General features: G+C 48.3%; 7 protein-coding genes across 20 annotated transcripts; 3 read left to right on the forward strand and 4 right to left on the reverse strand.

The window, feature by feature from the left end:
- Positions 1-11,923: 11,923 nt before the first annotated feature.
- LOC128944878 (uncharacterized) lies at positions 11,924-15,101 on the reverse strand. The gene is made up of 6 exons (XM_054288339.1): positions 14,974-15,101; positions 13,454-13,986; positions 12,976-13,074; positions 12,692-12,873; positions 12,391-12,491; positions 11,924-12,300 (listed from the first exon to the last, which is right to left on the reverse strand). Exons 1-6 carry the CDS (start codon positions 15,099-15,101, stop codon positions 12,186-12,188), a joined length of 1,158 nt encoding a protein of 385 aa, XP_054144314.1. The 3' UTR covers positions 11,924-12,185.
- A 23,904-nt stretch (positions 15,102-39,005) lies between these two features.
- LOC128944887 (C-type lectin domain family 2 member B-like) lies at positions 39,006-41,190 on the reverse strand. Of its 2 annotated transcripts, XM_054288350.1 has the most exons (5): positions 40,992-41,190; positions 40,536-40,634; positions 40,252-40,433; positions 39,951-40,051; positions 39,006-39,206 (listed from the first exon to the last, which is right to left on the reverse strand). In XM_054288350.1, the coding sequence occupies exons 1-5, from the start codon at positions 41,137-41,139 to the stop codon at positions 39,092-39,094; spliced, it is 645 nt and encodes a 214-aa protein (XP_054144325.1). In that variant the 5' UTR covers positions 41,140-41,190; the 3' UTR covers positions 39,006-39,091. The 2 variants fall into 2 exon arrangements, with proteins under 2 accessions (XP_054144325.1, XP_054144324.1); XM_054288349.1 differs by having other exon boundaries at positions 40,252-40,634.
- Positions 41,191-52,482: 11,292 nt separating this feature from the next.
- Positions 52,483-54,805, forward strand: LOC128944879 (uncharacterized). The gene is made up of 5 exons (XM_054288340.1): positions 52,483-52,959; positions 53,041-53,104; positions 53,198-53,317; positions 53,395-53,615; positions 54,147-54,805. Exons 1-5 carry the CDS (start codon positions 52,483-52,485, stop codon positions 54,357-54,359), a joined length of 1,095 nt encoding a protein of 364 aa, XP_054144315.1. The 3' UTR covers positions 54,360-54,805.
- Positions 54,806-59,358: 4,553 nt separating this feature from the next.
- On the reverse strand, positions 59,359-61,145 carry LOC128944885 (C-type lectin domain family 2 member D-like). Of its 2 annotated transcripts, XM_054288348.1 has the most exons (5): positions 60,748-61,145; positions 60,270-60,368; positions 59,986-60,167; positions 59,685-59,785; positions 59,359-59,594 (listed from the first exon to the last, which is right to left on the reverse strand). In XM_054288348.1, exons 1-5 carry the CDS (start codon positions 61,067-61,069, stop codon positions 59,480-59,482), a joined length of 819 nt encoding a protein of 272 aa, XP_054144323.1. In that variant the 5' UTR covers positions 61,070-61,145; the 3' UTR covers positions 59,359-59,479. The 2 variants fall into 2 exon arrangements, with proteins under 2 accessions (XP_054144323.1, XP_054144322.1); XM_054288347.1 differs by having other exon boundaries at positions 59,986-60,368.
- A 2,319-nt stretch (positions 61,146-63,464) lies between these two features.
- On the forward strand, positions 63,465-70,818 carry LOC128944880 (protein ecdysoneless homolog). The gene is made up of 12 exons (XM_054288342.1): positions 63,465-63,660; positions 64,515-64,632; positions 64,990-65,127; positions 65,225-65,234; positions 66,112-66,240; positions 66,387-66,512; positions 67,283-67,368; positions 68,059-68,165; positions 68,583-68,760; positions 69,203-69,270; positions 69,348-69,568; positions 70,100-70,818. The coding sequence occupies exons 1-12, from the start codon at positions 63,465-63,467 to the stop codon at positions 70,310-70,312; spliced, it is 1,590 nt and encodes a 529-aa protein (XP_054144317.1). The 3' UTR covers positions 70,313-70,818.
- A 5,822-nt stretch (positions 70,819-76,640) lies between these two features.
- Positions 76,641-87,889, reverse strand: NUDT13 (nudix hydrolase 13). Of its 4 annotated transcripts, none has more exons than XM_054288450.1 (9): positions 87,755-87,889; positions 82,701-82,811; positions 81,704-81,843; positions 81,095-81,202; positions 80,642-80,748; positions 79,691-79,816; positions 79,360-79,471; positions 77,745-77,899; positions 76,641-77,191 (listed from the first exon to the last, which is right to left on the reverse strand). In XM_054288450.1, the coding sequence occupies exons 2-9, from the start codon at positions 82,781-82,783 to the stop codon at positions 76,997-76,999; spliced, it is 1,026 nt and encodes a 341-aa protein (XP_054144425.1). In that variant the 5' UTR covers positions 82,784-82,811; positions 87,755-87,889; the 3' UTR covers positions 76,641-76,996. The 4 variants fall into 4 exon arrangements, with proteins under 4 accessions (XP_054144425.1, XP_054144424.1, XP_054144423.1 ...); XM_054288449.1 differs by lacking the exon at positions 87,755-87,889 and adding an exon at positions 84,072-84,661; XM_054288448.1 differs by lacking the exon at positions 87,755-87,889 and having other exon boundaries at positions 82,701-84,014.
- Positions 85,900-117,908, forward strand: P4HA1 (prolyl 4-hydroxylase subunit alpha 1). 9 transcript variants are annotated; one of them, XM_054288446.1, is made up of 15 exons: positions 88,234-88,316; positions 93,976-94,092; positions 94,913-95,009; positions 96,796-96,947; positions 97,637-97,774; positions 99,504-99,743; positions 100,548-100,735; positions 101,749-101,925; positions 104,932-105,002; positions 110,942-111,041; positions 111,991-112,044; positions 113,213-113,278; positions 113,703-113,771; positions 114,647-114,743; positions 115,276-117,908. In XM_054288446.1, exons 2-15 carry the CDS (start codon positions 94,005-94,007, stop codon positions 115,344-115,346), a joined length of 1,608 nt encoding a protein of 535 aa, XP_054144421.1. In that variant the 5' UTR covers positions 88,234-88,316; positions 93,976-94,004; the 3' UTR covers positions 115,347-117,908. The 9 variants fall into 9 exon arrangements, with proteins under 9 accessions (XP_054144415.1, XP_054144421.1, XP_054144419.1 ...); XM_054288444.1 differs by lacking the exon at positions 104,932-105,002 and adding an exon at positions 106,045-106,115 and having other exon boundaries at positions 111,991-112,162; positions 113,217-113,278; XM_054288445.1 differs by lacking the exon at positions 104,932-105,002 and adding an exon at positions 106,045-106,115.
- Positions 117,909-121,896: the final 3,988 nt, after the last annotated feature.

Here is a 121,896-nt window from a genome sequence, read left to right on the forward strand (position 1 = left end):
TGTGTCCGGAGCCCCCGCTCCGGGCCGGGCTCGCAGGGCCGAGCGCGGAGCAGGCGCTGAGCTGCTCCTGGAGCTCCCAGCGCTGCTGGATCCGGCGGGCGCGGCACAGGCACTGCCGGGGGCATCGCTCGGTGCCTGGCGGCGTTTGCCGTCCCCAGGGAGAAACTGAGCCCGGCCCGCAGCGCCAGCTCATCCCCACCCTTCTATTGCAATTGCTCCATGGTTAAACCAAGGTGAAACTCCCTCTTGTCGCCAGTTCAAAGCCTCGAATCAAGGGGAGAACGGAGGTTTCCTCTCGATTTAGATCCCTAAATTATGCACACGGAGGGTCTCCCCTCAGTTTAATCCCAAACCAAAAGTGCTACAAAGAGTTGTAGTAGATGACTTGCTAAATTTAGAGCAAGAGCTACAGAAAGTTGTAGAAAAAGTGCAGAAACTGTTAATGTGTAAAGATTGTATGTATATGAGGATCAAGCATAGAGGAAGAGAAAGGAGTAGAGAGAGAGAAGTTTTTTAAACAATGAGAAAAACGCAGAAGACTACTAACAGCAAAGGATCCACAAAAGCATTGAGACACCAGGGTAGTCTAAATTCTACCCCTAATGACTCGAGACCCACCTGTTTCTATTGCCATGAGAAGGGACACCTGTGGAAATTTTGCCGGAAAAGGAAGCAGGATAAAAAGAGTTTTCAGGAGGAGTAGGGGTGTCAGGGACTGTATTTAATGAGGACTGAAACATCAAAAGAGCCTTTGATGAAATTAAGACTTGGTCCTCACAATAAGGAAATATTTTTAGTAGATAGAGGACCCTCTAGGACCACCATAAGAAAGTTACCCCAAGGATGCAAATTAAGTTGGGAACGCATCTCAGTAATTGGACTTGGGGGAGAACCATTCCCAGTCCCTGTGATTAAAAAAAGTACAAATTGAATCAGACGAAAAATTTGGGGTAAATGACTTCTTGTTATTACCAGAGGCTGGAAATAATTTGTTAGCAAGGGATTTAACAATAGCCCTAGAAATTAGGATAAACCCCCCTCCTCCCCCATGAAAGAAAATTTGTAATCTGGAGATGTGTGACACTGTATGGTATTTTGGTGAAACAGGAGAGTAACATTTTCAGTCCATTAGTTGAAATACAGAATAATCTCCCCTGAATTAGAGCTGAGAATGACAAATATAAAAAGCCCCGCTCAGTTTCTCTACGGGGTTCCAGGGGAGGAACTGATGCATGACTGCACAGAGGTCACAGAGTTACAAACAAAAAATGTGTCCAGATCTAAGAGAACAGGAGTTACAAAGAGGAGAAAAATTATTTCTAGAAGGATCATCTCGAGTGATAGATGGGAAAAGAAAATCTGGGAATGCTATAATTAGTGGAGATAAACTAGAAGGAAAGGAATCTGGTTCCCTTAGCCCGTCCTGGGCTTTCATTATTCTGTGTATTGCTATTCAAGGATTGGGAAGGGATCATTTACACACACTTGAAATATGCTTCTGGAGTAGTACACACTTCTAGAAAAATTTGGAAAGAAAGGGGACTTAGGAACATTCAAGGAGAAGGATTAATACACCAGGGATTGGTTATCTTCACTGTGCTTGTTATGATACCCTTGGCAACTGGCAAAAACCATAAAACTGCATGGAACAAAGTTAAGAAATAGGAAGGGAATAAGCAATGCAGAAACAAGTGATGATAAAACAAGCAGCGCAAGAGCAAACAATGAGAAAACAAACTGTGCCAAAACAAAATCCAAATGACTCAGAGCCCTGTGACAATCACTTTATGAAGGTCAGGGACAAGATGGACCCTGTGTTAGTGGCACATTCATGTGTTAGTGCTGCCTGTCACAATCGCAGCAGCTTCACAGGTGTGTGTGTTACAAATAGAAAAATGTGCTGGGTAGGGAAAAATTAAGGATTCAATGGACAAGCTCCTTATCCTTATAGAGATCAAATTTGTCCTCGATAGGAAAAATTTCTTTGTTTTGAGAAAGATGAAAATGGAAATGACCCAAATATAGATATAAGAAGTATAGCATTAAAGGAGAAAATAGAAGAAAAACAAAAGGAAACAAAAATTGATATAAAAAAAAGATCACAGGAAAACAATTAGAGGAACTGAATGAGTTGTACAAACAGTTAAAACAGTAGTAAAATATGAGGCTATCTTGATAACCTCCCCTAACTGGCTGACAGTGAAGGAAAAATCTGCCTTGAGGGAAAATAGCAGTGTAATCATGACTTTTTGCAAAGCAGAAACACAGAATAAAACACCATACATCTTCCTTAGCAGAGTTAGCAGCCATAAAGAAGTTAGTGGAAAAACTGAAAGGGGGGCAATAGATTCTCCCTGATGGTAGGACTAAAACCCTTAGCCAGACAGACATTGACAGACTCACTGAGGAAAAAGAGCACTTTGTGATCATTTTCTAAAATTGTATGGGTATATAGGAATATTTGAAATCAGAAAAAAAAAAAAATGCAGGGACATTTCACATGTTAAAAAGTGAACAAAAAGGTGTGGAAGACTCATCCCTCTGGAGGCTGCCATATAGTATACAGGACACTTAAAAGGATCCAGATTCATTTTACCAAATTACCCAGAGTGGGCAGATGGAAATATCTATTTGTTATTAATTGACTCAGTGGATAGAGGCCATCCCTGCAGCTCGGGCTACAACTCAAGCAGCAGCCAAAATTTTGTTGAAGCCTATTATTCCAAGATTTGGATTACAATTTAAAGTCATAAAAGCAAATAATTTGGGGTAAAAGTTTTTATAGTAATGAATATATGTTTTATGTAGTTTGGCCAAACTATGTGTGTGAGTGTTTGATATGAGTGATTTGTTTTGTTTATCAAAGTAATTGTGTTACAGCAGAGGGAAAATGTGCAATGGGTACAAAAGGCTGGCTAAAATGTATAGTTTATGTCCACTAGAAATTTTTATACAAGCTACTAATTGTAGGCATTGGATGTAACTATTGTAAGGAGAGGTGGTATCAGCATTGTCGCTGTGGTTACCTAACATCAGGGTTGGTCCAGAGTGTGAACACACTGATACAGTAGTGAGCTCAGTTGGAACATACAAACAGCGTAACTACAGATGGAAAACTTGGTAATTTCGTAACATTTTAACCTTTGCTCAAACACCAGCTTGCCATCAATTCTGGAATCATTGGGGTGAATAACCCCGCTGTGTTTGGTGGCCAAACAACGTCACAAAGAACAAATTCAGCGTCTCCTGAGACACTGGGATCAGGGACTAATGCCAGCAGCAGGGGTCCAGAAAGAAACAGACCCCTGGACGTGTGCTGGGCATGGCCCAGGCTGTGCCCCGTGGGCTTGTATTGTCTGTACAGTTTAACTCGTGGGGGAAGGTAACCAAAATAGAAGAAGGGGAAAATCAACTTCTTTGTTTAACCTGCTTAAATCACTTACGTGACTAGCTTACAATTGCATGCCTTTTCATGGATTTTATAGCAACACTTTTAAGTAATAGAGATAGAACCTTTCATGGAGCTGTTCAATGAACAGAAGACAGAGACCAATGAGTTTTAGCTATAACAGCCTATGAACAGGCAAGAGAGAGAGTGTGCCATTCTGTGATAGATAGTTGTGTTATCGCCGACAGCTGTTGGGGGAAGGAAATTTATGAGTCACACCATAGATTTGTTTCTGCTACAGATTGGCATTGCAGGTGTGTTTACAGGTGGCAAAGATTATTTAGTAATTATCCCCAATGTCAGAGTAAAAAGCAACCAGTAAGTTAGATCTTATAACAATTTTTTTTATATTGCTTGACTAAATCATTTTAGTATTTGTTTTATACAAGAGAGTGTTAAAACATTTCCTGTGGTTGGCACATCTCTGAAGCCCCTTTTATTTAATAAAAAAAGAGCTGTCAACCCAGGGAAAGCGATAGGGCTGTGCCTCCAGACTGTAAGGATCCTGTGCATCATCCTTGCACCCAGGTGGGCTACACAGCAATAGTATCCTGTGCTGTAATCATTGTATCTGAGGGGTGCACACAGCAATAGTATCCTGTGCTAGAGTCACTGTATCTGAGGGGTGCACACAGAAATAGTATCCTCTGCTATAATCACTGTATTGAGGGCTGCACACAGCAATAGTATCCTGTGCTATTCAGTGTATCCAAGGGGTAAGAGTGGAGATTGGCTCAGCAGAAATGGTACCAGCAATGAGGTTCCAGGACACAAACTCTGCTCCCAAGAAGACAATCTCAGCCCTTGGCTGCAGCCCAAGGGGCCGTGAGAGAGATGGAGAGTCCAGACTCCTGAGGTACCTGCTCCTGACATGGATCCTGGTACCCTGAGCACCTGCAACCCCTGCAATAAATGCTGCCAACTCCTGTGGGACGGCCACAATTCAGTGACTGTTTTTGCAGTACATCACTCTGTTGATGCTGAATGTTACAACCAGACAAGTTTACAAACTTGCCACAGAATGGCTGAGCCTACTGGGGGTGGGAGTTAATCTAGGATTGGGCCAATGGACGCCCTGACTGCCCCACAGAGGGAGAATTCCTTTGTTTCCCAAAAAGAGCAGAGTGGGGAGATTCAGAACAAAACCAGCAAGGTAAGAAGAAAGGGAAAAATCCAAGGGTGTTGTATAACCAATGAAGGCAGCAAAAGAGCGACTGGGATTTGCCCACTTCAGGTAGAAATCTTTTTGTAGACTTAATGCAAAAAATCACAACTGAGTTGGATTTATCAAGATTGAATTTATAGGGGAACTCAAATGGCTGAAAGATGGTCATGGAGGGGTGAAGGTCTAGCTCCAGAACATTTTTAAAAAGGGAAATACACCCAAATTCTGAGACAATAAAATGGCCTGAAGGGTGGACTTTAAGTCACCAGGTATTTGGAGCAGTTTGTGTAACTTGAGAAGGAAAGAACTATACCAAAAAGGTGAGACATGCCCCCTGTGAATCTACTTTAATTGTAAATTCAGATAATAGAATGATGACCTCGTGGCCAAACAAAACCGATGGGTATTGGAGAACAACAAAGAGAAATGATTGCAAGTGGGACAGTCAAATTAATCTGTGCTGGTATAATAGTTCTGTAGCTGGCCCTTACCATTCCATGGAAAACAGAGATCCCTATTGGAATCAACCAGACAATATAAGTAGAGCATGGAAGGCCCCTGATGGGCTATATTGGATTTGTGGACAGCGATCGTGCAGTCAGTTATCCCAGAGATGGAAAGGGACCTGTAGGTTAGGAGTTATCCAACCCTCCTCCTGCACCCTGCCCTGGTCCAAGGGAAATCCACTGGAGAAAGCCCCACTTGATAAAGCCATGGGCAAAAACAAGGCAAACCTAAACCTTTTGATTAGGGGCAGCTATCAATGGAGTGAAAATGAATGGCACTCAGAAAGGATCATAAACATTCATGATCCCGCTCTTTGGGCTCAAAACAGATCTGGGGAATACAGAACTCCAAACTATATGTTAAATCAGTTGATAAGACTGCAAAAGGTAATTGAGGTCAGTTTGAACAAAACAGCCACCCAACAAAGCATGCACCTGCTAGTAACAGTCTATCAGAGCAGGTTGTCCTTGGACTATGTAATGGCTGAAAAAGGAGGAGTTTGTGAAAAATATAACACATCTAAATGCTGTCTAAAACCAAAAAACAATGGAAAAGTGTTGATCAAAGAAGCAAATTGTACCTGTTAAAAGTTGGAACCCCTTTGGGGAAATCTGGTGGCTTATACTAGCTGGACTCATTATTGGAATTGTTGCCTAGACCATTTTTTATCTCCTGTGTTATGTAAGTGAAAATACCACATATTAAATTTAATCAAAAAGAGAAATGAGGGAATGTGAAAACCTGGATTTCTGGGGATGTAGAAGATACTGAGATTCAGTCTTTTAATAAAAAGCATGAATCAATATGATCAAAAGAGATAATGGGAGAAATTGTGCTGAATGGATATGATTCATGCTAATAATTGTAACTATATCAATATTTTAGAAAATATTTGTTAAAAAGTAATAGAGGAAAAGGATATGTAATTAGTGTCATGAAACAGATATTCTCAGATGTTCATGAGAAAGTAGGATACAGGATGGACTATTGAGAGAAACAATATCCTATAAAAGAATTGGTCTTGGGATGAGCAAACTTGGGATGATTCCAAGTGTAGAATTTGAAATACCAGTCTTAGCTATGAAATAATAACGAGTAGTTGGAACGTAATGCTGACTTACATAGCAAAAAACTTATTGCACATGCCCAACCTGTCAGGCTATTCAGAGGGCAGTGAGGAAGACAGTGAGCCTTCCTCTGAAGAGACCCCCAAAAGGCCAAAAGACCCCTCAGCAACAGGTGGAGCATGCACTGTGCAGTGCAGTGACACAGATTTCAATAACTGAAAAGAGGAGAGGATTTACAGGAAATTATTTTTGAGTATGTGTTAGCATACAGTATATAAGTTGTGTTTGGATCCTTTTGCCTTTTGTCCGTGAGGTGCGGTGAGAAAAACCCTCTCTGTACCCTGATCAATCGGTTTTGCTTATGCTTTATCCGAACCACTGCCAAATTGTTTTATATCTGCTTGATTATATTTGATTATATTATATATTTTATTATATATTATATTGATTATATTATATAATTTTATATAAAATTGCTGCTCGGTTAAAATTGGTGCTAAATTCTAATTTTGTGGTTTATTAAATTAGACATATTGAGACCTCATTCATAACAGTGTAGTCACTTTTGTTTTATTCTCTGTGAGAGGACACAAAGTTGGCAAAGCTTTGGTTAGATTCTGCTCCTCCCTCCTCTCCCTGAAAAAGCCAAGTCTTACAGTGCCCTGTGCAGTGGTTTTGGTGCTGATCAATCACTAGTGCACTCATTCCTGCTGCTGTGAGACAGGGTTGGGAGAAAGGTAAAGCAGGTTAAAACTTTAAAAGGGTATAAAGAAAATTTTAAAAATAGTAATTATAAGGAAACAAGTGGCAAGAATTAAAGCAAACGCTTTAGAATACTTCTCCTCCTCCCACAACTTTTTCTTTTACCCTGACAATGTAAAGAAACAAAACCAAACATTTCCAGTTAGTTTACTACCTCTAAAAAGTCTTTCTTCAGTTCATTTAGGGAGAGAAGTCCCTCTTGTTAATGTTGTGGAGACTTCTCCACAAGAGGAAAGAGTTTTCTCCTGGTTCCTAATTTGGTCACAAATAGCAGCTGCCTGGGGGAGATTTATCATGAAGCTTCTCTCTTTTTCTACATCCTGCCTACAGCTTGTTTATGAGTCATGTTGACCTATGGGGTATGGTTTTAAATATGAGCTGGTTAAAGGCAAAAGTTCTTTTATTTATTTCTAAAATCATCTTCATCCCTGGGAACAGAGATTTTCTCCTGGCAGTATGGGATTACTCTTCTTACTTTGAAGTTTGAGCAACTTCTCATAAAGTTTTTATGTTAGACTTCCTGAGGGCAGATTTTGACCTGTTTAGGATACTTACTCAGAAAGTCCCTTGGGAAGCAGCCCTTAAAGGAATCCAGGAAAGGTGGGTGTGCTTCAAAACAGAGATCTTGATATCACAAGAACAGGCTGTCCCTGTTTGCCAGTAAAGAACCTCTACGATGCAAACATCCAGCTTGGATGGGGAATGAGGGTTTGAAGGACCTTAGGAATAAAAGGAGGATGTATCAGCTTTGGAAGGATGGTCAGGTTTCTCAGGAAGTATTTAAGGGGGCTGCTAGGGTATGTAGGGAAAGAATTAGGGAGGCCAAAGCTCAGTTTGAACTTTATTTGACAACTTTTGTATAGAATAAAAAAAAAAAAAAACCAAAACTGTATTTACAAATATATTAATGGTAAAAGGAAGGGTAAGACCAGCTTTTGCTCTCTTTTGGATGCAGTAAGGAACTTAGTAACTGCAGGTGAAGAGAAGGCAGAGGTGCTCAATGCCTTCTTTGCCTCAGCCTTTAGTGGGAACACAGCTTGTCCTCAGAACAAGTGTCCTCCTGGGCTGGTAGGCAGGGCATTACAGATACTTTAGCATCTGCTTACTTTAGTGTGGAGGCCTTTGTTGGATATCCATTTGAACCCTTCATCTCCCCAGAGTTTTATGCGTTACAGGAGAAAAGTGCCTTTTCTTCATAGCTTATAAGAGGATTTCAGCTTTAAAATCAAGGCATCTCCTCGTCCCTCCCATCTGGGACTTAACTTCCTCCTCACTGGCCGTGATGTTTTCATGCTGTTCTTTTACACGTTTTCATCTTGTTCTTCTCTCTCACTCGAGTTAGTACTGAAGCACTGAAAGGGTTTTTGTGCTGCTTGGAGCCCGCAGATGTTTGCCCTGACCCCGTTCCAGACCCCGAGCTGCGGCTGGGGAGCGGCTCCGATCTGATCAGCCCGGCCGGAGCTCAGCACCAGCAGCACCAGCAGCACCAGCAGCAGCAGCACCAGCAGCACCAGCAGCACCAGCAGCAGCACCAGCAGCACCAGCAGCAGCAGCACCAGCAGCAGCACCAGCAGCAGCAGCACCAGCACCAGCACCAGCACCAGAGCAGCAGCAGCAGCAGCACCAGCACCAGCACCAGCAGCAGCAGCAGCACCAGCAGCAGCAGCAGCAGCACCAGAGCAGCAATAGCAGCAACAGCAGCAGCAGCACCAGCAACAGCAGCAGCAGCGCTCGGGGCTGGGCTGGCTGGGACAGGGGCGGCTTCTCCTTGCCCTGCCCGCTGGCTGCGGCCGCTTCTCTGCGGTAAAATCCCGATGCTGGCCTGGGGCTGCTGCCGGGGCTCGGCTGGGCCGGGCTGGGGCTGTAACAAGCAGTGAGATGAGAGCAAGGCCGGCTCCATCCGGCCCGCAGCATCCCCCTCTCCCTGCCCGGCAGCGGGGCTGGGATGGGGAAGGGGCCCAGCCCGGGCCTGTGGCAGCGCCCGCCCGGCTGTGGTACCTCACTCTGTGCCAGACGGGAAAGAGGAAATTCACGGGTTCCTTTGGTTTTAACAGTATCTTTCACAAAGGCATATTCAGCTGCTTAGTGGTTCAACAGACTTTCAATTAGATAAAAAGCTTTTGTGTCACTTCCCTAAATTCTTCCCATGTCAAACTCTTACTCACTGTAATGCTCTCTTGCCCTCAGACATTTTAGTTTCTGTTTATAATCTTGAAAACATGACTCAGAAAATACCTGAAAAAACACTGTTCCCTCTCCTGGTAAAATATAACAGTTTAATAAAGGAGTTTAATAGGAGACAAAGACAACAAAGCAGAGGTTATAGCTGGGTGTGTCTTGGCCCTCAGCGTGGAGCACACCTGCTAGTTTGGAAACACAAATTATATAGCATTTCTATTGCAGCAGCCTGGTGCATATGTAAACTTTTCCCCAACACCTGCTGGTTTGGAAACACACTTCTATAGCATTTCCACTGCATCAGCCTGGTGTAAATTTTTTCCCAAAGTAGTTTACATGCCCCAAGAACTGTTTTGCATGGCTCTTCCTCGTGTCCTGTGCATTTAGAGCATGCACATTTCTTGGTTGTGGTTTTAGTCCATTTTATCATCACCTTCAATTCTTGAGCTGGGGTCCACACTGCCTTCAGAAGATGAGTGCTGATAGTTGGCATCATATATTCCTTGGATATTATCTCAACCAAGCAGGCATTTTAACACAAGCAGATCTAGATCAGCTATTTCTAAGTTTTAGTTAGCAACAGAAACAGTAACTATATGTTTATAGCAAAGCCACTTTAACACCACACATATAGAATCCATTTAATATTTGCCAAATGCCAATAATACTATAGTATATATCTATAACACAGCGTTCATTTTTTAACACTTTACTTGGAAATCATCATTTTCCAGTTGATTTTGATGTTGAAACCATTCATTGCAGCTATTCTCCATACAAAGAAACCTTTAGACATGTCTTACTGCCAGTAGAAGAGAATTTTCAGTAATTTCTGCAGTTTGCAGTAGGAGTCTTAGTATTTGTGTGCTTCAGTAGTGTTCATCCAGCCACACTTCATGTAAAAGTAGAATTCCCAAAAATCAAATGTTTCAAGTTTGAAGTAAAATGTTTCTGTATTTTATGTTCTTTTGTGTGTCAGAGAAGATTTGGGCTTAAAAGATGAAAATGTGCCTCTGTTGAAAACAAAGAGAAATTTTACTTTTATGGAACCCTCATTTTAACTCAGATGTCTGTGACTCCTTATTGGTTTTGCCCCCTGAATGTGAATGCAATTTTCAGCACCAGCTGGGCTTTGTTGGAAATGGTATTGGGGACCCACAAAAAAAGTTCCTCATTTTAGTGGCTGAGACCATGGTGAGGTTTTTAGCATTTCCTTCTCTCAGGTGGGATCTGATGCCCTGAGGTGGCCTTGTCTCCTCAGGGATTTCATGCCCTGAGGAAGCAAAGGCTGATGGAATGTGCTTGATCCTCTCCTGTCTAATGGGGAGGAACAGCACCCAGCAGAGCTGGAATCACCTTCTCCATTTCTGATTTCTGCTGCCAACAGATCACTGGGCTCTCGCAGGGTCCAGAAGTCACTTTTCCTTTTGGATGGATGGCCTGAAGGCACCCAGGGGCTGCAGGCTGGGACTGCTTCAGAAATCCCTTGGGCTTGGAAGGATCCTTCTACCTGAGGGCAGAATGGGCTGTGCCAAGCACAGAGCGAGAGGGACTCACAGCAACAGAATTAAAGGCTGGTGAGAGAACCCAAAGAATAGACTGTAACATGCAGAGCATGAGAGAGAACCAAAGACTGAAGATGTCCGAAAAGTGGAGTTGAACTTCCAGCCAGCTTGAAGATTGTTTGGCTAACACTTTGGGTGAGGAGTTTGACCTGTATTGTTTATTGATGTAATTGTCCTGTTTTAATAGATGAGAATCACAAGCATCTGTTGAGGGGAAGTACACAGGGAACCATCAGAGGTATTGGGGCAGTTTCCTTAAGGACCAACAAGAAGAGTGAAAAAAAAAAATAGAGGGCAAGACCAGGTTGGCCCCTGTGTTCACCATTGAGAAGATTCCATAGCCCTGCTGTGGGCAGCAACCCCATAGGCATGGCAAGGTGGGGGCAAGAAAGGCACCCCAGACCTCTGTCATTGCTCAGCTGTCTTTTAATGCAATGGGAACCAGAAGGTAAGACTGAGTTGGCCTCTGTACTCACAACTAAGATCCACCTGCTGTGAATAGCAACCCCATGGGCACGGTAGATGGGAGTAAAAAAGGCACATCAGACCTCAGTGATCCCATTTTGTCCATTCCAAATAAGTGTGGCTAAAGAAAACCTGAGATTTTTTCCTTCTGTTCCCACTGTCCTTGCTCACATCAACAGATGCTGGTATGATTCATTAATTTTTTTTTTGAGAAGAGCAGATTATCAGAATCAAAAATTAGAGCTAATTGTTTGAGACAAATGACTAATAGGAAAAGAAAATAATAGCTTTAATAAATAGGTATAATAGATACTCTCAGACTGTAACATAATAGAGACTGTGAAATGTGGAAATGATTTTTTCATTTGTAATTAACTCAGAAAATGGTGTAAAATAATTAAGTGATTTCCCACATTCAGGGACATCCGTATCAAAATGACAAGATAACAGAAACAAGGGCATGGCAAACAAAAGTATTTATTGACCCTCAATTTCAGGGAGTTAAAATACAAAAATATAGAACAACAAGGAAACATGAAATATACTCGTTGAAAGTGCAAAATGTCTTGAAGACAATTCAAAAGTTATAAAAACCCAAAACAATATGTAACTTTAAGTTACATGGCAATTCTTAAGAACTCGCATAAATGTACAAGTAGATCTAAAATGAAACACTACATAGAGATAGAAAAAATAGTTTCACTTGACCACGTGGAAAGACAGGCATCGCAGATCAGGATTTCAACTCTTAATAAACTCTTATAAAAAGTGCAAATAGTGAGCCATATTTCCCACACATAATGAGGACAATGCACTCACTGCAGGCAGCATCGGTGGCAGGATGGATTGCAGAGACTTTTCCTTTGCAGCCCCAGCCCAGCGCTGGCACTGGGGATGCAGAGGCACTGAGGTGACCCTGAGAGGAAGTGCAAGGCACAGGGCGCAGCTGAGGAAGGACAGCGCTGTGCTGGGCTCAGAGGTGAAGCTGGCACTGCCCAGCGTGGAGAAGGTCCTTTGTGCAGCCCCTGTCACTGGGGAGCTTGGGCCTTGCTGCAGACATACGGCCGGCGATGTGAGCAGTTCTCACTCTTCAATGTCTCATCAGCCAGGTACACACACTGGGAACTGCCGAGGACAGGAACCCTGCAGGGAGGAGCAGAGGCAGCGCTGGCTGCCAGGGGAAGCCCTTGTGCCCCTGTGCCCGCAGGCCCTGCCCGGCTCCCCGGCACTCACCGGGAGCTGTAGCTGCTGCCGTCCCCCCAGTGCAGGCGCTCGCCCCGTCTGCGCAGCCCGAGCCAGAAATCGCCGTTCCCAAAGAGGCGGAAGAGCAAATCCTGCCCAGGAGAGAGGAGTGGGAGCTGCCCCGGCCCCTCGGGGGGACACGTGCCCGGGGCTGCCCCCGCACGCCGGGGCTCCTTCCCTGCAAGGCCCCGGCCCAGGGCTGCAGCCCCGGCCCTGCGAGCACCGAGCCCGGCCCAGGAGCGCCCCCAGGCTGCCCTCAGCCACCCCACACCGCCCGCAGCCCCTCACTCACCATGGCCTCCTCATCCTGGGCAATGGCCAGGGAGGCATTGAGCTCGGAGCACCGCTCCTGACCCTGATCCCACGTGCTGTAATCCCGTGAGAAGTAGTAGCAGACCCCCTTGTACCCAACCCAGCCATGGGGACAGCCCAGAACCAACAGCGGAGTCGCAGGTGTGACTGGAAGCTGTGGTGCTGCAGGGGGAAGAGGAGAAGCTCTGAGGATTCCCCTGTGCAGGGAGCAGGGAGCCCGCTCTGCCCCGAGGGGCTGGGCCCAGGCTGCTGCCCCTCCCTTACCTGCCAGCACAGCCAAGGCCGCCCCCAAAGCCAGCACCAGCACCAGGAGCAGCAGAATCAGCACCGCCGTGCCCACGGGATGGCACCTGAACCGTTCACCTGGAACAGGAAAGAGCTGCTGGCTGCCAGAAGCAGAGCCGGCCCTGCAATCTGCTCAGCCCACGGCCAGGGAGCAGAGCAGGGAGCCCTGAGGCAGTGTGGGCCTCCCTCAGCTGGCAGCCAGAGAGCCAAGAGCCTGGCCACAGGCAGGGACACAGCTGTGGGCACAGGCAGGGACACAGCTGTGGGCACAGGCTGCAGCAGGAGAACTGCACAGCCTTGGGGGCAGCTGGGGCTCTTGCTTCCAGCCACGGACGGGGCCCAGCAGAGCACGAGGCCTCTTCCAGACATCGGGAAACAGCCACACCCCTGCCAGCCCTGGCCTTGGGAGGGGACACGGGCCCCTGCCTAGAGGCCACAGGGGTGGCCCTCTACTCACCCAGGAATCTTCTGAGGTTCCTTTTGTGTTCATTGCCCATTGCTGCTGTACCCTGGGGAGCCAGGGGCTCCCTCACACTCCCATCCCTGGTGCAGAATCCATTCTCCACATCTGCACTCACTGCACGCTCACAAGTGGCATCCCCCTGCTTATGCCAAGAGGCTTCTTGGGCCCCAGGCACGTGTGGAACTGCGGCTGCTGGTCCCTCCTGGAGATGCTGGGGCTCATTAGCAACTCTAGTCATGGAGTAGAATTCACTCTTCCCCTGCTCACAGGCGCCATCTCTCTGCCCGGAAAAAACAGCATCTTCCTGCGGAGACATCAGGAGTGCTTTTTGAAGATCCTTTGGGAGCTTGGCCTCGGGAACAGCTTTGCAGCCGCGCTGATGGCACCCTGAAAGGGACACGGTGAGAGGTCGCTGCTGGTGCCGGCCGTGCGGGGGCTCAGGAGGGCGGTGGCAGCTGTGGCTGCGCTGTCGCCGCTGCCCAGAGGTGCGGCAGCAGGTGCGGAGACAAGCGCAGCCCCCGGCAGCTCTGCGGTGGCCGCAGCCGCGGCCCCTGTGGCTCTGCAGCCGCTGCAGCCCAGCTCCGTGCCGGGCCGGGCGCTGAGAGCGCCTGCGAGCTGCCGGCTGCTGCTGGCCCGGGGCAGCTGCGGCTCGGAGTCCGCCTGCCGAGGGGCGAGAAGCAGCAGCCCCGGGCTGCTCACCATTGTGCCCCGCATGATTCCCTGCCCCGGCGCCTCGGAGCCCGGGCACACCGAGCGCCGGCACGGCCGCTGCGGCTCCTGCCTGGGCACACGGAGCGGCTCCTGGCACAGAGGTGTTATTATTATATATTATATTGGCCTTTTTTTGCAAATATTAATAATATAATGTTAAAATAACCTTGCTTTTATTTCTGCTCTTAAGAAAAACTTAAACATTTTAGTAGTGGTAGCTGATATAGGTATGAGTGAAATGTCTGTTTCGTCGGGTTAAAATCCAGTGCACATGTAATGCGGACGGTGCTATTGATATGCCTCTTACCAGCATCTGCCGTCTGAAGTATAACAAGGCACAAAATGAAAGTGAAATAGAGCAAAACCACAGTCAAGAAACATGAAAGCCCTATAAAAGCAGACCCCAAGGAGAGGCTATATAAAATAGTTCCTGCATTATGCAGAGAAGTTTATAGGAAAATATGAATATGTGTAAGATCTATGAATATGCAACAGGTTGATGTACCGTCAAAAAGTATTTAAAGGGGTATCTCCAAAGCCAAAAGTGTGCTCTTAGCTGAATGCCAAGTACTCGGCCTTTTTCAACCCTTTATTTCTGTCTCCTACAGTCTTTCCATTAAACCTTCTAAGTTTTAGCAGGAAAGTGAATCTCATTTTTCAGAGAGAGCAGCGCTGAGAAGCCTCGGCCCCGGAGCAGGCTGCGTGCGCTGCTTGGTGCCCGCACTCGGCGCCTGCAGCGCTTTGGGCTCTGAGGCACTGGGTTCAAGTTCATGCCGTGCCAGCCCCGAGTCGGGCACGGACACCTCCCGCCCGAGCAGCGGCCCCGAGCCCGGTGCCGCACGGGCGGGAACGGTGCCGGGCACGGAGCAGCCGCCTCCGTCCTAGCGAGAGCAGCCGCGATGAGCCATCGCTGCCGCGGCAGCAGCTCCATGCCGGCCATCCGGGCACGGAGGAGAGCGCGAGCAGCCGCTCCCTCGGCTGCCATCCCAGCGCAGGGGGCACACGGGGGATGCCGGCACCAGGAGTTCGCCAGAACCCCCCCGCCCTCAGCGCGGCCCCCTCCGCCCGCAGCGAGCCCCGAGCTGGGGCAGCACCGACCGCGGTCCCACCTGGGCTGGAGCCGCCTCCGAGCTCCGCCGCTGCCTCGCCGCACTCCGCAATGCCACGAACGTAGCGCCCGCCACCGCCGCTCCGCTCCCGGCCTCTGCTGCCTCATTTTAAATCCGGTGTGCGTGTGACCTATTGTTTCGGTTGACTAAAACGAGCGCCGAAAAGGAGCGAGGGGCGGGGACGAGGCGGGGAGGAGAGAGGTGACGTCGTGTCAGGAAGTTTCCATTTCCTCTCCCAAAAACAGTGGTTAGAAAGAGTCGTAGCTCCGCCTGACGGCGCGGGGTGGGCGGGGAGGAGAGTTTCTGGGATGAGAGCTCCTACAGTGAATTCTCGCAGGGATTCTTGGGCTGGGCTGGGCCAGGCCAGGTGCCCGGTGCCAGCAAAAGCGCTCTGAGCCTCTGCTCCTGCCCCTGGGCAGGCAACAGAACACAGCAGGAAAGGCTCGAGGATCGGCAAAGGCCAGGCAGAAATCTCTCACCGGTCACTGGTATAAAGGGACACGACTGGGGGGAATTCTTTGAATTTATTATGGCACAAATCGTGGCAAGAGAACGAGCGGTAAAGCAGCAGGGTTCAGCCTCGGAGCCAGGACTGTGCCCTCGGCGCCGGCAGCCGCCCCAGGGGGATAAAGGATGCCCGGGCCGAGCAGCGGCTCTGCCCCAGCACGGGGATGTGTCCGGAGCCCCCGCTCCGGGCCGGGCTCGCAGGGCCGAGCGCGGAGCAGGCGCTGAGCTGCTCCTGGAGCTCCCAGCGCTGCTGGATCCGGCGGGCGCGGCACAGGCACTGCCGGGGGCATCGCTCGGTACCTGGCGGCGTTTGCCGTCCCCAGGGAGAAACTGAGCCCGGCCCGCAGCGCCAGCTCATCCTCACCCTTCTATTGCAATTGCCCCATGGTTAAACCAAGGGGAAACTCCCTCTCGTGGCCAGTTCAAAGCCTGGAATCAAGGAGAGAACGGAGGATCCCTCTCAATTTAGATCCCTAAATGATTGTGAAAAATACGGTTTCTTTTCTTAGTAAAATTTAAAAGTTTAATAAAGGACAATAGGAGACAAATATAGTAAAGGAAAAATTACGGTCAGGTGCGTCTTGGCACTCATCCAGGTGCACACGCTCTTTTTGGAAACACTTTTAAAATACTGTTTCTTTGCATCATCTGTTCTAGATTTAGACTTTAAAAAAAACTAGTTTGCATGTTTTTAAAAGTGTTTAGCTTGGGTCTTCTTTGGGTCTGCCTTTTTAGAGCATGTATATTTGTTGGTTCTGCTTTTAGTCTATTCTTATCTTTATTTTTTAGTTATTGGGCTTTTTACAGAATATGAGTGCTGATAGTTGGAATATTAGTAGCAGGTCTTCATCATGCGTTTTTGGGACATTATCCCAACCAAGCAGGCATTTTAACACAAGCATATTTGTATCAGCTACTTTTAAGTTTAAGTTAACAACAGAAATTAAAATAATATTTCTATAACAAACTTATTTTAACACTACGCATATAAAATCCATTTTCATATTTGCAAAAAGCTAGTACTGTAATATATATCTATGACATGGTGCATAAGGAGGATCCCCCCTCAACTGAATCCTGAAAAAGCGAATCAAGGAGGATTCTCCTCAATTTGGCCTCCTAAAATGTGTGGAAATGCAGTTTCCCTCTTCAATTTTCCTCCACAAAGACCATTCTGGGGGCTTTTGCACATCTTTTTCATCTGTGAAGGTCCCTTGAAATGGAGTCTCCCCCTCGATGGAACTCTTACAGTGGCACATCAAGAGGTTCCTCGCAAGGGAAGCCCTTTCAGACCAGGGACAGCCATGTTTGCTCTCAGTTTGAGCCTGAAGATGATGAAAATGTCGAGGTGCTTTACCTCACTTCAAAATGCACCATAAAAATTTTCTCCTTCCATTTCAACATGAAAATCGTGGAAAACAGTGATTACCTGCCAAGAGAGGCACCCAAAATGATGACAAAGCTGTGCTTTCCTTCAATTGAGACCCTTCAGATCGCAGGTGAATGGGGATCCCCTCAGTTCAAACACAATTACAGAAAAGCTTTCCCCCCTCCATTTCAATCCCATTTTTGGTGCACTGGGGAGGGACTGGGGGTACTTCCCCCTCCTCACTGCTCACCCCTGGGGCTGCTGCCCCTCGCACAGTGCTGAGCAGTTCCCTCCCAGTTCCCTGCCAGTTTCCCTCTTGCTGGCGAGCCCCGGCAGGGATGGGGAGAGCACTGGGCAGGAGCTGGGAGCGCTGTTCCTTCCCAGGGCTCCTGATATCCCTGCCAGTGCTCCTTCCTGCTCACTCCCGCTGCTCCCGCTCTCCCTCCCAGCTCCCTCCTGGCATTCCCTGTGCTCCCAGTTCCCTCCCAGTGTTCCCAGGATCTCTCCCAGTGCTGCCAGCGGCAAAGCCCTGGGGGCACAGCGTGCTCTGCTCTTGCAGAGGTGAGACTGGAGCTGTCAGGAGAGCGAACCCGGCTGGGAAAGCGTTCCCTGCACAGGAAGGTGTCTCCCCGCTCTGACCACAGAGGGAGCTCAGCCTCCGCTCTTGACTCCAAACCCTTGGAGCTCCGAGCCCGACTGCCCGAAATGGGCTCGGCCCCACTGCCCAGCGCCCTGCTCAGAGCTCACACGGCTGAGGGGGCAGCGCAGATTGAATAATGAACGCTGCTGGGCACGGCTTTAGCTCTGAACTGCACACTGTCACACGGGAACAAAACCCTTAACGAGGATGGGTTCCTCTTGCTGGCACAAGGAGAGAAGCAGAAATCTGACAGGAATATTCTTCATCATTCTACCCAGGCTCTGTCAAACCCTCCAGCTCCCGCACCTCGGGAAATAACAAGTGGTTTCTAAGCAGTGACTTTGATGTCAGTGAGCAGGTTATTATGGATTAATCTGGCACTGGAAAGCAGCCTTCACACCCTACTGCTCTTGGCATCACCCAAAGAGTTTGGAGGCTGCTGCCCAGGGAGCTCCTGAGTTGTATCTTCCTTGTCAATCTTATCAGCCCCTTGTTTAATTGTAAAAACATAAATAAAATGCAGGGAGCATTGGCCCAGGATCTCAGGACTTGCATATCTCTTCCAAATAAAGGAAAAAAGAGTGTTTCACCCAACCCACAGAGATTAAAAGTTCATATTATCTACATATATTTTGAAAAGGGTAAGAGTGAGAGTAAACGATGAATTGCTGAGCCAGTGGTGCTCTAGCCTATTTCTGTTCACTTCTTTCACTTGTAGCATCTCTAAGAATAATTTTTAAAACCAAAACAAACTAACTAACGACAACAAAAAAAAATTAATCCAAGCTGAATGAGAAGCAATGTGGCTGCAGGCTTGTGGCACTCCAGTGCCTGGGTTTCAGTAAGGGAGCTCATCCCCTCTGCAGTTCCAAGCCACATCCCAAAGTCCTGAGCATCAGCTTTCAGCTTTTTGAACACTGAACTGGAAGCAAAGCTGCTGGGGAGGGCCATGCTCCAGGCACATCTGTGCCATTTCATCTCTCCAGCTCTCTCAGCTCAGCTCGGCTCTTTTCCTCTCCTTGCTGGCTTTGGCTCATGCATTTCTTGAGGGGCTGCCCTGCACTGAGCAGAGCATGAACTGACCATCAGACAAACAGCTCCTGGCACTGTGGCTCTGTCCTAAATGGACCATTGCCCAAAGGAATTCCAGGGCCTCCATTTCACTTAAAATGCCTTTTAAAGGAACCTGGTTTGATGCCCTCCATTTCTAAACAAGGAGTGCACAACGCTCCTGCACTCCCTGCCAGGGGCATTCTCTGAGCCTTGCAGAAAGGCTTTAAAGCAGCACAGAGCTTGTTAAGCACCAACAACTTCATCCAAAATTCGAATCAATAGCATGGGCATAGGCTGACTTTAAAACCTACTCTGAAACTGAATTAAAGAGCAGTTGCATTGCCAATTGACAAGATGAGAAAGGTTTCCTTAGCAGTTTTTGAGATGGCAAAGTAAGGGAGAGGATGGAGCATGGAGTGGGGGAGAGAAAGGGAAAACCTTCATTTGCACAGTGGGGTTTTAACCATCATGCTCACACCTCAAGGAATTGCAGAAACCATTCTAATCTCAAGAAAGGGAAAGCTCCCTGAATATTTTTCATTTCAGCAGGAGCCTAAGGAAGCCCTCAGCAGCAGGAGATTAGAGTAATTTTCAGGAATTAGATATTTTATAGTGTATGACAAACACTGAGGAAGTCTAAGAGCCATTTGTGTGTTTGATGTAATTCTTTGGTAATTGTTCATGTATTTATTTTTTGATGGCATTTAGTTTTTTCCCTGCTGGCGGCTCCTGACTCCCTTAGACAGGGTTGTTTGTTTTTGATGATAACTTTGGAGTGGTCGGTGCTGCTGTGGCTCTCATTAAAAACTCCCTTCTGTTTCTGTTCTGTCCTGGGCCAGCGAGTCTCCCTTCTCTGCTGGGATGGGTTTGTGCCCCACGAGGGGCCGGGTGATCCTTGGCTCACCCTCAGCACTGGTGGCCGTCCCCATGAGCTCACTGTGCACACTCAGTGTGACTGTTTTGGCTCTTGGGAGAGCCCCCATGGGCGCTGCCAGATTGCAATGGCCGGGCTGAAGCACAGGAGGAATTGCAGTGCCCTCTGTGCCAGTGCCCAGCACAGCTGTGACATTCACTGTTCCACTGCCCTGGCTCAGGCTGCCAGGGGGCTGTGGCTGCTCACTGGGGACACCTCCCACCCAAAGGCCATCAGCTGTGGGCTACAGCTCTCGGGGCTGTTCCTTGGTGCACAGTTGGCTTAGTTAAAAGCACAGGCTCTCCATGGATGTCTTGCTCAGTTACAGTCCCTGGCAATGCAGCCGTGATAGCTCTGAGTGGTTTGGGTTGAATTACTGCTGGAGTGCTGTAAGCAAGAGCTAAAGCTGTCAGCTCTTGGTTACAGTGTACTGAAATAATAGTTGGGAACACTGAAAATCTAAGCATTATGGTTTTGTCTCAGCTTAGAATTAAAAAGTCCTGTCTCTGTTGTGAAGTACTAGTAACCCCAGTGGGCAGAAATTGATGACAAAAGTTTGTTTAGAGGTATGTTAATGCAGAAGTTGTTAGTTTGCATCGTGCCTGTGGGGGTAATAAGTCGGGGTTTCTGGGGAGATTTCTGGTGATTTTCCAAATTGCATCTGCTCTAAGATTGTTTGTGATGGAGCCGCCGTTCTTTGTTTTGTGACACGGTGGCGCTGTGAGCTCTTGTTGAAGCTCCCGACAGAGGCTTTTCTGTTATGGTAAATTTGGAGCGACAGCGATCGGTACAGTGCCTGGGGTTTTTTTGTACTGAGGGTAATTATCAGGTAATTTTGTATTTTTCTCTGCTTCAGAACTGTCTTTTTAAAAAATTACTTAGGTTTTCTTACAGTTAAAATATGGCTCTTTAATGGACTCTAAAGCAGTGAGGATTTCTTCAATAGTTTTGGTTTGAGCCTCAATAACTCTTTGGAATTTATTTCCCAGCAGATCTCGGGACTTTGTAAGTTGTTCCCCCAGTGTGGGAGCCTGTATGGTCACGATGTGCTGTGCAGGGCTGAGCTCACCACAAGCTGAGAGCATTCGTGGCACTGTTGGTGGCTGGTGTGGTAAAAGAACCCTTTTACATTTATTGTTTGTATCAGTAAAGGCAAGGCTTTAATTCCATGAGGATGTGCTGTTTCCTTAGGACTCTGCTTTTGAACTGCTTGTGCCAAGCGATCTAAAATGGCAAGAGAAGGTTTAGTTGTGGCTTGTTGAACCAGAGAATCGGCATTTTCATGGGTTCTTGCAGTTGTACAGTTAAAAGAGTCTTTCTGGCTGCATTTCCAATATCTCTTATTCCTGCTCTAGAAAGGGATTCGGCTTCATCTTCAGCTTTATGGTTTGGAGGATCTCTGGCTAATTGACTGATTGTTAGCTGGGCTTTAGGACTTCTAGCAGTGCTCTGCATCGGTCTGTGAAGATGCTTTTGCTGTTCCAAGTCCCACAGAATATACTGTGAGTTTGTTAAAATTAGAGATTAAATATTACAGCAGTCTGAAGGTGTGAGGTGATAAGAATCATATCTACTTCTCACCATGTTTTTAAATATGGGGAGTTTAAGCTGTTGTCATTAAAAGCTTTTCTTAACTTCTTAATATCATAATATACTATAGGCTCCCACCGAGGATTAGCATTATTTTCCTTATATCGAACTGGCACAGCAAGGAGTTTTCTATATGGCGAATTAAAATCTTTATCTTGCATGAGTTTAGGTCTAATCTCAGCCCAGTCAGTCAGTTCCCGTTGTGTGTTCACGGGGCTGGGATGGAACGGGTTAAACTCTTCCTCTGACCCAGAGTCCGTGCCCTGCTCCATTTCCCCATGGAGGAGTTTGCCAATCGCGGGTTTTTCTCTCGTTGCTCTCTTTCCCGCAGCCAGAGCTCGGGTTTGTGCAGCGCTGGCGGAGCAGCCTCGCTCCTTGAGCCGGGCAGAGCTGCCCTCGCTGCCGGCCGGGCAGGGCTGGGAGATCCCGGGCGGGCCGGGGATGGCAGCGGGGGCTGAGCCGGGAGAGCGGCGGGGGCTGCGGGGCAGCGCCGGGGGCAGCGCGGCTCCGCTCGGGCTTGCGGGGCCTCCGGGCAGGGCTGGAGGGAGGGAGGGCTCGGAGACACGGCTGGGGACGCGCAGGGGCTGCGCACAGGAATTGTGTTGCACACAGGGTTGCACACAGGGGAAGTGGAAAGCTTTGCAATTTGTTTAAATAAGTTAATTATTACCTCATTTGTGTGGAGGGAATACATTTGTAGTTGTATGGTTTTGGTTTACGGTTAAAGTATTGTCCAGTTTGAGTTTAACTGGGTCTCAGAGGGAAGGTGAACACAGCACTATTATTTATAATCGGAAACTGCTTTTGGACTTAAGATAGTAAATTTTTAGGTTTCGTTTAGAAATATTACAGGAATTAGATCTTCAAGGAACTTTAAGGCTTTTATAAATGTCTTTGGGTTGCTTGGATATTTTGTGCTGGATTATTTTTTTTAAAGCTTGCTTGATGTTGTGTAATAGGGGATAATGGTTTCTGTTTGAGTTGAGCTCATGATGTAGGTAGAAGTCTTGACTGTTTGGGTTTTTTGTTTTGTTTTTTTGGGGTTTTTTGTTTGGTTGGTTTTGGTTTTTTTTTTATTGGTGTTTGTTTGTTTTGGTAGAAGAACTAATTCTTTAGGGTCTTGTTTCTTTGTAGTAGCACTGAAGAAAAAGTACTTTGATGTTTTTTAACTGCTTAAAAGATAGTCGAGTTTTTGTTCTTATTATAATGGAAGCACTGTATTGTTGGTCGTTTCAGTTTTCATAAAGACGGGGTAACTGAGAAGTGTTTTAAAATATTTTATTATTAGTCTTTAGAAAGAATGAAACTTAAGAAATATAAACCTCAACGTTATTTTCTTAAAAGCTAACTTCTTTCCTAATTACAATACCTTATAAATGCTTTTCAAGCTATTAGCTTTTACTACACAATACTGCTATTACTTCTAATACCAGTCACCTATATTTTTACCTCCTGCAGTCCTATTACAATGCATCTTTCAGAGTTCTAATTCCCTAAAATAGATACTATTGTTATAAAGCCATATTAGAAAACCTTTCTAATTCAATCTCTCTCTAAACAATATCATCCCTATTCCATAGCTTTCCTAAGTCAACACACCTGATCTCAATATTTGCATACAGATATACAAGACTGTGTGAACTTTCTATCAATTTTTAAAGATTCTGCACAAATCCGTTCCTCGCGGCTCCGGAGCAGCCAAAGCTCGGAGCAGCGCCCGAGGGGCAGCGGGGGCGCGGCAGCGGCAGCCGGGTGTGAGCAGGGCAGGGAGAGGCGAGCTCAGGGTCCCGGGCACCCGAGCAGGGGGGACAGGGCCCTGCGGCACTGAGGGGTGACACTGAGGGGCCCGTGCAGGGGCTGCTCTCACCAGCACAGGCTCAGCCCACAGCCCCACAGCAGGAGAAGCAGCTCTGGGCTGGGTTGTGGCGGTGGCAGCGAATTCCCTTCCCCAAGCAGCAGCTCCGAACGTCCTCCTCCGAAGGCGACACAGATAAAGAGCCAGCAGCTGGCAGACAGACAGACAGAAAGACCCTTCTTCGCAGTCAGGTGCCTGATGCCAAAAGTGGGATTCCTTCTCAGCACGTGTCAGCGGTTCTTCCTCCTCTTCCAAGGGCAGTCCAATAGTGCCACGTTCTGGCCACTTTGTGACGATTTCCCGGAGCCGAGGGAGATCTGGATTTCCCATTGGAGCTCGTTGTGTCATGAGAGCAATGCACTCACTGCAGGCAGCATCGGTGGCAGGATGGATTGCAGAGACTTTTCCTTTGCAGCCCCAGCCCAGCGCTGGCACTGGGGATGCAGAGGCACTGATGTGACCCTGAGAGGAAGTGCAAGGCACAGGGCGCAGCTGAGGAAGGACAGCGCTGTGCTGGGCTTAGAGGTGGAGCTGGCACTGCCCAGCGTGGAGAAGGTCCTTTCTTGCCCGCAGCGAGCCCCGAGCTGGGGCAGCACCGACCGCGGTCCCACCCGGGCTGGAGCCGCCTCCGAGCTCCGCCGCCGCCTCGCCGGGCTCCGGTGCCGCCGCCGCTCCGCTCCCGGGCAGACACAGCGGGCACGGCTGCTGCTGTCACCGCATTTCTGCACAGCGGGGAAACGGGAGACGCCGCTTTGGCCCATTCAGCGTGCGGGGAAAGCGGCGAGGAGCTCCCTGGCCGCCGCCAGGAGAGGAGATCGCATGGATGTGCAATTAGTGTCAGGAAAGATGTTCTCAGATGTTCCTGAGAACTTAGGATACAGGATGGAGTATTGAGATAAGCAATATCCTAAAACAGAATCGGTCTCGGGATGAGTAAAGTTGGGACGATTCCAAATATGGAATCTGCAATACCAGTCTTATCTATAAAATTATACGGCTTACTTCGAACATAATGCTTACTTACATAACACAAAGGTTAATGCACATGCCCAACACTCCAGGTTATTCAGAGGACAGCGAGGAAGACAGTGAGCCTTCCTCTGAAGAGATGCCCAAAAGGCCAAAAGACCCCTCAGCAACAGGCGGAGCATGGGCTGTGCAGTGCAGTGAAATAGTTTTAAAGAATCAAAAACAGGAGGGGATTTACAGGAAAATATTGATGAATATATCTTAGCATACAGTATATAAGTTGTGTTTGGATCCTTTTGTCCTTTGTACATAAGGCAGGGTGATAAAAACCCTCCCCGTATCCCGCCTGATTTTGTTTATGCTTTATCCAAACCACTGTCAATTTTTTTTTCTTTGCATCTCTTTGATTGTTTTTAATTGTATTATTTTATATAAAATTGCTGCTCAATTAAAATGGGTGCTAAATTCTAATTTTGTGTTTTATTAAATTAGACATATAGGGACCTCATTCATGACAATTTTGTGCCAGAACCCAGGAACTCTGGCCCTGGTAAGGACAGCTGGCCTTGGGAAGGGGCTCCACACCAGTTTTTAGGTGGTCCCGAGGTCAGACCAGACTCCCTTGGAGAAGGAGTTCAATTTTGATAAAGCATAAGCAAAGGAAGCTAGCGGTAGGAAGCCTCAAAGGGGCTGCCTTAAGAGTGCCAGCTAAAGGTGAGAGCACCCATAAAACTTCTGTGTGCACAAAAATCCTTGTGAGAAAAGCAGGCTGTGAGTATCCCAAGGTGGGGTGAAGGCAGGTGTGTGCTTGCATTTGTGTTTGTGTGTATGTGTGGGGTGCTTGTGATGTGACCTCACACTCCGAGGGCCGCGGTAGTCGCAGTGCTGCAATGGGCTTGGCTAGGGAGAGGTGTTTGTGTGTTTGTGTGAGTGTTTGAGATGTGACCTTGTCACAGAATGAGTGGGGACATCTGTTTGTGTGTTTGTGTGTTTGAGATGTGACCTAGTCACAGAGCGAGGCGGTCCCTCTGTGTATTTGAGACTGACCTACTCACAGAGCAAGTGGGCACCTCTGTTAGTGTGTTTGTATGAGTGTTTCAGACTGACCTAGTCACAGAGCAAGCATGGACCTGCATTTGTATGTTTGTGTCAGTGTTTGAGACCTGACCTCATCACAGATAGAGTGGGCACCGAGGGTCGCAGTTCCACAATCCTGGCTAAGGAAGGAAGCGACAGTTTTGTTCTGTTAAGGGTTTTGACCAGGCTTTGTAATTCCTGTGAGAAGGGGGTGAGCAGATGAGCTGACCCAGCTGTGCCATGCATGTATAAAGGGTGAGTGAGTGTGGTTTAATTTTAGCAAAAGTAATAAAAAAAGGGCTTAGTAAGTGAGAAAGGAGGATTGTGGGGACTGAAGCCAGAAAGAGTGAGAGGCAGGAGCTTGTCAGGGTGAGTGGAATCAGGCAGGAGCAAGTGGGTGACAAGAGATGAGCAAGTATTAGAGGGGATTAAACCACGAGTGAAAAGAGTGAGTGAGGATTTCCCAGGTGCCTGGAACTCCTGGTTATTTACCTGCCAGAAACGAGGGCAAGAGAGGTGGCATCTTGTACCTGGGAGCGAGTGCTCAGGAGGGAGGCTCGCAGGGTTACTCAGAAACAAGGGGATTTCTGAACAGCGTGGGGAGCAATTCTCTGGGACAGTCCCCTGGGGATGGTAGTGAATTTTAACTGTTGCAACATTTTTAAGAGGTTTGCATTAGCTTCTAGAAATGAACCCCAATACTAGATCTTGGGGAGACGTGATGGACATATTAGATGACTTGGGAAATTGAGAGGAAGAGCTTCAGAAAGTTGTAGAAAAAGTGCAGGAACTGTTTGTGTGCAGAGATTCTATGTGTATGAGGGTCAAGCGTAGGGGAAGGGAAAGGAGTACAGAGAGAGAAGGTTTTAAAACAATGAGAAAAATGCAGAAGGCTACTAACAGCAAAGGATCCACAAAAGCATTGAGACATCAGGGTAGTCTAAATTCTACCCCTAATGACTCGAGACCCACCTGTTTCTATTGCCATGAGAAGGGACACCTGTGGAAATTTTGCAGGAAAAGGAAGCAGGATGAAAAGAGGTTTCAGGAGGAGTAGGGGTGTCAGGGACTGTATTTAATGAGGACTGAAACACCAAAAGAGCCTTTGGTAAAATTATGACTTGGTCCTCACAATACAGAAATGATATTTTTAGTAAACACAGGAGCCTCTAGGACCACCATAAGAAAGTTATCTCAAGGGTGCAAATTAAGTCAGGAATGCATCTCAGTAATTGGAGTTGGGGGACAACTGTTCCAAGTCCCTGTGATTTAAAAAGTACAAATTGAATGAGATGAAAAATTTGGGGTAAATGACTTATTGTTATTACCAGAGGCTGGAAATAATTTGTTAGGAAAGGATTTAATAATAGTCCTAGGAATTAGGATAAACCCCCCTCCTCCCCAACTAAAGAAAATTTGTAATTGGAGATGTGAGACACTGTATGGTATTCTGGTGAAACAGAAGTGTGAAATATTCAGTCCATTACTTGAATCACAGAATAATCTCTCCTGGATTAGAGCTGAGAATGACACATATAAAAAGCCCCACTCAATTTCTCTACGATGTCCCAGGGAAAGAACTGATGCATGACTACACAGAGGTCACAGAGCTACAAACAAAAAATGTGTCCAGATCTAAGAGAACAGGAGTTACAAAGAGGAAAAAAATTATTTCTAGAAGGATCATCTTGAGTGATAGATGGGAAAAGAAAACCTGGGAATGCTATAATTAGTGGAGATAAACTAGAAGGAGAGGAATCTGGTCCCCTTAGCCCATCCTGGGCTTGCATTATTCTCTGTGTTGCTATTAAAGGATTGGGAAGGGATCATTTAGATGGACTTGAAATATGCTTTTGGAGTAGTACACACTTCTAGAAAAATTTGGAAAGAAAGGGGACTTACGAACATTCAAGCAGAAGGATTAATACACCAGGGATTGGTTATCTTCACTGTGCTTGTTATGATACCCTTGGCAACTGGCAAAAACCATAAAACTGCATGGAACAAAGTTAATATAGGAAGGGAATAAGCAATGCAGAAACAAGTGATGATAAAACAAGCAGCGCAAGAGCAAACAATGAGAAAACAAACTGTGCCAAAACAAAATCCAAATAACTCCGATCCCTGTGACAATCACTTTATGAAGGTCAGGGACAAGATGGACCCTGTGTTAGTGGCACATTCATGTGTTAGTGCTGCCTGTCACAATCACAGCAGCTTCACAGGTGTGTGTGTTACAAATAGAAAAATGTACTGGGTAGGGAAAAATTAAGGATTCAATGGACGAGCTCCTTATCCTTATAGCGATCAAATTTGTCCTCAATAGGAAAAATTTTTTTGTTTTGAGAAAGATGAAAATGGAAACGACCCAAATATAAATATAAGAAGTGTAACATTAAAGGAGGAAATAGAAGAAAAACAAAAAGAAACAAAAATTGATATAAAAAAGGTCACAGGAAAAGAATTAGAGGGACTGAATGAGTTGTACAAACAGTTAAAACAGTAGTAAAATATGAGGCTATCTTGATTACCTCCCCTAACTGGCTGACAGTGAAGCAAAAATGTGCCTTGAGGGATAACAGAAGTGTAATTGTGACTTTTTGGAAAGCAAAAACACAGAATAAAACACCATACATCTTCCTTAGCAGAGTTAGCAGCCATAAAGAAGTTGGGGGAAAATCTGAAAGGGGGGCAATAGATTCTCCCTGATGGTAGGACTAAAATCCTCAGCCAGACAGACATTGACAGGCTCACTGAGGAACAAGAGCACTTTGTGATCCTTTTCTAAAATTGTATGGGTATATAGGAATATTTGAAATCAGAAAAAAAAAAATACGCAGGGACGTTTCACATGTTAAAAAGTGAAAAAAAAGGTGTGGAGGACTCATCACTCTGGGGGCTGCCATATAGTATACAGGCCAGTTAGAAGGATCCAGATTGATTTTATGGAATTACCCAGAGTGGGCATGTGGAAATATCGATTAGTTATTAATTGACTCAGTGGGTAGAAGCAGTCCCTGCAGCTCGGGTTACAGCTCAAACAGTAGCCAAAATTTTGTTGAAGCCTATTATTGCAAGATTTGGATTAGAATTTGAAGTGATAAAAGCAAATAATTTGGGGTAAAAGTTTTTATAGTAATGATTGTATGTTGTTGGAGATGAAGGGAGAATCGACCATAGTTATGCATCGAAACTCAACTTTATTGATCAATCAATCACCTTATATAACAATACTAACGAACTTCATGAATATTCTGTAATCCAACTCCATGATAGGCTAACAGAGAAAACTGTAACCACACCTTTTGTTTTAGAATACCTACAATTGTTTATCATAAGCAGAAACCAAAACAGAAACCCGAAACTACAACAGAAACCAGTGTTCCCAAAACCTCTGCATCTGTTCCCAGGATAACAGGCCTTCCCAAGGACGGTGTTCTGCTTGCCATGGGAAGACAAGCTGAGAACTCCATTGTTTATAGAATGATGCCTGAGAGAGTCTAATTGTTTACACAAATCAGAAGGCTGAGAGCTGTTAGAAACTGCTTTTACTTTTACCTCTTACTTTTCTCTCAATTGTATGTCTCATGGCCTTTTTCTTTAAGCCATTCTTGAACTAACCTCTCCACAGTATGTTTTATGTATTTTGACCAAACTAAGTGTGTGAATATTTGATATGTGTTATTCGTTTTGTTTGTCAAGGTAATTGCGTTACAGCAAAGAGAAAATGTGCAATGTGTACCAAGGGCTGGCTGAAAAGTATAGTTTATGTCCACTAGAAATTTTTATACAAGCTACTAATTGTAGGCATTGAAGGTAACAATTGTAAGGAGCGGTTTAAACATTAACAGGTATTAACATTGCCACAGGGGTTACCCAACATCAGGGTTGTGTCCAGAGTGTGGACACATGATACAGTAGTGAGCTCAGTTGGAACATACAAACAGCGTGACTACAGATGGAAAACTTGGTAATTTCGTTAAATTTTAACCTCTGCTCAAACACCAGCTTGCCATCAATTCTGGAATCATTGGGGCGAGTAACCCCGCTGTGTTTGGAGACCAAACAACATCACAAAGAATGAATTCAGCTTCTCCTGAGGCACTGGGATCAGGGACTAATGCCAGCAGCAGAGATCCAGAAAGAAACAGAGCACTGGATGTGTGCTGGGCATGGCCTAGGCTGTGCCCCGTGGGCTTGTATTGTCTGTACAGTTTAACTCGTGCTGGAAGATAACCAAAATAGAAGAAGAGGAAAAGCAACTGCTTTGCTTAACCTGCTTAAATTGTTTATGTGACCAGCTTACATTAGCATGCCCTTACAGTTATTTTATAGGAACACCTTTAAGTAATAGAGATAGAACCTTTCATGCAGCTGTTCAATGAATAAAAGACAGAGACCAACGAGTTTTAGCTGTAACAGCCTATGAACAGGCAAGAGAGCAAGTGCGCCATTGTGTAACAGATAATTGTGTTATCACCTACAGCTGTTGGGGGAAGGAAATTTATGAGTCACACCATAGATTTGTTTCCACTACAGACAGATGGGCATTGCAAGTGTGTTTACCGGTGACAAAGATGATTTAGTAATTATCCCCAATGTCAGAGTAAAAAGCAACCAGTAGGTTAGATCTTATAACAATTTTTTTTAATTGCTTAACTAAATTGTTTTAGTATTTGTTTTATAGAAAAGAGTGTTAAAACATTTCCTGTGGTTGGTACATGTCCGAAGCCCCTTATATTTAATAAAAAACCTGTCAATTAACCTAGGGAAAGCGATAGGACTGTGCCTCCAGACTGTAAGGATCGTGTGCCATCATCCTTGCACCCAGGTGGGCTACACAGAAATAGTATCCTGTGCTATAATCACTGTATCTGAGGCGTGCACACAGCAATAGTATCCTGTGCTATAACCATTGTATTGAGGGGTGCACACAGAAATAGTATCCCGTGCTATAATCACTGTATCTGAGGGGTGCACACAGCAATAGTATCCTGTGCTATAATCATTGTATTGAGGGGTGCACACAGCAATAGTATCCTGTGCTATAGTCACTGTATCCAAGGGGTAAGAGTGGCGATTGGCTCAGCAGAAATGGTACCAGCAATGAGGTTCCAGGACACAAACTCTGCTCCCGAGAAGACAATCTCAGCCCTTGGCTGCAGCCCAAGGGGCCGTGAGAGAGGTGGAGAGTCCAGACTCCTGAGGTACCTGCTCCTGACATGGATCCTGGTACCCTGTGCATCTGCAACCCCTGCAATAAATGCTACCAACTCCTGTGGGACGGCCACAATTCAGTGACTGTTTTTGCAGTACATCACTCTGTTGATGCTGAATGTTACAACCAGACAAGTTTACAAACTTGCCACAGAATGGCCGAGCCTATTGGGGGGGAGTTAATCTAGGATTGGGCCGATGGACGCCCAGACTGCCCCACAGAGGGAGAATTCCTTTGTTTCCCAAATAGAGAAGAGTGGGGAAATTCAGAACAAAACCAGCAAGGTAAGAATAAAGGGAAAAATCCAAGGGTGTTGTATAACCAATGAAGGCAGCAAAATAGCAACTGGGATTTGCCAACTTCAGGTATAAATCTTTTTGTACACTTAATGCAAAAAATCACAACTGAATTGGGTTTATCAAGGTTGGATTTATGGGGGAGCTCAAATGGCTGAAAGGTGGCCATGGAGGGGTGAAGGTCTAGCTCCAGAACACTTTCAAAAAGGGAAATACACCCAAATATCTGAGAAAATAAAATGGCCTGAGGGGTGGACTTTAAGTCACCAGGTAATTGGAGCAGTTTGTGTAACTTGAGAAGGAAAGAACTACACCAAAGAGGTGGGACATGCCCCCTGTGAATCTACCTTAATTGTAAATTCAGATAATAAAACTATGACCTGGTGGCCAAACAAAACCGATGGGTATTGGAGAACAACAAAGAGAAACGATTGCAAGTGGGACAGTCAAATTAATCTGTGCTGGTATAATAGTTCTGTAGCTGGCCCTTACCATTCCATAGAAAATACAGATACCAAATGGAATCAACCAGACAATATAAGAAGAACATGGAAGGCCCCTGAGGGGCTATATTGGATTTGTGGACAGCGAGTGTGCAGTCAGTTACCCCAGAGATGGAAAGGGACCTGTAGGTTAGGAGTTATCCAACCCTCCTCCTGCACCCTGCCCTGGTCCAAGGGAAATCCACTGGAGAAAGCCCCACTTGATAAAGCCATGGGCAAAAACAAGGCAAACCTAAACCTTTTGATAAGGGGCAGCTATCAATGGAGTGAAAATGAATGGCACTCAGAAAGGATCATAAACATTCATGATCCCGCTCTTTGGGCTCAAAACAGATCTGGGGAATACAGAACTCCAAACTATATGTTAAATCAGTTGATAAGACTGCAAAAGGTAATTGAGGTCAGTTTGAACAAAACAGCCACCCAACAAAGCATGCACCTGCTAGTAACAGTCTATCAGAGCAGATTGGCCTTGGACTATCTAATGGCTGAAAAAGGAGGAGTTTGTGAAAAATATAACACATTAAAACGCTGTCTAAAAATAAATAACAATGGATAAGTGTTGATCAAAAGAAGCGAATTGTACCTGTTAAAAGTTGGAACCACTTTGGGGAAATCTGGTGGTTTATACTAGTTGGACTCATTATTGGAATTGTTGCCTAGACCATTTTTTACCTCCTGTGTTATGTAAGTGAAAATACCACATATTAAATTTAATCAAAAAGAGAAATGAGGGAATGTGAAAACCTGGATTATTGGGGATGTGGAAGATACCAAGATTCAGTCTTTTAATAAAAAGCATGAATCAATATGATCAAAAGAGACAATGGGAGAAATTGTGCTAAATGAATATGATTCGTGCTAATAATTGCAACTGTACTGATATTTTAGATAATATTTGTTAAAAAGTAATAGAGGAAAAGGATATGTAATTAGTATCATGAAACAGATGTTCTCAGATGTTCATGGAAAAATAGGATCGAGGATGGAGTATTGAGATGAGCAATATCCAAAACACAATAGGCCTTGTGAGGAACAAAACTGGGACAACTCCCAAAGCAGAATTGGTCTTGGGATGGACAAAATTGGGATGATTCCAGGTATCTATGAAATAATAAGGCTCATTTTTGGAATATAAGGCTGGCTTCTATAACACAACACTTGGGGCACATGTGCAGCCTGTGGGGTTGTTCAAAGGACAGTGAGGATGAGCAGAAGCCTTCATCAGAAATGACCCCTGAAAAGCCAAAAGACCCCTCAGCACCAGGCGGAGCATGCACTGTGCAGTGCAGTGACACAGATTTCAGGAATCGAAAACAGGAGGGCATTTACAGGAAATTATTTATGAGTATGTGTTAGCATACAGTATATACAGCATAGAGTATATAAGTTGTGTTTGGATCCTTTTGCCTTTTGTATGTGAGGCAGGGTGAGAAAAACCCTCCCCATACCCCGATCGATCGGTTTTGCTTATGCTTTATCCAAACCACTGCCAAATTATTTTATATCTGCTTGATTATATTTGATTGTATTATTTTATATAAAATTGCTGCTCAAATAAAATTGGTGCTAAATTCTAATTTTGTGGTTTATTAAATTTGACATATAGGGACCTCATTCATAACAGTGTAGTCACTTTTGTTTTATTCTCTGTGAGAGGACACAAAGTTGGCAAAGCTTTGGTAAGATTCTGCTCCTCCCTCCTCTCCCTGAAAAATCCAAGTCTTACAGTGCACTGTGTAGTGGTTTTTGTGCGGGTCAATCATTAGTGCACTCATTTGCTGCTGTGAGATAAGATTAGGAGAAAGTGAATGCAGGCTTAAAACTTTAAAAGGGTAGTAAGAAAATTTTATAAATATTAATTAAAGGGAAAAACTGGCAAGAATTAAAGCAAACCCTTTAGAACACTTCTCCTCCTTCCATAACTTTGTCTTTTGCACTGACAAAGTAAAGAAACAAAACCAAACATTTCCAGTTAGTTTACTACCTCTAAAAAGTCTTTCTTCAGTTCATTTAGGGAGAGAAGTCCCTCTTGTTAATGTTATGGAGACTTCTCCACAAGAGGAAAGAGTTTTCTCCTGGTTCCTAATTTGGTCACAAATAGCAGCTGTCTGGGGGAGATTTATCGTGAAACTTCTGTCATTTTCTACATCCTTCCTACAGCTTGTTTATGGGTCATGTTGATTTATGTGGTATCATTTTAAATACGACCTGGTTAAAGGCAGAAGTTCTTCTTATTTATTTCTAAAATCATCTTCATCCCTGGGAACAGAGATTTTCTCCTGGCAGTACAGGATTACTCTTCTTTCTTTGAAATTTGAGCAACTTCTCATAAAGTTTTTATGTTAGCCTTCCTGAGGGCAGATTTGGACTTATTTAGGATACTTACTCAGAAAGTCCCTTGGGAAGCAGCCCTTAAAGGAATCCAGGAAATGTGGGCATGCTTCAAAACAGAGATCTTGATTATCACAAAAACAGACTGTCCCTGTTTGCCAATAAACAAACTCAATGATGCAAACATCCAGCCTGGATGGGGAATGAGGGTTTGAAGGACCTTAGGAATAAAAGGAGGACGTATCAGCTTTGGAAGGAGGGTCAGGTTTCTCAGGAAGTATTTAAGGGGGCTGCTAGGGTATGTAGGGAAAAACTTAGGGATGCCAAAGCTCAGTTTGAACTTAATTTAGCAACTTTTGTAAAGGATAATAAAAAACTGTTTTTACAAATATATTAATGGTAAAAGGAAGGGTAAGACCACCTTTTGTTTTCTTTTGCATGCAGGAAGGAACTCAGTAACCGCAGATGAGGAGAAGGCAGAGGTGCCCAATGCCTTCTTTACCTCGGCCTTTAGTGGGAACACAGCTTGTCCTCAGGACAAGTGTCCTCCTGGGTTGGTAGACAGAGGATAACAGATACTTTAGCATCTGCTTACTTTAGTGTGGAGGTCTTTGTTGGATATCAATTTCAACCCTTCATCTCCCCATAGTTTTATGCGTTATAGGGAAAAAGTGTCTTTTCTCCATAGCTTACAAGAGTTCTTCAGCTTTAAAATCAAGGCATCTCCTCGTCCCTCCCATCTGGGACTTAACTTCCTTACACGTTTGTATCTTGTTCTTTTCTCTCACTCGAGGGAGGACTGAAGCACTGAAAGGGTTTCTGTGTGCTGCTTGAAGCCTGCAGATGTTTGCCCTGACCGCGTTCCAGACCCGGAGCTGCGGCTGGGGAGCGGCTCCGATCTGATCAGCCCGGCCGGAGCTCAGCAGCACCAGCACCAGCAGCAGCAGCAGCACCAGCAGCACCAGCAGCAGCACCAGCAACAGCAGCACCAGCAGCACCAGCAGCAGCACCAGCAGCAGCAGCAGCAGCAGCAGCACCAGCAGCACCAGCAGCAGCAGCAGCAGCACCAGCAGCACCAGAGCAGCAGCAGCAGCAGCAGCACCAGCACCAGCAGCACCAGCAGCACCAGCAGCACCAGCAGCAGCACCAGCACCAGCACCGGCAGCAGCAGCGCTCGGGGCTGAGCTGGCTGGGAGAGGGGCGGCTTCTCCTTGCCCTGCCCGCTGGCAGTGGCCGCTTCTCTGCGGTAAAATCCCGGTGCTGGCCTGGGGCTGCTCCCGGGGCTCGGCTGGGCCGGGCTGGGGCTGTAACAAGCAGTGAGATGAGAGCAAGGCCGGCTCCATCCGGCCCGCAGCATCCCCCTCTCCCTGCCCGGCAGCGGGGCTGGGATGGGGAAGGGGCCCAGCCCGGGCCTGTGGCAGCGCCCGCCCGGCTGTGGTACCTCACTCCTGGGCAGAAGGGGAAGAGGAAATTCCTGGGTTCCTTTGGTTTTAACAATATCTTTCACAAAGGCATATTCAGCTGCTTAGTGGTTCAACAGACTTTCAATTAGATAAAAAGCTTTTGTGTCACTTCCCTAAATTCTTCCCATGTCAAACTCTTACTCACTGTAATGCTCTCTTGCCCTCAGACATTTTAGTTTCTGTTTATAATCTTGAAAACATGACCCAGAAAATACCTGAAAAAACACTGTTCCCTCTCCTGGTAAAATATAACAGTTTCATAAAGGAGTTTAATAGGAGACAAAGACAACAAAGCAGAGGTTACAGCCGGGTGTGTCTTGGCCCTCAGCGTGGAGCACACCTGCTAGTTTGGAAACACAAATTATATAGCATTTCTATTGCATCAGCCTGGTGCATATGTAAACTTTTCCCCAACACCTGCTAGTTTGGAAACACACTTCTACAGCATTTCCACTGCATCAGCCTGGTGCATATGTAAATTTTTTCCCAAACTAGTTTACATGCCCCAAGAACTGTTTTGCATGGCTCCTCCTCGGGTCCTGCTTTTTAGAGCACACACGTTTCTTGGTTGTGGTTTTAGTCCATTTTATCATCACCTTCAGTTCTTGGGCCTGGGTCCACACTGCCTTCAGAAGATGAGTGCTGATAGTTAGCATCATATATTGCTTGGATATTATCTCAACCAAGCAAGCATTTTAACACAAGCATGTCTAGATCAGCTACCTCCAAGCTTTACTTAGCAACAGAAATAGAAACTATGTACTTTCAGCAAAGTCACATTAACACCACACTTATAGAATCCATTTTAATATAGGCAAAAGGCCAACACCATAATATATATCCATAACACAGTGTTCATTTTTTACACTTTACCTGAAATCATTGTTTTCCAGTTGATTTTGATGTCAAAACCATTCAGTGTAACTGTTCTCCATACAAGGAAACCTTCAGACATGTTGACTCTTGCTGACAGTAGAAGAGAATTTTCAGTAATTTCTGCAGTTTGCAGTAGTAGTCTTAGTGTTTGTGTGCTTCAGTAGTGTTCATCCAGCCACACTTCATGTAAAAACAGAATTGCCAAAAACCAAATATTTCAAGTTGCACCTAAAGTGTTTCTGTATTTTATGTCCCTTTGTATGTCAGAGAAGAGTTGAGCTTAACAGATGAAAATCTGCCTCTATTAAAAACAAAGAGAAATTTTACTTTTAGGGAACCCTCATTTTACCTCAGATGTCTGTGATTCGTTATTGGTTTTGCCCCCTGAATGTGAATGCAATTTTCAGCACCAGCTGGGCTTTGTTGGAAATGGTATTGGGGACCCACAAGAAAAGTTCCTCATTTCAGTGGCTGAGACCATGGTGAGGTTTTTAGCATTTCCTTCTCTCAGGTGGGATCTGATGGCCTGAGGTGGCCTTGTCTCCTCAGGGATTTCATGCCCTGAGGAAGCAAAGGCTGATGGAATGTGCTTGATCCTCTCCTGTCTAATGGGGAGGAACAGCACCCAGCAGAGCTGGAATCACCTTCTCCATTCCTGATTTCTGCTGCCAACAGATCACTGGGCTCCCTCAGGGTCCAGAAGCCACTTTTCCTTTTGGATGCATGGCCTGAAGGCACCCAGGGGCTGCAGGCTGGGACTGCTTCAGAAATCCCTTTGGCTTGGAAGGATCCTTCTACCTCAGAGCTGAATGGGCTGTGCCAACCCCAGAGCGAGAGGGACTCAAGGCAACAGAATTAAAGGCTGGTGAGAGAACCCAAAGAATAGACTGTAACATGCAGAGCAGGTGAGAGAGAACCAAGGAAGATTGAAGACAGCTGAAAAGTGGAGCCAAGCAGCCACCAGCTTAAAGATTGCTTAACTAACACTTTGGGCAGGGAGTTTGAACTGTATCAATTATTGATGTAATTGTCCTGTTTTAATAGATGAGAATCACAAGCATTTTTTGAGGGGTAGTACACAGGAAACTATCAGATGTATTGGGGCAGTTTTCTTAAGGTCCAACAAGCAGAGTGAATCAAGAAATAGAGGACAAGACCAGGTTGGCCGCTGTGTTCACCACCGAGAAGATTCCATAGCCCTGCTGTGGGCAGCAATCCCATAGGCATGGCAAGGTGGGGGCAAGAAAGGCACCCCAGACCTCTGTCACTGCTCAGCTGTCCTTTAATACAACAGGAACCAGAAGGCAAGACTGAGTTGGCCTCTGTACTCACCACTAAGATTCCCCTGCTATGAGTAGCAGCCACGTGGGCACGGTAGATGGGGTCAAAAAACCACACCAGACCTCAGTGATCCCATTTTGTCCATTCCAAATATGTCTGTCTAAAGAAAACCTGAGATTTTTTTCCTTCTGTTCACACTGTCCTCACCCTCATCAACAGATTCTAGTATGACTCATTAAAATTTTTTTGAGAGATTATCAGAATTGAAAATGGCAGTTAATTCTTCAAGCCAAATGAGTCAGGAAAAGAGGGATTTTTTAAATATATGAATATTGTGATGGTTGGCTCTCACAATTAAGAGACAGATATTATGTGTACATGAGGAGAAGTTTTGTAGATGTAGAGTGCTGTCACTGCAATATGTCCCCCCACAGTCCCCTTGTCCTCCCTCTTGCAGCAGCCTCAGTTCCCAGGGCATTTGGGGAGGGCCGGCTCATTACCAGGAGGGGCCACAGGACAACACCTGAGCTCCAGTCAAGGTGTGAGGAAGTGATCTCACTTGTGGAGGGCAGAGAAGGAGCTGACTGACAAAACTCTGGGAGGGGCTGAGGGTATAAAAGGCAGAGCATCCATTTTGTAAATGAGCACATGGCCCCCAGAGCTGTAATTTTTCCTTATTTAGTCTGTTGTGTTTTTTTAAGGTTAAAAAAACCTTTAAAATTTCAAAAGTGAGGGTGGTTTCTTACATCTTCCAAGGACAATCCAGAAGCGTCACCTTCAGGCCAGTTTGTGATGATTTCCCATTTGAGCTTGCTGTATAATGTTATAAATAACAAATATAGGTATTGGCGTTCTCATTTATGTACTAACTTTTGTTTTGCAAGTCATTATGGATCACAAAAATCCTGATACAGTACAATTTGTAATTACTGCTTTTGATACAGTATAATCTGTCAGTTTATCTATGCACCCTATAGCTTCTATAAATAGAGGTGTAATGTATTCTATCTTAGACCATAGCTTAATAGAGACTGTGAAATGCTGAAAAATAAAATATATTCGTTTAATCGAGAAGATGGAGCAAAGACAAGTCAAAGGTTCAAACCAAGCAAAAGAACATGTTAACTCAAATGAATGTTTGAATATGTATGAACTACTATAAATATGTATAAAGGTCTATAATATAACAGTATATATGTGACAGTGTTTGCAGGGGTCCGAGGATGAGGGAAGAGAGGAGGATCTGACTCCATGTTTCAAAAGGCTTGATTTATTATTTGATGATATATATTATATTAAAACTATACTAAGAGAATAGAAGAAAGGATTTCATCAGAAGGCTAGCAAAGAACAGAAGAAGAAAGAATTAATTAGGAAGGCTTGCATCACAGACAGAGTCCAAGCCAGCTGACTGTGATTGGCCATTAATTAGAAACAACCACATGAGACCAATCCTGAGGCTTCTCTGATTCTCAGAAGAAAAAATCCTAAGGAAAGGATTTTTCATAAAAGGTGTCTGTGACGTATATACAGAAGACAGGTTAAGTTAAATGTGTGCACAGACAAGCACCCAAATGTGGGATTTTATCCCTTAACAAATGTACATAAAAATTTTCAAGAGAGAGCCATGTTACCCACAAATGAGGGCAATGCACTCCCTGCAGGCAGCATCCGTGGCAGGATGGATTGCAGAGACTTTTCCTTTGCAGCCCCAGCCCAGCGCTGGCACTGGGCATGCAGAGGCACTGGGGTGACCCTGAGAGGAAGTGCCAGGCACAGGGCGCAGCTGAGGAAGGACAGCGCTGTGCTGGGCTCAGAGGTGAAGCTGGCACTGCCCAGCGTGGAGAAGGTCCTTTGTGCAGCCCCTGTTACAGGGGAGCTTGGGCCATGCTGCAGACATACGGCCGCTCACTGGAGCAGTTGTCACTCTTGAATCTCTCATCAGCCAGGTACACACACTCGGAATTGCCAAAGACAGGAACCCTGCAGGGAGGAGCAGAGTCAGCGCTGGTTTCCCAGTGCCTTAAGTTGGAAACAGGGTTTTTTTATTCCCATCTGTTAGAGGACAAGCAGTTATCTTCTGTTAATTGGGCAGTTTTCTTTATCTCTTCCATAATCAATCCTCCCTCCAGGAAATATATTCTGTTAATGGGCAAGTGAATGTTGCTGCATGGCTGATAAAATTCTATCATCCCATTGTGAGATGCTCCGCCCAGGAGGAGGAGCCAAGCATTCCTGCCTGAATACAATCTGAGGTTTGGAACACCACAGCAGCCTTTTCCACTGAATTCCAAAAGGAAGACCAGGCCCATCTACACCATGACCGGACATTCTGAGGGAAACTCCAACCTTCTACAGGATCACAGCTCCAACACAACCACACCTGTTACTGCAGGAGAGCTGCAGCCATCACTGAATGGGACTGCTACCAACACCCAGACCCACAGGGTGTCAGGGCATATTCGGACCCAGCCAGTAGGGGTTTTTTTGTTTCGATGACTACATTTGTATTTTTAGTTCTCCTAGTCAAGAAGTGTTTTTCCTACTCCCATATCTTTGCTGGAGAGCCTTTCCATTTCAAAATTATAATAATTCAGAGGGTGGGGGGTTTGCATTTTCGATTTCAGGGAAGGCTCTTATCAGACACGTGTCTTGCCAAACCAAGATGCCAGGAGAACCCCTTGTGCCCCTGTGGCCCCAGGCCCTGCCCGGCTCCCCGGCACTCACCGGGAGCTGTAGCTGCTGCCGTCCCCCCAGTGCAGGCGCTCGCCCCGTCTGCGCAGCCCGAGCCAGAAATCGACGTTCCCGCGGAGGCGGAAGAGCAAATCCTGCCCAGGAGAGAGGAGTGGGAGCTGCCCCGGCCCCTTGGGGCGACACGGGCCCGGGGCTGCCCCTGCACGCCGGGGCTCCTTCCCTGCAAGGCTCCGGCCCAGGGCTGCAGCCCCGGCCCTGCGAGCACCGAGCCCGGCCCACGAGCGCCCCCAGGCTGCCCTCAGCCACCCCACACCGCCCGCAGCCCCTCACTCACCATGGCCTCCTCATCCTGGGCAATGGCCAGGGAGGCATTGAGCTCGGAGCACCGTTCCTGACCCTGCTCCCACGTGCTGTAATCCCGTGAGAAGTAGTAGCAGACCCCATTGTAGCCAATCCAGGCATGGGGACAGCACAGAACCAACAGTGGTGTCGCAGGTGTGACTGGAACCTGTGGTGCTGCAGGGGGAAGAGGAGAAGCTCTGAGGATTCCCCTGTGCAGGGAGCAGGGAGCCCGCTCTGCCCCGAGGGGCTGGGCCCAGGCTGCTGCCCCTCCCTTACCTGCCAGCACAGCCAAGGCCGCCCCCAAAGCCAGCACCAGCACCAGGAGCAGCAGAATCAGCACCGCCGTGCCCACAGGATGGGACCTGAACCATTCACCTGGAGCAGGAAAGAGCTGCTGGCTGCCAGAAGCAGAGCCAGCCCTGCAATCTGCTCAGCCCATGGCCAGGGAGCAGAGCAGGGAGCCCTGAGGCAGTGTGGGCCTTCCTCAGCTGGCAGCCAGAGAGCCAAGAGCCTGGCCACAGGCAGGGACACAGCTGTGGGCACAGGCAGGGACACAGCTGTGGGCACAGGCTGCAGCAGGAGAACTGCACAGCCTTGGGGGCAGCTGGGGCTCTTGCTTCCAGCCACGGATGGGGCCCAGCAGAGCACGAGGCCTCTTCCAGACATCGGGAAAGAGCCACACACCTGCCAGCCCTGGCCTTGGGAGGGGACACGGGGTGGCTCTGCACTCACCCAGGAATCTTCTGCGTCTATTCCCTGTTGCTGATCTGTTCTTCAGGGGCTCCTTCACAGCTCCAGAAATGGAGCAGAGTTCATTCTCCTCCTGCTCACAGCCAGTATCTCTCTGCGTGGAATAAACGGCATCTTGCTCTCTAGACATCAGGAGTGCTGGCAAAGCCTTTGGGAGCTCGGCCTGGGGAACAGCTTTCCAGGCGCGCTGATGGCACCCTGAAAGGGACACGGTGAGAGGTCGCTGCTGGTGCCGGCCGTGCGGGGGCTCAGGAGGGCGGGGGCAGCTGTGGCTGCGCCGTCGCCGCTGCCCAGAGGTGCGGCAGCAGGTGCGGAGACAAGCGCAGCCCCCGGGAGCTCTGCGGTGGCCGCAGCCGCGGCCCCTGTGGCTCTGCAGCCGCTGCAGCCCAGCTCCGTGCCGGGCCGGGCGCTGAGAGCGCCTGCGAGCTGCCGGCTGCTGCTGGCCCGGGGCAGCTGCGGCTCGGAGTCCGCCTGCCGAGGGGCGAGAAGCAGCAGCCCCGGGCTGCTCACCATTGTGCCCCGCATGATTCCCTGCCCCGGCGCCTCGGAGCCCGGGCACAGCGAGCGCCGCCACGGCCGCTGCGGCTCCTGCCTGGGCACACGGAGCGGCTCCCGGCACAGAGCGCAGCGCCGAGAAGCCTCGGCCCCGGAGCAGGCTGCATGCGCCGCTTTGTGCCCGCACTCGGCGCCTGCAGCGCTTTGGGCTCTGAGGCACTGGGTTCAAGTTCATGCCGTGCCAGCCCCGAGCCGGGCACGGACACCTCCCGCCCGAGCAGCGGCCCCGAGCCCGGTGCCGCACGGCCGGGAACGGTGCCGGGCACGGAGCAGCCGCCTCCGTCCTAGCGAGAGCAGCCGCGATGAGCCATCGCTGCCGCGGCACGGGCTCCATCCCGGCCATCCGGGCACGGAGGAGAGCGCGGGCAGCCGCTCCCTCGGCTGCCATCCCAGCGCAGGGGGCACACGGGGGAAGCCGGCACCAGGAACTCGCTTGAACCCCCCCGGCCCTCACCGCGGCCCCTCCGCCCGCAGCGAGCCCCGAGCTGGGGCAGCACCGACCGCGGTCCCACCTGGGCTGGGGCCGCTTCCGAGCTCCGCCGCCGGGGCTCCGCTCCCGGCCAGATACAGCGGGCACGGCGGTTCCCATCAGGGTGCAGCCGATTTGATCAATCAAATGCGGAAACGTGGCCGATCGTGGTGCGGCCGTTTTGCTCCCCGACCCCGCCACGGCCGCTCTCCCCGGCGCTCCCCGCTACCTTCTCTGGTATCGGTTCCTTCACCGTTCTGGCACATCGCAGCGCACGTCATTGTCACCCCGGGCATGTGCCATCCCCTTGGCATCTGAACCCGAGTCCCTTTGGCCCGGCTGAGGGCAGTGCAAACCCCCGGCGATGGCGGCAGGCGCGGGGCTGCCCCGCCTCACCCCGAGCCCCGGGCGGGCCCCAGCTCGGCTCTCCCCGCTCGGCTTTTCCCTCGCTGCCGCCGGGACTTTCTTATTGGTTGGTGGAGACATAGCTGTGATCTTGTTGATGACATTTGTAGGAATTGACGCTGTTTATCTTGCTATTTTACTTCTATGAACTGAATCTCACGAGTTGGTCTTTTTACTTTGCTCTTTTTGATGGCAAAACCAGCTTTCAGGAGGATTTGGATGATTTTTTTTTCCTCAAACACTTCTGCTGCTGTTTTTTTACACAATGATGTCATCAATATATTGCAGATGTCCTGGAGCCTCTCCCCTTTCTAGCGCAGTCTGGATCAGTCCATGGCAGATGGTGGGGCTGTGCTTCCACCCCTGGGGCAGTCGGTTCCAGGTGTACTGCACGCCTCTCCAGGTGAAAGCAAACTGAGGCCTGCATTCTGCTGCCAGAGGAATGGAGAAAAATGCATTGGCAATGCCAACAGTGGTGTACAACCTTGCTGCCTTGGACTCTAGCTGGTACTGGAGCTCTAATATGTCTGGCACGGCAGCACTCAGTGGTGGAGTCACTTCATTCAATGCACGGTAGTCCACAGTCAATCTCCATTCTCCTTCAGATTTTCACACAGGCCAAATGCGGCTGTTGAAGGGTGAGTGGGTCTTGCTGACCACTCCTTGGCTCTCCAGCTCTCGGATCATCGTATGGATGGGGATCACAGCATCTCGAGTGGTTCTATACTGTCGGCAGTGCACTGTGGAAGTGGCAATTGGTACCTGTTGCTCTTCCCCCTTCAGAAGTCCTACTGTAGATGGATTCTTGGACAGTCCAGGCAAGATGCTTAATTGCTGGATGCTTTCTGTCATTACAACCACTATCTCAAATGCCTACCTGATTTTTTGGGGGGGGGTTTTGAAGTACCTACTTTGGAGGTAATTTATGTTCAAAATATATGGGGCTTCTGGGCTAGTTATAATAGGGTGTTTCTTCTATTCATTTTTAGTCAGGCTCACATCAGCTTTTACTAAAATGAAATCTTGTGATTTCCTTGTCACACCAGCAATATAAATAGATTTTGTCTTCACATGTTTTGAAGGGATTAATGTGCACTGCACCAGTATCAACTGAAGTTTTATAGTTTTGTGGTTCATATGTGACAGATAAACAAATTTACACAGTTTTTTTAGCCTTTTCTTGGCCAGAGGCAGGGCCCCTCTAAGCCTGGTTATTCTACTTTTTTTTTGACATATGTCCTGGAGATTCTTTTAAGGGGATCGGACATGTCATCGTCATCATCATACCTGGCAGTTTGGCTATGGGCAAGTGGAGCTGCTTTCCTTTTGGTGGAATTTTCTTTTTGAGCCTTGCTTTCCTTCAATTCACGCACCCATTGGGCCAGAGCAGCAGTAGATTTTCCATCTTATTTCTTCATGTTTTCTCTGCAATCACACAGGAAGAACCCCAGCTCAGCTCATGGGGTGTACTTTCTCTCCCTGGTTGGGGAAATTTTGCGTTGGATACTAGAACTTCTGATTTGTATTGTTGAGATTTGGAGAAAGTTTTCTTTAATTTTTTCTTTGATCTTCTTATGATTCTCTTCTATCTTGTCTTCTAATTTCTGCAGACATGTTTCTGCTGTCGCGATTTTGGCACGTGTTGGGCCATGTACAGCATCTGCATACGCTCGGAGCTTCTTGGCTATATTAAGCATGGTCTTGTTTTTGTCATTCTGCTTTATTATGGCTAAAGCAGAACCATATTTGTGTGGCCAAAGTCGTACAAGTTATCATTACATTACAGATGTGTATGGTATTAAGTCTGGATTTTTAGTTGTTATGTCATTTGAGAAGATAATTTCTGCTACTGCCATTCCTTTCAGGTGTTAGATTTTTTGTTTTATTGTCTTTTATTGGGTTTGCTGCATATAGAGATCATCTGCACACAGGTATCCTTGTGCTACACTTCTTAGGACCCGTTCCCAGAGGCTGTGAGGATTAGCCCTCCTCATCATCCCTTGGTCTATGACAGGATCCTGTGACAGGGATCCCAAATGCCTGGCTTCAGTGCCATCCAGAATTGTAGCCTCGCCTGCAGCATCCCAGAGACGGACTAACCAACTAATTCATCAGGTCATCTAGTGTATTCCTTCCTTAGGCCATGATGGCTTTTTAGGGGAAAGGACTCAATATTGGCTTTTGATTTTGTGCTTGTTGCTTGATTCTATGTCAGGAAGCTTTGAGGGCCCTTCTCCTTCATCATCATCATCATCATCATCATCATCCACTGGTCCATCAGTCTTGTCCATGCACTTTCCACTTCTCATGCTGGTAGCAACAGCCATTGGTTGAGGTTTATTGTCTGGTTTAACTGCTGGCTTTGAGCTTGGGGTGTTTGCTGTAGCCTGAGTAACTGGGATAGCTGTTGACTTATCTCCCTGCTCCCCTGCCTTTGTCTGCTGCCCTAGAATGTCTAGCAGTGTGCAATAAGCATATACCAGGGCTTAGCTTACTGTAATGATTTTTTTCTCTTTAGGGTTTTATGGTACTTCTCTTTCAGGTATTTCCCCACCTCAGCGAGGTTTTGAATTTGTTTATGTGGAAAATCTCAGACTATAGGGTCAGAGAATTCTTTTAGTATTTATCTTGTATTTTTTCATTTCTTACACCACTCAGGTTTTTTTATGCCTGGGTCTACTTTTGGGTCAGGGGTCTCATCAGCCTGTCTAGAAATTTCAGCCCTTATTCTAGAGAAGCTGCAGACTGTATAGAGGAAGCTTATCAGATTAAATACCAGAAAGATGGTTTCTTTAACGTTCAGGGGAAACGGAACATTTTCTAATAGGGAGGTAACAGATTCAGAGGAGAAGAAGGAAAGCAAAGACTGAAAAGCCTCATCCCCTGCTCCTCCTCTAACAAACTGGGTGCATAACTATGACTATGAATTATTCATATTTGGAACAGACTTCAGCACATTTATAAACTTCTTACAAATCATTACCACCAAGCCCAGCAGGAGAGCTCTTCTGGTCACTGCTTTTCTGCTGTAAAAACTACATATTAGGGCTAATACTAGAACTATTTTTGGATAAGAAAATAATCTCAGGGACTATAGAGGTATTAAGATCTCCAAAAACCTAGGGACCAGAAATGCATGCAAGCTTTCACTTTAAGAGACATTATGAATTTAAAAAACATGGCTATTAACTGCTTTATACTAATACAGAGTAATGACAACTAAAATGAAGTCAGACCAGGGATTTTTCTACTTTCTCTCAAGCCCCACGTGTTGGGCTCCAAATTTTGTCCTGGTTTGGGGCAAATTTGGGAGAAAACCTCCAAAAGAGAGCCCCCCCAGAAAGCAAACCCAACTGATTTGGGAAGGATTCCCTGGAGAGAAGTGGAAAGAACCTGTTTATTTAACAGGCACGGCATCCCCCAGCACACAAAATGAACAATACCAGATGACACCACTCTTTCACTGCTCTGAAAAAGATGACAAATTCAGAAAGTCTCTCTGGGGGGTGGTCGCTCTGTTATCAGTCCTTCCGGCCCTGGGGCAGCTGCTGCAGCCACAAGGTGCAAACCCTCGGTGTTCCCAGGTCCCAGTCCAGAGCAGGTTCTAGTGGTTCCAAGAAAGAGAAAGAAAAACAGTCCAGGGAAAATTTGGACTGCTTAGATAAACTAACTAACGAGCAGAACCAAAAGCAAGAGAAAAGCAGGAGCAAGAGCAAAGCCAAAAGCAAAGCCAAAAGCAAAAGCAGCACTAAGTGCTGCCCTGTCTCTGTGTCCTGCCACCTGTGGGGGAGTGGCTGATAACAAAACAAAACATTTGCTCTTCAGAGCCAGTCTTGAAGGCACAGAACATGATATCCAGCATAAACAGAACACATGGATAGGGATACAAGCGCCATAATGTCGCCCTAAGACACAAATAAGCAAACAAAAAAAAAAAACCAAAAAAAACCAAAAACCAACAACCAAAAAAAACCCCATTGAATTTAAGCTGAAGGAGAAGCAATCTGGCTGCAGGCCTGTGGCGCTCCAGTGCCAACGTCCGAGTTCCAGTAACTGAGCATCAGCTTTCAGCTTTTTGAACACTGAAATGTGAGAAAAGCTGCTGGGGAGGGCCGTGCTCCAGGCACATCTGTGCCATTTCATCTCTCCAGCTCTCTCAGCTCAGCTCGGCTCTTTCCCTCTCCTTGCTGGCTTTGGCTCATGCATTTCTTGAGGGGCTGCCCTGCACTGACCAGAGCATGAACTGACCATCAGACAAACAGCTCCTGGCACTGTGGCTCTATCCTAAATGGACCATTGTCCAAAGGAATTCCAGGGCCTTAATTTCACTGACTCAAGATGGCTTTTAAAGGAACCTGGTTTGATGCCCTCCATTTCTAAACAAGGAGTGCACAATGCTCCTGCACTCCCTGCCGGGGTTCATTCTTTGAGCCTTGCAGAAAGGCTTTAAAGCAGCACAGAGCTTGTTAAGCACCAACAACTTCATCCAAAATTCAAATCAATAGCATGGGCAGAGCCTGACTTTAAAACCTACTTTAAAACTGAATTAAAGAGCAGTTGCATTGCCAGCTGACAAGATGAGAAAGGTTTCCTTAGCAGTCGTTAAGATGACAAAGCAAGGGAGACGATGGAGCATGGAGTGGGGGGAAGAAGGGGAAAACCTCCATTTGCACCGTGGGGTTTTAACCATCATGGTCACACCTCAAGGACTTGTAGAAACCATTCTAATCTCAAGAAAGGAAAATGTTCCAGGATATTTCTCATTTCAGCAAGAGCCTAAGGGAGCCCTGAGCAGCAGGAGACTAGTATAACTGCAAGGCTGGTTTCTGGCGCAGAGGGAGCCGGGTGTGCTCCTCAAAGCCAGACCTTCACCCACAGCAGCCAGAAGGCAGAAAAACAAGGACCCAACAAAGCCTTAAGGGGGGAACGGGTTATCAAGGGTTTTATATGGAAAGAACAAGGTCTGGGAAATAGGAACTGGAAGGTGAGAGAGGAAGGAAAACGGGAGGCAGCTGAGGCCTCTTGACATTCGAACAGAAAAGAGAAAAAAGGCAGGAGAACGGAGGAGGCAAAAAAACCCTGGGACTAAATTCTGACACAACCGGCACGGCCGCTGCGGCTCCTGCCTGGGCACACGGAGCGGCTCCCGGCACAGAGCGCAGCCCGAGAAGCCTCGGCCCCGGGCAGGCTGCATGCGCCGCTTTGTGCCCGCACCCGGCGCCTGCAGCGCTCTGGGCTCTGAGGCACTGGGTTCAAGTTCATGCCGTGCCAGCCCCGAGCCGGGCACGGACACCTCCCGCCCGAGCAGCGGCCCCGAGCCCGCCCCCAGCACCGAGCGGGGCACACCCGATCGCGGGTCCCACCTGGGCTGGAGCCGCTCCCGAGCTCCGGGTGCCGCCGCCGCTCCGGTCCCGGTCACAGCCGCCGCTCCCGGCCGCTGCCGCCGCAGGGCGAAGCCGATCTGGGTGTGGGAGGGATTTTGGCCGTGTTGAACAAACAGCGCCGGGGAAGGAGGAGGAGAGGAGGCGAGCGAAGGGGCCTGGTTTGGGGTCACAGCAAAGAGAACGCGTTTGGCAGGGAGCCCGAGCAGCTAGAACGCACACTGGGTCATGATAAATACAAAGAGATGTTGTGCAGGGAGCCCGAGTAGACAAGAAAGAACCCTGTCGGCGTCCAAAGCACTCATGGAATCTTTCCAGGGCTCAGGAGTCACAGCTTGTGAACCAGTTTTCCCAGGGATTGAACTTTGTTAATTATTGTTTGTAAATGGAGATGTGCTGGTTGGAGATGTGCTGGTTGGAGGCCTCCTGGGGCATGGTGATCACGAAATTACAGTGTTCCCGGTATTTGGTAATATCAGGAGAAGAATGAATAAAATTTTTACATCAGGCTTCCAGAGGGCAGATGTGGGCCTATTTAGGAGACTTATTCAGAGAATTCCATGGGAAGCAGCCCTTAAAAACAAAGGAGTCCAGGTAAGGTGGGCATGCTTCAAAACAGAGATCTTGAGGGCACAGGAACAGACTGTCCCTGTGTGCCCAAAGAGGAGTCAGCAGGGCAAACATCCAGCCTGGGTGGAAAATGAGAGTTTTAAGCAGTTCAGGAATATAGGAGGATGTATCATCTTTGTAAGGGGGGGTCAGGTTTCTCAGGAAGTGTTTAAGGGGATTGCCAGGGTATGTAGGGAAAAACTTAGGGAGGCCAAAGCTCAGTTTGAACTTTGTTTGGCAACTTCTAAAACGGATTACAGATATACTAATGGTAAAAGGAAGGGTAAAACCAGCTTTTGTTCTCTTTTGGGTGCGGGAGGGAACTCAGTAACTGCAGATGAGGAGAAGGCAGAGGTGCTCAATGCCTTCTTTGCCTCAGCCTTTAGTGGGAACACAGCTTGTCCTCAGGACAAGTGTCCTCCTGGGCTGGTGGATGGTGCCAGGGAGCAGAATGGGCCCCTGTTATCCAGGAGGAGGCAGTCAGAGAACTGCTGAGCTGCTTGCATGTTCATAAATCTGTGGGCCCAGAGGGGATCCACCCCAGGGGGATGAGGGAGCTGGCAGGTGAGCTTGAGAAGCTGCTCTCCATCATTTACCACAGCCCTGGCTCACTGGGGAGGTTCCAGACGGCTGGAAGCTGGCCAGTGTGACACCCATCCACAGCAAGGGTGGGAAGGAGGATCCTGGCAGTTCCAGGCCAGTCAGCCTGGCCTCAGTGCCCAGTAAGGTCATGGAGCAGTTCATATTGATTCCAGCAGGCAGCACCTCCAGGGTGGCCAGGGTGTCAGAGCAGCCAGCAGGGGTTTAGGAGGGCTGGGGCGTGTGTGACCAAGCTGGTCTCCTTCCATGAGCAGGTGACCCTGCTGGTGGGTGCAGGAGAGGCTGTGGATGTGTCTGTCTGGGCTCCAGCAAGGCCTTTGGCAGTGTCTGCCACAGCTCCCTCCTGGAAAAGCTGCAGCCCAGGGCTGGGACAGGAGCACTCTGTGCTGGGCTCAGCCCTGGCTGGATGGGCCAGAGAGTGGTGCTGAGGGTGCTGCATCCAGCTGGGGCCAGGCACCAGGGGTGTCCCTCAGGGCTCTGTGCCGGGGCCAGCTCTGTTCAGGGTTTGCACTGACCCCATGGATGAGGGCATTGAGGCTTTCATTAGTGAATCTGCAGAGGGCTCTGAGCTGGGAGCTGTGTCCCTCTGTGGGAAGGCAGGAGGGCTCTGCAGAGAGACCTGGAACTGTTGGATGGATGGGCAGAGTCCAGGAAGATGAAGTTTAATAAATCCAAGTGCTGAGTGCTGCATTTTGGCCACAATAACCCCTGCCATGCTCTGGGCTGGGGATGGTGTGGCTGGGCAGTGCCCAGGCAGAAAGGGACCTGGGGGTGCTGGTGACAGCCGGCTGAACATGAGCCAGCAGTGTGTCCTGGTGGCCAGGAAGGCCAAGGGCTCCTGGCCTGGATCAGGAATGGTGTGGCCAGCGGGAGCAGGGAGGTCACTGTGCCCCTGTGCCTGGCCCTGGTGAGGCCACACCTGCAGTGCTGTGTCCAGCTCTGGCCCCTCAGCTTGGGAAGGACGTTGAGACGCTGGAGCGCGTCCAGAGGAGGCAACGAGGCTGGAGAGGGCCTGGGAACACAAACCCTGTGAGGAACCCCTGAGGGAGCTGGGGGTGCTCAGCCTGGAGAAAAGGAGACTCAGGGGTGCCCTCATCACTCTGCACAGCTCCTGAAAGGTGGCTGTGCTCAGGTGGGGTTGGGCTCTTTCTCCAGGCAGCACTGACAGAACCAGAGGACGCAGCCTCAAGCTGCACCAAGGGAAATATAGGCTGGATCATAGGAAGAAGTTTTTTTACATAAGGAGTGATAAAGGACTGAAATGGTCTGCCTGGGGAGATGGTGGAGTCACCATCCCTGGATGTGTTTAAAAACAGACCGGATGTGGCACTGGGTGCCAGGGTTTAGTTGAAGTGTTGAGGCTGGGTTGGACTCGATGATCTTGGAGGTCTCTTGCAAGCCAGCCCAGAGATTCTGTGATTGTGTGAGCGCGGGCAGCCGCTCCCTCGGCTGCGATCCCAGCGCAGGGGGCACACGGGGGAAGCCGGCACCAGGAACTCGCCTGAACCCCCCGGCCCTCAGCGCGGCCCCCTCTGCCCGCAGCGAGCCCCGAGCTGGGGCAGCACCGCCTCCGAGCTCCGCCACCGCCGCCGCTCCGCAATGTCCCGAACGCGCCGCCGCCGCTCCGGTCGCGGTCAGACACTCCGGGCTCGGTCACTGGCACCGCAAGGCGGAGCTACTGTGGGGTCCGAGCGGCTTTTGGCCGTTTTGAACAATCAGAGCACGGACAAACAACCGAGAGCGGTGGAGGGATGGGGCGTGGGAGGGAGAGAGTCACGAGTGGATGCAGTTTTCAGGGAGCCCGAGAACAGAAAAAAGATCCAGGCTGAAGGCAATTGCAAACAGAAGCAGTTGGCAGGGAGCCTTAGAACCAAAAAAAGAGCCAGGCCAAGCGCAATTGTACACAGGCCCTGGTGGCAGGGAGACCAGACACGGGGAAAAAGAGCCAGGCTGAAAGAATTTGCAAACAGGACGAGTTGACAGGGAGTCTGAGAAGCTGGAACTGGGCCCTTTGGAGATCCACAGCATTCTGCGCATTTTTCCAGGGCTCACATTCTGGGCATGTGTCCAGGGCTCACTGTCTGGGCATGTTTCCAGGGCTCAGGACTCACAGCCTGGCGAGTGAGCCTTCAAGGGGAGAGACTATGTTTGACTTGTTGTTTGTGAATAGAGGCGGATTGTGGGGAAATGTGTTGGTTGGAGGCCTCCTGGGGCATGGTGACCATGAAATTACAGTGTTCTCAATATTTGGTATCAGGAGGAACATCAAAAAAGTTTTTATTTTAGATTTCCAGAGGGCAGACTTCGGGCTATTGAGGAGACCTTTTCAGAAAGTCCCTTGGGAAGCAGCCCTTAAAAGCAAAGGAGTTTAGGAAAGGTGGGCATGCTTCTAAACCGAGATCTTGAGGGCACAGGAACAGACTGTCCCTGTGTGCCCAAAGATGAGTTGATGAGGCAAACGTCCAGCCTGGATGGGGAATGAGAGTTTGAAGGAACTTGGAATAAAAGGAGGACACATGATCTTTGGAAGGAGGGTCAGGTTTCTCAGGAAGTTTTTAAGGGGGTTGCTAGGGTACATAGGAAAAAAATAATAGAAGGCCAAAGCTCAGCTTAAACTTAATTTGGTAATTTTGTAAAGGATTACAGATATTTTAATATTAAAAGGAAGGGTAAGACCAGCTTTTGTTCTCTTTTGGATGCAGGAGAGAACTCAGTAACTGCAGATGAGGAGAAGGCAGAGGTGCCCAATGCCTTCTTTTCCTCAGCCTTTAGTGGGAACACAGCTTGTCCTCAGGAAAAGTGTCCTCCTGGGCTGGTGGATGGTGCCAGGGAGCAGAATGGGCCCCCTGTTATCCAGGAGGAGGCAGTCAGAGAACAGCTGAGCTGCTTGCATATTCATAAATCTGTGGTCCCAAATGAGATCCACCCGAGGGGGATGAGGGAGCTGAGATGAGCTTGGGAAGCTGCTCTCCATCATTTACCAAGAGATCTCTCACCCTTCATAGGCATAAGAAGGCCGGAGTGGGGATGTATATTTTAATTGAATTTTTTATCAAACAAATCAAAACAAGGGAATGAGAAGGCAGCCAAATCCTAAAGTTTCACCTTCCCCACAATGTTTTCTCTTTCCTGGGCTTCATTTTAGCCCCGATTCCCTCCCTCCCTACTCTCCACACAGTGGCACAGAGGGCTGGGGGTGTTTTTGTTTGAAGGACAGGGATCTGCTAAGGAAGGCAGGAGCCTCCCTGGCAATGGAAAACGCAAACCCCCTCCCTGTGAATTATTATAATTCTGAAGTTCAGGCTCGGGGCCGCGCCGGGCACAGGAGGAGCGGCGGCCACTCACGGCTGCACCGGTTTCCGCGCCTATCGCGATATCATCCTCAGCGCCGCCGCCCCGCCGCCGCCATCGCGCCGCTCCTCCCCGGGGGCGGAGCGCTTTGGGCCCCGGCGCGATGGAGGCGCTGCGGCGGCCGGCGCTGCCCGAGGCCGCGGTGCGCTACCGCCTGTTCGCGGCGGCGGCGGCGGGCCCGGGCGGCGAGGCGCTGCTGCGGCGCTGCGCTGAGCTGGCCCTGGTGCGCTTGGCCCCGCTCCTGGCCGCCTGCGTGTGGCAGCGGCAGCCGTTCCGCCTGCGCTACGTGCCGGGCCGCGGTGAGCCGGGAGCGGGCCGGGAGGCACGGCGGGAGGAGCGCCCGGAGCCGGGGAGACTGGGAGGGGGAGCCGGCGGCAGGGAAGCGGGAGCATGCGAGGGGGATCCGGGAGCGTGTGAGGGGAAAGCGGGGGTGTGTGAGGGGGATCTGGAGGCCGTAATCGAGGAGCATCTGAAGGGGAACCCGGGAGCGTGTGAGGGGGAGCCGGCGGCCGGGAACCGAGGGCATGTGAAGGAGAACCGGAATCGTTTGAAGGGACCGGCGGCCGGGAACTGGGAGCTTGTGAGGGGGAATCGGGAGAGTGTGAGGGACACCTGGCGGCCGGAACCGGGATCTTTTGAGGGTAATCCGGCGTCTGGGTAGCGGCAGTGTGTGAGGGGGGAGGTGGGCGGTGTGAGGAAGACCCGTGGCCGGGAGCCCGAAACCTGTGAGGTTTCAAACTTCTGAGGACTTTTAAATTCAAATGTCCCAACTTCAGTCCTGGCTTGAGAGAAATCAATATGGCTTCTGCCTGTGTCAGGCTTAGGCAAGCATAAAAGCTTCATTTCCTTAAAAATATTTTTATATTTCAGGTCATCTGATGAATCTCATGTTACCTTTGATGTGGATTCTTTTACAAAAGCTCTGGACAGAATTTTAGGTGAGATTGCTTCTTTCTTTGAAACAAATGCCAGCACTGATTTCTTTGCTGTTGTACTGACACCAAATCATGTGCAGGGGCAGACTCGGAGGAGCTGGATTCTGATGATGTGGATGAGGAGGAGGAGTTTGGTTTCTCAGCTGAGGATGATGAGGAGCTGGATGCTGGGAATGGAAGGCAGGAGCAGAAGGTGTCTCCTGAGGAGCTCGTGGGCAGTCTCAAGGCGTACATGGAGGAGATGGACCGTGAGCTGGCACAGAGCAACGTTGGGAAAAGTTTCAGCAGCCACAAGAGAGGGGTGAGTGTGCCTTGGGCTCTGATTTGCAGCAGTAATTTCCAAGCAGGAAATGTGCTGCAAGTGGCCATTCTGAGTGATGGGATTGGAACCTTCCCACCTGCAAGCAAAGTGTGCTGGACCTGCACCATCATACATTTTTTATAAACTGAAACTTACCTAAGCTTGGAATTTGCCCATCTTTTCCAAGGCTTAGTTTTAGTTTTCCCATCTTTTCCCTGTTTTTAGTAGTAGGGCAAGCAGCTGCAGCTTCACTTGTGAGTTCCTGTAGTAGTTCTCTCCCATAGGAAGCAGAGCCAGGACTCAGCAACACTTTGTGTCCTTCTCTTGGAACCTAATCTGGGTAATGGACAGTGGTGATTTTCAGCTGGCATGAGCATTTGGTGTCTGAATTCCTGTCTGTCAGGACTCAGGAGTGTACTGGACTTTGTTGGCTGCACAGTTGCTGTTTCTTTTCTCCTGTGATTTTCCCTTTTATTCTCCTTAAATCTTCTCCTGCAATTTGATAAAGCTTTCTCTTTGTACTCCCTGCAGGCAGGTTCTGTTGGAGCAGCCCCATGTGAGAGTGCTGGCCCTGACTGTGGAGCTGAGGCTGCTGAGCTGGCAGCCCTGGATGTGGACATGAACCTGGTGGCAAAGCTGCTCGAGTCCTACAGTGCCCAGGCTGGCCTGGCAGGACCCACCTCGAGCATTTTACAGAGCCTGGGGGTGAATTTACCTGAGAGCACAGAGCTCCCTGGCAGCTGAGCAAGGCAGGGAGAGCCTTGGCACAAGGCATGGCTGCTGGGGAGATGGAGCACAGACACACGAGCAGGATGTGGGAGAAGAGGCCAAAGGTTTGAATTTGGAGCATTCTGTTCATTCTGTGTCACTTCAGCAGAGTGAATTCATCTGCAAAAGCTTCTGTTTGCACACTGTCTTGGGTGGAAATGAGATTTTCCCAGTGCTAGCACAATTTCAGAAAACTGAAAAATTATGTCGAATGCATGACTCAAATGATGTTTTCTATTATTACAAAACCCCTCTCCCATTTTTCCTTTCAGTGATCCAATTTGCCACATTTCTAAAATGCCCTTTTACCCATGGCTGAGTGGGTTCAATATCTGGGGAGCAGTTCTTGTTCTGAAAATGCTGCTGCCTTCAGGGGCAGGTGGGGAAATACCACATGGCAGGGAGAGTAATTGGATCAAATGTGTAAACATTGGCCAGAAGTATTTTTTAATTTTATTTCAATAAAAACAAAAATACAACTTCATTAGTGAATTTTTGAAGGTATGCATAACTTCCTCAGTTCTTGGAGTAAAAATATATTTGTAATTGTTTTGTAATTGTTCATTTTCTGAATGAATTCCATTATTGCTGAATGTTGATATACAGCTACTGCTGACATGATGTGAGCCCAGGCTGAGCAGTTTGGGGTTTTTTCAGTGAAAATGTGACTGGAAGGCATGCAGCATGTTGCTTTCATGTGGAATGAAAAATCTATTTAAAATATGACAACTTTAGTTTCAACAAGACAAATTTGAAATAAAATAGATAGAAATTCTTGATACACAGACATCAACAGTGAAGTCCTGCTGGGTCCAAATCAGCTTCTTAATTTCTCTTTATTTCATTTTCATTCAGCAATTAATGAGTTGTCCTGCACTGATGTTGTGTAATTCACTTTGTCAGCAGTTCAGGGAGAGCACAGGCAGGTTGGACAGGTATTAGAGATGGACAGCAAGAGCTGGGAAGTGTGAAGAAGGATCTGCTAAATTTCAAGGAATTTGGACTGCTTAGAGGTGAGAGACTCAGACAAATCTGTGGTGGAAAAATGGGGTTATCAGAGGGTTTGTAATTGAGACAAGGCTGATGAGCAGTTAGTGGTGGAAAACAGAGGTACTTGAACCATGGGAAGGGTTGGTGTTTGACCAGGGAAGGTAATTTACACTGAAAATACATTAAATTCTCCATTGCTGAATAGCTAGATCAGGTTTAGATACTTTAAAACATAATTGAGTTGAAGAACATGATCCCATTGAACTGCTGTGTGGCCTGTGCTATAGGAAAGGTCCAAACAGATGGAAGGGCTCCCTTAGTGCATGAGGAGAACTCCTAAGCTGGGTTCAGAACAAAGCTGCTCTTTTGCAAACACTCCAGCTGCTGTTGCTGCTTGGATAATCTGACTTTTCCATCAGTGGGGCTGGGATTTCTCTGGGGCTCTTCTCATCCCAACTCTTCCCATTTGTTCAGCAGCTTCCCAGGGGAGCCCTGCAAGGCTCTGGGAGTGCTCCCAGCAGAGTTTGCCATGGCAGAAGAAGCATTTCCATGCTGCCTCTTCCTCTGCTTTGAGGTAACACACGAGGCATCTCCACTTTTAATTCTGAGAGTGTTTTTAGTGAAGGAAGCCCGATGGAATTAATTAGGGAAGACAAGTGGTGTGTGGTTCCCTTTCAATGGATTTCTGTCCAAGTGTATTCTGGAGTTGTTTAACTGGGTAATTTTCCCTTATTGTCTGTGTTTCAACTGGGGGAATCCCCATTCACCTGCAATGTTGAGGGAATCAATGGAAAGGAACCCTGCCTTGGCCATTATTTCAGGGGTATCAATGGATGGGGAATCCCCATTTTCTTGCTGAAATAGAACAGGGAACACTTTTTGTGTTTCAAACTTTATAGGTTTGAAATGAGAGCAAACAATTTTCAATTTTCATTGTCTCTAAGTTGAAAATTACAAGGAAGCTTTATTGTCCTTTAGATTTTAGAGTTTGAATTGGTAGAAACTCCCACTGATTCCATAATTTGATCGATTGATATTGCGGGGCAAAAAAAGGGCTGGATAAAAAAGGTGGCACTGAAAGGCAAGAAAAAAAAAAGTGGAAAAGAAGTTTGCAGAAAAGGGTGGGAAATGATGGCAAGAAAAAATAGGTGGCAAAAAAGGGCAGAATTAAAATGAGAGGGGGAAAAAATGGCAAAAAAAGTGGGGGAAACAGGCATCCCTAAAAGTGGGGAGAAAGGACAGAAAAAAGCAGGAAAAAATAGTGGAGGGAAAAAAGGGCAGCAGAAAAAATGGGAAGGGTGCAAAAATGGAGATGGCATAATGGTGAAAAGGTGGCATTTAGGAAGCAAGAAATCTCTAGAAAGGTGAGGAGAAAAGGGTGCGAAGCATGAGAGGAAAAAGGATGGGAAATATGAGGGAAAAAGAGCAGGAGTCCCAGAGACACCCCCAGAGCTCAGGCCCCCTCCCCAATGCCACAGACACCCCCAGGTACCCCCAAGAGAGCCCCTGCAAACCCCACAGACACCTGGGCCTGGATTCCTGCAGGAACACTGGGGAACAACTGGGCTCCTTGCAGCGGGATGGAAACAACGGCCAGGGCTGGGAATGTGTGCCCACCATGCTGCCAGGCTGGCAATCAGCTGGGTGGGGCCGTGCCATGGCAAAGGCTCCTGAACAAGTGCCAGGTTTGTGGGCTGCAGCTGGAGCTGAGAAGCAAAGGGATTAGTCCAGGCAGGAGAACATCCCATCGTGGGGCACTGCTGCAAAGTGGGCATGTTTGGAACAGAGCCTCTCCTTCAGCAGGCCAACGCTGCCAGATGGAAATGGCCAAGGGCACGAGGCTGGCAAGTGAAGAGCAGAGCTGCTGTGAAGGGAAAGCTCAGTTCATTCAGAGAGATCACACAGGTCACTTGAGCACTGTTACAGGGAGGAAGCAGAAAATGAGAGATTTCCAGGAAAGCCTTTGGAGTTAGTGGGGAAAAGGAGTCGTGATACCCAGTGGCTGCAGGGAGGGTGATCCAAATTAGTTCTGAGCAGATTTCCTTTTTTTTTCAATTGGTGAGGGTTATTAACCTTACCTGCAGTTCTAAGGCCAAACAGTTTTGGAATATATTCTAGTTTAATCTAGCTGTCCTCCATGCTGCATACTCACAGCAGCCATATTTGACTGTCATATGATGTGTGAATTTGCTTGTGTCCCTGTTCCAAATGTCATCCTTCCTGGGTTTTCAGCTTCTTTTTAACATGCTAGTAAATCTTCTGCATCCATCTGCAGTATTTCCATGGGTCAAACCACTGAAGAGCACAAGCTAAAGGATGCTACCTCCAGCTGAGCACAGGCAGCACTGGGAAAGGATGTTCTATCAGCATTTTCTGTCCCTGTGCTGATACTGTTCTCCCTGGAAGGGAGCTGGGAAATCCCTATTTCTGCTGCTGTGCTCTTCCTGATGTGTGTCACAGCTGATGCCAACCCCATTTTCCCAGTGTAATGATGATTCTGGACATGTCTGAGTGTACCTCCTGTCCTTGGAAATGTCACTGATGGTTATTGAGGAGAAGGCAAGTCCCAGCATTTCCATGTGGGAACAGAAACGTGTGGCCGTCCCTCAGTGCAGCTCTGTTAGTGACAGCGGTCGGTGGCCATTCCTGGTGCAGTTCTGTTATCATTTTTTCTTATACCATTCCATTTTATTCCCTTCACACTTCCCACCCTTTCCGATTCGTCACTTCTTACCCAGCACTGCCCCAATGGTCCCTGGGTGCAGCTCCTTTAGAGAGCAGGGCCCGTCCCAACAGGCGGCTGCTGCAGGCAGGGCAGGGGCAGGGCAAGACACATCACAGCGCTGGTGGTGCTCAGAGACTGTTGGCTTTTGCAGTTCAGGCAGATCAAATGAATCCAAATTGTCAGAGATTTCCACCACCTACTACTTCTCCCCTCTTTTCCTGCATGGATTTGACAGTTCTTCCTTTCCTCCCACAGAGCTGCAAAGCAAAATGCCCGCCTGCCCCATGGCCATCCCCACCACCTTGTCCCTCTTTCTCCCACCTTTACTTTGCAGCACTTTCTCCCTCCTCCTCCTCTCCCTGCCAGCTGCAGCAAAGCCATTTCCCCCACTGGCACCAGCTGCCTCCTCTCCCTCGCTCCCATTTTGCCCACTCTGAACTCCTGGAGCCGCCTGCCTGCGGAGCCGCAGCCGCCGTGGGGCCGGGCAATGGTGCAGGGAATGCTGGCAGGGATTCTTGGGCTGGGCTGGGCCAGGCCAGGTGCCCGTAGCCAGCAAAAGCGCTCTGAGCCTCTGCTCCTGCCCCTGGGTAGGCAACAGAACACAGCAGGAAAGGCTCGGGGCTCTCAAGAAAGGCAGCCAGAGATCTCTCACCCATCATGGGCAGAACAGGCCCCAAGTGGGGAAATTAAATTTCATTGAATTTATTATCAAACAAATCAGAGCAAGAGAAGGAGATGTTCCCCAAATCCCAAAAATGACCTTCTCCACACTGTTCTCTCCTTCCTGGGCTTCGCTTTGTCCCCAGTTCCCCCCTCCCTCCTCCCCACACAGTGGCACAGAGGCATGGGGGTTACAGTCACGTCATGTCACTGCTTCTCCCTGCGAGAGACAAATTCCTTGTCCTGCTCCAGCCTGGGGTTCCTCCCAGAGGAAGACAGTCAGATCCTTCACAGCAGACAGACAGATAAAGAGACAAGAGACTATTCTCCACAGTCAGGTGCCTGATGCCAAAAGTGGGATTCCTGCTCAGCGCATGTCAGCGGTTCTTTCTCCTCTTCCAAAGACAGTTGACAAGTGCCACGTTCTGGCCACTTGGTGATGATTTCCAAGAGGCCAGGAAGATTTGGATTTCCCACTGGAGCTCGCTGTGTCATGAAGGCAATGCACTCCCTGCAGGCAGCATCGGTGGCAGGATGGATTGCAGAGGCTTTTCCTTTGCAGCCCCAGCCCAGCGCTGGCACTGGGGATGCAGAGGCACTGAGGTGACCCTGAGAGGAAGTGCAAGGCACAGGGCGCAGCTGAGGAAGGACAGCGCTGTGCTGGGCTCAGAGGTGAAGCTGGCACTGCCCAGCGTGGAGAAGGTCCTTTGTGCAGCCCCTGTTACAGGGGAGCTTGGGCCTTGCTGCAGACATACGGCCACTCACTGGAGCAGTTCCCAGTCTGAAATCTCTTGTCAGCCAGGTACACGCACTGGGAATTGCCGAGGACAGGAACCCTGCAGGAAGGAGCAGAGGCAGCGCTGGCTGCCAGGGGAAGCCCTTGTGCCCCTGTGCCCCCAGGCCCTGCCCGGCTCCCCGGCACTCACCGGGAGCTGTAGCTGCTGCCGTCCCCCCAGTGCAGGCGCTCGCCCCGTCTGCGCAGCCCGAGCCAGTAGCCGAAATTCCCACAGAGGCGGGAGAGCAAATCCTGCCCAGGAGAGAGGAGTGGGAGCTGCCCCGGCCCCTCGGGGGGACACGGGCCCGGGGCTGCCCCCGCACGCCGGGGCTCCTTCCCTGCAAGGCCCCGGCCCAGGGCTGCAGCCCCGGCCCTGCGAGCACCGAGCCCGGCCCAGGAGCGCCCCCAGGCTGCCCTCAGCCACCCCACACCGCCCGCAGCCCCTCACTCACCATGGCCTCCTCATCCTGGGCAATGGCCAGGGAGGCATTGAGCTCGGAGCACCGTTCCTGACCCTGCTCCCACGTGCTGAAATCCCGTGAGAAGTAGTAGCAGACCCCATTGTAGCCCACCCAGCCATGGGGACAGCCCAGAACCAACAGCGGAGTCGCAGGGGTGACTGGAAGCTGTGGTGCTGCAGGGGGAAGAGGAGAAGCTCTGAGGATTCCCCTGTGCAGGGAGCAGGGAGCCCGCTCTGCCCCGAGGGGCTGGGCCCACGCTGCTGCCCCTCCCTTACCTGCCGGCACAGCCAAGGCCGCCCCCAAAGCCAGCACCAGCACCAGGAGCAGCAGAATCAGCACCGCCGTGCCCACGGGATGGCACCTGAACCATTCACCTGGAGCAGGAAAGAGCTGCTGGCTGCCAGAAGCAGAGCCGGCCCTGCAATCTGCTCAGCCCATGGCCAGGGAGCAGAGCAGGGAGCCCTGAGGCAGTGTGGGCCTTCCTCAGCTGGCAGCCAGAGAGCCAAGAGCCTGGCCACAGGCAGGGACACAGCTGTGGGCACAGGCAGGGACACAGCTGTGGGCACAGGCTGCAGCAGGAGAACTGCACAGCCTTGGGGGCAGCTGGGGCTCTTGCTTCCAGCCACGGATGGGGCCCAGCAGAGCACGTGGCCTCTTCCAGACATCGGGAAACGGCCACACACCTGCCAGCCCTGGCCTTGGGAGGGGACACGGGCCCCTGCCTAGAGGCCACAGGGGTGGCCCTGCACTCACCCAGGAGTCTTCTGAGGTTCCTTTTGCGTTCATTGCCGTTTGCTGCTGTGCCCTGGGGAGTCAGGGGCTCCCTCACACTCCCATCCCTGGTGCAGAATCCATTCTTCACATCTGCACTCAAGGCACGTTCACAAGTGGCATCCCCCTGCTTACGGCAAGAGGCTTCTTGGGCCCCAGGCAAGTGTGGAAGCGCAGCTGCTGGTCCCTCCTGGAGATGCCGGGGCCCGTTTGCCGCTCCAGGAATGGAGCAGAATTCACTCTTCTCCTGCTTACAGGCGGCATCTCTCTGCCCAGAACAAACAGCACCTTGCTCTCGAGACATCAGGAGTGCTGCTGGAAGATCCTTTGGGAGCTGGGCCTGGGGAACAGCTTTGCAGCCGCGCTGATGGCACCCTGAAAGGGACACGGTGAGAGGTCGCTGCTGGTGCCGGCCGTGCGGGGGCTCAGGAGGGCGGTGGCAGCTGTGGCTGCGCCGTCGCCGCTGCCCAGAGGTGCGGCAGCAGGTGCGGAGACAAGCGCAGCCCCCGGGAGCTGGGGCAGCACCGATCGCGGGTCGCAGCTGGGCTGGAGCTGCCTCCGAGCTCCGCCGCCGCCTCACCGGGCTCTGGGTGCCGCCACCGCTGCGGAATGAAACGAGCGCTCCGCCCGCCGCCCCTCCCCTCCCGGTCAGACCCCGCGGGCACTCGGGCTGGTGCCGCCGTGCGCTCACACTCCGCGGGCACTCGGGCTGGTGCCGCCCTGCGCTCACACTCCGCGGGCACTCGGGCTGGTGCCGCCGCAGCTCGGGGCTCTCGCTGTGGGAGGGTTTTGGCTCCTCAGAGTGCGGCAGCGATGCCGAGCAGTAGGGGAGCAGCGAGCGGGGCGGCAAAACGAGTAGCGCGCCGCGGGGACACGGACGTTCCTGTCCCGAAAAAAGCGTGCTAAGAAAAAGGGCTCCACTCTGTTGGAGCTGGGGAAGAAGCGCAGCCCCGGGGAAGCCGCTTCTGGGGCTCTCAACAGTGAATTCTCGCAGGGATTCTTGGGCTGGGCTGGGCCAGGCCATTTGCCCGGGGCCAGCAAAAGCGCTCTGAGCCTCTGCTCCTGCCCTAGAGCAGGCAACAGAACACAGCAGGAAAGGCTCGGGGCTCTCAAGAAAGGCAGCCAGAGATCTCTCACCCATTATAAGTTTAACAAGCCTGGAATGGGGACATTCATTTTACTTGAATTTATTATCAAATAAATTGGAGGAAGGGAATGAGAAGTACACCAAATCCTAAAACTGCACCTTGTCCCTGTTAAGAATATGAAGCTTGACTAGGCCAATATTCAAGCAGCAATCAATTTATTATTTAATATGGTAAAGTGTGAGCAATACAGCGCTGGGTACAGTGGGGGAAGTTTTCTCTCCAACTGCACACCGATAATTGAGGGTTACAGGTATTTATAGGGGTACTCATCAGCTTTTTCAGCAGTTTCTATTTCCAATTTTTTTACTCATCAGCAATTTTTATTCCAAATTATTACATCACAATTCTATACACTATTGTGATCTTAGTTTCTCAGGATGTATCTCAAAGGAGTATCCCCAGGTAGTGACGGTCCAGTTTCCGAAAGAAGAAAGACGAATCCCATCTGGTGGGGTCCAGCTCCCCAGATGTGTGTCCATCTTTTAATTGCAGAGACCATAAATCCCATAACAGTGATGTCCGGTTTCCCTTTGGTCAAAACCATAAACCCTTGAGGTGATGTTCATCTTCCTTTCTCAAGCTGTTTTTCTCTGCTTCAATATGGCGTGAGATAAGCATATTTCCTTCATATACTTTCCAAAGCTACAGTTTCAAGGATACAAGTAATATTCTAAAATTATACTTCAAAAGGTTATTATTGCAGAACTCTTTATGGATTAAATGCAGGCAAAAAGCAACATCTTTAACACTTTAATTCCAATGCTCCTAAATCAATTAGGGTTAATTTGCAAACAACAGATAGGTTCAAAGGCCTTTTCCCATGTTTTATTGTCCTCAATTATTATTACAATTCACAGCTCTCCCATTGTCGGGGTCCACACATTTCACATTCACAACTACACACATTGCCTGTTTGTACCTGACACGAAACACAACTTTGTATTTCACAAAACCCAGATGTTTTCTGCCTCAAAACTATATTCAAGTCTCTTGGACTTGACAACTTGACCCTATACCAATACGACAGCTGGATCAAAATCAGTTGAACTTAAACCTAAGATGCTGCGAATTGAGGTACAGCTCCCTAAAAGCAGAGATGACGCCATTATCCCTGTAGATTAACTACATTGAATTAAATTATATACAACAAGAGGAAACGAGCCGAGTAAGTCAGAACTGACCCAACTCTTGGGTCAGGGGATAAGAGCCGGTTGCAGGGATTTAATCGCGTTCGGTCCCACCGGTGTCGGGCCAGGACTGGTGCTCAGGAATGCCGGGAACCACCTTCCGTCATGGACAGGGGTGACTGGGCCCTCACGGGGCCCTGCTCGGTGCTGGGGCAGCGCGGGCGGCAGGCCCGGGAGCGGGGCCGGGGAATCGCAACCAGAACCGCGCTGGGGCTCGGGGCCGCGCCGGGCACCGGGGGAGCGGCGGCCACTCACGGCTGCACCGGTTTCCGCGCGTATCGCGATATCATCCTCAGCGCCGCCGCCCCGCCGCCGCCATCGCGCCGCTCCTCCCCGGGGGCGGAGCGCTTTGGGCCCCGGCGCGATGGAGGCGCTGCGGCGGCCGGCGCTGCCCGAGGCCGCGGTGCGCTACCGCCTGTTGGCGGCGGCGGCGGCGGGCCCGGGTGGCGAGGCGCTGCTGCGGCGCTGCGCTGAGCTGGCCCTGGTGCGCTTGGCCCCGCTCCTGGCCGCCTGCGTGTGGCAGCGGCAGCCGTTCCGCCTGCGCTACGTGCCGGGCCGCGGTGAGCCGGGAGCGGGCCGGGAGGCGCGGCGGGAGGAGCGCCCGGAGCCGGGGAGACTGGGAGGGGGAGCCGGCGGCCAGGAACCGTGAGAGAGTGAGGGGGATCCGGCGGCGGGGAAGCGGGAGCCTGTGAGGGAGATCCGGGAGCGTGTGAGGGGAAAGCGGGGGTGTGTGAGAAGGACCTGGAGGCCGTAATCGAGGAGCATCTGAAGGGGAACCCGGGAGCGTGTGAGGGGGACCCGGCGGCCGGGAACCGAGGGCATGTGAGGGAGAATCGCAATCGTTTGAAGGAACCGGCGGCCGGGAACTGGGAGCTTGTGGGGGGGGAATCGGGAGAGTGTGAGGGACACCTGGCGGCCGGAACCGGGATCTTTTGAGGGTAATCCGGCGTCCGGGAACCGGCGGTGTGTGAGGGGGAGCTGGGCGGTGTGAGGAAGACCCGTGGCCGGGAGCCCGAAACCTGTGAGGGGGAGCCGGCGGGTTCGAACCGGTAACGAGTGAGGGAGAACCGAGGCCATGTGAGGGGTACACGGCGCCGAGAATCGGGATCTTTGGAGGAGAGACCGGCGGCCGGGAACTGACGGCGTGTGAGGGGGACCCGGCGGGCTCGAAGCGGGAGCGTGTGAGGGGGACCCGGCGGCTTCCCCGACTCTCGGTGTCACAGCACGGGTTAACCCAGTGAGGCATCTGGTGCCACCTCCCTGCAGCAGCCGGGCCATCCCCGAGCACAGGACACAAGATTGTGTCAGCAGGGTCTGGGATATCCGCAGTGAGGGAGACTCCGCAGCCCGTGTGGACAATCTGTTGCTGGGCACGGCGTTGCTGAGGCGCCTCTCCTGTCTGTGCCCCGTGCAGGCGAGATCCCGGCGCACTTGGGCGGCACCACGGAGTTCGGGGATAACGTGGAGGATGAGTGGTTCATTGTGTACCTGCTGCGGGAGATCACCAGAGAGTTCCCGGGGCTGGCAGCCAGGTAAGGCGGGTGCTGCTGAGCTGCTTTAGTGGGAGGGCTGCCAAGGGGCAGTGCCTGTGCTCTGAAGGTTCTGTCTTACCATTGCCCATCCTTGGAGGTGTTTCCCCATCCCAGACACGTTGGAAGTGTCCAAGGGCAGGTTGGATGGGGCTTGGAGCAGCCTGGGCTGGTGGAAGGTGTGCCTGGCTGTGGCAAGGGTGTTGGAACCAGGTGTTGATCTTTAAGATCCCTTCTAACCTAAGCCTTTCTATAGGTTTATGAATATTAAAAGAAAAACCCAGCAGACATGGATTCAGAAGTGTGCTGTTGTGCTCTGCAAGGCTTTTCCCGCTGAATTTCCAATTTCTCCTTGGCCAGTATTGATGACAACGATGGAGAGTTTCTCTTGATAGAAGCAGCTGATTTTCTCCCAAAGTGGCTGAATCCTGACAACAGTGAAAACAGGGTGAGAAAAACTTGTGTCCAGTCGGCAAGGGGGAGCCAGTGGCCTTTTCTGTAGCAGCTGGAGTTTTCTCTTGCACTTCTAGGCAAGTGGTCTGACTGCCTCTGAAAATCCAGAGTGCTGTCTGTCCCTGACTGTTGTTCCCTTCAGGAGCACTCCTGTATCTTCCTGAACTTTCAAGCTCTGCTAGTACCACTTGCATTATTTTATTTGTACCACGTTGTGGAGTGTTTAGGCCAGAGGATTTGCTGCCCTCAGGGTAGGGAATGCTCAGGGCTGGAGTGTTGCTGTCTCTGTAAGGACACAGGCTTTGTCTGGTCCAGGTGAAATAATGAGCAGACACCTTCACCCGAATATGGATGGCTGCTAATGGCAATGAATTAAAATGGAAATAATTTATTTGGTCATTAGCAAAAAATTGTTTAATTATTTTCCCCTACTCCCAAGATTCTTACAAGGGCTGGAACACAACACCAAAATGGATGGCAAGTGTGTCCCTGGAGTGTCAGGCTCATACTTTCCTTTTGTTTGAGGGAACAGAGTGAGGGGGTTGAAAACGTTGCATTCAGGGCTTTTCTTAGGATCAGGAACCAGCAGAGGTCGCATGTGGCACCTGAAATGCTGCTTTTTAATGCCTGGGATGTTCTGAAGCAGTTAGGATATCTTGGTTCTCCTGAAGCACTTCTCTAGTTGAATAGAAATGTGGTGTTATTGTTGTTAAGGAAACAAGATATATTTGATGAAACGTGTTGCAGTTCAGATGGGGATTTTCCAGAATATCAAGGATTTTTCCTAATGTATTTAGAATGACCAAAGTTTATATTTGCTTGGGGATTTCAATTTGGAACAAACGTTGTAAAGCCTGAAAAGCAATTTATCAGAAAAATCTATCTAAGATATGTTTTGAATGCAGTCTCAGGCACTGCCTGTAACATGGGTGCCTCCAAAGGCACTCTGGTGACGTGGAGGGAGTTTGCTGGCTGTCCCCAGCCCAGTCCCGCTGCAGGGAGTGTTTGTTTCTGCTCTGGCTGTTGCAGGTGACTTTCACTCGGTGTTTGTATGCACAGCTGGTGCAGCAGCAGTTTGTTCCAGACAGACGCAGTGGATACACCCTGCCCGCCCCAGCTCATCCTCAGTACAGAGCCTGCGAGCTGGGCATGAAGCTGGTAATGATTCCTGGGGCATTTTGGCCTTGGCTCATGCATGTGCAGGGAATGGCTCCTTGTCTGGAGGTTGCCTGCTTGTCCAGAGAAATGTGAGCAAAGTCTGTCACACCTTGAGAACCTCTTGTTGTTGCATCTTTTATCTGCAGGCTCATGGCTTTGAAATGTTGTGCTCCAAGAGCAGCAAAGTGGCTCCTGATGCCAAGAGAAACGTGTTAAGGGGTCCTCTGTGGGAGAGATTCCTCAGGAGCTTGAAGGAGAAGGATTATTTCAAGGTCTGTGATTATTTCAGTGTCTGTGGCTTTTAAACATTGCAGGGAAAACACATAAAATACATTTTAACCCTTGAACTTGTGTGAGGAGTTGCAGTGAGGCCAGAGCTTGAATCCTTATCTTTGTGTGAAATGAATTAATGTGCTTAAAGAGGACATGTGGAGTTTGTTCCCCTTTGAAAGTAATTTATTTTGGAAATTAAAAAGGAAAAAGCAAGATGTGGGGATTGATTCATTCATTTAAAGCAAGGTGAGAAATACACTTGAGTGAAGAAAACCCCCATATGTGATTGTGTGAGGTGTGACTGATTTCACTAGTTTGCATTTCATTTCCACCCCTCTAGAATTCAATATTCTTCAAGATCCATACAGAACACCATAGACCTGTCTGGGCCCATGCAAGTGGAATTTTTATGTGTGTGATTTTTGTGACTTCTGGGGGTTTTGCTGAGGTTCTGTGGGGTTTTTTTAAAAGATGCCTTTGACTACTTCTTTTAAGTTAATAAATTGGGCATAAATTGAGTACTTCCCTGAAGGTTATAAAGTTGGACAACTTTATTGAGATTCTTAGGTTAACATCCTTTAATATACTTCAAATCCAGGAGTGCCCCTTTGCTGTATTGAGTTCCAAGTGTACCTGGCCAAGAGGTTTTAGTTGTTCTGGTTCTCTCAGCATTTCTGTGTCACCAACAGTCACCCTTAGGAAGCCTGACTGTGAGGAGGAAGGGGAGGGAGAATTGTTTGGGTTCATGGCTGTGGCTTGCATTCAATAGGGAGAAATGGAAGGATCAGCCAAGTACCTGGAGCTGTTGCACATGGCAGAAGATCACTTCCAGCAATCTGTTGCAGTGCCAGAAAGGTGAGAGCTGCTTGAAATTCATGAGTGTCATTACCCTACAAATCCTGTAAGTGTCCTTTGAAATCCTTGTTACAGACACCTGAACCCTTTTCTGCCCTGCACATTGAACATGGGAGCTGTGGCCAGAACATACAAGTACAAATTCCTCTGGAATGCTCCACTGGGAGAGGTTCTGGCTTGAGCAACTCCTTTATCTTGGTTTTGTGAAATGCTGAGCTCTTCCAAGTGGATTCCAAGTGGTGACTGCAAAGCAATTTTTGCTTGGTTGACTGTAGAAAGTGTAGAAAAGTTTCATTGAAAAGCAGTGAATAATGAATACAGGGTAATCTGTCTCCTTTGCTCAAGGAGCTGGCTGTGGATTTCTCTGGATGATCAAATCCAGAAAATAAATCACTACAGAAATATCTGAGGCTTTGCCAGCCCATAATATCTTGACTGTTATTTTTTTCAGTTTCCAGTCTGTGCTGTTTGGGTTCTGGTGATATTAATATTTACCAAGGGAAATGAAATGTAAAGGAAAAGAGCCATGACCAATGCTCTGGGTAGTGCTCTGGTACTTCCCCAGATTCATTTCCCTTTTTGATGTGTTTGCACAGAAGGATAAACGAAGAATTCAAGTGAAAACCTGAATGCAGGGCATGTGATCCCATTGAATCCATTTCAGTAAATTGAGTTTGGTTTTTCTTCCAGCTGTGATGAAGTGAGCCCAGGTGATGAAATCCTGGCACTGCTACAGACAACCCCCATTGATGTGAAGGAATTGGAGAGAGAAGCAGCTTGTCTTCCTGCAGAGGATGGTGAGCTGGATGGGGAATTATTCCTATTACAGATGGTTATTTGTGGGGGGAGAGGGGCAATGCTGACAGCTGTGAAGGGAGAGCAAATCCAGCCTTCCTTAAGACTAAACACTGGATTGGCTCTCCCAGTTTAGAGTAAGCCTTTCTTCCTCCACTGAGTGGCCAAAGGCTTCTCAGTGACTAGAATGGTCTCTCTGAGTTTGAGCTCAGCAAAGCAGAGTTTTTAGGTAGTGACAAGAAATCTGCACTCATTTCTTCTCAGCCTCTCTCTCCTTTGCTGTGTGTGACCCAGGAGCAGCACAAGAGCTGAACTGCAGAACTGAGCTGCAGGATGGTTGCAGCCCTGTCAGTCAGCTGGTTTGGCCTGTGGGCCAGCAGGCTTGTGCAGAGTAACAGATCTGTGCTGTGTCCTTGCAGATGACAGCTGGCTGGATATGACACCAGGTGCTCTGGATCAGATGCTGAAGGAGACAAGAAATGAGTCCCTTCCTTCCCCAAATGAGGAGGAGCAAAACTATGACTTGGAAACAGTTGCTGAGAGCATGAAGGCTTTTGTGTCCAAAGTGTCCACGCAGGAAGGAGCAGAAATGCCATGGTAGTAGCACCTGGAGTTTGGCTCTGGTGTGGAATGTTGCACTGTGCTGCAGCCCTGTGCTTGGTTCTGTGCTGCAGAGAATCAGAGTTTGAAGGTGCTGTGCTGAGCAGGGCCTGAAGCAAAGGCAGAGCAGTGAACCTGTGCTTGCTTTAAATCAGCTTGGTGCCACGCTGGCACTGGTGCAGGTTCAAGTGCTGCAAGCTGAGCTGCTCTGTCCCTCACTTTGATTTCGTGGTCTTCACAATTTTTCTCCTTTATTCAAAGTATTCTTCCACTCACTGTTTGATGTCTCATCCATACAGGCTTCAAACTTCTGAGGACTTTTAAATTCAAATGTCCCAACTTCAGTCCTGACCTGATAGAAATCAATATGGCTTGTGCCTGTGTCAGGCTTAGGCAAGCATAGAGGCTTCATTTCTTTAAAAATATTTTTATATTTCAGGTCATCTGATGAATCTCATGTTACCTTTGACGTGGATTCTTTTACCAAAGCCCTGGACAGAATTTTAGGTGAGATTGCTTCTTTCTTTGAAACAAATGCCAGCACTGATTTCTTTGCTGTTGTACTGACACCAAATCATGTGCAGGGGCAGACTCGGAGGAGCTGGATTCTGATGATGTGGATGAGGAGGAGGAGTTTGGTTTCTCAGCTGAGGATGATGAAGAGCTGGATGCTGGGAATGGAAGGCAGGAGCAGAAGGTGCCTCCTGAGGAGCTCATGGGCAGTCTCAAGGCGTACATGGAGGAGATGGACCGTGAGCTGGCACAGAGCAACGTTGGGAAAAGTTTCAGCAGCCACAAGAGAGGGGTGAGTGTGCCTTGGGCTCTGATTTGCAGCAGTAATTTCCAAGCAGGAAATGTGCTGCAAGTGGCCATTCTGAGTAATGGGATTGGAACCTTCCCACCTGCAAGCAAAGTGTGCTGGACCTGCACCATGATACGTTTTTTATAAACTGAAATTTACCTAAGCTTGGAATTTGCCCATCTTTTCCAAGGCTTAGTTTTAGTTTTCCCATCTTTTCCCTGTTTTTAGTAGTAGGGCAAGCAGCTGCAGCTTCACTTGTGAGTTCCTGTAGTAGTTCTCTCCCATAGGAAGCAGAGCCAGGACTCAGCAACACTTTGTGTCCTTCTCTTGGAACCTAATCTGGGTAATGGACAGTGGTGATTTTCAGCTGGCATGAGCATTTGGTGTCTGAATTCCTGTCTGTCAGGACTCAGGAGTGTACTGGACTTTGTTGGCTGCACAGTTGCTGTTTCTTTTCTCCTGTGGTTTTCCCTTTTTATCTCCTTAAATGTACTCCTGCAATTTGATAAAGCTTTCCCTTTGTACTCCCTGCAGGCAGGTTCTGTTGGAGCAGCCCCATGTGAGAGTGCTGGCCCTGACTGTGGAGCTGAGGCTGCTGAGGTGGCAGCCCTGGATGTGGACATGAACCTGGTGGCAAACCTGCTCGAGTCCTACAGTGCCCAGGCTGGCCTGGCAGGACCCACCTCGAGCATTTTACAGAGCCTGGGGGTGAATTTACCTGAGAGCACAGAGCTCCCTGGCAGCTGAGCAAGGCAGGGAGAGCCTTGGCACAAGGCATGGCTGCTGGGGAGAGGGAGCACAGACACACGAGCAGGATGTGGGAGAAGAGGCCAAAGGTTTGAATTTGGAGCATTCTGTTCATTCTGTGTCACTTCAGCAGAGTGAATTCACCTGCAAAAGCTTCTGTTTGCACACTGTCTTGGGTGGAAATGAGATTTTCCCAGTGCTAGCACAATTTCAGAAAACTGAAAAATTATGTCGAATGCATGACTCAAATGATGTCTTCTTTTATTACAAAACCCCTCTCCCATTTTTCCTTTCAGTGCTCCAATTTGCCACGTTTCTAAAATGTCCTTTTACCCATGGCTGAGTGGGTTCAATATCTGGGGAGCAGTTCTTGTTCTGAAAATGCTGCTGCCTTCAGGGGCAGGTGGGGAAATACAACATTGCAGGAAGAGTAATTGGATCAAATGTGTAAATATTGGCCAGAAGTATTTTTTAATTTTATTTCAATAAAAACAAAAATACAACTTCATTAGTGAATTTTTGAAGGTATGTATAACTTCCTCAGTTCTTGGAGTAAAAATATATTTGTAATTGTTTTGTAATTGTTCATTTTCTGAATGAATTCCATTACTGCTGAATGTTGATAAACAGCTACTGCTGACATGATGTGAGCCCAGGCTGAGCAGTTTGGGGTTTTTTCAGTGAAAATGTGACTGGAAGGCATGCAGCATGTTGCTTTCATGTGGAATGAAAAATCTATTTAAAATATGACAACTTTAGTTTCAACAAGACAAATTTGAAATAAAATAGATAGAAATTCTTGATACACAGACACCAACAGTGCAGTCCTGCTGGGTCCAAACCAGCTTCTTAATTTCTCTTTATTTCATTTTCATTCAGCAATTAATGAGTTGTCCTGCACTGATGTTGTGGAATTCACTTTGTCAGCAGTTCAGGGAGAGCACAGGCAGGTTGGACAGGTATTAGAGATGGACAGCAAGAGCTGGGAAGTGTGAAGAAGGTTCTGCTAAATTTCAAGGAGTTTGGACTGCTGAGAGGTGAGAGACTCAGACAAATCTGTGGTGGAAAAATGGGGTTAACAGAGGTTTTTTAATTGAGACAAGGCTGATGAGCAGTTAGTGGTGGAAAACAGAGGTACTTGAACCTTGGGAAGGGTTGGTGTTTGACCAGGGAAGGTAATTTACACTGAAAATACATAAAATTCTCCACTGATGAGTAGCTAGATCAAGTTTAGATACCTTAAAACATAATTGAGTTGAAGAACATGATCACATTGAACTGCTGTGTGGCCTGTGCTATAGGAAAGGTCCAAATAGATGGAAGGGCTCCCTTAGTGCATGAGGAGAACTCCTAAGCTGGGTTCAGAACAAAGCTGCTCTTTTGCAAACACTCCAGCTGCTGTTGCTGCTTGGATAATCTGACTTTTCCATCAGTGGGGCTGGGATTTCTCTGGGGCTCTGCTCATCCCAACTCTTTCCATTTGTTCAGCAGCTTCCCAGGGGAGCCCTGCAAGGCTCTGGGAGTGCTCCCAGCAGAGTTTGCCATGGCAGAAGAAGCATTTCCATGCTGCCTCTTCCTCTGCTTTGAGGTAACACACGAGGCATCTCCACTTTTAATTCTGAGAGTGTTTTTAGTGAAGGAAGCCCGATGGAATTAATTAGGGAAGACAAGTGGTGTGTGGTTCCCTTTCAATGGATTTCTGTCCAAGTGTATTCTGGAGTTGTTTAACTGGGTAATTTTCCCTTATAGTCTGTGTTTCAACTGGGGGAATCCCCATTCACCTGCGATGTTGAGGGGATCAATGGAAAGAAACCCTGCCTTGGCCATTATTTCAGGGGTATCAATGGATGGGGAATCCCCATTTTCTTGCTGAAATAGATCAGGGAACACTTTTTGTGATGGGATTTTATAGGTTTGAAATGAGAGCAAACCTTCAATTTTCATCATCTTTCAGTTTACATTGACAAGGAATCTCTATGTGCCTTATTTTTAAGGTTGAAATTGGTAGAAACCCCCACTGATTCCATTGAGGGATTGATATTGAGGGTAAAAAAAAGGGCTGGATAAAAAAGGTGGCACTGAAGGTAAGAAAAAAAAAGTGTAAAAAACATTTGCAGAAAAGGGTGGGAAATCAAAGTAGGAAAAATAGGTGGCAAAAAAAGGCAGAATAAAAAAATGAGACGGAAAAAAAGTGGCAAAAAATTGGGAAAAAAGGCATCAAAAGGGGGGGGAGAAAGGACAGAAAAAAGCAGGAAAAAATAGGACAAATAAGGGGGAAAAAATGGCAGCAGGAAAAGGGGGGAAGAGTTAAAAAATGGAGATGGCATAATGGTGTAAAGGTGGCATTTAGGAAGCAAGAAATCTCTAGAAAGGTGAGGAGAAAAGGGTGCCAAACATGAGAGAAAAAGGATGGGAAATATGAGGGGAAAAGAGCAGGACCCCAGAGACACCCCCAGAGCTCAGGCCCCCCTCCCCAATGCCACAGACAACCCCAGGTACCCCCAAGAGAGCCCCTGCAAACCCCACAGACACCTGGGCCTGGATTCCTGCAGGAACACTGGGGAACAACTGGGCTCCTTGCAGCGGGATGGAAACAACGGCCAGGGCTGGGAATGTGTGCCCACCGTGCTGCCAGGCTGGCAATCAGCTGGGTGGGGCCGTGCCATGGCAAAGGCTCCTGAACAAGTGCCAGGTTTGTGGGCTGCAGCTGGAGCTGAGAAGCAAAGGGATTAGTGCAGGCAGGAGAACATCCCATCGTGGGGCACTGCTGCAAAGGGGCATGTTTGGAACAGAGCCTCTCCTTCAGCAGGCCAACGCTGCCAGATGGAAATGGCCAAGGGCACGAGGCTGGCAAGTGAAGAGCAGAGCTGCTGTGAAGGGAAAGCTCAGTTCATTCAGAGAGATCACACAGGTCACTTGAGCACTGTTACAGGGAGGAAGCAGAAAATGAGAGATTTCCAGGAAAGCCTTTGGAGTTTGGTGGGGAAAAGGAGTCGTGATACCCAGTGGCTGCAGGGAGGGTGATCCAAATTAGTTCTGAGCAGATTTCCTTTTTTTTTCAATTGGTGAGGGTTATTAACCTTACCTGCAGTTATAAGGCCAAATAGCTTTGGAATATATTCTAGTTTAATCTAGCTGTCCTCCATGCTGCATACTCACAGCAGCCATATTTAACTGTCATATGATGTGTGAATTTGCTTGTGTCCCTATCCCAAATTTCATCCTTCCTGGGTTTTCAGCTTCTTTTTAATATGCTAGTAAATCTTCTGCGTCCCTCTGCAGTATTTCCATGGGTAAACCCACTGAAGAGCACAAGCTAAAGGATGCTGCCTCCAGCTGAGCACAGGGAGCACTGGGAAAGGATGTTATATCAGCTTTCCATCTGCTGCTAGGATGAAAAGAGAGCAAGATTTTGATTTAGGGAGCTGAAGGCTGGGGCAGATCAGTTTGTTCAAGCCGTGCCTGAGACTGAACACAGGGATTGTACCTGTGCATTTACAGGTTATTCTGACAACCTGTCTGCTGCAGCTGCCAGAGGTGAGCTGCTCGTGGTCCCCTCAAAAAGGTTTGCTGACAAATGACTTTTACAAGGTCAGGTTGTCAGAGTGTTCCCTGGAGTGCTTATGTCCTCTCAGGCCAAACATCAGGCTCAGTGTGTGTCCACAGCATCTTGGAGCTTGTTTAAAAGTAAAACAATTTTTTCATGTAAGAACTGTAATACTGAAGTCAGATCTTGTGCCATCCACAATGATGGATAGCAAAGCATGGCCTTTCCACACAGCAGCAGAGCAGCCCAGGTGATGGGAGAGCATGTGGTGAGTGAATTTTCTACCCACACTGTTCCCAGATAAGATTTTTCTGAGTCATGCCTTAAGTTTTAGCTTTTATATTTTTCAGATTCTGTACTGCTTTGGTGTGTAGTTCTGAGCTTCATATCAAGTGTTAGTAAGCTTTCTTCACAGAGTAGGGAGACAAAACAATTCCTTCTCTAGCTGAGGACTGAGGACAGTTGATCCAAATTTCGGGCCCAGGAGCATAAACAAGGATGAATTGAAAAGAGAAAAACAAGCAGGATGGGACTTCATAACCTGAAGCTGTAATTGCACAATTAACTCCAAGATGCAAATGGAGCAGAACTTATAAAAAGTGACAGACCCCGTGACCGGGTGTCCATTTTGTGCCCATTTTGGTTCACCTTGGGTGCAGCCCTGGCTGGGCTCTTGTGCTGCCCAAGGTGGATCCATGGAGCCTGTTAATAAATCCCTGCTTTATTCTTTAGCTCTGTCTGGCCTCTGTTCTACCTCAGCCTTCTCAAGGCATCATGAGCAGTCAGAGATCAAACAAGTTGTGTCATGAGGTTTGCTTACTTCAATCCTCTGCTGGCACCTGTTAGAGATCAACATGAGTTTTATGCCCTGCTATTTTTGGGAGGTAGGTGGAATGTTGCTCTCAACCTGCTAGTCAAAAAGTTACATCTGATTGATCAGATGAGTGCTATCATTCCATGTCCTGCTGACTGGCAACACCTGTGAGCAGTTGGGCTGTAATGCCCCAGCTGGCAGCTTTTCAGTGCTGGCTCTTGCTGTAAATCCCTAAAAGCAGAGGAGTCTCAGTGATTTATACAAGCCAAGTGTTGCCAAAGAGGATTCAGTTCAGGGATGCATTCTTGAGAGAAATATGTTGTTGCTCTGTGCCCTTCTGCCTGCCTGGTACCTTTTCCATGGGAAAGCCCTGCTGCGTTTTGGTGAGGAAGCCTCTGTCAGGGATTGCCTGTTCCTTTTTCTAGGTCACTTGCCTTTATGGAGCATGTCCTGTCTTGACTACAGTGAATGTTCTTCAGGCTTCAGACAGATTTCTGAGGCAAATGCAAGTGAGGACAATGTCCCTCACCTCATTTTTCTGTCCTGCTCAGGGCTGGGTACTGCCTGTCATCACTCCTGCTAGCTTAACATCATGAATGGAGGCCACCAATGTTGTTTCATAACTAAGTCAAAAGGGTCTGAGGATTTTATAAAACAGTTTAAAATGTAATGCTTTTCCAAAGATGTGATGTGATTATTATCTTGTAGGTGTTCTAGCTCTACCAAAGAATCCCCTATTTGAGTAGATTGAAAAGACTTTTTCTCTCACTGGTAGCTAAAATACCAGGAAGAGTGTTTGTAGATACCACCATGGCCTGAAGGAATCCCCTCCCAATCTCCTGAAGTAAAAGTAACCTAAGCAAACACAGTGTGTCTCAAAGGTGTGAAAGACTTGTTTTTTTACTTGTTGCTCAGGTGTCAGGACTGCAGATTTTTACCACTGCTCACCTGCAGTGAATCGCAGTGGTGGCAGTCAGGGACACATCCTGTCGCAGACATTTTTTCACAGAAATCCTTTCATTGGGACTTGTTCGTTTTCTGGGAAGCAAGGGCCCCCAGAAAGAGAATGTAAACAATTGTTATCAGCTGCTGTGAAATGCAACAGGATTGCACCTGTGATTGGTTCATGTTCCCATGTTTATAATTAAAGGCCAATCACAGGAGCAAGCTGGGGACAGAGTCCCTGGACACAACTTTGTTAGAGATTCTTTCTTTCTATTCTTAGCCTAGCTAGCAGCATCTGCAACCTCTCTCTTTATTCTATTTAGTATGGCAATAATGTATTATATATCATATATCAATAAATCCAGCCTTCTGATCAAGAAACCAGATTCTCGTCTTTCTCTCACCATGGAGACCTTCAACAGGTCCCTGTAATAACATCCCTGTCCCCTTCAGGCACCTGGCTTTGCAGTCTTGGCATCTGAGCTCTGACCAAGCAGGCAGAAGGGACTGTCAGCCCGAGTCAGCAGCAGATCAAACATCCTTTCACCAAAGTGTCTCTTTCACTTTCCTTGTCCAGGTGGTTCCCTTGTTGTTCTCCCTCCACAGAGGTGGCCCCATTTCATCAGTGAAATCAGACCAGCTCTCCAGGCAAGGCTCAGACTTTGGCCTCAGGATAAGAGGCCCTGATCCTTTCAAGATTTTTCTCTGTTCTAAGTGCAGTTCTTGTCGTAGCAGTTCCTGTCACCTTTGCATTAGCTGTGGTCTTCTAAAATGCTCATGTGCAGTCTTGCTCTTCCCCTCTCCACCACCAGATAGCTCTGTTCTCTCTTTCTTGGGACAGAAGAAACTGTCTTACCAGTGAGGAAAATATAGAAGCCCATTTAACATTTACAAAAAAAAAAAAGGGTATTTTATATGAAAACAGAAGATTGAATGGGAAGAGAGAGAAGGAGAGCAAACAGGCAGTGGCTTTCCATCTGGTTTCTGACAGCTGTCCCAGATCCATATAAACAGAGACACTGGAAAGTGCCACTCTCCCTTCATTTTTGTTCTGAGAAAAAGGGTGCATTCAATGTCCACCCAAGACAGAAAAAATGGATGAAAATGGGGCATTGGTGCCTTGGGGTCAGTGACAGCTGGTCACAACAAGTTGGATGCTTTGGAACGAAGAATTTTATTGTACATTTACTTCAAACCATGGGATCTCAGAGGTGATCCACTGTACATGGGCCTGTCAGACCAGTTCAGAGACCTTTGTAGGTCAGTGTGTCTGAGTGCTGCCCTCGCTGTGACAGAGTCCTTGCCTCCAGGAGCTTTGGAATCTTTTCTGTGGAGCTTTGACAGTTCTGGTGGAATCACAGAGTGGATGAAGCCCTGCCTAAGCTGTCTGGGCACTCTGCTGCTGAAGCCACTCACGGATCAGCTGGTGAGCAATGGCCTGTTTGGGAGGGAACCAGGGTAAAAAACTGCCATCATCTTGCTTGGAAGAGCTGGGCTCCCTCTTGAGACCCTCCACAATTTCCTCCAGGCCAAACCAACGGGCTTCCTCCAGCTCCAGGGTGTCCAGACTGATCTGGAAAGAATTCAGAGGACACCAGTTGCTTAAATCAGCTTTGAATGTGGGCAGTGGTACCTTGCCTCCACAGAGATCCCATTCTGGAATGCCCAGAGTGCTACATTCATGCCTGAATTAGGCACTGATGCCAGCCCAGGGAAGGATATTTCTATCCACCAGTACTTTGTTGTGCTGGCTTCCTTAGGGAAGCCACAAACCAACCCTGCTCTGTCGTGGCAAAGCAAAGTGGCTGAGCACAGTAATTAACGTGGTGGAATCTGAGTGTTCTCTGGCAAATGTGTGAGGGAACCTCCTCTGCAAAGTTCAGAGGGAAAAATCCAGGGCTGTTGGGCTCTGGGCTTGGGTACACAGTGACCTCAGTGAAATCTGGCACCTTGCAACAGGAGGTGATGGGATTGCTCCAAAGTTTCTTCTCCACTTGCAGAAAAAGCCAATGGAAAGTTGCATTTACGGAGGGTTTGGTGCTCTCCTAGCTAAATTCTGTGGGCTGAAGGAAGCTTTGCTGCCTGAGGCAGGCAGAGGAATAGCTCGGGGAGCCCGAGGCGCTCACCTCCGCCCGCTGCGCTCCCACCAGGGCGTGGCAGGCAATCATTAGGGAGCTGCTGGGGAAGGGCCAGTGCTGGGACGCCGAGTAGCGGAGCGACTCCACCTCCAGCCCCACCTCTTCGGCCACTTCTCGCCGCACTGCCTCCTCCACGTTCTCACCTAGAAGCAACCGCAGTTAGGCAAGGACGGCCCGGCCTCAGGGCAGCGAACCGTGGTGAGGGAAACGCAGGACACGCTCATTCCCACCCGCAGGAGCTGCAGCTGTGCTGTCCATGAAACACTTGCTGACGGGATGCTCCATTAAATTCATCAACCTCTGATAAACACAGGCACCAGAGACATTTTTGGCCCCATCTACATACAGATGGTGGACAGAACAATTCAATTTTAAGCCATTTTCCCTCCTCTAATGACAGGTCTGTAGTTTTTTCTTCTAAGCAAAATGGATTTTAAAAGGATCAGGGGTTATAACCCAGCAAATTTAAAGCTTATGTTTGCTATCAGGGATTAGAAGAACTGCTAGACACCTAATTCCCATTCCTTTCAGGTACGTTGTGTCTGCATGCAAACACTGATCTATTTAGATATAATGGGGTTTTGTTTCCCAGCTGTTACAGAATCACACACTGGTTTGGGTCCAAAGGGGGGACTTTAAGGATCATTTAGTTCCAACCCCCTACTATCAGCATGGACACTTCTGCTAGACCAGGCTGCTCAAAGGCTGCTCAAGCTTGGCCTTGAACGCATCTGGGGATGGGGACACAGATCACCTGTGTGTCCATCCTCCTCTGTGAACAGGGATTATGGCTGATGTCTCTTGCAGTAAGGTAGAAAAATCATAAAGAAAGGCTTCATAGAATCCAGCCTGCTCTCCTGGGGTCACTGGCTGGCCTTGTCAAAGCCAGCATTTTGCAAGTTCCCACATGAAAGCAATCCTGGTGTGAGCAGTTCGTTAGCATAATAATATCACTGGGTGAAAGACAACTTGCACTTGTATAGATGTTGGGAATTTAGCTGCTAGAGACTGGAAAAGCACAAAGCTATGGCTAATTCCAAGTCCTGCACCTGTGAGATAGGGTGTCCTTGGGCCTAGCTGTAGTAGGATAACAAATAGTGAAAGAGACATGAGAAAAGAGAGATGTAAGCCCTGAGGAATGAGGAAGAGTTCATGGTATAGTTTAACCAACAGATTGCTTGGCTTACAGAATATTCATAAGCTTATTATTTGCTGTAGAAGTGTTTGATACTTTCTTCAATAAATTGGACCTGTGACGAACCAGCTGGTGTCCTGGTCCCCTTCCTACGACACATAGACTGTTTTTACACTGTTAGATAGTTTTTATTTTTCTATCTCTCACAAACAACTTTTCCTGCACATACACACCAGTGGTTTGAGTGAGGGTAACAACTTTTTAGTTACCAATAAAGTAATTGGCAAGAAAGCTACTGACCAATTAGAGTCACACATGAGGTCTGTAAAACTGTATAAAAATGAGTTATGTGACTAAAGAATGGGCTTTTTCCTCCATGAAGAACATGGAGTCCCGTGTGATTTATCCCAGCAGATGTCCCCACACCCCGCATGCCCAGGGCCACTGTGCTGGATCAGAAGCACTCACCCATGTCACAGAAGCCTGACAGAGCTGTGAACATCCCCGGGGGAAACGAGGGCTGTCGGGCCAGGAGGCAGCGGCTCCCATCAGACACCAGGGTGATGACCACTGGAGACACCTGCCACGTGCACCCAAAGCAAAACAAGGGCTTCAGACAAAAAAAGTAAGTGCAAATTTTTGCTTTTCCTGGCTGGTTGAGGGTCGCTGGCTTACCACTAAAGACAAAGTACCCAAGTACGCAGCTTGGCACAGATCCCTCTCCCTCCTCCCCCCAGGGGTGAGCCAGCAGCGCTGCCCTCCTGTCCCTGTGTCCCTGCCCTGTGCTGCCAGGGCTCACCTGAGGGTAGTAAGTGACTCCACTGGCGTGGCAGACACGTTTGCTGCCAGCTGGGTTCTTCTCAGTGGGCTGCCCAGTTCTGCTGCAGTACTGGTGGGAATCGTGCCACCGCAGGAGGGACTGGGCCTGCCAACACAGAGGAGCACAAACTCACTTATATATATATACATATATATATACCTAGGGGGAAGAAATAATTCAGAGCAGTCTCCCTGAATAATGCTTGGTGTGCAGTCATGGGGATAAACTCTGATTATCTTTGGAAGCCTCAGAAAGGTGAATGAAGTATGGGCAGTCCTTTGAAAGTGGCAGATTCTGCAATCCATGTTTGCTGCTTCTAAATTTGAGTATGTTTGGGGGAGGTGCACAAGAGCTGTTGTTTATTGGGACATAATGGGAGTTGTGTTGGGAGCTGGACTATTTTAAAGAGTCTCCAGCCCTGAATATCTTCTTGAAAAATAGCCCAGGCATCACAAACATTATAGAGCAGGAAAGGAAACACGAGCTATTTCTTCTTATGGGTCAGGACAGCTGATTTTCACACACAGGCCTTTTCTTAGGCCTTCCATACACAGGGCACCAGCTTATAAGGGAGAGGGTTTAAAAGATCAGCTCTCAGAGAAGACGTGTAAATTTGTTTGTGATTCCCAGTTTGCCTGATAGTTGTTGAGCTGAGGACAAACTGGGATTGCTGTGATTTAGCACATTTCAGCTAAATGGCATAAATTACTGCAGTCATTTTAAAGTCACTTTTCTGTTTCCCTTGTATCTTCCTTTTGGGACTACAAATTTGGGAAAACTGTTGTAATTTATAGTGCGCCTGTATCTAAGTCCCTGAAAGTGTACAGTAGGTACTTCTACAATATTAGACCATAAAACAATGTGGGAGATGAGGACAAGGGTTGATGTTAGAGACTAGAGCTCCCTAAAGTAAAAAGCCCAGTCCAATACTGAAGCCAGCAAAGGAGAATCCTTCCTGTCCACGACAAAGAGAGCCTTCCGTAGGTCAGTAAATGATCCCTGCAGTTCTGCCTCAATGACTGATTTATCCAAGGCTCCTGTTCGAGGGAAAGGAAAAGAAAAAAAGAAAATTTGATCTCATAAATTTCAGCTATTATTGCTATTATTCCAATTTTATGCCCTTTGCTGTTCCAATATACAGTTTCTGGGAGTTCCCATGGAAGTGAACCACATGCAGGGGAAGCATTCCCAAATGTGCCTCCCCCAGCCCACCTTTCCTAACACACACAGGCATAGGAGCAGCAGTTGGAGCCCATGACCTGCCACGCTCACAAGAGCCCCTACAGAGACCCAACCCAGCCCTCCTTGGCAGGACAGGTCCTCCCAAGGATTAGGGATTTGTTTGATCCCAGTGCATCAAACAAAAAGAGGAGCCATCCCAACCTAAATCCAGCGCAAAGTGCGGCCTGTGCTCGTCCGAACATCCGATCAGCACCGACTTCTCCATCCACTGCTCGGCCTCCTGCAGCTTCCCCAGAATCTGTCTCGTCTCTGAACAGCAGGGAAAGGGGAAGAGAAAGCTGTGATGAAAGCAAAAGCATCTCTGGATTTGCTCTCTGGATCTTCAAGGCACAGGCAATCTTGGCTCAAAGCAGAATGCCCACGTGGGAAAGGGGACCAGATCAGTGATCCCACACAGGTAGAAACCTAAAATCTGGCTTTGCTCCTAAGCTGTAGGAAGTTTAGATCATGTCAGGCTAAAGGTCCCAATGTTGTAATGCCTGGGAAGCAGCTGTCCATTGCTTTTGTCCTGCACCAGCCAATAGCTTTCTCTCAAAGAAAACTTTTCCTACATTACACCCAAAAAACATTTGTCAGTAAGGCCTCGTTTGTTTTCCTGCCAGCCCTTTCTCTTCAAAAGGCACAGTTCCAAATGTTTAAACCTGATCACCTCAGAACAGATCAGGTTGATACCATGTGTGTGTCTCTGTTTCATTTCAGCTGTGTGATCCACCAGCTGTTTCTTTCTGGATGCACTGATTTCTTTCTTACCTGCTGCACTGAGCTGTGGTACCAAATATTTCTTCCCAACTTTCTGCAGGAAGGGGGAGAGATTGTGAAAGAGGTAGAAAGTTCCTGAGGTCTGAGCTTGTCTACAAAGGCTGTCATCTTCCTTTAACTGATTTAAGTATCTGCAGTGAGAAAATGATTGGGAAGATGAATTGAAGATGATGTTGACATTCTTGCTTATTTGGAGGCCTTTATTTTGCACAGAGCAGGGGGGGCTGAATGGACAGATCAGATTTAAGGTACTCCACGTGCTTGCAGAGTTTTGACAGCTGAGTTACTCTTTGGTGGACTGCAGCCTCTAGTGAAGTTTGTGTGGCAGAAAATACTGCAGTTCTTACCTACCACATGAGTACCCTCAAGTCTGGACATGCAAAAAGATCAGCAACCCAGTCTCTCAATCCAAAAGGTCTGCTGTAAAGGCTGCAGGAAACCTTGATCTTCCCTTTCCACACCCAATCCCTCCCAGCTTGGAATATTCTGTGAATTTGGATGGCTCCAAATGCTGTTTTGCTGAGCACTTCTGCTGTTGAATCTGGTTCCCATCAGACTACCTGTGTTATGTTGTACCTGTCACACTGATGTGAGGGGTAAAAACCAAGTCTTAGGGCACAGCTGGCTGGAGCTGAGTTAGGAGAAAAAAAATCATTGGGAAAAGGGTGTCAGCATATTCTCCTTGCAGGCTCTTTGGAGCAGTATTTAAAAAGAGGTGAGCAGCATCACTTCAAGTCTTCCTGGTATTGTAGGAGCCCTCTAGGCAGGACAGGCAATCATTAACAGAGCTTCAGCCTGAGAGAAGCCGTTCCTACCAGTGGTGAAGGGAGCCCAGAGGCTTGGCTATTACCCTTCACAGAGCTCACAAAGCATTTATTTGTGTGCGATGGCTGAACTGGTAAAGGATTAACCCCCCAGGTCAGGGTGAGGTAGGGCTGCTTGTGCCAAGCTCTGGCCTCCAGTACTCAGGAATCAGATGAGAACTTACCTCATTTTTCTCACATAGGTGGAGTGCAACCTGCAGGCAAGGGAGGAAACTCTCCTGTGCAGGGCTTGATACACTGCAGCCATAACCAACACCTACAGCTGGTGTCTCTGCCTAAAAAAAGAGCATAAAATGTAATGCAGCAGCCCTGCAAGGTTAAGTTTGATTTAAGAGGTGCAATAACCAGGTAAATCTCCCTCTCACAGCATCTGCAGAATCTGCTTTCTAAAATGATCACTTCAGTCACACTTCAAACTCCACTTCAAGATACCTCAGTTTGTTTCCATCTCTGAGTGTACACAGCTCTTCCAGAACTTGCTTATAAGAATAGATTAGACCTTCCTCTCCCAAATCTTGTGTCCCTGGGGAAAAGGGCAGATAAGGTGGCTGCTCTTTTGCTGGTTTCCTACACAGTTGTAATGGCCTCGATCCAACCACACATCCTATTGCAGCACACAGTGGATCTGTGGGAAAGGCACTGATGCCAGGAGAGAGTGAAAGACAAAATATCAGCTGCGCAAGAGAATTCCCTGAGCTAGACAGGGGACAGCAGTTGCAGCTGAGTGGGATCATCTCCAGCTACGACCGCTTTTTGTGCCAAAGAATCACAGCACGTTTTCAGCCCAGGCTGAAAGCCTGACCTCGGCTTCAGGATGTCAAAAATAGCCAGAGACCGAGACAGAAGCGAACTGTGGTGCACAATCCCTGGTGGTCACTGAGAACATCGCACTCTGCAGCCATAGAACACAAACCCCTTTATGGAGCAAGTCACGTTTACTTTGTTACAGACACTCAGGCAGTGCCAGGAAGTGTCTGAGAGCTCTTCCTTCAGCACAGGTCAGTGATGGCAGCCTGAGAGGTGCCTCAGCACAGGCTCCTATTTACACGTGCAGACTTTGCCTCGTGGCTCTGGACGTCTCCGCCCCAGATCGCCCGGACTGGGACAATCCCTTCGGGAAGCCACGGGGAGCAGTGGGAGCTGGGCGCGCTGGTGCTGACACCTGTGAGGACGGTGGCTGCCACACAGACCGTGTCACAGAGGGTTGGGTGGGGTGACAGCCCTGTGTGCGTGTGTCGCTCTCCACCCCCGGCTCTCGCAGCGACCGCCGTGCAAACTTCCCGGCGCCGAACCGGAGCGCCGCCTTCGCTCCGGAACGAGCGGCAGCGCTGTCCCCGGCTGGGACAAAGGGAAGGAAGAGCTTTGTGCCCCGACCCGAGCGCGACAGGCGCTTAACCCCTTCCTCTCCAGCAACCACCGCGCCAGGCTTTGGCTGGGACCATGAAAACTCCCAGACAGCAAAGCCTGCACCTCCAGAGATCCCCAGGAGGCAGGAGCGGGGTCGCACCGCCCTTCCCCGCGCGTTCCCCACTCACTGCGCCGTGTGCGGAAGCAGCGCCGGCCCCGGTCAGCGGCAGAGCCCGGCCGGCCCCTCCGCTGCGCTCCAGCCGCTCTTCCCGCACCGGGAGCGCTGGGAATTGTAGTTCTGTACAGGCTGCAGCGTGTTCCTGTTCCTTACTTTCTCTTTTCTCCTCCTTTTCCCCCCACCCCAAGCTTCTCTGGGTTTCGTATCCCCAGCACGGAAGGGTTGTTTAAAGTAAAGGACCACACGTCCTCGAATAGGAAAAGATGCCAAAAGTCACACGGGGCATCATTTGTGATCATTTATTTCCAAATTTTGATTTTGGAAGGAATTTGAGATGGGACTTTTGGAGTTATTTTTGATGATGTAGTTTATTTTTTAAAAATTTTTATATAGGTAGGAAGGGTGAGTTCGGTTTTTGTTGTTATGGTATGGTTTAGAAAGTTACAAGATTTTTAGTTATAAGACTTTTGAAGGATAAAATATCATTAATAAGGATAAAATATTGCTAAAATATTGTTAACAAGGATATTTATGTTTTTTTACTTAACCTTTAAATAGTTTTAATGCATTTATGTTTCAGTGTAAGCTTTTAAAGTTAATTATGTTATGTTTTAGTTAATTATATTAACGATAAACTTATAATATTGTATTTTAATTCTTTTGTTTATTTTTGTAGGGTGTTTTTTGTACCTTAAACTTTACAACTCCAAACTTTTTTTTACTTAGCTTAACGTTTTTCGGTTTAAACTATAAATCTACCTTTTTGCTTTCAGCACTTAAGTTTGGAAGTTTTTTCCAAGGTCTCAGATCAAATGCTGTGTTTCATTTTAAGCTTTGGTTTACCGGCTCAAAGTTTTGAGAGTTCCTTGCATTTCAGATTCCGACAGCTGGATATGTCCAAAGGCTGGAGCTGTTCAGTGCTCGAGCACCCAAATACCCACAGCTGGATTTAACAGCTCTGATCAGAGAGCACCCTGTGCCAGGGCACGTCACAATAATGACAAATCACTTTCATTCCTTTGCAATCCAACAGATTCCTCTCGAGTATTGAAAACACGATTCTGGGTTGGAGCCTACCTGACTATATTTAGCACAAAGAGAATTTTATAAACATACAAAAAGTAAATGTTTTCAGGGCAGCCTGTTGCTTTTTGGTCATGAATTGAGCTGTTCTAATCGAGAATTCACGTCATGTAATCTGAGAGCATGGCTTGTAAAAATAATAAACAGAATATCCAGGGAAATAGTGCTCTCGTTACCAGAGTTACTCCAAGTTTAGCTTTAATTATGCTTGACTGCTATTTTTATGCTTCCTGAAACAGAGCAAGCCCAGTCTTATTAATCCAGCAAGCTAATTGGATTAATGGACAAAACACATCTTCCCTTAATAAGATAAAGGATTGAAATATAATCTCTAAGGGAAGTATCCACCCTGCTGTTAAAACAAACTAACAGATTTATTGACCCTAAATGCCCCCAGATATGGATCTTGCAAGAGGAGCTGGCTTTAGAGGGAAGCAGCTGGGGGAGATGCTTGGGACATCAAATCTGGGGCCAGCCTTTCCAGCTGGTTCAGCACAGAGCAGCCAGGTGTTGGTGAGTGCTCCTGTCACAGGAAGGACTAAAAGCCAGGGCAGCAGGGCAGGGCAGTGCTCTGGCCTCTCCTTGTTAGGTGAGCTCAAACCCTCATGGCTTGGATCAGCCCAGCCATGCCCACCTAGCCCTGTGCCTCAGGAAGATAAGTAATGAGATAAGAGTCTGCACTGCTGCTGGTCCAAGCCCTCTGTGAGAGATCCCTTGTGCCTCCTCTTCCAGGGTTCACACCTCAAATACCCTGTTAGGTACTTCTGCAGCATGTCAGCAAGGGGCATGATTTCAAAAGAGAGGCTGGCTTGTCATTTATTCACTTAATTCAAAGAGCATAAATGCCAGCTGTTGTTTTGGCACTTGAGTTGTTTCTTTGTAAGCATTTTTGGGGCTCCAGGTTGAGCGAGTTGCATCTGTAAATTGTTTATATCAGTCCCTTGCAGACATTGTACCCTGTGCTGGGAGCAATCCTGGGAGTGAAGTGAGAGCCTGGACACAAAAATGCATCTCTGACAGCTTTGTGTAGCTTACCAATTTCAGCTTTGGCAGGGCCCCAGAGGAAATCAATCCCAGAAACTCTCCTGATGCAGTAAGAGCAAACCAAAGGAGCAGGCAAAGAGGACCTAGGGAACATCATCTCTTACACGGACAAAATCAAGGTAAATCTTTGGTCCTGTGTTGCACAAATTATTATTTTTATTAAATTTATTATATCTAATCTTAAATCTATTATATCTAAAATATATATTATTTTTCTTCAATTTTCTATTGTAAAATATACTCATATTGGGATTAAGAGTTGGTAAAAGATTTTTCCAAGCCATAAAAGCAGCTGGAAAATGTAATTCCAGGCTAATAATGGTTATACTACTAATCTTGCTTTTCCTTTCTCTTTTGTGCCTCTCCAGTTGCCCCCAATAAGCAGAAATAAGCATTAGAATTGCTAACAGCTGGCCCTTGTAAAACAACTGTTAATTGCCTTAAATACATGGAACCAGCAAATTCACATCAAAAACTTGTGGTCAAGCCTCAAGGAACTTTTTGGAAAGAAAAAAAATGCTTTTTTTAGGATCCCAAAATCTGGCTTTTCTCTGAAGTTAGAATCATGTCTGTCATGTATATGATGGACCTTTTAATCAGCTGGGCCTTTTAAGTTAATGTGGATTGATATAAATGTGACTCAGCAACCTCATTAATCAAATCTAACGAGCTGGAGCCTTCAGCCCCCTCCTGATGGACTTGTTGGTGTCCCCCACTGCCTGCCTCACTTCCTAAAAATATCTGGAGAGTGCAAAAGAGGATGAGAAAGCAGCAGACCTCGCTTGAAGAAGTCTGCCTGTGCCTCTGCAGTGTGTGAGGTTTTGCCAAATCTCTAGAAGCTGCTGTTAAATCTCTGGCTAGATGTTAGGGACTCTCTGGATAACAGGGCTTTAACTGGATGCCTCAGCTTGGATAACATTCCAGAGTTTCCTGCTAGTTGTAGGAGTTGTATTTCTGTTGGAAGGCGACCAGAATGAGAGGAAGGGAAGGCTTATTTTTTGATGGATAGTTCCACTAAAAACTGGCCTTCTTCCTGCTCTGCTGTCAGCTGTGTGGACACATCTGTGTCCACAGCTGGACAAGAAACAAATACATTCACCTCATGCCCTTGTTTGTGTCTCCTGCACCCCCTAAAATGGGACAAAACACCCAAGGCTTTGTCCCTTCGGGTGGGAGCTGAGGTGACAGTCTGGGTACAGGGAGAAATCTCAGCTGCAGCCTCCAGGTCCCTCTTCTGGACGAGGTGATTTTAGGGCAGTCACTCTGATAACAATGTGTGTTAGAGGGGGGGTTTGGCGCTGCTGTGCCTTTGCCAGCTCTCTGTTGTTGTCGTGAGAGATTTCCAGCTGGGAGTGAGCACCAATTGAAAGGGCAAAGATGGAAGGCTGGCTGCGCTAGTGAGGAGGTGAACCTTGCCTTGAAACCCTCACCTAAAGAGATGGGGAAAAACGCTTGGGAATGTCCCTGATTCCAACTGAATGGCTGGAATGAGCAAACAACCAGTTTATTTAGGAAACCCTAGAAAGCAAAGAGCAGGCAGCATCGATCTCTCCGAGTAAAACTCACCCAAGCAGCTTTTTAAAGCACCTGAGAGGGTTCGGAGCGCTGCAGCACCGCCCAGGCTGGCCTCGATGATCTCGGACTGATTCCCTAGTGCTGAGCCCAGCTGCCCTGGCAGCAAGGTACGGGACCGGCGTTCTGGGCCTTTCTGGCAACTTTTACTCCAAAAACACCGCTCCGGCTCCGTGCTTCCCACCGGCCTTGGCTCGGGGGCTGTTCCCAGCTCGCAGCACCCGGGCCGGTGGCGGTCCCAGGCCGGTCCCACGTGCGCGGTGTCCCCGGGCCGGTGGCGGTCCTGGGCCGGTCCCACGTGCGCGGTGTCCCCCGACCGGGGGGACCCACGTGGAGACGCGGCGGTACTGGCGGCGCATGCGCAGTGCGGCGCCCGCCGCTGTGACCGGACTCACGTAGCGCGCGGGCCGCGCCGCCCGGGGGGCGTGGCCTGAGGGGGCGTGGCCGGGCGCGGCTATAAGAGGCTCGGCGGGGCCGGGCGCGCTCAGTGGGTGAAGCCCCCGGGCAGATCGCGGAGCTCCAGCGCTGCCCCCGCTCCGCCGCCCCCCGTGCTCAGGTGAGGCCCGGCCGCCCCGTCCCGCCGGCCGTGAGGGTGCCCGATGGGTGGGTCGGGGGGAGGGACCCGCGGGGCTGGGCGGCTGCCGTGCGGGCGGCAGAGGGTGGGTGCGATACGTGGCAGCGCTCCGCCGCCCCCCGCCTTCCCCGCGGCCAGGGGCCGGTGTCCCGGAGCTGCCCGCCGGGGTTCCCGGCCCTTACGTAACGGGAGCCGGCAGCCTCCGGAGGGGGGCGGGAGGGCGCCGGCGCGCCGGCTTCCCCGCGGCTGGCAGACTAAACAGCAGCCGCCTCGCTCTGCCTCTCCTCCTGCAGGAGCTGGGAGTTGTCCCCTCGGCCGGGTCGGGTCCGGTGCTGCAGGTGGGCTCCCGCCCCGCTCGGTGGCCCCGCAGCTGCAGCGCCTTGCCCGTGCGGCCGCGGGAGCTGCGAGCGCACGGCTCGGGGCTGGCAGCGATGGAAAGTTACTCGGCGTGAGCTGAGCGCGGGGATTGCGCCCTGGGGAACGCGGCTTGCCTTGCTTTCCCTCGCCGCTGCTTTGGGTTGGGCTCGGCCAGCTGCTCTACGTGGAATTTTGCATTTGCCTTTGTAGTAAGCGATGCCGTTCCGTTTTGATAGGCTCCAGCCTGACTGGCAGGAGAAACTCTGGAGCCTTTAGCATGCTGAAGAATATAATAAAATATATAAAAATTTAAATATTATATATAATAAAAATAATATAATAAAAATGTTACATGTACTTAGACTAAATTTTCCAGTTTGCCTGAAGAGCTGGCTGCTCCCATAGGGAAGATCCTTCGGGATTGCCCAGCGTTCGGTTTCACATCTTTTTTCCTGCCGGCTTCAGTAAGAGGCGAATGCAGAGTGCTGTAGTGTTCACTTACTTACAAGTAAAGGTTCAGCTTCAGCGCTCGAGGTTTTAGTGAATGAAAGGCATTTATTTACTTGGTTACACGAGTGAATCAATGCAGCTCCCCACAGCGCCAGGGGCTGTTGGCTCGGGCTGCTGACGGTGCTCTGCCAGGGGCGGAGAGTAAAGGTAATGAGTTCCCAGCTTGTCTGGGAAGCAGAGGCTGGCCTTTGGGGACAGGGATGTTCCCTGTCCCACTGCCCTGCACCTCGGACCTTTGCTGGATTCCTTTTAATGCCTTGGACCAAACTGATTTGACCTGGAGCACCCTAGACTGCTTCTGAAGTATGTGCTGACACAACCAGTACTCATTAACTTTCTTTCCCTTTGTTTTCCTCCCTGAGCCAGCTCTCTGACCTATGCAGATTTAAATGCTGTTCCATAATGAATGGCTTTAAAATATAACCTTTAAAGCTGTGACTTTTTTGGGCCTTGCACATAGATTGCGAAGTGCCCACTGCAGTTTGGCAAACTGAAATGACAGGTGGTGAGTTCCACTTTGGAAGGAGTGAGGATAAGCAGAAGTTTATAGCAGGAAAGCCATGCCTTCATGCTGAGGATGATACAGATAAGGAAATCTTTTTTTTTTTTTTTAAGAGTATACTCAGTGGAAAAACCCAAATGATCATTGGCTTTGTCCTGCTTTCTTTAGAATTCACTGAATTTACAGAATCACCAGGTTGGAAGAGACCTCCAAGATCATTGAGTCCAACCCAGCCCCAACACCCCAACTAAACCCTGGCACCCAGTGCCACATCCAGGCTTTGTTAAACACACCCAGGGATGGTGACTCCACCACCTCCCCAGGCAGGGCATTTCAGTTCTTTATCTCTCTTTATGTAAAAAAAAGTCTTCCTATGATCCAACCTATATTTCCCATGGTGCAGGTTAAGGCTCTGTCCTCTGGTTCTGTCAGTGCCTCCTGGAGAAAGAGCCCAGCCCCACCTGAGCACAGCCACCTTTCAGGAGCTGTGCAGAGTGATGAGGGCACCCCGAGTCTCCTTTTCTCCAGGCTGAGCACCCCCAGCTCCCTCAATCGCTTTAATACCTGAAAACATATTTTTCCAATATTTCCTGGATATCTGTGTATTTGCTCAGCTAATCCTTGAGCACAAGGATAGCCTCCTGCCTGGTGTGTCTAGTAAAAAAATTGCTCTATTTCATCCCCAGTATTCCTTGTCTTGGCCTGGAAAGTTCAAACAGGTGGGCTCTGAGGGCTGTGTCCATTCCACCTTACTCTGGAGGAAACCAAGGCAAAATTCACTTCAGTTCCCTGTGTATAAATCTCTGTACAAACACAACTGCCCTGTATTCAGCCATGAATGAAGTAAATGATAGGTAGAACACCCTCCTTGACTTTGAAATTGATTCCCATCTCTTATTATGTTTTTCATTTATATAAAATATTGTAACTTTGTCATTAAAAGATGCCTAAAGTGCACCCTGTTCTTTTGGTAGCAGCAATTGTAGAAAATCTTTCTTCTCTCTCTGCTTGGATCTTCATTTTAAAACAGTCTTTGAACATGCTGGAGGACTTGGGAACTGGATTCTGGTGCTTCTGTCCTGTGAGATCTTTAAGCAATGATGGCAGCTAAATGTTCTTAGTACTTATTTTGGGAAAGTTCTTTCCTTTTCAGTAGTATTTTTTGTCACATTGTGTCATGAGGCTGTAACTTGGCTTGTCCTTGAGACAGGAGAGATTTAGGGCAGTGAGCAGCTATCACTTCTGGCTCCATCTTCTCCTAAGCTCAGCTTAACTGGTCAAGGGGTTTTATTATTATCTTTACATACAGTGGGGTCCAGTAACGATTGTGAGAATGGACCCACCTTTTAATCAAAAGTTGAGGATCTTGGTGATAGAGTTTTATCTCCTGGCCCTGCAGTGGACTTCATCTTGAGCAGGCCAGTTACTCCTTACCTAAATAAAGAAGCTGGTCTGGAACTGAGTTAGAACCATTCCATGTTGAAGTGGCCCCTCAGTTTCCATTTTTGATCCTGTTTTCTCAGTCCTGGTGAGCACCTGGGAGCTTGGAGCTGGCAGTGAGGACATTGGCTAAGAGCACCTTCAGTCTTTGGTCCTTGAGCAGCGGGACCTGACTGTGATGAGGCTGTGTCATGTGTCACTCTGCAGCTGTCTTTGCTTGCCTGCTTGCACCTTTCTACTTGTAAAGCAGAGCTGAACTTTGGGAAGTCCCCAGAAAAACCCCCTTGAAGTTACATCAGTTGAAATGGTGGTGTTGAAATTTGTTGAGTGCTCAGAGAATGTGCTGCTCTTGGCAGTGCCGCTGCTCTGCTTGCTGCTTTGTTTCCCTTCAATCCGTGTGTTTGTATCTTTGCTGTTCCCATTCCCCTGCTGGAGTTTTGCTGTTTCAGAGCTCAGTCAGTTCCCAGGGGAGGCAGGGAGCTCCCGTGTTGGAGCTGTCAGCTGCACTCCCACTTCCCTGCGTGGGCAGAGATCCCCTCCTCCCCGAGATGCTCAATTGCCATTTTTGTGGGACATGGCTGAGGAGGAGGGTGAGACTGACAGGAGTAATGGAGAGAGGATTTTCATCTTGTTTTACTTCATGTCACCAATGGGAAGAAATTAAAGCCTACTTACTTGGCAGCCTGTGAGTCTGGGAGATTTCCAGTGTCTATACGAACTGAGCTGTGTTTTCTTTGATTTGGGAACCCGTGGCTGGTCCTGCTGTAGTGGTTGGAAAGCTGTGCTCCTTCTGAAATTCTTCCAAGAATGGGAGATCCAATTCCTCTGGGCAGCCTCTTGTAGTGCCTAAATGTGAGAAACTTTGTGTTTGTACCTCCTTGGAATTGCACTCGTTGGATTTTATGGCTGTTGCCAGTCGCTCCTGCTGTGTGCCTGTGAGATAAGGAGGTGGGAATAAAGGTTGCAACAGTGTTTGCAGGAGCCTGGTGCTGGAGCAGGCTCCAAAGGCAGCTGGAGAAGAGGAAAACCAAGATGGAACACTGTCACTAAGAGAGTAGGTGGAGAGGAAACATTGTTTTCTTGACCTTTTTGGTGATTCTGTTTATTGGTTTTTCTTTGTGGTTTTAAAAAGTTTCATCTTGATTAACGTAGCAAGAAAGGAAACTTTCTGAAGCTTCTCTTGTGTTTTCACTGAGTGCAGTAAACAAATAGCTCAGTGCATTCCCAGTGCTGATAAAATTGGCAAATATTTGCAATGTAGTAAAGCTGTTTGTGCTTTGTCACCGATTCACAGATGTGTTGGCTCCAGTGCTGAATGAGCAGGAGGCACTTGGCTTTCTGTAGGGTGAAACAGGAGCTGAGGGGTGTTTTCAGTAAGAATGGAGGTGGACATCAGTGGGTTTTTGTTAGGTATGTTTGAAACAGCCTGATGGCTGCCTGTGGGGAGGAGGAGGTGAGGAAGGCTGCTGGGGACAGCAGGGCTGCTTTAGAGCATTGGTGAGGGGGAAAGAGGCACTCCAGGAGGCTTCTCTGTCCAAATTCTCACTTTCACAGGCAGAAGGAGAGTTGTAATGTGCCAGAATGCATCGGCCCTTCAGCTGTGGTCGGACAGATTTTGGGTGGTTTACAAGAGCTGGAGGCTGTGCTGCTTTTCTGGGCTCGTGTGCATTTCCTGCTGTTGCTCTTGGTGCCAGTGGAGCTGTGCTGCTCCTGTCCGCAGGCAGGCAGGCCCCTGAGGAGACCCAAACCCCAGTGCCTCCCTTCTGCAGTGCTGGGGGTGGGAGGGGAGGAGGGAGCTGCCCCTGACCTCAGGTGCAGTGTGAGAGAGATCCTGCACTCCAGAGCCAGGGATTTGTTCCCGTTAGTACCACCATCTGTGCTGGTTTTTATTCGGGTGTATGTTTTGAACTTCCCTGGTTATGTTTGCACTTTTTTGTGTGTGAATACCACACCTGGGTCTATGTTTTTTGCTTGATTAAGGTTATACTACTTTCTTCCCTAAATAGGCCAAACTACCTTGGAGCTGAACTTGTTGCTTTTTTTCTTTGTTTTTTTTCTTCATTAGTTGTACTGTAGGAAGAGCTGTAAATCAGTAAATCAGTTTTGTCCATGCACTGGAGCTCTTTTTTTTTTTTTTTTTTTTTTTTTTTTTTCTGACCAACTACAATATGTGAAAGTTTAAGCTTTTGTTTGGGGGGAAAAAAAACAAACCTTGTGAATTCCACGACAGCATAATTACTCCTAAAGTATGCAGGAGCCAGGCAATGCTGGGCTGCTGAAGGGATCAGGATCCTGAAAGGCTTGAGCTTGGCAGCTGGCCATGCAGAAAGCACAGCCTGTGGGTGCTCAGCCAGGATCCAGGGACAGACAGAGCTGCCTTTTGTGTCAGGTGTGGAGCTTGGCTCCACAGAGGCAGCAGGAGCGTGCACAGAACTCCCTCTCTGGACTGCTCATGTGGGTTTTCATTCAGACCTGCTCCACTGGCATCTTTCTGACTGAAAAAAGGAAACTTATTGGTTTTTTCCCATTGAGTGGATGAACTTGATAATGGCTATTTTAAATTGGAGTTGTGGGCTTTTTTCAGTGCTTGATGGTTTCTTTCAGTGCTTTTTTGCAAAGCAGCTCTGCCTGCAGCATGACTTAGATGCCAAAAAGAAGAGTGCTGGTGAACACCTTGTCCCTGAGCTGGTTTTTTTCCTCAGGTATAAAAGTCAGCAGGAGGAGTCAGTGTATGGGAGCTGCTCAGGTTGTCAGGGTTCTGCTGCACCTTCTGAAGGTGCATTCCTCTCCCTGGTGAGCAGGGCTTTTCACCTGTTTGTGTTTCTCTCACAGGTGTGTGGTGAGGTGAGAGCTGTTGAGCAATGGCATTCAAGAAGGTTTGGTGTGCCCTAGCCCTGGGATTTCTGCTGCCTTTCTCTTGTGCCCACACAGACTTCTTCACTTCCATTGGTGAGAACTGCTTTGGTGTAGCCAAAAGAGTTTCTTGAGACCCCTCAAAGTTCTTTCTGCAAGGATGTGTTAATCATCCAAGGCCTTAATTGGTACAGAACTAAACCCATTTCCTAGTTCTTACCATGTTATTGGCTTTTCTTTGGGGAGAAACAGGCTTTAAGACAGCCCAGGGTGGTCTAATGAGCCAGGCAAGGCTTTGTAGTCTCTATTTATTCCTAAGGGTATTGGAATTGAAGCAGAATTTTGGTGCTGCACACATGTGGAAGGAGGTGGTGAGCTGCCAAGGGCACATAATAGTGCAGCATGTCTGGCCTCACCCTTGGCTTCTACTGGGCACTGCACCCTTTTGTGCTGAACCACTTCAGCTGCCTGCTTGCAGGAGGTGAAGCAATTATTAATTAATGCCAGGGACCCCTTGAAGTCATGGATATAACCTTAAAAATAAAGCCCTGGATTAGTGGTGTGTATCAAACACAAAGGCTTTGTGTATATCTGTAGCTTTCTCTTTATTTGCTCTACATTATGTATGCTTGGATGAAAGATTACTCTGTGGCAAACTATTTCCTTTTCCAAATGAATCCTAAATTAGTTCTAATAATAAATATGCAGTATATTAATTTCCATGGCAACAAGCTTGGTCCAGCAGGAGATTTTCTCCTTCAAAAAAAAAATTTAAAAAAAGGCCTTACTCAGATACTCCTTCAGGGTTGTTTAAGCAAATGCAGAAGGACTTTTGGGGAAGTAGAAAAGAGAAAAATGCCTTTAATTCTCAGGATTTTGTGTTTCTCCTTGACTCATCACACTCATTTTTTTCTAGGTCATATGACAGACTTAATTAATACAGAAAAGGATCTGGTTGTGTCACTCAAAGATTACATTAAGGCAGAGGAAAGCAAGCTGGAGCAGATCAAAAAGTAAGCAGCTGGTGTCACAATGCTAATGGTCAATCATTTGAGTCCACCCTTATGCAAAAAGTGCTTCCTCAAGGCTGATTAAATTTGTGGAATTTTTTCTCTGGGGCAAAGCTTAAAGTAGCAGGTTTTGCTGGGTGTTTGTTTGTCAGTTGTTCCCTTTCAGCACTGCTTGGTGCATAAATAAGAAAAGACCTGACCATGTGAGGAACAGAGCCCAATGTGTCAGATTTTATCACAGCTAGAAATAAACATATTTTATCACTGAACAGGATGCTTTCCTTGCTTTCACAAATATGCATAAATCTGTCTTGAGGGTGTTGAAACAGTTCTAGATGGAGGAGGTTTTTATCTTAGCCCTTGTATGTTACTTTCTGGTGTTCCACCACCCAGGAAGAAAGATCCTTCTTTGTCACTTGAAACACAGGCTTGGAATTGCTGCCAGGTTTGGAATGTTACAAGGAGATTCTTTACAGCTACAAATTAACAAGGGATTGTGCCAGTTGGGCATCCCAGAGTGTGTAAGCGCAGCTTATTGCAGCGACGTTGCGGCTGTTTTCATTTTATCAGAGGTGCTCCCAGGGAGGTCAGGAGAGTTTAAATAACTGTCACAGAGCTTTTAAAAAACCTGGGGGGAAAATTACAGCGTTGTTTGTTGGCACTTGGAGGACACTGAGAGCTGCTCCTGCAGTGGGAAATGCAGGGAGGGTTTGACCCTGAGCTGTGTGAAGGCACAGGGTGAAGTTGGTTCCTTCAGTCTTGGGCTTGCTCTGAGCTGGAGCTGGTCCCCAGCAGCTCCTCTGGTTTGGAGGGAGCCCTCACTGGTGTGGCTGCTGGAAACCCCCCAGGGGCCGTCAGGGTGCAGGAGAACAGTCAGGGACAGTGGGGAGATGCAGCCAGAGGCACCTCTGGCAGCTGTGAGCCCCTTCCTGCCCCAGGCACGGCCTGCAGCTTCCACCCAGCCAAACCAGATCCTGGAGCAAGAGCAGCTCCAGCTGGTGAGCACAGCTCCCTCCAGGCTGCACATTCTGGGTTTGCTTTCTTGCTGGAGTTTGGGATTCTCTGTGGGGTGGGGCTCCTCAACATCATCTTACCCTGATTGCAGGGTGTTCCTGCACCTCTTCATGGTGGAATCCTCCTTCCCCTTCTCTTGAAAGCTGTGCTTGTTTTGGGGCACCTTGGGGTTGTGAATGACTTGTGGTACTTAGAGAAGTTTGAGTTGGAGCTGCAGCACCAGAAGCTGGGTCTGGGCTCCTCATTTGGGCGTGTGAGACCTCCTGATGTTGCTTCATCCAAGCTTTCAGCATGGAAAGGAGCTTTGTGGCGAGAGGCAAGGGGTGTCTCACAGATGTAAGTGTGTATCTAAACCTAAACTAATTTGAGCCAAGCATTGAACTGCCTTTTTGTAAGCCTCCGGGGAAAAAGGGGGTGATTGAAAGATTGAAAATGTGGGTAAAGCTTCGTTTTTGATTAGTCCTGCATGGCAGCTGATAATGGAAGTGCTGGCACTGTGTTTTTGGGGCTTGTAGGAAGGAGTTCCTCCAGCAGGGTTCCAACAAGGGCTGCAGGAGCAGCACAAGACTTGGGCTGCAGCTGAGGAAGAAGATTTAATAAAGGAAAAGGAAGTAGTCCTTCTTGTTCCTTTTAGAAGAGCTCCAAATATAGATAATGCAAAAGCTTGCAATTTTGGTTGGCTTTTTTATTAGTGAAGACGTTTGAGTAGTTTGCAATCAGTTCTCTAGCACAGCACCAGACCTCTGTGAGACTTTAATGAATATTTTCATTCTAGATGGGCAGAGAAGTTGGATCAGCTGACAGCTACTGCCACAAAAGACCCAGAGGGGTTTTTGGGCCATCCTGTGAATGCATTCAAGTTGATGAAAAGGCTCAACACAGAGTGGGGTGAGCTGGAGAGCCTGGTGCTCAAGGACATGTCAGATGGTGAGTGTGTGTGCCTGCAGCAAAATCCAGCATCACAGCCTCACTGCAGGTGCTTGCCTGCTGCCTTTCACATGTCAGAGCTTGGATTAGATTTGCAAATCTGCTTTTGAGACTGAGCATTTGTGGAACTAATCTGAATTACTGTAGTAAACACTTAATTGCTGCCTCTTTTCTTCAGCAAGAGTGGGAGCTCTTTAGCAAGGAGCAGGACATGAAATAGTTGACTGTGAAAGACACTTAGCAAAGGAAGCCAGGGCGGTTGTAATGGACCTGTGAGACTGTCTCAACAGCTAATTAATACCAGATGGAGGTTTGCAGTAGGAATTATAAGAAAGCAGAGTTTTCAAAAAGAAAAGGCTTAGTCTGTGGTGAGGATTCAGCACACTCAGCTTCCCTGTTGCTGTGAGAGGGGCTGAATATGGCAATGGAAAAGGCTCTGCACCTGCCAGCCAGAAATCTGCACCAGTGTGTCTCAAGCCCTTCTGAAGGGCTGGGGTAAAAAAAAAAAGTGTTTATTTTTGATTTTTCCTTTACTTTCTTTTAAAAACCCCAAACCAAATGCAAACTGTGCAGCCTGTGCTGTGAGTTCAGGTCAGGCTTGTGGGAAGGTGGATTTTGGCTTTCTCTGGGGCAGGGAGCTCACCCAATTCCCAGGACAGAGTTGAGCAGTGTTTCCCTGCCTTTCCCAGGCTTCATCTCCAACATGACCATCCAGAGGCAGTTCTTCCCAAACGATGAGGATCAGACTGGGGCAGCCAAGGCCCTCCTGAGGCTGCAGGACACCTACAACCTGGACACAGACACCCTGTCCAGGGGAAACCTGCCAGGTGAGAACCATCCATGGCTGTTATTTGCATTTCCTAAATGTCCTGATTGCAAATTGTTTGCTCTGTTCCACCTTGCTTAACTGCTCAGCATGAAGGGAACATTAGGAAGGGGGTTGACCTGGCTAAAATTAAAGAAAAAAAGTGATTTTTTGATTGAAATCTGCATCTTTCTTTTAGTTACGGTAAGATAATCCAGTGTTAATAGTTTCTAATAAAAATCAATAGCAATAAAAATTTTGCCTGGGTGGGGTTTTCCCCCATGTGTTGCACTGGCAGATGCCTGGTTTTATTGTACAACATAATGCATTTTAACAAGTTTTTTGAGCTTAAACTTCAGGGATTGTGTAAACTGAAGAGCAAAAGATGCTGCATACACAGACTTGAGCCTGTGTGGCATTGCCTGAGCTGATCTTTAGTAGGCTGCTCTGTGCAGGAGAAGACACAATTTCTCTTTTTTGTCAGAAAACTTTCTCTGCTGAGTCTTCCTTGTTTTCCTCTGTTGAAAAATAGTCCTTTGCCAGCTGGCAAAAAATCAGCTCTGTACAATCCATCTTGTTTTTGCAAGTGCTTATTGTGGTCAGATGCCTAATAAAATTAAGAGTAATTGGCTTTATGTGTTATGATGTATAACCTTGCTTTTGGGTTTGGTTCAAGACCTGCTCAAGGACCTACAGATTCCTCCTAATGCAGTGAGCAGCTCACTGCTGTTTTCTTCAAACAGCACAGAAATACAAGGGGAAGTTTTGCTGCTTTGGAAGCAATGAGAATGAGCTGTCCAGACTGTGCAATGAAATGTACTGGCAGAGCCTGCAAGTTCTGGAGGATAAAAAAGAACAGCTTGGACTCTGGAGAGCTCCAGAGAAGCACTTCCCATGTGGTCACTTGTTTGTGCTCCTTTTCTTCATTCCCAGGGAATTTCTTTTGGTCCAGAATCTCAGCTACTGCCAAATCATTGTGTCCTTGGAGGGTTTGCAGGTTCAGGCTCAGGAAGCTGCAGTTGCTGCCCATCACAGGAGGGTACAGCAGAACAGCTGCCCCCTCTGAGCACTGCAGAGCTGCTGTGAGAAACTCAGAATGGCTTAAGATGTAATCAGGGATGTAATTCTAGCTGTTATAAAACACTGGCAGGTCCTGTTTCCATTTTACAAGATAAAATTTGGTTTTTCGTAGGGCCTGTATTTCCAGAGGCAAAAATAGGAATCTGTAATTTGCCCACTAGTGCTTTAATCTTTCAGAGGTCACTTAAAATGTTTCTAAAAATGACTGACTTGAAAAAAATCCCAAGCAGCTGGGAACTTACTCCCTGATGTTTTCCTTGTCCTCCCCCACCAAGCTGTCACTAACAAGTCGTGGTTCAGTAACATTTTGAAAGTGATAATGTGATGTCCTTGAAATCAGAGTTCTGAAACTTCAAATTTGGCTTTTTTTTGCTCTTGCTGGAAGTGGTTGGGGTTTTGAGGAAGGAAGGTTTGTTTAATTTAATTTTTCACTAGTGGCAGAGACATTTAGCTGTTCCCTGGTATTCTGGCAGTGGAAAGCTGCATCTGAGTGCTTGTGTGCCAAGGATTTACAGGCTTTAGAGACTTCCAGCAAACAGCTACTGCAGAATGGAGCTGTGGGAGAACAGAAATAAAACCCTGCTGGGAGGAATGAGAAATAACTCAAATGTTTCTCAGAGCACAGGTCTGGAACCCTGTGTAAACTCTTTTGTTTTGCTCTAAATACCCAGGTGTGAAGCACAAATCCTTCCTAACAGCTGAAGATTGCTTTGAGCTGGGCAAGATTGCCTACACAGAGGCTGACTACTACCACACCGAGCTGTGGATGGAGCAAGCCCTGAAGCAGCTGGATGAGGGAGAAGTGTCCTCTGCAGACAAAGTCTACATCCTGGACTACCTGAGCTATGCTGTGTACCAGCAGGGGGACCTGGCCAAGGCCATGGCACTCACCAGGCGCCTCCTGGAGCTGGGTGAGGGGCACAGGGACACAGCTCTGCCTGGCTTTGTCCTGGGCACTGCAGCCTTGCCTGGGATCTGACTCCTATGTGCATTTCTAAAGTGTGGTTTTGCATTTTAGATGGGGATTTGATCCTTTGTACTGAAGGATTTTTATGGCTTCTGTCCCTTTACCTGTCTGAAATCTGGTTCTCTCCCTACATTTTGCTTTCCTGGGTTGAGATTGCTTCCCCTTAGGTAGAGGCAGAACCAAAATGAATGAAATTGAAACTAAATTTGTGATACTGGAATCTCTGCAGATGGTTTAAATACAAATTCAGCATGCTGAAGATGAAACACTTGTACAAACAAGAAATACAGAATACAGGACAGTGAGATAAGAGTCTGCTTCATGAAAAATGAAAGCATTTATTCTCCTGTGAATATTCCACTGACTGACTGTGTAATGGATGCTCTGGGGAGCTCAGAACTAACCCTAACATAGCAAGAGCCACTTGTTAAAGAACTGAAGCTAATTCTGCAAGTTAAAGAGCTTTGTCGCCAGAAACTTTAAATCCCACTGTGGTATTTTCAGGTTTCTAGTCAGTCATGCCATGCCAGCTCTCTCCCTGCCCCATTCCCTTGTCTCTCCCTCTGAAGTGGGATGGGCTGGAGTGGCCAAACCCTTTTCCTCAGTGCTGGGACCCCATGTGCAGTGAGGGTTGGAGAAGCAGTGGTGTGCATCTGTTTCCTTTTGCTTTCTGTGAATAAGCACTTCTGGATGGTTCCTCAGGGGCTGGAACCCTGCCAGTGATCCCCGTCTGTTTCTCTGTCCATAGATCCTGAACATCAAAGAGCAAATGGGAACATGAAATACTTTGAGTACATCATGGCTAAAGAAAAAGAGGCAAACAAGTCCAGCACGGATTCAGAAGAGCAGGAGAAAGAAACTGAGGTTAAGAAAAAGGATTACCTGCCTGAGAGAAGGAAGTACGAAATGCTGTGCCGTGGGGAGGGGCTCAAAATGGTAAAGTGAAGTAGACTGTTCTCAAATGTTTGAAACCAAACAATGTCAGGAATTTGTGTGTGGTGTGCAAGCAAGGAAGTTGTTAGAGCAGCTGCATGACTGTGCAGAGCTGAGGATCTTGTGTTGGATTTCTGCCCCCTTTGGCCTGTTCAGTAGACAGAAAGTAACACTGCCTCAGGCACTGCTGGCTGTCTTGGAAGTGCTCCATCAGTGTAATTAATTGAATAAGGATGCTGGAAGTCCAGACTTACAGACAGAATTAAATAGGGTAGTTGGAGTAGTTTGCAGTCAGTTCTCTAGCACAGCACCAGACCTCTGTGAGACTTTGATGAATTTTTTCATTCTAGATGGGCAGAGAAGCTGGATCAGCTGGGGTGTTTTTCTTGGTGATGAAATTATCTTAGTAGGGTTGTGTAAAGTAATGCTTGCTGAAGTATTACACAGCAACATGAAAGTGCAGACAGCACCGATCTCTCAAACTGAAGTCATCTCCTTAACCTGTCACATAAGGAGGTGGGGAGAGTGAATTGTTTGTGTGTCCAGGACATGTTCTGCCCATTTTGGCAATACCAATGTTCTGTGGCAGTTAATTGTAAATCAAAGGGGAGAGAATGATGCATCTGACTCCACTGATCTCAGAAGGCTAATTAATTACTTTATTATACTATACTATATACATTTCGTCTAAACTGAATCTGCCAAGCACTCACTCTGCACACACCTGCTCACACTGCTCTGAGTCCTGTGACTGTCACCTGACAGTCCCCCCCCACCTGGCCCTGATAGGCCAAGGAAACAAAACATCCTCACTTTGTGTAAACAAAAATCTCCATATTGCATTCTACTTTGGCTCAACACAGGCACAGCAAGCGACAAGAATTGTGTTTTCCCTTTCTCTGAGGTTCAGAGAACGCGAATCTCAGAAATCCTTGGGAAGAATTGTGCCTTGCTTTTCTCTGTGAAGGGAAATGTGACAGCACCTGTCTGAGTGCCCCTTGCTGTGCCCCCTGCAGACTCCCCGCCGACAGAAGAGGCTCTTCTGCCGCTACTACGACGGGAACAGGAACCCCAGGTACATCCTGGGCCCCGTCAAGCAGGAGGACGAGTGGGACAAGCCCCGCATCGTTCGCTTCCTGGACATCATCTCCGACGAGGAGATCGAGACCGTGAAGGAGCTGGCCAAGCCCAGGGTAAATGCTCCCCCTTCCCTGCCTCTGGAAGCTGAAATCCCTGCTGTGCTCGGTGTGAGTGTGAGTGGCTGGCTGCTCTGGAGGGCAGGGGTGTGCAGTGAGCTCACACCTTGCTTGCTTCACCTTGCAGCTCTTGAAGGAGACTGGGAATTCTCTGTGGTGACTGGAGCCAGGTCCCAGCAGTGCAGGATTGTCAGGCTCTTCCTGCAGATGCAATTTCAGCTGGTTTGGATGAGTAGGACAATGTCCTTCAGCGTTCTCCTCCTCATCCAAACCAGCAAGAGTGGACTGGAGTATCCCTAACTTGTGTTTGGTTTTCTGCTTTTGTTTCTTTTTAAGTCTGGAAGGGAAAGGCAGCCATTCCTCTGGTCCTGGAATGCCACCTTATTGTATAGACAAGAAAGAATGGTTATATTCTCCATTTTGGTGTAAGACTGGCTGCTGTTGATGCTTTGTGAAGGTTAAGCTAGAACAGTGGCTATGTGGAGTTAAGGAATAAAGTAGGGATTTATTAAAAGGATCTCCATGGATCCACCTTGGGCAGCACGAGAGCCCAGCCAGGGCTGCACCCAAGGTGAACCAAAATGATCATGGAAATGGATGACTGGTCACAGGGTCTCACACTTTTAGAAGTTCTGCTCCATTTGCATATTGGAGTTAATTGTCTAATTACAACTTTAGTTTATGAAGTCCCATCCTTCTTGTTTTTCTCTCTTCATTCTGCTGTTGATTTTGCTCTTGGGCCTCAGATTTGGATCAGTTGTCCTTGGTCCCCAGCTAGAGAAGAAATTGTTTTGTCTCCCTGCTCTGTGAAGAGAGCTCACCATCCCTTTATGTGAAGCTCAGAACTGCACACTAAAGAAGCACAGAATCTGAAAGATATAAAAGCTAAAACCTTGAGGCCATCACTGTCTCCAGGCTTGGAAGCTGCCTGCAGATGACAGAGCTTTAAAGGGGGCAGGACATGATGAGTTTTGGCTTTTTATTAATGGTGGTGGCTCATCAACCTTGTTTGAGACACAAGATGCAAAGGTTCTTGTTTCTCAGAGAGGAATAATCCAGGGCAGCTTGGCTGTCTGAGAAAACAGGAGTGTCCCAGGCAAACAGCAAACTGATGGAGTTGCGTTCTATATCCAATTGGTGCAGCTCTGCATCTGTAGATGTACTCTGAAGATGTAGTTAGTTAAATTAATTTATTTTTCCATCAATTTTAAAGTCTTAAAGACTTAAGCTCATAGAAATGTAATTTTTCTGCTTTTTCCCTTTGCTTTAGGCCTAAATGGCTTTTTGTCCAAAATGAGCTAAGCAGATGGAGACCAGGGCAATAAGAGCATTCAGTGCAGGAGAGGCTGTTGGCTTGGGCAAGAGCTGTGGTTGTACATGGGCAGTGAGGCTGTCCTTGGCCTACCAGGGAGCCTGAAGGGATCTTAAAGCTCCCTGAAGGCTGAGCTGTTGGAAATTGGGAAGAATCTCTTCACTGAAGAGTTTGGCAGGGCCTGTCCAGGGAGGTGGCAGGGTCACTATCCCTAGAGGTGCCCAAGGAATGGCTGGATGTGTCAAGGTGGGCATGGATCAGAGGCTGGAGCTGATTATCTTGGAGGTCTTCTCCAACCTCAGTGATTCTGTTCTGAGGTAATGTTCTGAACTGTAAGCAGGAAGTGTGAGCTTTTCCCTCCAAGTACCCGTGAGGTATCTCCTCCTGCTGCCCTGGCAGGCAGCTTTGCTGCAGGGCTGAAAATCAGAGCCCCCATTGCTGGTCTGGAGGTGTTGGAGCTCCTTTGCTGCAGGGTGATGCATTCCACACCTGTGGAATGTGACCAGACCGCTACTTGACAGAGTAGAAAACTGTAAATGTGTGACTGTGAGCTCTGATCTTGCTGAGGTCGCTGTTTTCCTGTCACACACTCAGCTCACGGCAAAGACTTGGAGACCTTTATGGCAGGAGCATCTGTATGCAGTTACTGTTCCCTTATTCCCTGTGGCTGAGGCCTTGCACGGCTCAGCAGCAAAAGGATTTTGTTCTTGGAGACCTAAAGGTCATCTCCTCCTTCGTGCTGCATGGGCTGCTGCCATCCTGTGGGAGGAGAGTGCTGATGTGTGCCCAGCCTTCTGCCCTGCTGGCAGGATGAAGCCTCATTATTCAGCTCTGGAGTCTCACTGGAATTGTAGTTTGTGCCTTGTTTTTTCATGTGTCTGCATGGGAGGAGAGGAGAAGCAGCATACTGGGAGCACCCAGTACCCTTTCTTGTAGGTATGGAGAAGCTTTGGCTTGTTTGGTTTATTTTAACAGTGGAGAAATGCTTCTGATTGTTTGGGAGTTGGCCTGACATTTGTGCCTTTTGCAAAATTTGGCCTCTGCATCGCAGCCTTTGCAGTTATGAGTGATGGAGAGTGCCTGGTAGTACATGAGCCAAGCTAAAGGGCACATGTGAGATTCTGAGTTGGAACATTCACAGGGATGGGAAGGCATGAAGTAAATGGAGCACAGCAGAGGGAAAGAAAAGCCTTGAGGCAGGAGTTCCCACTCTGTGTAAATGTGACCGTGGGTGAAGCAGAAGTTTGTGGGAGCTCAGTGCTGCCTTTGGTACAGGAAGGACTGAAAAGGAATGGTTTATTCACCTTTGGCTTATGGTGGATTGAATCTACCTGTAAAACCCCTCATGCAGGGACAGGAGAGTGTAACAAAGCACCACTTGTCCCCATGCCACAGCAGCGTGCTGCTCCCAGAGCATTTCACTACAAAAGAAATCCAAGCTGCTGTAGTTTGCTTTATTCAGACAACCATTCTCACTACAAACATGGAAACAGGACTTGTGGAAAACCTTAAAAAACCCAAACAAGAAACCTTTTTTTGGTAAAGCTGGAGCCTGCCCTGGTTCCCTGTGGCCCTGCAGGACAGGGCAGGTGCCAGGGTGGTGGCATTGTCCCCAGGCCAGGCTTCTGAGTGGTCGGAGTGCTGGGCTGCAGATTGTGCTTGTAATGCAATTCTGATGGTTCGCTTCACAGCTGAGGCGAGCCACCATTTCAAACCCCATAACGGGAGCCTTGGAGACGGCACATTACAGAATTAGCAAAAGGTAAGAGAGCTCTGCCACAGGTTTGGGCCTGCCATCAGTGTGTACGTCCTGCTCATTGTCAGGAAACCAGCTGGGCTGGAGAGACAGCTTGCAGTCCACCTTGTGATTCCCTGCAGATCTGTAACAGGCTGGTGCTGCTGAGTTTCTCAGTCTTTTCCTTCAGCTGGAAGTTCTGGGGGCGTGTTTTGATTTGTTCTTTCCCTTTTGGTCGCCTTCTCAAGTCTGTTTTTTCAAGCGAGTCTCTGCAGTCAGTGTGAAAAATACAAGATGTCACAAAACCTTCAGTAAAATCTGGGGTTTGTTTTTAATCTATACATTCCTTCCCCCTTGCTCCTTCTCGCAACCAGGAATTGTCTTCCCTTTCTTTGGAAAATGAAGCAGATCTCAAAATGCCTTAATGGGTGTAAGAAATGCTTCAGGTCCTTGCTGTGCACACAGACACACATCTCCTTGTCCAGGATAATCCCACACTCCCAGCTGAGCTCCTTTACCTCCTGCCTGACACAAACCTGGCAGAACACAGGCTCGCTTCCACCGGGCTCCTGGTTCTTTTCAGCTTGTCCATTAAGTACTACAAGAGCTGAATTTAGCCAGTGCTTTCCAAAATTGGCTGGATTTGAAAGATACCACCTGCCCCTGCTTGCCCTCCCTTGGTTTTAGCCATGGTAATTAAAGATTGGCTGCACAGGCCATCAGCACTGAGCCAAAATTCTGGGAGGAGTTAAAGCTTCTGGGTGAGGAGGAATTGTCTGGGAAACTCAGCATCATAAATTACTTGTAGAAAGTCTTGATTTTAAACAAACAAAAAAAAAAAAAGGAGGAAAAATAATAAAGGGAGGAAAAAAGTGAAAGGACAATCTAACCAAATTATTGCAACCAATTTGTTGTGATTTGGACATGGCAGCTGCAGCTTGTGTTGCCCTTCCAACCATTGCTAATATGCGAGCATCGCATCCGGACCAACCGGAACCTTTCAAACACCTGGGGCTTGGCCAAAAGCAGCCTGCAAGGTGGGTAAGCCTTGTCCTTTCTCTTTTTGTAGCTGAGCCGTGCTACTGTTCATGACCCTGAGACTGGGAAACTGACCACAGCACATTACAGAGTCTCTAAGAGGTAAGGGGAAGGGATTCCTTGTCTGAGGAAGTGTGTCCTGGGGCTGTGCTGCTTCAGCACAAGCATTCTGTCTAACTCTCCTTATTCTTCAGCCTTTCTTTCAAAGAGAGGGGCCCAAGCAAGCTGAGCTGTCATCTAAAAAAGCACGGGGGCTGCTGAAGTAGGGACTGGTTGTCAGTGGTGGCATTCCAAGGTGGAAGTGCCCTCTCTGGCTGAGCATGGCTTGTGTGCTGTCACTAACCTACTAAACATGGGCATGGGGCTCTGCTGGCACCCAGTGCAATGGGGCACCTGCCTGGCTCACCCCTGCTCCTCATTGCCCACCCTTGCTCAGAGCTGGGAGCTGCTGGCATTCCTGGGAGCACTGCCCACTAAAGCTAGGGATGATTTTAAGGGATTTCCATGGTGGAATGGTGGAAGGTAGAATAGAAACTCAGTGTTCTTTCAGCTGTTTTGACAAACCCCTGAACTTGGAATGGCCTGGAGCTGAAGGGCTTTAATTTAGCTGTGAATTGCTTCAGAAAGGTAAAAGGGCTTCCAAATGTGGGCTCACAGGAAGGTGACTGATTCAGGAATGATAAGTCTCAGGAGAATTGGAAAACCACTGGAGCCAAGGTCCTTAAGGCCACTCTAGTGGCAAGTTGAAAAATTTTTTTTTTAATGCCTCACACCTTTGCAGCACGTGGGTCTGTGTGCTCATTGGCACATGCAGGTAGTGGGAATCCTCTGGAAATTGTCTGGGAAACTCTTACATGTTTGCTCCTTAAAACTGACCCCATGGAAGGGCTTTAGGAACATCCATCTTCCTGTTGGACATGTGTTGCATTTAGTTTTTATTTCTTGTTTTTAATGTTCAGGTCTGTCCATGTCTTACCTATCTTGGTTATTTGTCACTGCATATTTGGAATTTATTCACTTGTGGCGTTTGTCCTCTGTGCTGACAGCTCTGGAGTATTTACTGAGGAAACTCCTTCATCCTTTTGAACATCGCCTCATGTCAAACTTGCTATGCTAATGATGGGAATTGGAGAAGGTGACCAGTTTACTGAGGAAAGTGGGATGTATAATTGGTCCCTACTTAAATAGATGAGGCTTAGTGAAAGAACTTTTTATTTCAAGTTGTGATTTTTCATTAGTAGGAAGTGTTATTCCCTGAGGTAGTGCAGATGCCACAGTCAGAAAAAATAGTACAAGGCACCACTCAGCATTAAAGGCCAATTAAAAAAAACCAAAACAGGATAGAGCCTGGGGAATGGGACCCTTAAATTCTTAATGAGGTTTGGTGCTCAAAAATGTGGCACTGTGGGACTTCCTTCCAATGAACCTAAGAACTCTCAGAAATTCAATCACATTTTACTGAGCTAAATTTTTAAATTCAGTATGTCACTGGAAACTGGAATTAAAATTGTCGGGACACATCCAAAAGTTGGGCAAGGGCATTTTTTGAGGGTAGGAATAGCCTTGGTGTGCAGCTTCTGCTTGCCCTGCCTTTGCTTTCCTCCCTGTGCAGATTTGCAGGATGGATATGGACTTCCCAAGAGAACCTGACACCTAAATCTGCAGTGGGAGGCAGAAGCCACCCCCAGCAGCCTGATTGAGAGGCCCTGTGCTGTTCCTGCTGCCCTGCTGCACTGCCAGAAACATCTTTCCCTTGGAGCTGCTCGAGCTGGTTCAGATTCCAGATGAATCATTGCTCCTGAAAACCAAAAAATGCTCACTTCATTTTTTTAATAGATGACTGCTTTCCCCCTCCAAACATTCCTTCCCAGCACATGCCCTCCTAAATTGCAGCATTCCTGCCTCTGAGAGAGCTACTGTTCCCTTGGTGGGACGTGGCAGCTCTGTGTAGGGAGGCACCTTGCCAGGGTGTGCAGCACCAGGATAAACCCACCCACTCACACACTGCTTTTACAGATAAAAGCTCCTTTTTCCCCTTCCCTCTCCTCCCAGCAGGCAGCCAGAGCTTGCAGCATGTTATGCTAAAAGTTTCCATTTCAGAAATACCAGCCTGGCTTTTACTCACTCCCTATTGTGTCTCTGCTGGTATTTTTTCTGCACACCAAGTGTGGCTTAGAAGGCTTTTAAACACAAATCCCAGTATTTTGTGGCCAGTGACCTACAGAAGTAGTGTTGGGATGTAATGTCTTCTCCTAGACTGACCAGTGCAGCTGAGGAGATAAGATCTGGAGGGGATGTACTCTTGTGTGTTCAGTAGCTCCAGAGATTCTCTGGTTTTTCCTTAATGTACTCCTTAGACCTTAAATTATTTCTGTGTGGAAGCATCTGCCATTCAAAATCTCTGAGGTGCCTCATGCAGAATTAGAAGAGGGAGGACCATGGGACATTTTGTGGCTGTCCCCATCCCTGGCAGTGCCCTAGGCCAGGCTGGATGGGCTTGGAGCAGCCTGGGACAGTGGAAGGTGTCCCTGCCCATGGCAGGGGTGTAGTGGGATGAGTTTTAAGGTCCCTCCCAACCAAGCCATGTCTTGATTCCATGAGTCAATATGATTATTCCTGACTGTCTGTGATGCATATCAAAGTTGTTAAAAGCCTCCCCAGTGTGAATTCAGCATGCTAATGGAAGCATTAAATTTTTTATAACAGTTCAGGGATGGCTTTTTACAAAGCCAAGTGGGTCAGCAAAACACCAGACTTGTGTGGTCAGGGAACTGGGGGGTTGTGTGGTGGTTATTAAGGAAATACCAAACCCTTCTGTAACTAAATCAGTGATATCTTGACCTGCCCTGCCTGTGGCTTCCCAGGAATTGTCCCTTTTTTGTTAAGGCCCATCACAGACTCAGAGGTGACAGCTGGTCAGAAATAGGACAGAATGCAGTGAATCTGGAAGTATGTAAATATTAAAAGAAAGCAAACTGCTGAGCATTGTTTAAGGCTGTTAATGCTGCACCTCCTACACCACTGGCCGGGGAGTCTTTCTCTTTTCTTTGATAGACAAAGGCAGGGGAAAAAAGCCAACTTTGTGTGAAGAAATTGTTTTGAATGAGGCAGAGACTTTTATCAGCAAGGGATCAAGCTGGGACAGCAGCAGAGGAGGGTGTGTGAGACAGCTGGAATATTCTGAGGCCAGGCTGCAGCTGGCATGGCACCTCCAGGGTTAAATCCCCTGTACCTCTGCAGCACTCCAGGCCTCCCTGTGGTTTTGCTCAGCACCCAGCAGACAGGCTGGCACTTGGAATATGGTTTCAATTCCCTGTTTCTCCACCTTTCATAGGCTTTCTTTGTACGTGGAGGCTGTTAATTTGATTTCTAAAATACATACAGTACTCCCCTTCCTGAAAGGCTGCAGTATTCATTGCCATCTAATAACCAACAGAGCAAGAATGCTTGGGTTTTCCTTTCTTTGGGTTTCTTGGGTTTTTTCGTTTATTAACGGACTGGACAGAGGCAGAAAAGGCCTACACTGAAGCTGCTGGGTGTGTTGGGGCTCTTCTTGTGCCTTAAGTGTGAGGTTAGGGCTGCTTGTGAGCATAACCTGGTCACCATGGCTGTGTGGCATGGCTGCTTCTGGGGATTTTTGTTTGGTGAATGCTTCATATCCATGTCTTAGCATGCTTCTGCCACCTGAAATCAAAGCAGGTTGTGCTGTAACACCTCCTGGTACTAACAAGTGGGCCTAGGGATGTGTTTGTGGATGTCTGTCCTAAGAAATCAGATTTCTTTTATCTCGTAGTTCATTTGTCATTCAAAAAAATGCTCGTAGAGATTCTGTAACCTGTGTCAGTGCCTTGTGTCATGTGTCATGCTACTGTTCCTCCCAGACAAAGTATTTGGGGATTTATGGTTTTTTTTAATGCAAGTCAATATAAAAACTTAATTTAGTATAGATGTGAAGGTTGATTTGAGTAAAAATACATGGATGCTGCTGATAGTTTCCTTCTGGGCTCTGGGCACAGGGATTTCTGTCCAGCAGGAAGCACTGCTAAGCCCAAAAGCTGAGTCAGCTGCTAGAAAAAAAGGTAGAAATACCTATCTCCGTTTTCCTGCTAAAAAAAAAAAGGGGGGGAAAACAAGCCCCAAATCACCAATATTATCACCCATATTAGTGCAGGGGGCTGCCAGGTAAAATGAAGGTGCAGTGACTGGCATGGGATGAGTCAGATGAGCAGCTGTGGAAAAAGTCTAATACACAGTAGGAGGCAAACATTCTGAAAGATGCCTTTGGAACTGAGGCTGACCTTCCACATAAAAAAATAAAATATATAGCAGGTTAGTTTGGGTTCCCCCTCTTTAAAAATCATTGTGTACCTGAAGCATGTGCTAAATACCAGAGTTATAATGGGCTGTTCTGACAGCAATTGTTCCATTTATTGCATTATTTGGTTGTTTTCCGAATGGTCTTTAGTAGCTCTGCAGGGGGAACTGATGAGAAAGGGCAGCTCCCAGAGAGCTGGCCTGGAGGTGTGGGACGTGGGGGAGCTGAGTTCCAGCTGCACAGACAGAAACAGTGGCTCACCTGCTCCTGTCCCAAACCTTGCTTCAAAATGTATCACCCCAGGGGCTGAATGAGCTGTTGGGAGCGGGGAAAGAGCAAAACTGTGTGTGCCTGGTTTAAAAATCAGCTTGAAGCGCTGTTTGTGACACTTCCTTCAGCCCAGTGGGGGAATTCAGGCCCTTGGTTACAGAGCTCCCTTAAACCCCTGCTGGAATTGGTCTTTCTAAGAAATGCATTCATTAAATTCAGAGGGTTTTAACACCCTGGAAATACTTGTGGTCATGCCAGCAAATCCTTGAGAAGTCCTAAAAAGCAATTTCCCATTCCAAGTGCCTGCAAGTGTTGGTGCTGTCACTAACTGTCCCCCCCCCAGCGCGTGGCTCTCGGGCTACGAGAGCCCGGTGGTGTCCCGCATCAACACGAGGATCCAGGACCTCACAGGGCTGGACGTCTCCACTGCAGAGGAGCTGCAGGTAAGGGGCAGCTTGGGCTTGGGGCTGGGTGCCAGCACCATTTCTTGTGCTTGCTCACGTGAGGTGGCCACAAAAACTCATTTATTTACAGAAGGGGAGAAAACGCTGTCTTTGCAGAGCAGCTGTTCAGTGTGGAATGGCTTTTTGGGCTGGAAGGAAACAGTGATAACTGAATAACTGATATATAACAACAGTGATAACTGATAACCGAAACTCTGGATGTGTAGTTCCTTTTTAGGAACTACTTCCTTTTATTTAGTCCAATAAACTGAGTTTCATGGTCACAGGGTCAAACTTTGCTGCTGTTGGAGGCACTTAAACTTTTAACTCAGGGGAGGCCACCAGTGTCTGGTGTCCCTGGGATGTGGGAAACACTGGCTGGATGTGTAACTTGAGTAAAGTGCAATTTAGAAGTGCTTCTGTTTATTTGCTTGAGGCCTTTAAATGAGCAGCTGCCTCCCTGACTGTGAGCAGAGCACGAGTACCTAGAAAGCAGGACACCCACAAAGTACTTCTGGAACCTGCTGTGCCCCTTGCCACTCTGTCAAGGTTCCTGGTGATAAAATGGCCAAGGATCTGGGGGAAAATTTGTTATTTTTTATAACCAATTGGTAAGAAGGACAGGGAACCCTCTTTATTGACACAGCCAAATTCAGGTCAAAAAGTGGTTTCAACGTGATGATGTAAAAGCACTGTGACACCATTTTGGAGAGAGGCTGAAAAGTTTTCTGTAGAAGAAAAATGCTTTTCTGCCCTGGGAAGCACCAGATTCTTACCTGGAGCATCCTGCAGTGCCACTCTTGGATGTGCTCCTGCTGCTGACAGAGGCTTGACATTTCCTGGGGCTTGGTGTTTAAACTTCATCTCTGCAAAGGCTGTAGCTGACAGCCGAACTCTTGCCTGGCTAAAGACTGATTTACTAGATCCTGTGCTTCTCCTCCCACTGTAGGTAGCCAACTACGGCGTAGGAGGCCAGTATGAGCCTCATTTTGATTTTGGAAGGGTAAGTCCTGCTTTGTCTTCACTCTTTCTTCTTCACAAGTGCTGTGTTTCTCTTTTTCAGGTGGCAAATTATGGAGTGGGAGGACAATATGAGCCCCACTTTGACTTTGCACGGGCAAGTAAAGAGCTGGAGGAGAGCTAGACCTGGTGAAGCCTGGGCCTCTGGGCTGGGGCACACTCTCTGTTCTTCCATGTCTATTAAAATTTTGTAGCTCTTCCACTTTGCTAATCATGTCCGTGGAGAAAGCCCTCTAAACCACCAGCTGGAGGTTGCTGCCTGTAAGCTGAGTGCCAGCAGTCTCTTGACAACTGGGACTGGGAATTAAGGACTCGCTGTCCTTAATTTTTAAATTGGATTTGAATTCCCCACCTGTTTTATTCCTGCTTAAATTGCAGACTGCTGAAATTCAGTTGGTTATTTACTGGGCATAATTCTGTGTGGTTTAACCCCTTCAGATTAACCTTAACCCTGCCAGTCCCAGCCACCAATTCTGAATCAGGATCTCAGCTCTGTAAGCACCTGCTCCAAGGCATTGCAAGTGATTAACAGGTTTTGTTTGGAAACACTGGGGCTGTTTCCAGGAGTAACAATTGCTGGAATTTCAGTGCACACAAAGTGTGGTCACAGGGGGTGGGTTTAGAAACAGAGGTATGACAGAAGTTGGTATCAAAACTCATCAAAATGTGGTTCATTCTTGTAAGTGGACTGCTGGACACTCCTTAGTTGCCTGGTTTGTCACTGAGGCTTCCTCCCTGCTTCCCAGCTGGAATCCAGAGTGGAGTGTGGCAGGGAGGTGTCCCAGCTGACCCTGGGACTGAGAGCTGCCCTGGCTGCTGCCAAGGACAAGGGGGATGAGTGTAATTAAATAATTCAGTTTGCTGTGAGGAGGATTTATAGCCTCAGCCTCAGACAGCACAGTTGTTGTTACCCATTAGAAATCTGGGCTTAATGCCCTCCCTCCCTGTCCTACAGAATTTCAAAGTGCCTGGTTTATTTAAATTGATAGATTCACTCCTGTTGCATTCCTCCCCTCCTTCCAAATCGAGGGGTTGGATTAATTCTTCTGCATGAGTCTGTTCTGTGCTGCTGGCTCAGCAGCTGTGTGTCATTGGCTGCTCTCAGCAACCAAAAAGAAATGCTGATGGAATCTGCCTGCTTTTGTTCACAGAAAGATGAGCCAGATGCCTTTAAAGAATTGGGAACAGGCAACAGAATTGCTACTTGGTTGTTTTATGTAAGTGATACATTTCTGCCATCTGTCACTGTATATTCTGCACCATGGAATGATTTCATTCTGCTTTTCTTTCATTCTGTTTTACTGAAGGGACTTGCAAATGAAGCAGCCTCTAACTTTGGGGTAGTACATATGGGGGGGTCTTCTTACCCAGACTTTGTGGTTCTTCCATGTGTCTTAAGGAGGATTTTCCCCCCAAATTTGAGCATTAGCTTAAGTTATTTGCCTTGTTTTTATACCTGCATCAGTGTTTACATCATGTTCATTGCCTTAACACTCAAGTGGGAGGGACGAGGCTGGGACTGCACTGGGAACAGAGGGGGTTTGGCCTTCTTAAGGGATTTATGTCAAAATTAAACTTCACTTTCACTAAAAAGTGAGATTTTATCAGCCTGAACTCACCTGTCCTTCCCCACCTGTTCAGATGAGTGATGTGTCAGCAGGGGGAGCCACGGTCTTCCCTGAAGTGGGAGCCAGCGTTTGGCCGAGAAAGGTGAGCAGGATTCATCCAGCAGATAAATCCACTCCTCCCCACTACCCACACAGAGCAGAGCTTGAAAATGAACCTTTAAAATAACTGTTAGCACCTCTGTGCTGTTAGAACAGTGCTGGGATTTTCCATAAGTGCAGCAACTGGAGCTGTGCTGGTGATTCAAAGGTCCCTGATATTCCATGTGTGGATACAAATGCAAAACACTTAAATACTCCAAAACACATCTTGAGAATACTCAAACCTGTGAGTTGACTTAGTCTTGAGGCATCTGTAGGAAATTCTCCTGTCAGTTTTTTCCTTCAACCAAGATTTGCCTTTGCTGGCCTGCTGCTCAGCTTTAGTAAATAATCTTGGCTTTCTTAAACTGGTCAGGAATGAAACTGGTTTAGGATTTAAAAGAAAAAACGAAAAGCCAAGTATACAAATATACAGTAAGTCAAAGGAGACTTTTTCTTAAGAATAAGAATATGGAAAAGAGCCTTCATTTTAAAAGGAGGCTCTGAAACACAAATGCACTTACCTTTGCCTTAGTGTGTGTGGTACAGAGCACAGGGCTGGGTGTCCCTGCCATTCCCAGGGCACAGCTGTGCTCTGGTACAATCTCTGGTGTGTGATGCAGAGCACAGGGCTGAGTGTCCCTGCCATTCCCAGGGTACAGCTGTGCTCTGGTACAATCTCTGTGTGGTACAGAGCACAGGGCTGGGTGTCCCTGCCATTCCCAGGGTACAGCTGTGCTCTGGTACAATCTCTGTGTGGTACAGAGCACAGGGCTGGGTGTCCCTGCCATTCCCAGGGTACAGCTGTGCTCTGGTACAATCTCTGGTGTGTGATTGTGTGATGCAGAGCACAGGGCTGAGTGTCCCTGCCATTCCCAGGGTACAGCTGTGTTCTGGTACAATCTCTTCCCGAGTGGAGAAGGCGATTACAGCACGCGGCACGCAGCCTGCCCGGTGCTAGTGGGGAATAAATGGGGTGAGTACCTGCCTCTGACCTGAGTCTGGGCTCTGCTGGGGGGTGGCTTGGCTTTATTTTTCCTTTAGACTTCAGAAATTACATTCTTTGTAAAGAAATATTTATATTTAATTTACTTTATCTACCTCATATCTCTCTATATGTTAAATATATGCTATATAGTAGCATATTTCATTACATGTATAAAGGAAATTAATACTATATCTACTTTAAGAGTTTTTGTAGCTATGTCTACTTTGGGTTTTCGTAGCTATGTCTACTTTAAGAGTTTTGTAGCTTTGCAGCTATACTGGAAGGGTTTTTGGTTGGTTGGTTAATTTTATTAGACTAACTTCACAGATCTGTGCATGGCAGTGGGGTTGGAATGAGAGAGTCTTTTAAGGCCCCTTCCAACCCAAGCTGTTCTGTGATTAAAACCCTCTAGAAAATTAAGATAACCCTGTGCTTAACCAGAAGCTGGCCTAGAGCAGGTTTAGTTCAGCAGAGGAGGAGCTGAGCAGTGCAGTGATGCAGTGCCTTTGTGTCTTTGCAGTCTCCAATAAGTGGCTCCACGAGCGGGGGCAGGAGTTCCGCCGGCCGTGCACGTTATCGGAGCTGGAATGAGGCAGCCTGGGCTCCCAGCACTCAGGGGGGCAGCTGCACACTCCTGCCAGTTTACAACTGACTAACAAACACTCCACTACAGGCTCACCCCGCCCAGCTCAGCTGCGGACAGGACAAACGTGCTTTTGGTTCCCTCCAAATCCCCCCCGAGGTTTATCGACAGAAAATACCGAGGCTGACAAGTGTTACTGAAACAAAAAAAAAAAGGACAAAATACAGATAAATACAGATGAGGGCCACAACTTACAGTGGTGTTGTGTGTGGTGTTCCTGTCACCATCATCCCTCTGAGCAGTGTGAGCAGCCAGGGGTTGTCTGGAGTCCACCTGTCAGGCTTAGGGCAGGATCATTGCCTGGGAGGGCTCCCTTCTAAGGAATGCTGAATGAAACCCTTTGCTATTCCTCAGTTCCCACACACTTGACTCTTTGCTTTCCTAGAGTGCCTGACCACTGCAGGCTTACTTTGCTGGAAAACAGGCTTATTAGCATGTTCTAGTCTGGTTTTCCACTTCCACAAAAGCCCCACTTTTTAAACTTGTCTTCCTTCTCAGCCTGTGTGGAGAATTTGGCTCTGAATCTTGACCACGTGAGCCAGCAGTTCCACAGGCAGAGTCAGGATGCTTCCCCGGTGTCAGAGCAGCCTGGGAACACCCACAGCCCATCTCCCCTCCTCTTCTGCAATGTTTGTCCACAAGAACAAATGCTGCTTTTGTTCTGTCCTGGCAGCCAGCTCTTCCCTCTGCTCCTTGGGCAGTGGGGATGGGGATGTTCCCACCTTCATTAATCAAAATTGTCGTGCCTTAGGACACTGGAATTTCAAATTGGTTCTGAGACTTCAGGTGCTGAGGTAACGCAGCGTCCTCACAGAATGCTCCCTGCCCTTGTCTTCCTCCCAGCTCTCAAGGTTTCAGGAGAAACCCTCAGCCTATTTATAGTCCTGAACCTTTTTTAGCTGCAGGCTCACTTTCCTGAACCCTTTCCCTTCCACAGGAGGATTTTTAGCAAAATATCCAAATATCTCACTAGCATGAGGACAGAAATCAAAGGAAGCTGCACCTGCCTTTACCTAAACAGTCCAATTTTCTGGATGATGATGATTTCACTGATTTAGGGGTCAAGCCTGAAGTCTTTACCAAGGGAAAAATTCCAATTTTGGTTAATTGGATTTTCTGCCTCAATAAAATCTTGACAGTTGAGCCAAAACATACAAAACCTATTGTTAAATGTGCTAGAAATACCTCTGGATTACTGGGAATGCAGTTTAAGGTACTATAGTTGGAAGAACTGCATACTTTCAGAAGACACTTTAAAAGGTCTTTGCTGGAAAATATTTGTTAAATTTCTACTGAGCCTGGTAGCAGTGGGACCCACAGATCTGCCCCTCCTTAGCCCTGCACCTTCCTGAACTTTGCCTGGCTTTTGGCAGCTGGAAAACAAGGTCCATCCATAAAGTGAGAACACAAAGTCTGCGCAGTCCCACCTCACATCTGCACTGCTCATTCACCAAGAGCAGGAGCTGATCTAAATGAATTCACCCCAGAACTGCTTTAGCAGAGCTAATCTTTGAGCATCAAATTGTAATAATTTAAAAAACCCCAAACCCATAAGATTTGTGCCTACCTGAGTTTTCTCACTCTTTTATCTGTCTCTCTTCCTACCCATGGTTCTCTCTTTTCTCTTTCCCATCTCTTAGTTTGTTAAGCTCCAAAAAGGTAACCATGGCTGCTGGCACCTCCCACCACATCCCTGCAGATGAAGGGGGACAATGAACAAGGGGAGCAGTTGGGAATTCTGCCTTTGGGGCATCCAGAAATGCTTGTAGAGAGGCCAGTTCTACCTAGTAAAGGAGCACAAAACAAAATCCCTGTATTGCCATCAGGAACTGGTGTGGAAAACACCTGGTTTGCTCTGGCTGTCCCATCTCTGTTCAACAGTCACCAAAGCATGAAAAAAACCAGAATTGGAGAATTTTGCTCAGCAGTTCCCTCCCTCACCTCAGTACCAGTGAGTACTCCAGCGTTAAACAGCATCAGTCTCAGGCACTGCTTGGGGAGTACAAATGTTCTGCTGCACGACTTTTAAAGCAGTGAATCACTCACAGGTAATTCTTCAGGAAAGAATTTTCTACTTTTGACAGTAGAAAATTTTACTTGGTTAAAGAAAAAAAATAACCTCTCAAAATTAAATCTCCAGTCTGCTGGGACACATCAGGAATGTTCTAGATTGTGACAACAGGGTTGGCTTAGATTTTTAAACTGCAGACAATCTCTATTTCCTCTCCCTCCACTGCAGTGGTGTCCATGCCTCCAATGCTGACTGTGTAAAGGATTACACTGGTGCTGTTGCTTCTGCCTTATCCCATCATTTCTCAGAGGGCTTTTGGATCCCCAGTGTGGCTCCTGTGTGAATCTAGTTTTGTATTAAACATGATTGAAAACTGTCTGGGCTCACAGTGACTGACAACTGCCTTACTGTTACATTTTTTTGTAATAAAATTTTTAATGTAAAAAAAAAAAAAATGAACAGGCTTAAAATAAAAGCCACTGCCATTAGCAGTGAGAAATCCTCCACATCCAACTGTCCTCCTATGTGGCTGCTATAAATCTGATCACACAGAGTTTTATCACCAGAGTTTTATCACCATTTGTGGAAACCAAGCTCCTCTGTTTCCCTTCACCATCCCACTGGGCAGGTGCAGGAGCTGCTCCTACCCCAAATTCCTGTCCTACACTAAACTTTGTGTCTCCACTGGGAACACACAGCACTAAAGGGCTGCAAGAGGGCAGGGCAGATAAAGCTGGGCTGAAAGCAGGGTCACCTGCTGAGGGGTGGCAAATCTATTTTGTGATGCCAGAACGTCAAACAACCACTTACCCTGGAATGGTTCTAGGGAGGGGAAGAAAGCACCACAGACTCCAACAACACAATGAACTCACATGTGGGAGGGTCAGGCTGGCCTCTTCATGACCGAAACCTCTGGGGTCTGTACAGCACAGCCATCCCTGGGCTTCACCCTGCAGAGCAGTGGAGCTTGTGCTTCATTCCCATCATCAGGAACCTGCAAAAAGCACAGCAGGGGCTGCTGAGAGCCCTGGATCCTTTTCCTGTGGGATGGAGCTGTGTGCTGCCCATGGAGCTCTTGGCTTGCAGGTAGGGAGGGCACTGCCCCAGCACAGCTGATGTGAGCGCACACTTGCAATGAGCCTGAAGAGCAGCAGCACTGTTTGATTTTGGAAGGGTGATGGGGCTCCATGCCCAGCCACCCTGAGCTGCTGCCCTGCCCCTGCCAGGACAGGCCTGGAGGAAGGGAAGGCTCTGGATCAGCCCTGTCCCACCCCAGCCAGTGACTTCCCACCATCCCAGCTGGGGCCCTGGGGCTCTTGTGGCACAGCTGCAGCTGAAGGGTGACCATGGGGTCACCAGCATGGGAGGAGCCCAGCAAGGGCAAGGAGCCCAGCAGCTGCAGCTGAACAGGCAGGGTAAGGTCAGAGATTGGGAGAAAGGCCTGTCAGTGTCACAGGGCAGGACAAGATGAAGAGAAGGGAAAGGGATCATAGAATCCCAGAATGGTTTGGGTTCAAAGGTACATAAAACTCATCTGATTCCACTCCCTGCCACTGGGAGGGATGCCTTCCACTATCCCAGGCCTTGTCTAACCTAGCCTTGGACAGTTCCAGGGACAAGGGGCACAGTTTTTCTGGGCAGCCTCCTCAGGGCCTCACCACCCTCACAATGCAGAATTTTTTCCCAATGTCCCCATCTATCTCTGCCCTCTGGCAGTTTGATGCCCTTCTCCCTTGTCCTGTCATTCCAGCCCCTCTCCAGCTCTCCTGGAGCCCCTTTAGGCACTGGAAGGGGCTCTGAGGTCTCCACGGTTTTCTCTTTTCCAGGCTGAACAATCCCATCTCTCCCAGCAGAGCTGCTCCATCCCTCTGCCCGTGCTGGTGCCTCCCCTGGGCTCTCTGCAGCAGCTCCAGGTCCCTCCTGTGCTGGGGCAGCTCTGCAGGTGGGGTCTCACCTGAGCCCAGGGGCAGAGCCCTCCCTGCAGCTGGGGGAAGGCAGCACCAGGGACCTGCCCAGCGCCTCCCGGCGAGGCTGGACCTGCCCACACACCCGAGCTCGGCCCCGTTCGGGAGGGGGTCTCGAACCAGGCCCCCACCCTCTCCGGGCTGCCGGACTCTGACCCGGCTCCGGGCACTCGGGGATTTCACCATCGGCCCGCAGCTCTCCTCCCGTCATCAGTGACTCATCTGGGCTTTGGAGCGGCCACGATCAGCCACTGACCTGAGCCACACCAGCTGCTCTTTCCCCTGCTAAACACCCACCAGCATCTCCCGGTGGAAAAGGAGCTCGGTCCCTCTATCCCGTGTGCCCCCAGCAGAGTGGCACGGGCAGGAGCCTGGCACAGCCAGACGTGCAGGGAAGGAGGAATGCAGCACAGGAGCTGCAGCACAGGAGCTGCAGCTCGGCTCCTAATGCGGAGCCAAGAGGGCTTTTCCAGCTGCACCTGGGATGGGGCTCACTGCCACAGGGACACGGGGACAGGGCGGGTGCAGTCCCCTCTCCCTCGCAGTGTCCCGGGAGCGCTGCCGGGAGCCCGCAGGGTCCCTCCCGGGAGCGCTGACTCACCGCGGCCCGGCCGCGCTATATTTGAGCATTACGGAGGCAGGAATGAACGCACGCAGGCAGGAGCTGCCTGTCCCGAGGTCAGCACCAGGCTCAGGAAGCAGCTGTCAGAGTTCACCACCGTGGCCAAAAGCATCTGCGCCCCGTAAATCTTCAGAGAGAGAAAAGCTGGCGCAGGGAAGGGGTTTTTGTGACTGCAGTGGGTCCAAGGCAGGGCAGAGAACCGGCGGGGTCCCACTGTGCTCATCCACAGCTCCTCGCTGCTGCAGCTGCCGAGCCACGCCCCGAGGGAACACTGGAGGTCACTTTTGCCCAATCCTACATTTTTCCTGCTCTTCAGATCTTGCAGTCGGGGTGCAACCGAGATATTTGCAGCTGGACTGAAAAGCTCTCAGGAGATTGGCTCGGGGAGGGAAGGAAGGAAGCAGAAGGAAGGAGAGTGGCTCATCCCCGGGGCAGGGCAAAGGGGCTGCCACGTTTTGGAAAAGCAGTTAAAGTGCTTTTTACTCATCAACCTTTGCTTCAGGACCAATGACTAACAGGAAAGTTTCTGACTCTTTACTCAGGCTCTGCCCTCTGCCAGCTGTTCCCTCCCCGCCCTGCTCAGCTTTCCCAATTCCAATTAATTTTGCAAGCAGCCTGGGCGCTCCAGAGCCACCAGCTCCAGGCAGCATGCCCTGCTCATGCCACATTCCCTGTGCTTTGCCTCCTCTGCAGTTCTGCCAGCATTTTTCCCTCTTTCTTCGCCTTCAGCAGCACATGGATCAGTCAGCAGGGACCAAGGGATGACAAAGAAAGCTGTGTTCTGGAACTGCCTCCAGAACAACCCTAAAAAGCTCTGCATAAAAGCAGGACACCAGGCACAGACTCTTACACATTTCCAAGCTAGTCCCCAACAGCTGGTTTGCTCTTTTTTACATTAATTTCTGCCAGGCTGTGGGCAAAGGCTGGGAGCAGTGGGACTGTGAACTGGAGTGTCAGGCAGGGCAGGGACTGAACCAGCACAGACACCAAAGGCTCCACTCACTGCAGGACACAGCCTGGGACTCTTGGATCCAGTGTGCCCTGCCCTGGGGCTGTGACAACAAATTCCAGGGGCCATTTCCACCCACGACTGACAGAGCAGTCCCCAGCATGGTCTGAACAGCAGGAGCAGCCCAAGCCCTCCAGTGCCCCTGCAGGGAAGGCCTCACTTCCCCAGCACCCCCTCTGCCACGTGCCAGGGGTGACACAGATGTCACAAAAGGCTTACTCAAGGCAGGGATTTGCTGATTCCCAGCTGCCCTTTCCCAGTGTTCTCTGCATCTGGGTTTACCTCCCCAAAGGCAAAGCTGGTCTGAGGTTCCCCTGGGAGCTCTGCACTCCTAAATGCCCCTCACCCAAAATCAGCCCTGGCAGCCTTGGGGCTCAGAACAGGTGGGACAAGCAGGCAGCAGCTGCCTCTGGCTCCACACCATTGCACAGCAGAGGCACTAACCAGCTTGTGAGCTCCCTTCCCCACTTCTCTGACTTACCTGTCTGAGAAACCAAGTCTCGGCTGTGGCTCCTCCTCCTTATCCTGTGTCTGGAGCTCATCACCCAGGGCCATGTGCAGAGACACAGGCAGTGCCATGGAGCTCTGGCCCTTCAGAATCAGCAATGCAGCAAGGCTAAACCTCCTGCAAAACAATAAAATGCCAGAATTTGCGTTTGTGTTTGAAATGCCTGCCCAGCTCCTTCTGAGAGGCAGTCCTGTGCTGGGGCACATCTGAATAGCTTTCTAAGAGCAGCCAGAACCTTCCCATACCATTTCCCTTCTCTATTCTTTGTGAGTGGTTTGCTTTGTCTTTTGCTGGTTTTGTTAATTTGGTTGCTTTTTTTTTTTAATGAGCAGCTTTGAACCCTCCACCAGCTGAGCAGGCCCCTGGGTCCTGGCAGGGCCGCCC

This window comes from Melozone crissalis, unplaced genomic scaffold (genome assembly GCF_028551555.1).
Source record: "Melozone crissalis strain CALT ecotype California unplaced genomic scaffold, PUWL_Pcris_2 ptg000062l_1, whole genome shotgun sequence".
Lineage (NCBI taxonomy): Eukaryota > Metazoa > Chordata > Aves > Passeriformes > Passerellidae > Melozone > Melozone crissalis.

Excerpts from the sequence above, each read along its gene's own strand:
- LOC128944878 (XM_054288339.1), bottom strand. The coding sequence starts at position 15,101 with ATGGAGCTGCTGCCGCGGCAGCGATGGCTCATCGCGGCTGCTCTCGCT. Across the intron at positions 13,987-14,973 it reads GGCCGCTGCTCGGGCGGGAG|AGCTGCCGGGGGCTGCGCTT; the intron begins GTGTCCGTGCCC and ends CGGCCACCGCAG. Across the intron at positions 12,874-12,975 it reads GGCCTTGGCTGTGCTGGCAG|CACCACAGCTTCCAGTCACA; the intron begins GTAAGGGAGGGG and ends TTCCCCCTGCAG.
- LOC128944887 (XM_054288349.1), bottom strand. The coding sequence starts at position 41,139 with ATGTCTAGAGAGCAAGATGCCGTTTATTCCACGCAGAGAGATACTGGC. Across the intron at positions 40,052-40,251 it reads CCCAGGATGAGGAGGCCATG|GATTTGCTCTTCCGCCTCCG; the intron begins GTGAGTGAGGGG and ends TCTCCTGGGCAG. Across the intron at positions 39,207-39,950 it reads GGCAGCAGCTACAGCTCCCG|GGTTCCTGTCTTTGGCAATT; the intron begins GTGAGTGCCGGG and ends TCCTCCCTGCAG.
- LOC128944879 (XM_054288340.1), top strand. The coding sequence starts at position 52,483 with ATGGAGGCGCTGCGGCGGCCGGCGCTGCCCGAGGCCGCGGTGCGCTAC. Across the intron at positions 53,318-53,394 it reads AGCTCTGGACAGAATTTTAG|GGGCAGACTCGGAGGAGCTG; the intron begins GTGAGATTGCTT and ends AATCATGTGCAG. Across the intron at positions 53,616-54,146 it reads TCAGCAGCCACAAGAGAGGG|GCAGGTTCTGTTGGAGCAGC; the intron begins GTGAGTGTGCCT and ends TACTCCCTGCAG.
- LOC128944885 (XM_054288347.1), bottom strand. The coding sequence starts at position 61,069 with ATGTCTCGAGAGCAAGGTGCTGTTTGTTCTGGGCAGAGAGATGCCGCC. Across the intron at positions 60,369-60,747 it reads GAACCTCAGAAGACTCCTGG|GTGAATGGTTCAGGTGCCAT; the intron begins GTGAGTGCAGGG and ends TTCCTGCTCCAG. Across the intron at positions 59,786-59,985 it reads CCCAGGATGAGGAGGCCATG|GATTTGCTCTCCCGCCTCTG; the intron begins GTGAGTGAGGGG and ends TCTCCTGGGCAG.
- LOC128944880 (XM_054288342.1), top strand. The coding sequence starts at position 63,465 with ATGGAGGCGCTGCGGCGGCCGGCGCTGCCCGAGGCCGCGGTGCGCTAC. Across the intron at positions 64,633-64,989 it reads TTCCCGGGGCTGGCAGCCAG|TATTGATGACAACGATGGAG; the intron begins GTAAGGCGGGTG and ends CTCCTTGGCCAG. Across the intron at positions 66,241-66,386 it reads GCGAGCTGGGCATGAAGCTG|GCTCATGGCTTTGAAATGTT; the intron begins GTAATGATTCCT and ends TTTTATCTGCAG.
- NUDT13 (XM_054288450.1), bottom strand. The coding sequence starts at position 82,783 with ATGGCTGCAGTGTATCAAGCCCTGCACAGGAGAGTTTCCTCCCTTGCC. Across the intron at positions 80,749-81,094 it reads GCACTTTGCGCTGGATTTAG|GAGCCTTGGATAAATCAGTC; the intron begins GTTGGGATGGCT and ends TCCCTCGAACAG. Across the intron at positions 77,192-77,744 it reads TGGGAGCGCAGCGGGCGGAG|ATCAGTCTGGACACCCTGGA; the intron begins GTGAGCGCCTCG and ends AATTCTTTCCAG.
- P4HA1 (XM_054288440.1), top strand. The coding sequence starts at position 94,005 with ATGGCATTCAAGAAGGTTTGGTGTGCCCTAGCCCTGGGATTTCTGCTG. Across the intron at positions 99,744-100,547 it reads CAGGCGCCTCCTGGAGCTGG|ATCCTGAACATCAAAGAGCA; the intron begins GTGAGGGGCACA and ends CTCTGTCCATAG. Across the intron at positions 101,926-106,044 it reads AGGAGCTGGCCAAGCCCAGG|CTGAGCCGTGCTACTGTTCA; the intron begins GTAAATGCTCCC and ends CTCTTTTTGTAG.